Source organism: Carassius auratus, chromosome 49 (assembly GCF_003368295.1).
Source record: "Carassius auratus strain Wakin chromosome 49, ASM336829v1, whole genome shotgun sequence".
Classification (NCBI taxonomy): domain Eukaryota; kingdom Metazoa; phylum Chordata; class Actinopteri; order Cypriniformes; family Cyprinidae; genus Carassius; species Carassius auratus.
In genome coordinates this window covers 11,895,998-12,040,176 of record NC_039291.1, presented here as the reverse complement: position 1 = coordinate 12,040,176, position 144,179 = coordinate 11,895,998, and the positions used below count along the sequence as shown (strand labels likewise).

Below are 144,179 nucleotides of genomic sequence, written 5' to 3'. Positions count from 1 at the left end.
TCAGAGTGTTTTTTACAGGTATAAAAACATAATATGTCAGACGGGATGTGTATTACCTGCTAAATTTACATATGTTAAGTGTGGCAAATGTAGAGCGATACATTTGCCTACTTTAAAGCGGATTAAAGGCTGAAGTGTTTGGCACCATACACGCTCGCCTAAATGTAATTTGCTGAAAACTTAATGCGTTCATTATAAAGGTTGACTGTCAAAGAGAGGAAAACCAGGAGAGGAAAAGAAAACTGACATATGAAAAAAACTGTCGGGATGGAAAGGAAACAGGGAACGATGGGAAAGGAATGAAATAAAAAGAGCAAGTCTGGACAAAAGACTTTATAACAAAGTGGGTGAAGTTTAGACATTTTAAATGATTACTGGAGTAATCACATCTGGAGTTCCGTTGCTCTTCTTTTGCAAACCGATATCATTTCACACAGAATATAAATGATTAATCACAGACATCACCAGTGGCCATGGATATCCCATTGAGTTATAAAGTAAATTGACAATTTAAGGCATTTATTAGACTATAAATGCAAACTACTGCAGGGTCTGTTTTGAAACTGTAACTTGACAAGCTGCTCGTAATTTAGAAAGTAGTTCAACTATAGTCAACCATTCAAATATAATTGAATGAAACATAAAAAAAACTACTGTATATAACTACAAATACACAATCTCATTAGTGTTTAGAGGAAATTGATCTCACTATGATCACCAGAAAACACCGTCATTTTATGTAACTGAATCAAAAACTTGAACAAACAGGAGTATTATACTAAATATATAAGAAATTATTGTAATATTATCATAATATTTTGTATATCACAAAAAGGCATAATACGCAGTGTCTGCACAGTTACTCAAATGAATCAGTAAATACAGTATTTTTATTTATTTATTTATTTATTTATTTGTGCAGGTTTATTTAAAGGAACCATGTAAATAAACCCGATTCACTAAAAACAAAGGAGGTTTTCAATTAGATTTATAAATGCTTATTCTGAGAGAGCAAAATGATCAATATGGGTGAATGTGTGTAGTGATGAAATTTTAATTTCATTCTGCACAAGAAAGGCTTGATTTAGTGGATCACTCTTTAAAAGGTTCCATTTAAACAAATCAATTAATTAAAGGTTAATCAAACTTTTCAAATACAATTAAAAATGCTATTTGGGAGACAGATTCAACAGATTTTTATTTTTAATTTTTTTTTTTTTTTTCACAACAGGTTACATAGTCAAAGAAGATAAGAGAGCAACATGCTTCAAAATAAATTTGGAGCACTTTAAATGCATAGGCCCTGTGATATCCTCCCACTAATCATGAATGTGATTTAAGCACAGTCGTAATGAAAATTTCAGCATTTTGCTCTTTTTTTTTCTTCCATTGTTTACAAATAATACAAAAATATTACCTGTTTCTCTAACGAAAAAAAAACCAATTTTCATATTGTGTGGATTATTTAAAGCGTCTCACAGAAAAATAACCGTTCACTCTGTATAATACTGTAACCGCACACACTGACAAACTGAATGCTCACAAACCTTTACCAAATAAATTCTCTGTTCTCTCTCATTCTTTACCCTTCTACCTTGCTATCAATCCTCCCTGCTGGATTGTGTTGACTGAATGGAATTTTCTGTCTTCCTCTCTCTCTCTCTCTTTCTCTCTGAGGCAGTGATATATGGCTGTAGCCAAGAGCTGAGATGAAGTGGAGAAAAGTAAATACTAATGCAATTATTCCAGCCAAAGTGTCTTATTGATATATAGGCTGCTCTAATCCTCTTTATAGCAGTGCTTTCTATATTACAGACACAATGTGATTGTAATAATAAACATACAGGAACATTTTAAATATCTTTGCTTCATCATTTAATTGCTATATAAGTGAAGAAACTAGAATGTTCCATTTAACTTTATATGTTTTCTACTTTAGACCACCAGTAAAAGGTAACACTTTTTGGCCAGACAGCAAACGACTCGGTATATATAGCTCAGATTTAATGAAAACAATAAATATATTGAAGGTCTGTCTTTTACTCAGGAATGCAAATTTGACAAATACAGTACACTGTGTTTAAAGCATTAGAAGCTAAATAAATATATAAATATCACATTTTGCTCATTTTTACTACAATGAATTTATAATTCACTGATAGAAACTCGTCATTATTTTAAATGAAACATAATAAAATCAATATTTAGCTGTGTCCCACATATGCATTGCATACATTTCTGTCATGATAAACAAACAAACAAATAAATTCAGAAATAATAGTAACAACATGGAAGTAACATTATTTGGACAATTTTTACAGCATGATGGGATGATAATCATGTAATCTTATCACAGTTTTCTTATTTCTCATTTGTTAGTTTGTTTCTTTTTCTCACTCACTTTTTCTTTTTCTTTCTTTCTTTCTTGTATTGTAACAGTTGTTATTGCAACAAAACTGAAAAGGTGAAATATCCCATTTAATATTTATATAATTTTGTTGGACTAACCCATTGAACATTATCCTGGGAACAGCCATTTCTGAACACCTTTTCACTGACTCTCTTTAAGGGTAAAGCCCAGCTAAAAAGATGCTGTTGCCCTAAAGGTACAATTTTCACACAGTTTCTCGGACAGTATATGAAAAAAACGACTTCATGAATATAAAAAATAGTTTCAGGTGTACTCACAGATATAATTTCTGAAGCAGCTAATGTGAAACAGATTGCAGCTGGGTCTCATTTGAAGGACACAAATTCAGTCTTAAGAGGGCTTATATCTCATGAAGACACTGATACACTAAAAAACAACAAAAAACAGAGCAGAGTGCAGTTTTAATAGTCAGGCCATGATTAGCAATCAAAACATTTAACGTTAGATGCTTTTAGAGACCAACTTCAGGTCAAGCTGTGTTGTTTTCTTTAAGAAAACGGCTATGAAGCAAATTAAATTAGATTGAATAAATGACGAACTGAAAGTAGGTCAAGGGCTCTTCAGTAAACAAAACTGTAACTGAGTTATGAAGGAAGCGACTGCAAAAAACCCTCATTCTCCATTTTTTTAATAATCTATAATACCATCTTTCCAAATACATTTAAGAGAGGCCCCGGAGAAGATCTGATTATAGGTAGGTCAAACATTGATGATACATGTACTGTATGCATTTATCTAAAGGAAAACAAGATGGCTTTTCAAAGAGGCCTTGACAGTGTTTCTGGTGAGAAAAACTCTAAATGTAACAGCAAAAAAAGTTCAGTGATCCATAAAACTTCTCCTCTCCTTGGGTTTGCTCACTCTCTCTGTGTTTTGAGTGAAGGGAATGTAATCTTAATGAATTGACCCTTTAAAGTGAGTGTGCGCCCTCACCTGATAAGTTATTCCTGACTCGCTTTTAAGCTGCTGTCAAACAATTTCCCTTGAAACTCTGCTTTGTTTTTTGGGAGGGCTTTGAGTGAACTCCCACCGGAGGAGAAAAGGAGTGTGCTGACACTGTACGGGAGGTGCGGTGAGACATCACGCAGCTGACAGAGCTTTAATTGAAATGACAGATTATTTTAATGTGCAGGAAAGTCATTAAAACTCTGCATAGCATAGCAGCATCCATTATCCTTGCTGAAAATAGCTCTGCTTCTTAAACAGCTCGGTAAATATGCTAAACTTTGTAAAAGAAGACTGGATCAGGCTGCTTTGTCAGTCACTCTTACATATCTGGGTAAATCAGCAGAGGGTGATGCTGAGAAATGGCCACATATCAAAAGTCCATGGGACAGATCCAAAACTGAAATGATACTGGAAAGTATCTGATACATTTATTTTTTTTATATAAAACTGCCATTTGATGATTTTTATGATCGTTTTATGCATAATAGATTGAACGACTAGTGGTCGATCAGTATAGTGTTTCAATGACTGGTATAATGATATCTGGTATTTTGAAGGTGCCGATGACAGATATTGTTAAAAAAACCTAACTTTACAATAAATCAGTAAATAATTTTCTACTAAAATCTGAAAATTTAGGTTTTGCTTTTTTATGTATGTGTGAGTGTATACAATGGAGAATGATAAATAGCACTGCTGTCAGGGTTGTGGATGAAAGGATGAGGTGAGGACTCAATCACAGGAGTAATAAGGGCTTTTATTAATAACAAAAAAAAACAAAAAAAACAGAAACTACCCTGCAGGGCAAATGGACTGGCAAGGCAGGACAAGGCTGTACAAGGCAGAGCAGGACACAAGGCAGACAACATTCGATGACAAACTCCCACAGGACTGCAAACACAAGAAGAATAAATAGAGAGCAACTGAAGAGGGTGTTGAGGACAACACAGGTGGGGCAAATTAACCAATAATCACGTTACAAGATGGGTCAGGTTAGACAACTGACATGAGAGCATATAGCACACAGGAAACAAAGACAAAAGCCATGTGCTCACGGAAAACAAAACACAAGCACATGGCCGTCAAAACAATTACAAGCCATGTGCTTTTACAAAACAAAACACGAACATGCAGCTAATGAGAATACTTATGAGCCACGTGTTCAAACAAGACAACATGAAAGCCAATGAAAAAAGTTGCGTGCTACACAGCATAAAATGTAACATTGAAGCACGCAACAATACAAGACACAAGGACCCAAGAGCGTACAGCCCATGCGAACTCTAGACCGCACGCTCCAACAACAAACCAGAACATGGAGCACGAGTGTCTGAACCCAGACAACAAATGGAACCTGAATCTGAACAAGGCATGAGTTCTGGGATCTGAACACCATGCTCCAACATGAAACAATGCACACAGACAAGAGAGCGCATAGCCTCGACCACACTCAAAGCTGCAAGCTCACAAGAAAACAACACGGAAGATGGAAGTCACACAACAACAGACAACATGAGACAGGAAAATCAAAGCACAGAGACAAAGAGGCAGGGAGGGAGGGGAGCCAAGCCAGTGCCAAAGGAGCAGCCTAGAAAGTCTTTACAAGGGTCCAGGGAGGGCTGAGCCAGAGAGACTCTGATAGTCCAGGAGTCCTGACAGGGGTCCAGGGCAGAGTCAGAGGGACAAACCAGGGAGACTCCGGCCTAACAGGAACCCCAGCAGACAGCCAGGGTGGGGCCAGAGGGATAGGCCTGGCAGATTCTAGCACTTTTGGAGTCCTGACAGGGGTCAAGGGCAGAGCTGGGAGCTTGGCAGGCAGGAAGGGTGCAGCCTTTATCAAGGAGGGAGCGGGCATTGCAAGGAGCTTGGGCGGAGCTGGCAGGGCACTCATCAAGGGTGGAGCCGGCATCAGGGCAAGGAGCTTGGGTGGAGCAGGCAGGGCAAGGAGCTTGAGTAGAGCTGGCTGGGCAAGAAGCTTGGGTGGCTATGGGATAGCCTCCAGGCCTTGAAGGATGAAAGAAGTCTTCCTTCTCCTCCTCTGTTTCCAAGAGTGCGTCACTGCAGCTTTGTTGGCTGCCTCCAGGGGCAATGCAGCCTCTTAGGCCACAGTGGGGTGCACTGCAGCTTCATTAGCTGCCACTGGAGGCGCTGCAGCCACTTTAGCCGCCTCCATGGGAGCTTCAGCCTCTTCGGCCGCCTCCCCCTCCTCTGTCTGAGTGGGTCACTGCAGCATCATCGACCACCTCTGGGGGCACAGCTACTTCGTCAGCTCCCTCTGGGGGTGGTGTGGCGCCTCCGCCACCTCTGGGAGTGCTGCAGCCTCTTTGCCTGGAGGATTTCCCTGGCGAGCTACCATACATCAGGTGATCCATCCCCTCATTCTCCACCAGTTGTGGGGTTCATCCAGGCCACTGTTAATAAGGTCCTTGAGGGCTGCATCATTAGACCCCAACTCCTCCGCACCACCGCTGTACTCCAGGGCAAACTTCCTCACGTCAGTCCCCTGCTGTCAGAGGGAGCTCAGGTCCTTGAACTGGAGAATGCTAGTAGAGAATGCTAGCCCCCCTAGTAGAGGGGGCTGGAAAGATAGGAGACAGGTGGCGCAAGCCATTAGTCCTTATTGTGGCAAGTTGGTTCTATCAGGGTTGGGGATGAAGAGATGAGGCAAGGAATCAAACGCAGGAGTAATTAGGGCCAAACCCCATACCAAACCGAATCTGAATCTGAAATCTGAAAAAGACAAAGAGTTCCGGGATCCTAACACTATGCTCCAAAATGAAACAAGGCATGCAGACAAGAAACAATGAGTGTCAGGGACAAGACTGAAGTATCAGGGCTCCATCACAAATCCATGAATAAACCAGACCAAAGTGAATGAACCCTGAAAATTGTTTTTAATTAAATATTAACAGTAACCATTTGTTTACTTATCTTTTGATGCTACTTGATTTAATCATAAAAAAAAATAAAAGAACTGCATTTCTCTTTATTTATTCCTTCCCTTTCTGGATTGCATATATTTGAACAATGCCTAAAACTTGGTATTACGCGCACTTCTTGTGTCTGTTTGCCTCTTTAAGAAGAATCGATTCACTGTATTCCCCAACTGTAAGTTGCTTTGGACAAAAGTGTCTGCGAAATTTCTAAAAATACATGTAAATGTATTTATTTATTTGAGCAAAATGGGAATAAAGGAATACATTAAGGAATTAATTATTTGAACATGTTTTAAAATAAAAAAACATTTATTTTAAATTGTACAAATATTTTACAAAATTACAGTTTTACCGTTTGTATTTTTGATCAAATAAATACAGCTTTGGCAACTTCTTTAAAAAACACACAAAAAAAATAAAAATAAATCTGCATTCTGCAGTTTTGTTAACTAGTAATTAACCAAACACATCCAATTATAATAATAATCTAAAAATGGTAAAATATCAGTTGAATAAGCCTGCCTTATCACTAAAGACCATTCAAGAATTCCTTGTGGTAGGGCAATGTAAAACAACAGAATAAACACTTCTGTTTGCAACATAGTTGCACCCGGGAGCTGCTTTTTTTTCTTTTCTTTTTTTTTCTTTTTTTTTTTTGTGCTGAAGCACCTTGAAGAATGTCCATATAATTTATCTAGAAACCTCTATCAGCTCTGACAGCTGATTTCCTTTAATGTGGTACTAATTGCAGCAGACATAAGTAAATCAAAGTTTTTAAGTGCAATCAGAGACTGTTCGACAAGCAGCACCATAAAGCAGTTTGTGTTTCCAACCTGAGGAGAAATTAATTGTAGATTAGAATTCAGCAGAAGCCCTAAACGCCAAAGCTCATTTAAATGATCTACTGGGAAACATTACGTGTGATGACTGCGGTAACAATTGATCTAAATGAGTGTGGGAAAGTGTTTGATGTATTTTAATTGTTACCTATTACTGGCGCTGGGGCTCAATTTTTTTTGTTGTTGTTCCACACGCTTCTTACCGAGAAGTATTTCTCAAGCATGTTTTGTCTTTCATTATCGGGCCTTAACGCGTTAAAGGTAACAAGCTCAGAATTGACCCACCATGCCAGTCTTTCGCCCACCGTCCTTCCACCCCATGTTCTGATGGACATTCAGGGCTGATTTTTGATGGGGGAATTGCTTTCCCGACAGCATCTCAACCTCTCCCTGTTAATTTAGGATTCCTTAAACAATCCTGTGGTGAAGGCTGGTGAATTATAGACATGCGGTGGCTGCGGCTGCATTTTGATCAACTGATAGGAAATTCCATTTTCTGCGGTGCAGTGCCTCTAAGCTCTCCACGTGGCTGCTTAAGACTATAAGCACCAGTGAGGGACTCACAATTTGGAGCTTATTTTCCTCGACTCCCATTGTCATTCAGCAGAGGTAAATATTTAAAGAGGGTATTGAGCAGAGCACGGCATACTCTGGGACATGGCAGCAATTTATATGGAGAAGAGCGTTTTATTAAGAGCAATGGCAGTCATATTAAAGTAAAGAATGTCTGACATGGGCAGGAAATTGCCAGTATATGACACAATTCCTCAATATACTGCAGTCAGTTGTACTGTAATTTTCCAGGACAGATGACAGAGGCAGAAAAATCCATCTTAAACAGCTGATATCTGACTTGATAATTAATTCCGACCGCAAGAATTGTGACGGGGCTCAGGATATTTTCATTTCAGATGTCCAAATTTGCAAATATTTGCAGGGAACTTGCTTTGTTTAATCAACAGGACTAATTTTAAGGCAGCCATTTTTACCTTTGAGAGCTTTTGCTATACAACCTTTGGTCGTAAGTCTATTTGCCTGTCTGCAATGTGTAATCAAACAGGCACTGACATTAGCAACAGCTTTAATATAAGTTAAAAGCTGATCTGTCTCCATTCACATAGGCGCATGTTAGACTTTACTTCAAATGCTGGTCGATGCACTTGCCCTGTTTATGTCATGTTCTCTCAGCAGCAGGCCAATAAAAACAAACTGTATCCTGTTCACTCGACCGGGTTTTGCTGCTATTGGCAAAATTCTTATCTTGGTGTAATCATTTCTTGCATTCTCTTCCTATTTTTCGATTCATCCCTTCCTGTCCCTGCTGTTCCTTTCCTCTGGGCTTCGACTGTAGCTATCTTACAGGTTTACATTTTTTTTATTCCAATAGGTCATGCTACAAGCAATAATAATAATAATAAGAATAAGAATAAGAATAAGAATATATATATATATATATATATATATATATATATATATATATATATATATATATATATATATATATATATATATATATATATATATATATATATATATATATATATATATATAGGTTTAAAGACTCAAAACCAAATAGTCACTATTAATTCCTAAAGGGTTTTGTGCCACACATAGCTCATCTAATACACCCAATTCTGTTTAACTGAATGTAATTTAAGATGTTTCCACATTAAGGATTCAATTAAGCAAAGCCATATTCTGATAAAGAATGCATAATTGAAATATTACAGTTTTTAAAATCCAAATTAACAGCCCTGCATGTTCTCCGGATTGCCAGTGTTGTCTTACACCATTAGAGATTAAAAATAAAAATAAAAATAAAAAATAGCAAGAAATATTGTATTTAATTAATATTCAAGCTGAAATAAACACCTCCACAATGCTTAAATCACCAGAGCTGCAATGATCGTTTCATAGTCTGAAGCAAAATGGGACAACGGCTGTTCAACCAATCTTTATGTAAATGATTACAGATGATTTAAATCTGTAAAACACTAAATGTAATAACATATTTTGTTTCATGAATAAACAACATGGATTTGAACGGGAACAGTGAACTATTATAGTGAATAGCTATAATGCTGTATGTCAGAGAGAGGTTGTGGCTGTGATTGAGAATGATTTTAATGGTGACTATTATCCCTCTGCACATGCAATAATATGAGAGTTGTCATACCTTTTATCAAGATACTCTGGTGAACAAACAAAATTTCTCATATTTAATCTATTTACAGTAATGCGCTTTTTATCAGGATGCTTAATGTTTACCATTTCTTATGACCAAATCAATCTGGAGGACAATAAAGAAAATGAAATGCGTTTAATCTGAGATATGGAATGTGTTTAATTCAAATGCAAAAAAATGCTGTCCTGTCCATATGCACTGAATTGATGAAGAGCTCTTTGTGCTTGAGTTTCTCTTGTATTTATATGCCAATAGAGGGCAGCAAATGAGAGAGAGAGAGAGAGAGAGAGAGAGAGAGAGAGAGAGAGAGAGAGAGAGAGAGAGAGAGAGAGAGAGAGAGAGGGACGCAGACAGTGACAGTTTAGAAACGTGTACTTCACGTTTAGGTTTTGACATGAACGCTCCATTGTTAAAGGTAAGGTAATTCATCCCAACATGCAAATCTCTTTGCATTAACCAGCAATACAAATGTCAGATTAGGATATTTTGTAGCATATTCAGAATCCACTCCCTTGCTCTCATATCAGTATATCAGTATCTCAGCACATCTAAGCCTGTTCCAGTCTATCAATCAATTAAAAATGTAAAAGGGCGTCATAAAAGGGCATATGCTCTTCTGCGTTATCCGCCACAAGGATACATTTTTGACGTGTATTTACGCTTTGGTTTGAATGCAAAGAGTGCATCGGTGTAGCATGGCTGACACAGAAGAGTGTATGGCACCTGCGTACAGCTCAGAATTGCCAAAATGGCGCTACGCTGATTTGAAGAGACTGATTTGAAAAAAGTCATTATTTTTGTTTTCTTTGTGTACAAAAAGTATTCTAGTCGCTTCATAACATTACGATTGAATCACTGATGGGAGATTGACTATTCTGATGATGCTTTTCATACTTTCCTGGACCTTGACACGGTTATTAATTTGTCTATGGGACAGTCTCAAGCCTACCGGTTTTCATCCAAAATATCTTAAATTGTGATCCAAAGACGAACAAAGCTTTTATGGGCTTGGAACGACATGAGTGATTAATGACAAACTTTTTATTTTGCAGTGGAGTAACCCTTTAAATGCAGATTAATTAATCAAACAAATAAATCATACTTTATCACTCAAGCCCCCAACTAAAGATAATTCAAGACATCACATTACTGTGCCAAACAAATGTATTTGTCCATCATCATTCAGCATTACTTTAATTACAGTACAAATAGAAATGCTATTTGTTGAGTATCGCAGTCATACATACATACATATATATATATATATATATATATATATATATATATATATATATATATATATATATATATATATATATATATTTGTTCCTATAGCTCAATTGGTAGAGCAATGTGTTATCAAGCGCAAGGTTGGGGGTTTGATTCCCCGGGAACACATGATAGGTAAAAATTTATAGCCTGAATGCACTGTTAGTTGCTTTGGATAAATGCATTAATTTAATTTATGTGCGTGTGTGCGTTTGTGTGTATATCATCTTTATTTCGCATTTTCATCAAAAAGTTGATAGACGGAAACATGGGGCAAAAAATAAGAGGCAAAAAATTGGCCCATGATGGTAAAGCTATAATCTATAATTAATCACACTGAGTTTAAACACACAATTGACAGTCCTATCTTAAACCAAATGTAGATACTAAACATCCACACTGAAAATGAACAGAGCCTCTCAGTGAACTGAAAATTCAGAGGGTGTAACATTATCAAACACAATTTGGCTCTCTTTGATCAAATTCCAAAATGGACACCTCTTCTCCTGCACCCCGAACGCGCTATGACAGAGGCCATTTGTTAAAATGAAGTGAAATGTCCAAATCGAGATAATGACATGAGACAGATGAGCAGTGAGGAAGCCGTCTGAGAACATTATGGATTCAACACCCCCACTCCCCTCAGTGCTGTGCTCTTCCTAGAAAAATGATAAAAACAAACAGGAAATTACTTGGTGCGAGTATTTCGACTCATGAACGCAGTTGTACGTAGGTGCTGTCTCTACAATGACAATGTGATGGTTACACTCTATTTTCGAGAGCAAAAGTAACCAGTTGTCACTCCTGCCTGAATCCCAGTGATCTGCCAGAAACCCCAAAGTGTAGCTGCTAGTCATTTTCCATCCCACTTCCAGAATTTACATAATTTCATGCATATTTTATACCAGTGCATTACATCTTTTAGTACTGGTCACATTTCATTTGAAGCCTTTATAATAATGTGGAATTTGTTTTAATGAATTATTCCGCTACACAACCAGAGAGGCAATTCAAGTGCTAAGTGTTAAGCAAATGCTACATCTAAGAGTTATTCTGAGAAAAAAAAGTGAGCATGCACATGATGTTCTGTATAAAAAATGCAATATTACATGTATGTATTGCCATTATCATAATTATTATTTCATAATGTGTGGTAATTAAGTCTTACAGGCAGATGGACTATGAGAATGCGCTCTTGCTCCGCCAACTCTACCTGTCCTACTTTAGGTGTTGAAAACTGTCCTACAGTGATGCACACACAAATATGGTACGAACAAAAGCACCAATCTAGTTTATATTATATTACTAATCCCAATAGAAAATGAATCCTACCGAGCCAATTAAAATTAGCAGAAACACTGGGTGCATCTTCTTTAAATCTGACAGTTGCACTGTTTTTGGAGAAGAAAAAAGGAAGGCAAAATACTAGAAAATTATGTTAAAAGTCATAGAAGCCTGAGGCTACCAAACTTTTCATTGCCCCCTCCCGTCTTTTGGCACTTATCTTTCCTCCAAGACTTTGCCCATCTAAATAGCTAACGATCTTTCCTGGCATGCTTGCGTTTGCGCTTAACGCGACCCATGTGAAAGATGAGGGGGAGGGGAGACGAGGAGGGAGGGGGGACAATTGCAGCATCTGTGGTCAGGCGCCCTGCCAGCACAAACCGCTATTCCCCCATTCGACTGGCGGCACAAGTGCACCTTATTCAGAACCTACATATCCCCAGCTATTACGGCCTGGAACCCCGCCAAGCCAAACTTCTCAAGCATGCCAGAATCTAATGTTCCTTTTGATATGTGGCGGAAAAATCACAGAGGGCTTCTGCAGGGTCCACTATATTCTTATCATTCGCTCTTCTTCTCACCCCACCCGTGTACATCCTTATGGAGATGTCTATACGACTGCTATCATGAACCTTAAACATGCAGGAAACATACGTTATCAAAAAAAAGGCTGGAAATGGAGGGAGAAGATGGAGAAGTAGGTTGACTTGATGAAATGGAAATGGATGAGGGACCTCTTTGCCCCTTGGATAACTTCTGTCCGCTCAAGATGGAGTTCTCAGTTAGGCCCTGTCATCTTGGTCTTGTTTTGATGGAGCTGTCTAAATGAACTCATTTATTTTTTCACCTGAATGCTCTAGTCACCACTACAAATGGTTGACATGTACTGATGGTTGGATGGGGGGAGGGTGTCACAGTCAATTTGACTGCAGTCTACTCTAATAGCCTACAATACATGGATGAACTTAGCCGTCCTAAAAGGTGGAAGCATCTATGTGCACACCGGGGAAAATCTGTTTGATATTCGGTTAGACCGAATGCAGAGGGCCAGAGTGTTAGCTATCATCTCCTGTGAGCATCTGATAAAGAGACTGAGGAGATGAGATGGTTATCGGACGGTTTTCTCACCTAGGAAGCAAGAGAAAGCAAGATTATCCAAGATATGGTCTTAAAAAGCCATGCAACCAAACAGTGAAATTGTTTGCTTAATGCTAACGTACATTTACTTAAAGTAATGCATGCATAATGAAGCCATGTTTAAATAATGCAAATTTATAGAGATCTCTGATAGGTTAAAGGACTTACTCTGATGTCAAACATGAATTAATATACAGTTTTTGCTTAAACTGGCAGTACAGACCGCAGAAAAGTAAAGGGATTTGTGGACATGGTTAGTTTCTTTTCATAATCTGCCTATTAGCACTAAACTGTGAAATTCACAAACCCATGACAGGGCCACTGTTACTGGCAAACTCACAGGGCTGTGGTTCGACTTCCCTAGAGAACTCTCTCTCTCTCACTGTCTCTTTCCTGTCTTATAAATCCATTTGAACATCCCCAGCTGCATTACAATGATAGAGCAGGAGAGTATGCACATATATTGTGTTAATAGGTGTATAATTTGTATTGCTGGGGCAAGATAAACCTTTATTGGTGCATACTTTCAAAGATACATGTTTGATATTAATTCTACACACTGTCATTCTGGATTGCGCTGCTTGTTATTTAATGTATTGGACATGCCAGTGCCTGTAATTACACTTGTAAATACATGGCACTTTTGCCAGCAAAACTTCTGTGAATTTACTGGCCTAATTTGGCTATAGTTGTATCTTTCTGTGCTGAACTTCATAATAGACTTGTAAAGAAGGTGTGAGAGAGAAACCAGACAGCGAGAGGTATTTATATATAAAATAAAAATAAATAAATAAAAAAAATTACACAATTTTCTTAATTTACTGCAATGCTGTCCAGTGATTTAAATATTTCAACATAACAATGCAAATCTTCAGAATGTACAGGGGAAAAAATCTAATCCAAATCAATTGTAAAATTTATTGAGAAACTCTATATAAATTAATAGATTTATTCAGCAACAATGCATTACAGTGAAATGTAGCCTATGCTTTCTATAAAAAAAAAAATAATAATAATAAAAATAAATAAATAAATAATAAATCCTGAAAAAAAAAAATGTTTCACAGTTCCCACAAAAAAATTAAGCAGCACAATTGTTTTTATCATTGTGACAATGAAGATGCCTAAAAGCAGAGGAAAATCCAGATTTCACAATATTACTATTTTTCAGAATTTTTAATCAAATAATACATTATTGGTGAGCAAAAGAGACTTTCATATATATATATATATATATATATATATATATATATATATATATATATATATATATATATATATATATATATATATAAAGCAATCTTAAAGCAACTTAAAGCAATCTTTGAGAAAAACGTATGAATATGCGGCAGCATATGCTTCTTAGCGGTGCTATAAACAATCAGTTTTAGTAATCATAATCAAAAAACAATATTATTGAGGTCAAATGGTCCATACATTAAGCTTTTGGTGCTGTTTTAAATACATTCTATATTCGATGTGGCTGAGTGATGCTTCTGTTATTGTGAGCCAATCAGATGGTATTTTAGCATTTTGCTTAGATATGTCATCCTCCATTACAGATCAGCTTGATTCACTGCGTACACACACAAGCTCCCTCACTGTTGTCCAATTCTGACACCACACACATCAGTTTGCCATTGGGAGCTTCTGACCTTATGTGACACCTCCATTTTGTCATTCACCGGAAGAGATCACACCGGCATTGATTTGTATACTATATATGCAAATGATTGAACAATGAACACCCAGCGGCACTCAATGGCTTCACATGTAACACTCACTATACAGCATAGGTTAAGGGGAGGCATTATAAATTGGATCTGTATTTTTTATACCTCAAATGAAGCAAGTGACATGCTTAAATACTCACATATTGTCCATATTGTCTAAGGAAAAGACTTGGCAATCCTGAGTTATGAATCTAGCCCAAGGTCCCATTCCCCACTCACCTCTCTGCCCGACGGCTTCCTGTCTCTCTTAAAACTGTCCTGTCCAATAAAGACAAATACTGATGCATATGTGTGTGTGTGTGTGTGTGTGTGTGTGTGTGTGTGTGTGTGTCATATACTCCAGTAATAGAGAAGCTGGATTTTTAGCAGACATTCAGCCTTCAGTGTCACATGATTCTTCAAATGTCATTCTAATATGGAGATTTAGTGCTCCAGATACATCTATCATTATAATTAATGCTAGAAACAGTGGTGCTTAATATTTCTGTGGAAACTGCATTTAAAATATGGTGCTCATGGTTGAAAGAGCCAATCACCTTTTGCACAGAGGCATCAATATGGTGATTATAATGATGGAAGTCCATCCTTAAAAAGTTTAGTGAGCATTGCCTGTTTATGTTGAATTTAGCTAAAAAAAGAAAAACACAATTAATGATTCTATTAGTATCAGATATATGGTATTATAACACACCGGTCTATTAACCTTTCTCGAACAGAGGGGAACTACACTGCATGACTTGCATTCGGTTTTTAAAATCTGTACTTTTGCACATCTCAGCCACATATTCATGAATATGTCCCCATAGTTCCCCTCCTTTAGCAAAGCAATTAGACTACAGTCTGCACATGGACTCAAGGCTAAATTAATTCCTCCACACTGATAACAAAACACCCCTGTCCTAAGATGTCATTAGCTAAAAAATTGAATTATATGATTTTTCTAATATGGAGAATGAAGTACTCACTGATCTTCATTTGTCAGGTTCTATCTCCAATGAGTGGGCTCGGGGGAGATTTCCTCATTCAGTGGGAATCTTTCAAGGTTGAATAAAAGAAATGGTGGTGGGTCCCTGAGAGAGGGAAGTGATCATCATTTTCACCTTCAACTTCTCTTTGATGTGGCAGAGTCAATTTTTAATCAGCTACCATCGGGCCTGGCTTCATTTCTCCTTACAAAGTCCTATTACTCCCCACTTTCTGGAGGGAGGTGATAAGGACAATGCTCTCCTCTCTACCGCCGTAGAGCCTCACGTATGATGAGTCCCTTTGGAGAGGCTTGATAAAAAAAAAAGAGGACTGAGCTAGGAAGGATAAAGGTCACCTCTCCTTTAGGATTAACCCTTTGTATCCCACTCTGACTAACAGGGGTGAAGAGGATCTTTTAGGAGCCTAGGTAATTCAGGAGTTAAAATGCTCTCAATGGGCCACACCTAACAGTAGAGTGCATTCTTCTTTTTATGTAGATGCTAATTTCTAGACATCATTTAAATTAGCTTGATCTTGGCATGTGATCACACAGAACATTCAGGATCAAAGGGCAATGGGTGCCAAAGGGCAGCTGTGACCTAGGCAGGGTTGTGGAGTGGTTTTACATTTCTCCTCTGCCTATATTCACTAATCAGGACTAGTTAGGCTTCCACATGCATGATTCTTTGTCTGGAAATGAGTGCAGACCATGACCCTGCATATAAGTTCACATTCAGATACCATAAAGCTGCAGTTGGTAATCAGCATAGAGTGGCCCAATCTAAGCTCAGCGTGGCCCAGACAGACATCCCTCAAACCTCATTTACAGTCCAATCAGGTGCATATGCCCTGCATCTGTCTGCCCTTTTCTCCTTTCAATCTTAAAAAGCCAATTTAACAAGTGCTGCTCAGGTTCTGCTCGCCAATACCTATAATGTTCCTTTAACAGACAAGTTTATTTTTAAGATCCGTTTTCATTTCCTACTGATTTAACAAACTAAATTACATTCAATGAAAACATTTTGGATTTAAATACATTACCAAGATCAGAATAGTGGCATATTGCCACCAGTAATTTGACTATAATATTTAAAAATGCTCCCAGAATAGAAAGACAAATGCATTTAAAATGCATACATCTGCTAAAAGTGAATTTTGCCATCATTTAGGAGAATAAAATTAAATACAATTTTCATTTCGTGGGAGCTTTTAATGGTCCCAAAAGTTAACGCAAGCATTAAACATGGTCATTAACTGAAATAAAAACAAAAACTGACATAACTAAAAAATAGAAATAATAAATTAATTGTAGATGCTTGGTAAAAGCTGAAAGCTTTGCAACACATATTAAACATGCAAATGCCTACATGTAGTAATAAAAAGTCTACGATAAGAAATGTAAACATTTTGGAATGCTGTTCTGCACATCTGAAATTGAAAATAATAAACAATGAAACTAAAATTAGCAATGTTAGAGCAAAAACTAAAATTAAACCTAATAATAATAATAATAGTAATAATAATGAATATATAAATAAAACCCTACAATAAACCTATTTTGAATTTGGCACAGTATTCAAAACTATCCAGTTCATTTTACAGACAGAGACACAGAGAGATTGATAAAGAGATAAAATGAAAAAAGGGCAAAAAAAAAGTGTGGGTGTCCTTGAATGCAACACAGAGCTATGGTCTGTCATGATGAATTCCGACTCCTTTATGACTGTGGAAATTTCCCTTGCACAAATACACAGCTGGTTTGATGATTCTCCTGAATGCCTGTCATTGGTAAGAAACCATATGGTTACTTTGCTGAAACAGAGCTGAAATTTAAGGCCAAGCTGGTGTGCCCATCGCCCATGTGCCTTGTCTTAACGTTATTTGTAACAGCCGAGTTCAAGGTGAGAAAATGAACACATGTGTAATGCATTTGCATGCACGTATAGCATGAAGGCCCTGGAGTTATTTTCATTTCCAATGCTGAAATAAAATAATGCACCATAATCTCATGGGTAATTGTCAACATCCCTGGCTGGAGAGGGCTCCCACACTTTGCGTAGATAGAAAAAAAAAGCTAATTTTGGGAGGGACGAAAGTACTGCATGGCAATATTTTCATGGCACCATCATTTTCCAGAGGACCACACACACTATGACCACATCTTCATTAACTCAAATTATAGCAGGAAGTCGGGGAGGAGATGATACTGCTCTCATTTTTTTTCTTTTAATAAAAAGGGCTCGCTATGTTGAAAATAAGAACTTATGTTCAAGAGGGGTTTTTTGAGGCGGGAAGGGGGCAAGATTAATCCCCCTGCTAGGCTAAAATGAGTTAAAAACACATCAAAAGCCAGCTCAACCTAAGAAACCCTCATCGGGTTTAAACAACAGCAAATGATGATTCCACACCATTGTTTCCAAGAGACTCTTTCTTCCCAGTACTTTTGGCTTTGGCTTGGAATCTTAAAAGCCTGTGGTTTTATTTTTAATGACTATGCCATGGATGTGAGGCTAAAATGTGTGTGCATGCATTAAAAAGGAGTATTTTTAACTGTGACATTGCAAATGACTAATACCACTAACAAGCCATGTCTTCCCTCATTAAAATGTATAATCCTTGGGTAAAAAAAAAAAAAAAGATCTGTTGGTTAATGTTGCTACGCCTCTTGCGGATAAGAGTGAATGCCACACTAAGAGTCCTGCATCTCCAAACAGTCCCTCATTAACACAGTGAAATGGCTTCTTTTCTTCACAGAAGGGCCATTTCAAAGAGCAGTCTTAAAGGTCTATTTGTTTAGCCTAGTCCTTTTCAGTTTATTTTTTTCTTCTATTATTTATTCCATGGAATTCACCAACATTCAAGCCACATTTCTACTTAAGGTTGTCTATAAGCAAGCTTATGTGAGTGACAGTGAAAGAATAATAGATGGATTGTGGGGTACAGAAGTTCATTTTTTTTATCAAACGGAAGAGCAATCAGCTGTTTTCATGAGATGCAGAAACATATAAATCACAAGAATCAGCATGTTTGTTTTTTTATGCCTGCTGTAAATACTGCAAGGTTTTTAAATAATGACAACAACACGCTATTAATTTTGAGTGGTGCTTGCTATGGGATCATTACTTTTTCCACATTCTTAGAGTTATGGACTTGAACAATGCTCTAACCCTAAAATGTAAATGTATGCATGTTATCCTGTACTAGAAATACTCTGAACAACTGCGTAGGCCCTACTATAACAACCACCCAAAAGACTTAAGATGCTGCATAGCAACATCAGAGGCAACACCCAGAACACCGTAGCAACCACTTGGCAATGTGCTAAAAACTATGCAAATAAAAATAAATGTAACCCACTAAAAATAACTAAGCCTCTGCATAGCAACACTCTAGTAAAAACCATTAACATCCCAGAACCCACTCAGAACCCCTACTGAAACTACATAGAAACACCTTGGCAACTACCCAGAACACTCTAGCAACTGCATAGCAACACCCTGACAGGACACTGTAGCAAATGCACAATGTCCTGAAAAAATAAGAAACAAACAAACAACTAAAGATAAAATAATATTTTATATTTGTTTTATGATCTATATAATAGTATTTTGTATTAACAAATACACAAAATCTAAAAAAAAAAAATATACACTTCATGTAGAGCGCATATTGTAATTGTATATGATTATATCTATGGTAATCAACTGCTGGAGTCTTCATTAAACAGGAAAAGGTTTTCCAAGCAAACAAAAAGAAAATTGGCCAGCCATGGTGGCAACAAACTGGCTGAAAATAACAATGTATTATTAACATGCACAGTGCAGGCAAAGGGTGAATCATCCCTTTGCTTATTTATGAGGAGAATCACTAGGCACAGATGAGAGCTCATTTTCTCAGTAAAATATATGGCCTTAGACCCAGGCTGCAGTGCACACATGCACAAATATACACCTTACCTACTAACTATCAAAACTTCAACATGAACAACACACTCAATTGCATGTGTACATATTTTACAACTTGAAATACAGACACAGGACTCAGTAAATGGAGAAATCTCTTTCTATACACTGAAAGTATATCATGACCAGAGGCTCTCAGGCTCCAAAAAAGAACAAATCAAGTCCATTCATCATATATAAACAATGAAAGAATATTCCTCTTCAGGAACTCGAGCTGCGTCGAACGCTTTGGGGAAACGCCTTTGGCAAGATCAACTCTGAATATCATCTGCAATGGAAGGGCGTGACGTCACGGGCGGGTTGACTTTGCGACCAGGAAGCTTTGCGTCTTTCAGCAAGCGCTCTGTGTGTGCATGTCTAAAGTCTATCTTGTGAGTCTTATTTACTGTTGTCTGTCCATCAAAGCAACATAATGCCAAAGAGGAAGGCTCAAACAAGACATTTGAGGGGCAATTCTGGATCGCGTTATAGATTGTGTGTTCCTCCCTGCCCGCGCTACATTACGGGTGGGGATACACACAGTCTATGCGTGGTTTGCCCTGAGGGGGCACAGTTCATAGGTGGTCTCTCAACCGAGGTCTTGGTTGTGGTGTTAGAGGCTCTTTGTAAAGCTCCATTCGAGCCAATACATGATATCTCAGATAGACTTCTGACTCTTAAGACTGCCCTGTTACTGGCTATCACCTCTCTAAAGAGAGTTGGAGATCTTCAGGCCCTCTCTGTGGCCCCTACCTACTTAGACTTTGCCCCTGGTATGGCCAAAGCATTTGTATACCCTCGAGCGGGTTAGGTTCTGAAAGTTCCCTCTGTTACGCCACAACCCATAGTACTGCAGGCCTTCTGCCCTCCTCCCTTTTGGGAGCAAGACCAGGAGAAGCTAAACTGTATGTGTCCAGTTCGAGCGCTGGACACATACATCCACAGAGCTACCCTGTGGAGAAAATCAGACCAATTGCTTGTTTGCTACGGTCCTCAAGGGTTTTCCTGCCTCTAAGCAGACCCTTAGTCGTTGGATAGTCGAGGCTATCAACGTCTCCTATGAGTCCTCTGGTCTTCCCCTTCCTCTGGGAGTCAAGGCTCACTCCACCCGGGGTATGGCTGCCTCTAAGGCCTTTTTAGCAGGTGTGTCCCTCTTGGACATCTGCAACGCTGCGGGATGGTCCAAACCCTCTACATTATCTCGATATGCAAGCCGCTCCTGGCTCTTCTGTCCTCTTGCCTTAGCTGTGCTCTTTGGATACACACTAGGCCAGTGATCCTCAAATCTGGCTGGCGAGATCCACTTTCCTGCGAAGTTTAGCTCTAACCCTAATCAAACACCCATGAGTTTGCTAATCAGTGTCTTCAGGATCATTAGAAAATCACAGGCAGGTGTGTTTAATTAGAGTCGGAGCTAAACTCTGCAGGAAACTGGATCTCGCGAGCCATATTTGAGGATCACTGCACTAGGCAGGGGCTTGGAAGTCTGGCAGCGTTGGCACATCGTTCCCCAAAGCGCATAGCCATACTCCTGGCAGCCCTGCCGGCAGTTTGCTTCCCTACTTGAAGCTGAAGTCAGCTGCCGGTGATGTCACGCCCTTCCATTGGACAGATTTCACACAATATTCAGAGTTGATCTTGGCAAATGTGTTTCCCCAAAGTGTTTGACGCAGCGTTTCATTCCTTCGAGGAACTAGGGTTACATTTGTAACCTAGAGGCGTTTATTGTAGGAACACCGTTCCTTTAAAACGTTGGTTCTCAACCAGGGAGGCGCAATAAACTTCTAAGGGGGTTTTAAAAAGACTAACAATGAATTCAAATAAGACAAAATAATCAAATTGAATAAGCAAATAGAAATGGATATTTTGTAAAGTTGGCATAAAATGAAAATTCACCTGATCATTTTATAAATGTATGTTATATGTTTATTTTATTTATCAATTTTCCACTATACTTTTTCACTCCCATCTCCTTTACCTTTCTTCTTAATTCCCTTTCATTTTTCTTTCTCCTTTCCTATTGCTACAGTACAGCAATATTGAATCAGTTTCTCCAGGCTGTGAATATTTGAAGGACATAAGGATGCTCTAAATGGTACAGTAATACCTGAACCAGGTTCTGAATCATTTGGGTCACTTTAAGGACAGGTCACATCACACCCTGCATGTCAGAAATCTTTCCCACGGTTGTTTTAAGAGCTCGATTCTGTTTCCAGGAGGCTGCGTTCAGTGATGAGGTGCAACATTTCTCTCTCTTCTTATACGTGGTGGAAGGTCAAAGGCAAGTGTGGGTGTAAAGGCTCAAGGGAAAGGAGAATGAAGGGTGAAATTGAGCATAGTGCACTGCCTGCAAACAGCTGCCATTCCAGCTGTGTTGAAGACTTCTCTCCTTCTCCAGCTTCCTGTTTTTCTGGTTATTTCTGCTGCACAGCTGCACCGGCCTCCTTGTTACTTACACTGTTTATGGAATTATAACACATTTGGTCTAATTAAGCTCACAGTGTGTGTTTATGCATGTCAGAATACACTGAAGGTAACAAGGCAATATTTATACAAGCCTCGGCCCGCCTGGAGCACAGCTTGCCTTTGAATATTTGGGGCACGTGTTGATCATACTCCACACAATTGCACGGGCCACTTAATGAAAATTGCAACACTGCTGATTCGCCTCATTGAGTTGTTGATCAACCTCAGACAAAACTTGCCATTCATAGCTATATATGATATAAATGGTACAACATAACGCTTGGAGGGAGCAACGGTTCCAAACATGTCGGAGTAAACATGCATGACATTTAGAAGCCATTAATCGGCAGCCATTATGCCACAGGAACATTTCTCACGGCTGGTTTCACACATAAGGCTTTGAAAATGCAAATGGGATATATAATCTGTTTTCTTGTTTTGTTTGGTATGAATGCATAGACATGATATAATGGTGCAATTTTCACATGAAAATGACCAATTTAAGAGATTAGAGCTGTTAATTTACAGCTGATTTCCAGCGTGAACCATGAAACTAAACAAATAATAGCCTCCGAACGTGATTAGACAATACTTCATAGACAACACTGAACAGTCTTTGATATGGAACTCTGAGTGGCAATAAACCATCCTGGTAAATCAAGTTATAATGCGGACATGTGACAACAATACAAAGTAGTGCCACTGAACTCAAACTAGACCCTTCCAGTTTTAGCTTTTCTATAAATGATTCTTCAGGCATGCTTATAGCTATAGATCCAAGAGACTGCTGCAAAAAGACATAATGAGACATATATGCTGCTCTTCTAATCAAAGATCTGAGACCGTAATCTGTTGGTACTGCAGGTGCATTATTTTCACACTGCGATTATACCCATCAAATTCTGGCCTCTCATCACAAACTTCATTTGCACTCCAGAGGTTATCCATCTAATCAAAAGGCCTGGAAGTGCTGTGATTACAAACCCGTCTAGCAGTAATCAATATAGTGGCCACCAGTGATCGGTTGGCGGTTTGTGAAGTATAATCATACATAGGTCTCATCTGCATAATTCTTCTCAGTCTGGACAAGGTTTGATCAGCTCATACTTTCTATGGCAAGCTAAAGAGCTGATCTAACAGCTTTCTCCCAAAAGGCATGTTAATTAATTACCCTTCTTAAGTCATTTCTAATTAACTTTGCATTCAAGAGTTCAAGTTCTTAGCTTCGCATAATTATACAACAGCTAATGACATTCTCAAATATTAACCCAGGTCTATAAACAGGCACAGGTCTTTCCCCTCACTAACTAACCTTGTTAGGTTTCATTTTCCACACTAAGGTGGAAATAAGAAATGAGAGGAGACAGATTGGCCTCATGTACCACAGGGAACACAGTCTAACATCTATATGACACCACCAGCCACTCACAAAGAAACAGGTTAATACTCATTTCTTCTTTAAAGTAGTGGGGGGTGGAAATCAAGGTGACATCCAATTACTCATGAGTATTTTGAGAGGCTGTGATCAGTTAAAAGTTGTGAACAAGTTATAGATTTGCATGAACTTTGGTTTTCAGGAAGCATCCAGTGCCAGTGCTGTCATTAAATATACACATTAAATTAATTCCAGGCTTAATCACTTAAGTATAAACAGGGGAGTAAAACACTGATGGATCTTAGGCAGTCAACAGTATGATTATTTTTGGTCAGAACTGCATTCAATATAACTAATTTCATTCATAAAAAGATGTGAATTATGGGCTGTTGCATAGAGAGTGCAGAAATTAGAAATCAAATCCTGTGTGACTTTATTCTTGCCCTGAAATCTATGCAGATTAGACAGGGGCAATTTAGTCGCAGCTGCCATGCTCATTTTCCTGCCATTACACTGGAATGAAGTAAGACATTCCATTATTATTTAGAACAGGAACGACAGCTTTTTTTATTCATTTTTTTTTTCACGGACTTAGTGTGGTCATTACTTCAAACATCTTAGTTTGAATCAATATCAGTAATGATTCATTATTTAGATTAAGATGCAACTCCATCTGTAGGTGTCAGGTAATTACCGTGATGACCTGTAATGAGAATATTTCACAAAAACTCCTACTTCCACTTTCCCTTTCTGCCTCTATCTGCGCTCTCTCTCTCTCTCTCTCTCTGGCTGCTGTAATTACCTCCAGTTCTGTTGAGAGATGTCCGGAGTTATCAGTCACTGACACTGGACTCGAGGTACAGTAGGCCTGCAGTGCGGAGAGATGAAGGGTCCAACTGTGCCAGATTCACCTGAGCACTTCACAAACCTAATTAGACACGTCAGCTGATGCTGAAAGTGTGCATCACACAACAACAGGAAGATGTTATAGCCCTTAGGGAGAAGGGAGAATTCAGGTGATCCTTTACAACAACTTCCAATAAGGAGAACCAAAGTCAGACCTCTTTAAGTGAACCAAATGAAAAAAAAAAAGCTTTTTTTTTTTATTATTCACAATATTACTTGTCTTAAATGTGGGCTGAAATCTCATTTTGTTATATAATTAATATTTATTTATTTGTCTGTCTGTTTGTTCATTTATTAACAAATTAATTTGTCATTGTCTTTCTAATCTAATCTAATCATTGTCTTTCAAATGGGCTCAGGTTTCATTTTGCTCTATTTTTCATTCACTGAATAAAATTTAAACCCTGAAAAATTTAGAAATATATATGTTTTATATTAATATAACTATTATTATTATTATTATAATTATATAGGTGTCTGAGTTCATTTGGAACATTCATATAACGTTAGATTTCTGACTCATAGACCTCTGAAATAAACCAATATAAAAAAAATAAATAAATAAAAATAAAAAAAAAACCTGCACAAACATTAATTAAACTTTTAAAGTATCTGAAAAAAATAAACATCTAATCTACTTCTAACAGCAGTCCATGAGCATAAATTACTAATCTACACATCCGGTTTAGATTAGAGAGTACAGAATAATTCCACAATTTAATGTTTTTATTTGTTTATTTATTTTTATATTGCAACATTTATATACGATGCATACTTTAAGTTCTCTTCTTTTTCAAAATCTCAGCGTGGTGAACATAAACATTTTTTGTCTATCAAAAGAGATACCTAAATGGGAAATGCCACACTTTTACAAACTCCTGATAAGATTCCTTTTCTTTTTCTCTTTTTGGGAATTTGCCATTCATCTGAGGAAGTGAAACAGCTTTTAACAGTTTTTTTTTTTTCAAGTGGATGTCTTTCATGGATTTGAAATCAGACAGCAGGCTTGCTGCTCTGATGGCTGGACTCACGGCGGGCCGAGTGACTTCACCTGCTAGTTAAGACAGGAACTGCTCTCATGCTGGGTCGTGTGGGCTTTGGCAGGAAGCCTGAGAGAGTTTCTTTGTGGAAAAAGGAGTTTCATCTACTGCCTTTAAAGGTTTTTGAACTGCAGTTTGGCATTAAGGGCGAAATGGCATTGCTAAAGTGCTCAGCTGTGCTATTGTTCGCAAGGGAAACGGATTTAGTTACATCTGCACCAGAGCAACCTACACATCCGCGTTACCATCATCATCCTAAAGAGCTCCGAGGCCTTTGCAACATACCTGTCTGCGAACTCTAACAGCGTTTATATTGGATTTCAGCTTTGGTAGACCATCTTCAATTTGACTGAAGTTACAGCCAAACAGATTATCATGCTGACTCCTGCACATGAGAGAGAAATGAAGCCTACAACGCCATCAAATGCATCACTGAGGAGGAAAACATAGCTTTGTTAAGGCTTTCAGACAAAATGCATCATTATATTCACCATATGCTTGTTATTATGCATCATAACAAGACCTTGTTTAGGAATAGTTGACATGACAGAAGAAATATAGTTATTTTGGTGCTGACCAACAGAGAGCTGCAGTATGTGTGAGCTGTGAAAAACAATGGACCATTTTGTCCACAGAATATTGCTGAAATGTACCTTAAACCCAAATTAAGCCTATCGCCAAGTCTCTATGATAATCTGCTCCCTATATATCTTCGGCCCCATATTTAATGCAAATTGATATGATTTTTCTTCAGTTTGGTTGTCTACCAGTTGAAAGGTTGCACTTTATTTTACAGTACGTGTACTAACATGTACTTATAGTGTACTTACATTGTATTTATCTAAGAAAGTTCTGGTAACAAGGTAACTACATGGGGTAAGGTTAGGTTTATGGGTAGGTTCAGGGTTAGTACCTAGTTAATACATAGTTATTGTAATTACTATAATAAGTACATAGTATGTACATGAGGAACAGGACTGTAAAATAAAGTGCTACCAGTTGAAAATTGTAGGTGTTATCACTTAGAACATCCCAAGTTGTGATGCATTACTTAAAGTACCACTCAAGTCCACAGTATGAAAAAAGGAGTTAGGGGTTTGTTTGAATCCCTAACCTTAAGTATGAACAATAATAATAGTGATGTCCACCTAAGAAAGCACCACTATTGATCATGGAGTTTCATAAGAGGCCTAATAACACTGAAAACTATTGGGGCTTGAGTCTTGCAAAGAACGTACTATCCATTAAAATGCTTTACACGTGACATCTCTCTGTTGTCTCTGAATCTTTTGAAAGGAGTTGGCCATCTAATTAATCGTCTACAGAACACTGAGCATAACATAACCTTCTCTTCCAGACTACCAAACAGCCCATTTTATGCCCAAATGATCTTGTACAGTGAAGGGCTGCATTAGCATTCAACTTTTTAAATACTTTTGTGTTTTATGAACGTCATCGTAAAGCTCGGCCTATTGTACATTGCCTATTAAAGTACTTCTAATCTTAATTTCCTTGTACCGAGTAACCCAAATTTGTCATCTTATCTCAGTAAAGAGCAATGAACAGGAATGCGACCGTCATGCTTAAGTTGTATATACATCTCACTCATAATGAATTCCAAATCCCCCACACAAACTTTTTATCCTATTAGTGATAGAAATGTACAAATATGAGAAAGAAGAAAGGAAGAAAGCCAAGATTCAAGATGCCAATTATGAAGATTTTCTTTAAAAAAAAAGAAAAAAGAATACGATTCTGTTTGACAAGTCATAACAGTCCTATTTAACAACTGTTGTCTGGTAATTTTCATCAGACTGCATCTAATCAATTGATATTAAAGACCACGGTTTGCATGCCCATGGGAAAAAAACAACAACAACAAGATCAACTAGAGCTTTTCTTAATAAAGATTGCAATAACATAGGCCTTGCCATGTCCACAGTAATGAGACCCTATTTCCTAGCACACCAATTGCATGTCTAGGGAAAACTAGGGAACAAAAAAATAAAAAGAAGACAAAAAAGTGTGTGTGTGGGATGATGGGTGGAATTAAAAGAAAAGATTGCAAAAAAGAAGAAAAAACAACCTTGTGCTTGATTTTTCAGACAAGAATTAGAAGACTATAACTAGATGCTGCTCCTAGCTTTCAGCAGCCAAATATTCAATATCTGCCAGACATGTTTTTAACTATATGAGGTTTCATCTAATAAACTCCTAATTGTACCTTCTCTGCTTTCCGTCTTTGGCATTCTGGAGTGGGAAGGAGTTTGCTTTAATTCTGATGTATTACAGCTGTACGTCTGAGCTGTTTTTTAGGGCAGCGAAGCATTTTGAAAGCCAAGTTAGTCATCATCTTCCTGGCTTTGCGTGCCAACCATTAATAAACAAGTTGAGCCTGAAAGATCCCTCTGGTCTATCTTGTCAAATAGTTTTCTAATTGAAACCCTTTTTCCTTTGTGCAAAAGTAAAGTGCAGTACTTCATGGAGGCAAAAACGACATAGGGCATCTTTGGTGAGTAATTGCAAACACATAACATTTTAATACCCTGCATAATTCATAAACATGGCCTGTTATATGTACAGTATGCCATGACTGGGATATATGATAGCTGTTTAGCACTTTTTTCATGAGCAAATACTTCTCAGAGTAGGTTCATTTTTGAAAGCCAAATTGTGGCTGAAGTATTGGCTACACAAAAGCTACAAAAATATGTTCACTGTTATTAAGTAGGAAAAATTATACAGGCCATGAAAACTTTTTTCTTTGTGGTACCAGGGCCAGCTGGCCAAACCTATTTTGGGAAACCAAAAACTTTAATGGTAATACAGACACACATATACAGTGTTTACACAGTTATTTCACTTTAATTGCATAGAAGAAGCTAATTTTGGGCAAAAATTTCAGATGGCACTTAGAGGCTTTTACATCTAAACTCTTCACACACACACACACACGTTTGTTTTTGTGAAAAGTGGGGACATCCCATAGGCGTAATGGTTTTTATACCGTACAAACTGTATATTCTTTCACGCTACACCAACCCTACACCTAACCCTAACCCTCACAGGAAACTTTGTGCATTTTCACTTTCTCAAAAAAACGAATTCTGTATGATTTATAAGCGTTTTGGAAAATGGGGACATGGGTTATGTCCTCATAAGTCACCCTTTCCTTGTAATACCTGTGTCATACCCATGTCATTATACACATTATACACACACACACACACATTTATTGATTTTTTTTTTTTTTTTTGTAAATTCAGCAAGTATGAAAAAAACCCCCCCTGAAAACCTAATGTTTACAATCAATCAATCAATCAATAAGTAATGGCCTGACATGTATTAAAAATACTTTTTTGTTTAATCATATTGGTAATTATAATTAAACATAAAAAGTTTTACACCAAAATTTCAGAAGGCATTAAAAAAATAAAGGCTAAAATTCACTAGACTTACATACAACCCATGTCTATTCAAGATATAAAACACTATACTGTAGTTGACACTTCTCATCCATGATGGATGCTCATCCTGACCGAAGCCGCTAAACCTCACCACATGCCTCTCCATTTCCAAATCCTAATCAGCGGCCCTGTAATTTCACTAATTAGTCCGTGATCTGTTGACAACTTGACTGGTTTATTGGCGGCTGATGCCTTCTGGTGTCAGAGCATCTGGTGTTGTGTTTGGAGTAATCCACGCTTGTAATCATTTTCCGTTTACTAATTAAGAGCAGATAATTGCGGCTTGATTTAGTGTTTTGCTGACAAATTGTTACAGGCGTGTGCCGGTGGTGGCAGCTGTTAGTGGAGGGTGAGAAACGAGATGAGCTTTCATGCACGGCCATCTGTTTCGGAACGGTTCCCTAACACATGCTGTCACTCTAATCAGCGACTATTAAACTTCACGATTCGTAAATACCATTACGGGATGTAGCAATTTGTCCATTTCAACATATTGACGCGGGGTATTTTTCAACAAGGCATCTCTACATATGTTGCAGTGACATCGCATTTGCATGATTCTATTATTTGTGCGGTAATTGTTTTGTTTTCCAAGAATTTCCAAATATAAAACAATACAGCAAAGTGTAATTTCGGAGTACACCAGCTGCCCATGTTTTGGATAGGCCAGCTGAGACCCCTTAGAGATGACCACTAGCAGACCAAAGTACCTGCACATAGTCAGATCTGGACACCCTGAGTGTCTCATCCATAATGCACTGGCTCCAATAAAGGTGCCGATTAGAGGGTAAATTTAGCAGCTAATTCAAGGCGGTACTCAAATATAGGAGTTCTCATTTGCATAGATATGAAAAATGAATGAATCTCTGGGTATATAGTCTGACAACAGGACAAGCCTTAAAGACATCTAATAACAACCTCACGTCATGCTGACTGAGGAAAGTGGCAGGATTGAGATTTAAAAATTGCATAATGATATTATACCCATGCAAACAATGTGACTTATCTCAGCTCACGTATACACACGCATAAAAGCTGTATATGTGAACCACAAGTAATGAAAAAGAAAATGTAAAAAAAAAAAAGAAGAAAGAAAGAAAGAAAGAAAGGCATGCGTCTCCTTCAACCGCCCTTATCGGCTCAATTAAGATTATTATATATGCCTTTATCCACATTGGATCAACAGATTTATATTAATGCGTTTTTGGCAATTATTAAAATAGACAAGGGAACTATTCATCTAGCTGTCAAACTACATCATTAAACTGACTGACAGTAGGCGCTGCATGTGAAATGCAAAGCAAACGAGTGGGGTTTGAACACAAACCAAGGCGGCCATTAAGCATGCACAGAGGGCAGTTCATGAGTCCTAATGAGGGGTCAGGCTTTAGGTGGGTCACGGCTGGAGGCAGGTTTTTTGTCTCATCACATCACTCATTTTAACTTTGGAACTAATAGAGGAGCTGTCATTGATTAATGATGCTTGACAGAGGCTGGGAAGTATTAGTTTGGAATTTTATTGGTCTTTATTTCCTCCAGAGCTACGGCTGGTCATTATTTATGAATTTGGCTTCTTTTTTTGATGGACTGACAGATGAGGAAGCCTGTGAAGTCCTAATTTTATTTATGTGAAATATCATCTAAATCATTTTTTTTTTTCCACTATAAACCTTGTTTGCTATGGAAATTGTCCATTGATGTTAAAGGTTCTTCATAGAACCATTGATTCGTATATGTGACCGTGGACCACAGAACCAGTCTTGTGTAAATTTGTCTAAATTGAGATTTGTACGAAGCTGAATAAATAAGCTTTTCATTAAGTATGGTTCATTAGGATCTGACAATATTTTGCCGAGATACAACTGTTTGAAAATCTAGAATCTGAGGGTGCAAAAAACTAAAAATGCTGAAAATCGCCTTTGAAGTTGTCCAAATGAATTATTAGCAATGCATATTACTAATCAAAAATTAAGTTTTGTTATATTAACAGTAGAAAATCTTCATGGAACATGATCTTTACTTAATATCCTAATGATTTTGGCATAAAATAAAATCGATAACTTTGACCCTTTTTTTTTGGCCATTGCTAAAAAAATACCCCAGCGACTTAACACTGGTTTTGTGGTCCAGGAACACATATATAATGCATTTATGAGAGGGCAGGGTCAGACTGAATAATGGCTTGTTAATCTAAACTGAAGGAATGAGTGTAGTGTTTTATGTACACTAATGCAAAAGACATTCGTGACTAAAGTCTATGTTTCATAATTGGGTCCTCATAGCTGATTAAGAAGTGCTTGCTGATTAGAAGATTGACTGTGGATGGCCTAAGTGATAGAGCAAGCGAAAAAAGAGAAGTTCATTAACTCTTGGTACATTAACAATGATGAAATATAATACAAGCCTCATGAATCCTCCCAGCCAATCAGAGAAGGCGAGGAACAGTGACGGCGACATGAAGGATGGCCCCATGACCTTGCGGCTCATTAACTATTTAGCATATGCACACAGGAACCAGGGAGTGCTGTATATGGGTGAGATGTTAAACAATAAGTTTAATCAATTACAAGTGAGTTACGGCATGAAATCACTATCATACTGTATGTGTCTGCCGCCTCCCTGATGTGACAGCAGCATGCAAAAAATGCAAAGGCAAAATTTACTGATATCATCAGGATGCGTGTGACAGTGTAAACACATTTACTGGATGTTGAGACATTCACCTGATAACCACTGTTAGAAGAAAAAAGAAAATCAGTTTTTCAAGTTTGCTGGCATATCTAAAAGCAAACATATAGCTTAGGATTTAAAAAATGTAATAAATAAAATGAAAAATATATATCAGTTACAGATACAGTTTAGAGATCAGACGAAGATCAGATCCCCCCATTTAACGTTGCTAGAAGTGAAGTCGGAGCTGACAGAGTTGGTGACAGATTTACTTTTACCTTTAACCGTGACTGCCTGGCCTCCTTCTCATCTTCCTGAGCTCTAAGGGTCCTCGGTGCCACCTCCAAGGCATCTCAGCTTGCCTGCAGACAACTATCACAGAGAAAACACACACACAATACTTAGTGTAGCTTTCCAAACGCAGACATAAATATACACAAACACTAATTATATCAAGATATAAATTATATATAAATTAAAATAGGCTGCTATTGAGTAACAGAAAACGTTTAGCATTTTCAGAATTGCAAAACATTATTTGCTATATGCATGAATAATTTTCTAATTAAGACATGTCTGAATGTAGCCAAAAAGACATACAATTTTGTCTCCAAATTTGCAAAGTATTGATGATTTTCTTTTTTCTTTTTTTATGTACATTTGGGATTCATACTATTTATGCTATTTATAATATATTAATATGTGAAAATCAAGATAAATGTATTTAATATTTACAAATATATTTTCTGATCCCATTGGGGTCAGTAAGGTTTTTGGACAATCTTTTGCTCACAAATGCTACATTTATTTAATTGAAATACAGTAAAACAATAATAATGTAAAATATTATAAAATTTTTAAAATAACTGTTTTGTATTTCAATATATATATATTCATTAATCATATGATCCACATGATTTAATTCTCCAGAAAAAATAAAATAAAAATAAATATATATATATATATATATATATATATATATATATATATATATATATATATATATATATATATATATATATATATAAGCTCTTAATAATAATGTGTAATCCATCCTTCAAGTAAATTACAGTAGGCATCATCGGTCTGATTCTTACAAATGACAAATGCCTTCCACATTAGATACTGTGGCTGCTGCTACATTGAGGTGGGACATGATGCTGTTTTAGCTGATGATCTGATGTGACAGTCTCATGGTGGTCTTATTCACTAATGGGAACCAACTTTCCTCTGCATCTCCACCCACACTTTAACAGGGCTCCCGACAAGCTCAATAAAACATCAATAGTGCCAAACGCATCGTACAGTGAATCAATCCGAAGCATCAGTTGGGCTGCTGCCTGACAGACAAAATGTGATGCATAAAAAACTCCCTGCGCTCCTCCTGTCTCAATGTAGAGACCATGGGACGCTGTGGCCTGACACCAGAACTCATCACGTGGCTTTGATCACACGGAGAAAACCACGCGACGTGTCGCAGCTGCACGGCGAAACGCTGCATCTGTCAGATGTCGCTGACAGTCCCGCCCTGCACACTCAGTTGTGTGCTGGTGACTGAGAGGTACGCTTTACTGACGGATGAAGGTGACCCAGTTTGTAAGGAGAACTATTAGCATAGTTTTTTTGTAGCACTGGGAGAGAACATGTAACTTTTGATAAACATGAAGTGAAGACAGCATCTGAACTGTTAGTGATTTGTTAGATTAGGTACAACTTCTGAATCTTTCACACCATAGAATCTTGTTGCCTAAACAGTTTTTTTGCCTAAACTGATTTGCTTGATAGATAGTTTTCCCTATATTTATTTTTATAAATAAATATATTTATTTATTTATTTATTTATATAATCAGCACGTGAATTGAGCTTACATTATGTAAAATAATGGCCAGTGCAGTCTTCAACATTTCTTATTTTGTGCTTTACAGCAAGCCCTGCAGGTTTGTAATGACATGAGGGTGAGTAAATGATAAAGTAAGTAAACCATCTCTTCAAATTGACAGTGAATTCTAACTACAGAGATGACTACTATGTTTTTAGCACACAGCGATGACAGCACTAAAATGAAGAAAACAAGACAATAGAGATGAGTTACAGAATGGAGCAATAACATCTGCGCTATCATTAAACAAAGCTGAGACAGTTCAGTGGCAATGAAAAACCCATCAACCATCTGGAGGACAAAGAAGAATCGTATAATTGTTCAGACGTACTAAAAACAAGAGAGAGAGAGAGAGAGAGAGAGAGAGAGAGAGAGAAAGAGTGAGTGCTTCACTTGGCTGTTGACTCCAGTTTCAGACAGTTGAACTAGAACCAGAAATGTAAATTCCAGAAAGCATGACATCTGCCTTTCTCCGAAGTTTAGGCCTCATCTGTTAAAAATTATTACCATCTGATGGTGAGGTGGGGGGAGTGGCGGGTTAAATGCATTAGAGATGGAACTTTTATATAACATGGTTTGCAGTGGTTATGCCCAAACTACTAATTCCTTCAATACACTTAATGGAAAAGAAGAGCTATTAATTTCCTCACAAACACATCCATTAAGAACAGAGATGGCTGGCGTAGGAATCTGTGTTGATGGGCGGCTCTTTTTGGCATGTAAAAGAGAAGCTGAACTGATTGGCAGGGCATGCATACATGCATCTCTCTCTCCTCTATTCTCTGGGGTAAAATTATCTTTTGGAGCTGTGCCAGCTGTCCTTGTTGAAATGGCAGAAGAAAGTGGACATGTTCTTGTCTGAAACCAGCTCCAGATAAAGTGATTATGTCTAACATTATGCCACATTGGGATTTCTTCATCATGCAAAGTAGCAGGGAAAAGAAAAATGGGGGAATGAAACATAAGCAAGAATTAAAATGAGAGTGAGATAAATGGCTGCAGTGCTATCAGCCATCTTGTAGCACTTCATATCACCCATCTAAACTCAGTCACGAGTCATCAGATATTTCAGCAGATGGGTTATCATAATTATATGAAAAGATACACACAGAAGCGGTATGTCAAAAAAAAACTGAAAGAGAAGATAAGTAAAATAAAATAAATATTAAAGGTCCCGTTCTGCGTGATGCCATGTTTCAAACTGTAGTTAGTGTGTAATGTTGTTGTTGAGTTTAAATAATATCTGTAAAATTCTATAGCTCAAAGATCAATGCCAAGCGAAATATTTTATTTAACAGAATTCGCCTACATCGAATGACCAGTTTGGACCACATCCCTCTGCTTCCTGCAGTAATGACGTCACTAGAACAATTTTTTGACTAACCTCCGCCCACATGAATACACAAAAAAGGGGGCGTGGTCTTTGTTTGCACTCCGACGGAGAAGAGGGAGAGCTGCATTTGTGTTTGTCGCCATGTCGTCGAAACGCTGTTATTTTCATCTCGGAGTCCAATCACCTTTGTTTGGCCTTCCCAGGGATGCTGTACTTAGAGATCAATGGTTACGATTTATGTGTTACTCGGTTCCCGAAAATTATAAACCACATGTAAAACTATGTGCAGCACATTTTGCTGAGGACAGCTTCCCCAATCTCAGTCAGTTTAATGCCGGATTCGCACAAAGATTATTTTTGAAAGATGGAGCAGTTCCCTCTTTGTCTGGAGAAGTCGTTCTTTATGGACCACAAAAGGTAAGTGTATTTTATTATTTAAGTTGGTGCATTGAAGACTTTCTGTAACTTATTACACAAAGGGCAACGCAGTTTAGCTTTGTTAACTAGATGGTAGGGCTGTGCGAAAAAATCAAATGGGATTTTCATGCGCATCTCGTCATCTCGTCAAGCTTCAAAAAACACAAAAAACGTGACCTTTAATATAACAAAAACTGGCAACTAGCTGAAATAATATATATTTTTATATTTCACTGTAATTCAGTTCAATTCATTTATTTTATTTTAAATAGTTTTAGCTAAATATAATAACCCTGAACATGACATCTGTCAGAATACACAACTTCTAAACATTCATACACATGCTGACAAGAATTAGAAACACAAACGTCTCACAAATAATAAAATAAAACATCCTGACTAATACTTTATGGGTAAAAAGTGTTATTTTATGACTCAAATGAGGTTGTGAATGAACACATTGGACTTTCTCAATAATTTCATTTTATCTCATTGGATCCGGGAGAAAATAAATCTGTTTTAATAAAAGACATAATCTTATTTTAAATAAATATGAGATCAATTCCCCAATATCAAATTCAGGGATGAAAACTGAAGCAGTAATGGGACGACCGTGACAATGGGCTGAGAGATGGAATCGGGAATTGGATGGAAAAATAGAGGCATTATTCATAATACGTTCATCTTCCAGTGCAAGCAGACTAGATTCATCTCTCTCTTCTTTCTTTTTTCTTTCTACAGTTCTTCACTCTTATAATGGCCATTCTGCATCCCCATTTTCCAGCTAACAGCACAGATCACATCAGAGCCATCCATTCATTTGGAGCAGCCTGAAGAGAGCTAAGGGTGCAGAGAGCGAGCCAAACCGTAAAGCTCTAACGCTTACACGGGTTTCGCGTATGCTTTGTGTCAGATTCCTTGACCATCTAAATGAGGGGTGCAGAGTAGTATCGCTTCGACATACAGCTAACAAACCACTTGGCTTGCAGGCCTTTTGATTTTGTTTGAAAGCGGGAGACAATACTCGGCCAAACTGACAAGATGGTGCACGGCCAAGAAAGCAGTGAATGGATAGCCCTTGACGAAAACCATTGGCTAACCAGAGAGCACCTCAAACTTCTATAGAGTCTTCAGCTTGTCTAGTGAATGACTGCTTGTGTTCATTAACTGGAAGCTGTAAACTGAACAGAGGGATGTTATGTCTCCTGCTCAAGTGTATCTTGTGTCAGAAGGTGAAGGTAACTTAAAACAACCTCAGACAATGAATGGCGCTGAGAGCTGTTTAGGATAAGTGAAGAAGAAACCGATAAACAGACGTTTGCTTTGTCAGCACTGATGGTGTTCAAAAGCTTGTTCCGTTCTTTGATCCATCCAGCCAGCCTCTTACAAACTCAGCTTATGAACAGCACAACATAGCAAAGATGAGTGCTGAAACTGTAAAGTGTCCATTTATAATGCATGCCACAGAATAGCATGCAAAAGCTTCTGTATGCTAATAATATACATTTAATTCAAAGGTCTGCATGCAAAAAAAAGCTAAATAAGATATTACATTTAGATATGAATAGAACTGTATTTTACTTAAAAGAAGTGATAGAATCACTAGTATGACAAAATGACTCATACTTGAAAAGCTCAATGCAATCATAAGGGGCAGCTACATTAGCGAAACGTATGAAATTTCGCAGAAAAAAGGACCATCGTCCATTGTTAATAATGAATTAAGCAAATTCATGATTAAAGTCCAACAAACTGTAATCCAATGTGAAATCTTCATCTATATGCTGTGTTGCTTCTAAATTATTATATATATTTTTATATTTAAACTAAAATTAAACAAAAATATGCTAAATTTTTAAAAATGCAGTGTACTCAACGGGGCAATAGACGTACCTGTGCCTATGTAAAAACTCAGATATTTTCTTGTAAATTAAAAAAAAAAATGTGTTACTTTACTAGTTACTTAAAAAAAGTAATCTGATTACGTAACTCGTGTTACTTGTAATGAATTACCCCCAACACTGGTCATTACCATAGTTTACCTGAAGTTGACCTTGCTATAGTCTTCCTGGTGGCCACACTGAAGACAACATTTTTAAAAGAATGTCATTATGAATTGCAATCTGAAACATTTTTAACCTGTCTAAATCTTTCTACCTCGAGTTTCGCTGCGGACTCAGCAAAACAAGATGTGAGTGTGTCGAAAGACTCACAAGTAAACAAATCTCCAAAACATAAACTATAACAACTCTCAGACATAAGCAATGCACTTTTTATTTCGCAGAGAAAGATGCAGAAACTTGTTCCATGCTTAGATATGACCTTCTGTTGACTCTCTGTGTGCAGCAGTTCAGATTGAGGGGTCAACAAGAGCCTTTCTCCGTATTCATGTTCTCCTGCTCTAAATCACTTTACCGCCAAGACAAACATGGAAGACAAGGTCATCGTGGATCATGTTGGCTGTGAAAGGCAGAACAACAGTATGAAGCAGTTTTTTTTTGCTTTAAACATCAGAATCGTCAAAGTCATTTGATTTTGAACAGGCGGCTCAAATGGAACTCAATAAGCGTGCGTGAATGTTGTGGAGTTTAGACCCCAGGAAGGTAATAGTGGGCGATAAAGCGTTACTAAACAGCATGTAACAACAATGAGTCGAGACTCAATGGCATTCATCAGAGCTGATTGTATCACGATTGGGCTTAAATTGCAAATCAAACACTGTAGTTGTAATCAGAGCAAGAGAGAGCGATACAAAGGGAAACAAAGAATAGTAAATGTGTGCCTTCTTCAAGTACAGACTTGGAAAAGCAAGGTTGACCTCTAAAGATAGCCTGCCCTGCTCTTCAAAAAGGCTGCATGTGGATTCATGGGGGCTTTGGTATTTTTCTTTTGACATTTCTTAATTAACTAACCAAATTAATATAATGCTTTATTATTTAACCAAACCACAAAATGTTGGTGGTCCAGGAAGGTTGTCATGCCACCGGGCCGCACATCATTAGGCAATAACCCTTCAATGAGCATTACCTCAGACATCACTATAAAAAGCCATTGTTCACCATTTAAAAGTGATATGAAATATGGGCTGAGTTTTTTGAAGCTCATTTGCAATGAGGTCTTGACGATGTGCTTGGAGGGCAAACGTGTTTAATATGTACGGTAATAGTAACCAGGGAGGGCTGAGAGAAATGAAGGAATTGGGAAAAAACATGGGAAATGGGTAGAAGGAATAAAGAAAAAATGAACAAACAAGTTAACTAGACAGCATTAGAGAAAGAGAGTAAGGCATATTTATTACATGGCAGTTGGGCTATATGTTAAAAACATTGAAATGCACAATGATTTAAAACTTTTAAGGGACTAGAAATTTATTTTTGCTGGATGGAGAAGAGAAAAACTACAAGTAACTAGCAATATGAACTAATTGCACACAGAACTGAAACCTAAAACTGAAAATTCTGTCATCATTTACTTACCCTCAAGTTCTTCCAAACCTATGTTTCTCTCTTCTGTTGAGCACAAAAGAAGATATTCTGAAGAATGTTGGTAACCAAACAGTTGACAGTAGCCATGACAAAAAAAAAAAAAATGCAATGCAAGTCAATGGCTTCCGTCACCTGTTTACTTACCAACATTATTCAGAATATATTCTTTGGTGTTTAACAGAAGAAAGAAACGGGATTGGAACTTGAGAGTGAGTAAATGCCGACAATTTTCATTATTAGCTGAACCATCCCTATAACTATAAAGACTGTTTGAGCAAAATGATCCTTTCAGAGCCAATACATTTCAAAGCCTGAAAAATATTGAGATTTTTCTAACTCATATCCATGTCACACATAAGAGGGGCATGAGAATTCTGGGAACTTTGGAATGTGAATTGAAAACTTCTGGACACGTTGTGTGTGTATTTAAGCGTGTCCATGTTGAGGTAGCTCTACATACTTCTGCTCTTTGATCCAGCGACTAAGGTTGCTGAACAGCGGTGTGCACTCCTGGCAGAGGGGAACGGTGTCTATGTGGGATTCCTCCAGGGCCCAGCTTAACCGCTGCAGCTGCGCGAGGGAGAGACGGGATCAAAGCACACCCAAAAACACACTATATGAACACACACTCTCTCCATCACTAATATTAAACACCTTGGCCCAGAATCCAGTCTCCTCTCTCACTGGCCCGGCTTTCTGCTCACATAATCAGGGTTTCCTTCTACATGCTATTAATTGATTCAGTATGCTTGGAAGAAGTGGTTCCTGAGTTCCCATGTCTCAGATTTTCTTGTTTATTATGCTAACCATACATGAGAGTCCCGCACTCTCGGGGGGTGGAATTCTAATCAGGTGAATTAAATTACAGAGCTCTTGATCCTGAATTTCTACTGGGCTCCAAGTGCTCAAGAAGTCCTGTTGAGATCGTACATGGGTGTCAGCTTAAAACTTCTTTCTTTTGGGGTTATTTCTCTCGCTCTTTCTGTCGTAGAAGGCATGTATGTATTAAACATTTGAATCCACAACTGGATTCAATCAAAATACGTATTTATGTATACGTACACCTATATATGTATATGTGTGCATGTGTGTGTGTGTGTATATATAAAGGTGCTGACTGAATACAGTTGTGAATTGTTTATTTCTTGGATTATTATTTTGCATAACATGACACATAACATGAACTTGTAGAGTATTGTTCAAAAAAATTGGAATCTGTAAGATTTATTGTTCTTAATTTTCTTTTTTTTTTCTTTTTTAAGTCTCTTACACTCTTTACGGCTGCATTTATTTGATAAAAATACAGTAAAAACATTAACAATGTGAAATATTATTACACCTTAAAAATAACTACTTTCTATTTTAGCATATTTTTTAAATTATATTTACATTTATTCCTGTGATGACAAATCTGAATTATATTCAGTGCCATATGATCGTTAAGGGATCATATTAATATACAGTATTTTGATTTGGTGCTCCATCCATAATCCATAATTAACAGTTTTCTCGCAAATCCACAAGAACAGAATTGATTTAATATCGGAACTTTTTTTATGATGATGATTATTATTATTATTATATACAAAATAGCAGCCTGAACATTATACTAAACAACTTTTTTGCTCTTTACAGTAAAAGTAAATAGACGGTAACAGATTGTTTTTGCTTTAATTATCTATTTAAAAAGACTGATGGGCACAACAGCAAAACAACAATCCCATACCAAACACCAGTAACCAAAACCTAACATATGCTGGCCTTTTTTAGCAGGGGACAGCTTCAGAGAGACAGAGAGAGAAAAAAAAATAAAACAGTGAAATTGAGGGATAGAGAGAGAGAGTGAAAGAGGAAGTGGGAGAGGAAGATAGAATCCCCTCTGAATGTTCTGTAAGCCATATGCTGTGCATATAAAGCACTGCTGTGTGCCGAAGTGATTCATGACTCCTAATATTTCTCCAGAAACTGTTAGGACTCCGAGACAGTCCCTACATACTCTGTCTAGACACCACTTGTCAGAACTACGCAGTTCAAAACACTCACAAAGAGAGAGGGGAATTTCAAATGATGACTCAATTCAATCAGCGATTCATTCTTCTGTCTTCTTTCCATTCTTTTTTCCATAATGTGGCTATTCTCAAGCTCCATGTCAAATGTTTTTACATGATTTTCAGTCTAATGGCTAGAGGCTGTATGAACACCGGACCTCGTGCATATTAAGTTAATGGGGGCAGTTCTATGCATGGCTGCACTGTGTGAATATATGCTACATCCAGCACTCCATGTGCTGATTATATAGATAGAGAAAGAGAAAGAGAAAGAGCAAATGGGAAGGGTGGGGGGCAGAAAAGGAGAAACAGATAGACAGAAAGAGAAACTGGAGACCTAGAGGTGGCAGCTCATGAGGATTAAAATGGAGATTAAGCAATTTTAGTTATCAGCGTGTGGATTCGGTTTGTCAGTTATCTCGCCTCCTGTAGATATGTCTCAGTCATCCTCAAAGAAATGCTGTTACAGAACGGTACGGGTGCCTGCATATGATCTCATATTCTAATATGTTGCCAAAAAAAAAATGGTTGCTAAAAGGTTTTCCAGGTATACCTTTGAATAAAGTGTTCAATGATCTGTATTATGAGGTTGTGAGCTGACTATATTCTGAATTTGCAGCCAGCAGATTAAGTAAAAAGAGATGTATATTCATAAATTACATTTACTGTCAGGTTAATATTATTACCTAAAACTATTAAAAAGTTTTTTTTAATGCATATAAATCTAAAGTAAAACAAATATTATATGATGAAAAAAATAGCAACAATTTGGAACGTCTTCTTGGCAGCTTGGCAATAAAATAATAATGAATGAAATCTGAATAGTAATTAAAAATCAGTAAAAATGCCCAAAACACATAAAACAATTGCTAAATATTGATCTAAAATTGTATATAGTATAATAAAATAAATATAACAAATTCAAAATATAATCAAAACTATAATACCCAGTTACTATAGTACCCAGTATTTGATTGTGATAAAATAATAATAATAATAATAATAATAATAATAATAATAATAATAATAATAATAATAATAATAATAATTGTAGTAGTAGTAGTAATAATAATAATGAGCATCTCCATTGAGAATAATGACAATTCATGGGAACTGCAATAAACTCAAAAAAAAAAAAAAAAAAAAAAATGGCTAGATGCATTATGGTAATGAGAAATTGTTGGGGAATAGTGCATACATGTCACAAAAAATTAGAATAAATTTTTTTGTATTATTATTTTTTATTATTAATATTATTCTTTTGTGTAACATTGGCTACAGTGTTTGGTGTCTCTGAGCATATGTCATTAGCATGTTAAGATGTACTACCTCCAGAATCATCAGAAGTGTCAGTGTTTTAGTTGTGCTTGTGGTTTGGAGGGCAGCCCACACATGGGTGTACAAAGTCCCAGACCATTGGTTGTGTTTGTGAGTGCAACATCTAAAAGTATGGGCAGAAACAAAGAGTACTTCTCTGACCTGTGACCTCCTGTGTCCTGAAGTCAAATTCCTCCAACAGTAGGTCCCAGTTCTCGCTCTCTGGATGCTGCTCCGTCAGGCTTTCAGAAGCTGCATCAGCTGTAGCTATAAGCTCGGAGCACTGCTGCACCTACCTAAATGACACACACACACACACACACGTTTGTTTTTGTGAAAAGTGGGGGCATCCCATAGGCGTAATGGTTTTTATACTTTACAAACTGTATGGCCCTACACCAACCCTACACTTAACCCTAACCCTCACAGGAAACTTTGTGCATTTTTACTTTCTCAAAAAAAAAAAAAAAACTAATTCTGTATAGTTTATAAGCATTTTGGGGCAATGGGGACATGTGTTATGTCTCATAAGTCACCCTCTCCTTGTAATACCTGTGTCATACCCATGTCGTTATACAGAGTTGTGTTCTGATATGTCACAAAAACAAGAGCACACACACACACACACACACACACACACAAGATTTCCTTGTTCAGAACTTATGCAGTAACAGATCAGTTTTATTGTTTTTTTTTTCCAGAGCAGTAAATCACAAAACTGTACTGTGGTGTTACTGTGGTAATGTGATGGTATCAGAATATGTATATCAAAATTTAAATTGTCACACCACAAGACCATCTAAAATGAACCAGTGTGGCCAAAAAGCATGATTAAAATGGTGAAGCATGAAAGAATATACATATAGCCAGCCATTGAGCCCTCGCTGTGACAAACCCATCAACACAAACAAAAAGATGAGACCGGACTACCTTCATTTACAGTGCACAAACAGTAAGTATGTGTGTGTTCTCTTGGATACAGTGCAGCGACAATGGCACAAGCCACCTCTCAAAGCTGTTAAGGGCTTTTCTTCAAGCGCTACATAAAGTAAGACATTAATTCAGTATTAATTATACAACACGTCAAACTATATCCCAGTCCCGGCTCCCCCGGAGTCTCTCGAGCGTTCTTAATGACAGTAATTACCGCTCATAAAAAGACCCATCTAAAATTAACATTTCTTCTCCGCCTTGATAGAGAAAATGTAAATAGCAGTGAAGTACAGATGTTATGATTAGGTCCAAATTGCACATCGTGCTTTTGTTTCCATGTGTGTCGGACAGAACAATGGCAACTTGACAAAAACACCACAGGCCAAATATCTCAAAGGAGGGGGAATGCGGACCACTTCAGGAGGGAACCTGTTTAACATTTAGATTGTTTCTCCTAATGGGGGGTGTGCAAGATATGTGCGTGTGTGTGTGTGTGTGTGTGTGGCTGTACAGAATTCTGGGTAGCAGCTTTGTGTACAATAAAAAGAAAGAGAAGACAATGTTGTCCTCTAAAGTGAGATCTGATTGCGGCTGCCACAGCACAGAGGTAATATTATAACATTATATTTATAAGATCATTATATTATGACATTATGCGATTACATTATAAAATCTCATTCTTTGTAGTTGACTTTTCCCAAACAAATGTGGGTGAAACAGGTTCAGTTTGGATAATTTTGCATCTAGTGTCAGCATGGTTATAGGCCAACTAAATATATATATATATATATATATATATATATATATATATATATATATATATGTATGTATGATGGTAACAAAGATTTCAGTAACAAATAATGTTGAATCAGGAAAACATGTACATATGCTGAAAACATGCACTGAATCCTAATGTTCACTTTGGAGCCTTAAATAAACTGATAAGACTATTTCTGTCTTCTTAGATGACAAGTGATATCTCCTCCCAGCCTGTCTGTTTCTTACTCTCCCTTACTGATGGTTAATAAATATGGGAGTGCTAATCTGCTACGATTTTCTCTGCCTTGGCTCACGTTGTCACCTGCCCCCATATGTTTGACATTTCAGTCTGCCTCCTCAAAGCCAACACAGCAAAATCACTTTTTTTAAAGGAAAAAAGAGAGAAGCTAAATCTACTCCTGGGTAATCACCAATAAGTGGCTTTCTGCATGCACAACTGCAGAAAGAGACGGAGAAGAGAGAGAGAGAGAGAGAGAGAGAGAGAGAGACGGAGAAAGAGAGAGACAGCAAGAATCAAACCAAGAAGAGAGATTAAAGAAAGACGATTAAGAGAGAAGGAAACACACACAGCGTTCGCTATAGTGTGTCAATTACTGCTGCACTTCAGAGTGCTTTAGAGGACCTTGTCTAATGTATGTTAAAGGCAGGCTCAGCTCTTTTGTTAATATATCCCATATTTTTCACCACTGTTTTCAACACACGCACATTCACGCTCTGAGATGTGAGGCATCCCCTCCCAATGTATTCAGATGGCTGCCTGCAAACGCTCAAAGCCACGGAAATTATTCTATAGCAACAGTCTAATGAGATTTCACAAGTGTGAAGTCAAGAAAATCTATAGGTCTATCGATCTAAATGGCACAAGTGGTCACATAAATTCATGCACACATCATCACAAGCTCCAGAAGGAAGTAAAAAGCTGGTTTTGGGGCTGTGGACAGTGGGAAGACTGAATAGCATACATTTTTATTTCACAAAACACTGAATGAATGCTGTAAACAATTAATGTTCATAAAAATAACCAAAGGGTTTTATCAGTTACAGTGCTCCTATATTTTAACTGCTAGCAACATCATTTGTACAGTTCTCAGGGAACACAAATAATGGAGCTGCATCTGGATATGCATACGTCCCTACTACTGTATACATTAGGCAAAAACAAAAGAAAAAGAAAAAAAGAACAAACATAATGTGAAAAGAGAAATATGTCCGAGTTCATATTATTCATAAAAAAGTAGGCAAATACAGTAGTGCCTGGCTGATCCAGGCGATATTCTGAAGTGCACATTCAATAGAGAGCAGTAGGGGTGACATATTTTTGAAGGTTTAGGATTTCCGGTTCCAGTGTCCCGAAGTCAGTGTTTTCTTGAATGGGTTTTTGGTTAAATGTCTAAAAATAAAGTATGTGGTTAACCCAAGCTCAAGCTCATGCACATATCTGAATTACATTCATACTATATAAAGCAACAGTCACAAATTACTTATTCAAAAGTAGTACCTGCTCAAGGAGTTTGCATATTTCAGATGCAGCCCATATCTTTCCCAAAACCTAGTGAGCTGTCTCACTACACAGCCAGTTTCCTTCAAAGGCAGCATCCTAAACATCACTGAACCTCATAAGTAACTGATTTTGAACACTCTTCATGTCACAGAAAAAGCACTCTGCATAGGAGACATAATTGTTATAGCATGTTGCTAAGTCAAAAATATAACACTCTAATATGCATAAACACATTGAACACACAAATATTGGGTAAAATAAATTGTTTTTATAATTTTTCAGCACTGAATGCAATATAATTAAGATATCTCTCACCTGCACCGCCATCTTTGAGTTATTTTTTTACGTCGCAGTGCACTATGGGACTGCCTTATCTGTGAAGAATAAATGAGTTGTTGGTTTAAATTAGTTTAAACTATTCAAACTATTCAAACTTTTGAAACAGATTTGATGGCAAAAGTGCCTTAAAATGTTGCTGGGCAGCTTGTTATGACTATATGCACATGTATTTACATAAAAGTGTCTGTAAGCTGCCTTAACTGAATTTACATTGCCTTTCCACCCACGGAATGGATGTATTTCTTTTTGTAGTAGTCATAGCTAAACATGATTCATTTACAGCACTTTCATTATACCAACTGGCAATTTTATAAACAACCAATCATGTTTTTTTTTCTTTCATCTGAAGAGACCTTTTAAAGCATAAGGACAAGATATGAGTTCAATTACTGCAAAGCTGAACATGTGAATATTCTATAAACATTCAAATGGTAGTTTATGATTGACTTACAAAGCAGATGAGGATCTATAGGATGACACAACTCTGAACATGCAGGTTTTTAATCTTGGCAGTGTCAATGAATAGATGTTGAATAGTGTTGTAGAGCTTTGTAGAGTTAAGTACCTTTAGATGGCTGTTTTGCTGTAAGAACACTCAATCGCTCTCTCTCTCTCACTCATACACACTTACATGCTGCCTTTTTGCATACCGAACCCCTTTTTTGCAGTGAAAAAAAGCAGTGGCAACAATTCATATGCAAGCTGTCTTGTATATCACACTCTTACTTTCCCCATGCGACACACACACACACACATACACACACACTCACACGGATCCAAAAGTGATTTGTGTCAATTTTCTTTACTTCAGACTGAATGGTCTCACATCTGCATGGATTAGAGAGCGGCAAATAGAATGGAAGGGATGTCACTCTGCCACTGAAATAAAGACAATTCTGTTGTATCATGTGTCAACCTCTGGTGCTCGGGGGATCAGGGATTAAACAGCAGCTATTGACACCACAAGCTTGAAAACGGGAATGTGCTTCCACATTCACCAGAGATACGGGTTAAAGAATTATTCTAATCCAAAGCATTCAGATAGAGACGGAAATAGTGGAGAAAGAAAAAAGGGAGACAGGCAAGAGATGAATGCATGCATGTGTGAAGACACTGGACGTCCCCATGTGACTGATCATTTCCTGGAATCTGAACCGAAGATGAATCAGCAGATGGCTAGAGTGTTCATGGAAAGCATGATTTACTAGAATTATTAGCAATATCAAGCTTTTCACATTTCCTGAAGAAAATGTGAGTGGTGCTTGGCTGTGAAAAACAGGGCATTAATGATGGTTGCCAGGACATCAGGTTTTGTGAGGGGTTGTTTGTATGTTGTTATGCAGTTGCTAGGTAGATGCTTACAGGCAAAAGTCGATGGAATGTATTACAATTATGAGATAATTATAATAAGTAAGTTATACAGAAAAATAATTACAATGCAAAGTCACAAGTAATTAATGCTGTTAACACTTTTCGTATTGCTATACATAAATGTATTTGCATTTTACATAATTTAATTTGGTTGAAGATTAGAGTAAATGTCTGACTGATAACAACAACAAAAACAACAACAATAATTTGTACTATTGCATTTTTCTTAAATAAAAGTAAATATTAAAATCCTTTATCAGATTTGTAAACTTTTTTCAATATACCAATTATTTAAATAAAAATAATAATAATAGTAAAACTCTATAAACTCTAAATAATCAACTCTTTAATCTCTTAAAAAAACTCCACAAAAAAAATGTATAAAGAAATGCTATGTAGTGATTTTTGACAGGTGTTTTACCCATTATTTAAAAAAAACACATTGCATTGTGTTGTGATCCAGGATTTTCCTGTTTTTTTTTTTTTTTTTTTTTTTTTTTTTACATTGTAGAACACTTAAGAAAGTGTGTCCCTTGACTTAAAGTAGTAGGATTATGATCCCAGTCAACTGATGTCAAATGACCATCTACAGGTTTGAAAAACTACTATGAAAAGATGTGCATTAAAATTTAATACAAAGTGGTAAGGGGTCTGACAAAGTATTCAACTGTGCGTGCGATTCTCTACTAATAAAGAAAAAAAAATCACATGTTAACATAAACTATTACATCTGCTTATGTTCAGCAATTAAATATTTAATCACATAAAAAAAAAAAAGCTGAAATAAGAGGCCTCGGGCTCCAGTATGCTCGGGGAGGCATCATCAACATAGTTACTACTTGAATTAAAATATTGCAGCCATGTATTGTTAAAGACAGCATTAAACATTGATCTATTCCACTAATTAAAAGGCTCTGTGGATGATGAATTAGTTAGATATGTATATTAATAATGGCACACTGCTAAATTAAACATACAAGTCTGACAAGCAGGAAATGTGATGGAAAAAGACGTGCCCCAACGTACAAGCATATACACATGTCCTCTAGGCACTGGCACAGATACATTTAAAAAAAAAAAAAAAACAAGAGTGGGCAAAGAGTGTGCGATTCCTTACAGATAGCAATAATGGATTCATTAATTGCTCCGGTACAAGCAACAATTTTCATGGCGACCACCTAATGCCTAAGTAACGGCACTTCAGTAATGAATAATTGGCAGGATGGAGACACAGAACAAGAGATACTTTAAAACAGGGCTGGCTAAAGTAATTAAGAGAGTCCCTATACGACAAGTCCAAAATGCCCTTCACGAGAGCATGCTGTAGGGCTCTCTTCCTCACAGCCAATCAGCTCTCAGGGATGGCATGTCCTTCCGTCTTGATATGTGTGGCCTTTTTCAATCAGAGAGGATGAGTGTTTTCAATCAGGAGTGGATGGTAAATAGACTTCAGTAAAAGCTGATGCGTGATTGCAAAAGGAAGGGGGAGGAGGTCCATTTAAACCTGTTCTGTGTCACACTACAATGGGGTGAAAGCATGCACTCGGCCTTCACGACTGTTGTGCATGACCCAAGTGTTCGTCAGGGCTTTTATGTCAGCTGTATGCACCTCTCTACTGTCTTTTCTGGAGGGACTTGATTCAAAATGTGTTTATTTCTTACCGTTAGAAATATACACACACCCAGACCCAACCAAAGCAGAAAAAAGTGTGTGCTGGAAGAACTTAGAATAACTTAGGAAGAAGACAACAGTTAGTTGACCTTGAAACCTTTGAATGAAGTGTCTGCCTGTATGCGAAAGTTGAGGAGGAAGACAACGACAGATGAAGGGCACTTGCACCTTTGCATGGCGAAGAGATGTGATCGAAGGTGAATGTAGATTTGAGTTCTCCAGGTGTTTAGTGCAGTTTATGACTTCTCCTCTCAGCCATGACCTTGCTTTCTCTAAACAAGCAAATCCAGCAAGCATTCCAAGCACAATTGCATTCTGGAAAAAAAAAAAAAAAAAAAAAAATGTTAGTTCATTCTCTTATTATTAATTCTTCTGTTATAAGTTACACTTCCACTTGAATTTTTATTTCTTATGGTTTTTATTGCATATTTTATACAATTTTTATATGTTTTATATTATAATTTTGCCTAAAACATATTAAATAAACCTGTACATTGCTGTTGAAAAGTTTGGGATTTGTAGTTTTTATTATTATTTTTATTATCTTATGCTCACCAAGGCTGCATGTACTTGATCAGTTAATAATATTGTAAAATATGATTAAAACTACATTTTTATTTGTATATAATTTTTATTTTACATTATCTTTATGTTAAAGCTAAATAATAATAATCCATTTTATTGTCACTTTAGATCAATTTAATGTTGCTTGCTGAATAAACTGTTCATATTTTAAAATAAAAATTAAAAGAGCACAGGAATTGGTCTCCACATAAGCTGACAGCACAAGTTAAATGTGGTTATAAAAGTAAAATAGCATTTAAAAGCTGAGAAACAGAATCTTAAATCTGGAAGGGAAGTGTGATGTAAGAGGCCTGAAAATCAATGAAAAGGAGTCAGAAGTGATTAAGCAGATGACAACAAATGGTACAAGGTAGAAATGAACCCATCCCTTAGCTGACCCTCATCTGCTTACATCTGAACTAAACTGCACCAGCTACTCATCTACCATTATCATTTCATTGCTTCTGTCATCTCCAAACATTCGTCTGGAAAGTCATTCTCTGTTGCTCTAAGTCAATGGATATGCCTTCTGATGAGGTAAATGTGTCTTAATTAAGCTGCTTTCTCAAATAGAAACTTAAAACCAGACGTCATCTTTATAATCAAAACTAAATATACCCTCCTGCCACAGACCTCTTAGCATGTTCTGCAGCTCTGCCAGCTCAGCTGACATGCTGGCCATGGTAAACTTCTGCTAATTTAGCTACAGACACAGAGTTCAGTATGCAAGTGCAGGAGCTTATGCAACACAACACCAACAACAATAAAGAACATAAGCAATAGTTCCCTTTCAGTCGGTCACGTTCGACGTTACGAATGGGATCTCGCCCGAGAGCCCAATCACCTTCGAGTGGTACAAAACGAGCCAATGGTACACAAAGTACCTTGGTCTGCGGAATTTGCATCGCGAGCTCCGCCCCGCAGAGCGGGTATATAAGGAGCAACGCGAGCAACTCGCATTCAAGCTTTCGCTTCGGAGCCGAGCACATCGCTTGCTGCAATCACCGGAGTGTTTACAAACAAGAGCTGGTGTTGGTGTGACGGCGCGATTCAGCGGTTCGTCTGGGTTTCCTGCGACAGCTCCCGCGTTCCCCTGAGCGCTTCAACACCTCTAAAAGAGACAAATTTCTCTCACAAAAGAGTTACGGGCCGATTTGCGTCTTTTTAAAGATGTCATTTCGCCCGTGTGTTTCTGGGTGCGGTCGATATATCGCTCCTCGTGACGGTCACGATCGCTGTGTCACGTGTCTGGGCTTCCAGCACGCTGAGACTGCGTTCGTGGATGGCTCATGTTCTCATTGCGGGGACATGACCATCTCGGCGTTGAGATCGAGACTCGATTACCTTAAAAGGTATAGAGTCCCCTCTGCCACACCCCGTTCTAGCTCTTCTTCTCGTAAGAGAGCTACTTCGGCTGGTGGCCAGGGTGATCTGAGGGTTACCGTGTGGGCTTCCCCGACGAGCGAACCTCCTCGGGCCACACCCCCCTCACATACGCCGCAGCCGGTTGAGTTCCCGGATGAGTTTGCTGGACCCTCTCAGGCTCCTGACATCTCATTCGGGGCTCGCGAAGAGGACCGTATGTCGATCGCCGCATCACAAGGCGGGCTTGAGTCCTCGGGAGATGAGGGTTCGGCTGCGTTGCCTCCCTCGGGAGTGCCAGCGTTGTCCGAGTCTGATCCCGAGCTGACGGCCGTGCTTTCCCGGGCAGCGGAGAGCATCGGGCTTGAGTGGAATCCTCCGCCCTGTCCTGAGCGCTCGAGGCTGGATGATTGGTTCCTGGGGGCTGCTCGTGCGGATCGCCAGCACCCCCCTCTGGTTCCTTTCTTCCCGGAAGTGCACCAGGAAGTAACTAGTTCATGGAGGGCACCTTTAACTGCCCGAAACCGTTCTGGTTCTTCCTCCGCCTTCACTGCCCTCGATGGCGGGGCGGCCAAGGGGTATGTTGGGATTCCCCTGGTGGAGCGCTCTGTTGCGATGCAACTGTGTCCACAGAGCGCCTCCGCTTGGCGTGGTGGTCCCAAGCTGCCCTCCAAAGCCTGTAAGTTCTCATCCACGCTTGTGGCCAAGGCTTACAGAGCTGCGGGCCAGGCCGCTTCTGCCCTGCATGCCATGGCCTCTCTGCAGGTCTATCAGGCCAAGCTGCTCCGGCAGCTGCACGAGGGCAGTGCTGACCCAGGGGTTTTGCAGGAGGCGCGCACTGCAACCGACCTCGCTCTCCGGGCGACGAAGGTCACTGCGCGCTCCTTGGGTCAGGTGATGTCCACTTTGGTGGTCCAGGAGCGCCACCTATGGCTGAACCTGGCAGACATGAGGGAGTCTGATCGGGCTCAGCTCCTCAACTCCCCGGTCTCCCAGGATGGCCTCTTCGGCGACGCGGTAGAGAGCTTTGCCCAGCAGTTCTCTGCCGCCCAGAAGCAGTCTGAGGCCTTCAGACACATCCTGCCCCGGCGGCCCTCTGCTGCTTCCACCCCGCCGCCGGCGCAACCTCAGCCTGCTCGTCGCCGAGGGCGCCCCCCTGCGGCCTCCTCCACTCCCGCTCGGCCACAGCAGCAGCCTTCACCCCGGCCGCAGCGAGGAGACGGCCGCAGAAGGGCGGCGCAACCCGTCTCTGCCCCTAAACCTGCCAAACGCCAGGCCAAGCGGCGTTCCTGAGACGGGCGACCTGGAGTTGGAGACGTCAGCTCATCAGGAGATGGTAGCAGGACCACTCCTTCCCCCGGAGGAGGGCCGGGGGAGAATCCTTTGTTCTCGTTTTCCTTTTGTTCCGCCACTGGCCCTGCGGCCAGTGGTACCCATATCTTCACTAAAAGAGCTGTTTCCTCTACCTCCGGGTCCCAAGAGGCCACGAATGACAGCTGGCGACGTGCTTCCTCGCCGCTCCCGTTCCCCTCTCCCCTTGCCAATTTCCATGCAAAGACGGCTCAAGAACGCTTCGCCTTCTCATGCCTTCTTTGCCACTTGGAGTCAGACGAGTGCCCGCACTCCGCCCCCGCTAAGGGACGCTATGCCTCCCATGCCGGGGCTGTCTGCTCCACCACGCTGCCCCACTGTGGGTACGCCTGTAGTCCCCTTGACCCCGCTGGTTCGGTTCCTGGGAGCCTGGCTAGAGCTCCCCAGGCCTTCCCGCTGGCTCATCCGGACGCTCAGGCTCGGCTACGCGATTCAGTTCGCCCGGCGTCCCCCCAGGTTTCGGGGTGTCCACGCGACGATGGTGGGCAAAGATGCCCCTGTCATGCGCGCGGAGGTCGCGACCCTGCTGGCAAAGGGCGCGATAGAGCCGGTCCCTCCAGCCGACATGAAGTCCGGCTTTTACAGCCCTTACTTCATAGTACCCAAGAAGACAGGTGGGTTACGGCCAATCCTGGACCTGCGTGCCTTGAACCGAGCTCTACACAGACTCCCGTTCAAGATGCTAACGCCCAAGCGCATTTTCGAATGCATTCGTCCGATGGATTGGTTTGCAGCGATCGACCTGAAGGACGCGTACTTTCATGTCTCCATTCTTCCTCGACACAGACCGTTTCTTCGGTTTGCTTTCGAGGGGCAGGCATATCAGTACAAGGTTCTCCCATTCGGGTTGGCCCTCTCTCCCCGCGTCTTTACGAAGGTTGCGGAGGGGGCCCTGGCTCCTCTCAGGGAACAGGGTGTCCGTATCCTCAACTACCTCGACGACTGGCTGATCCTAGCTCACTCTCGAGAGCGGTTGTGCGAGCACAGGGATCTGGTGCTCAGACACCTCGCCCGACTGGGTCTTCAGGTCAACTGGGAAAAGAGCAAACTCTCCCCTGTGCAGAGGATCTCTTTTCTCGGTATGGAAATAGACTCGGTCGCCATGTTCGCGCAGCTTACAAACGAGCGCGCGCAGTCACTGCTGAGTTGCCTGAGACAATTCGAGGGCAAGAGAGCGGTTCCACTGAAACTGTTTCAGAGGCTCCTGGGGCATATGGCGTCCGCGGCGGCAGTCATACCGCTCGGGCTACTCCATATGAGACCGCTTCAGCACTGGCTTCACGACCGAGTCCCGAGATGGGCATGGCAACAGGGCACGCTCCGAGTGACCATCACTCCGGCCTGCCGTCGATACTTCACCCCGTGGTTGGACCCCTCGTTTCTACGGGCCGGCGTGCCCCTAGAACCGGTGTCCAGACATGTTGTTGTGTCAACAGATGCCTCTGCCACGGGCTGGGGTGCCATGTGCAATGGGCATGCTGCGTCAGGCTCCTGGCCAGGACCCCGACTTCAGTGGCATGTCAATTGCCTCGAGTTGCTAGCAGTACGTCTTGCTCTGCACCGCTTCAGGGCCCTGCTGAAGGACAAGCACGTTCTGGTTCGTACGGACAACACTGCGACCGTAGCGTACATCAACCGTCAGGGTGGTCTACGCTCCCGCCGCATGTCGCAACTCGCTCGCCATCTCCTCCTGTGGAGTCACAAGCATCTGAGGTCGCTTCGTGCCATTCACATTCCAGGCAGGCTCAATCGTGCAGCCGACGAGCTCTCACGACAGCAGTCTCGCCCCGGGGAATGGAGACTCCACCCCCAGTCGGTTCAGCTGATTTGGGAACACTTCGGAGACGCCCAGGTAGACCTGTTTGCCTCTCCAGAAAATTCCCACTGCCAGTTGTTTTACTCCCTGACCGAGGGCACCCTCGGCACGGACGCCCTGGCACACAGCTGGCCGCTGGGCCTGCGCAAGTATGCGTTTCCCCCAGTGAGCCTTCTTGCACAGACGTTGTGCAAGATCAGGGAGGACGAGGAGCAGGTCCTCATGGTTGCGCCTTTTTGGCCCGGCCGGACCTGGTTCCCCGAACTTGTACTCCTCGCGACAGCCCCTCCCTGGCCAATTCCTCTGAGGAGGGACCTTCTTTCTCAGAGACGGGGCACCCTCTGGCACCCACGTCCCGATCTATGGAACCTACATGTGTGGGTTCTGGATGGGTCACGGAAGGTTTAGGTACCTTGCCACCACAGGTGGTAGCTACCATCACTTCAGCTAGAGCCATGTCCACCAGACATGCCTATGCCTTGAAGTGGAACCTCTTCGTCACTTGGTGTTCTTCACGGCGTGAGGACCCCTGGAAGTGCCCGATTGGGTCAGTGCTTTCCTTTCTTCAGGAGGGGTTGGAACGTAGGCTGTCTCCTTCCACCCTCAAGGTCTATGTGGCTGCCATTTCGGCTCACCATGACCCTGTTGAAGGTAAGTCTCTTGGAAGGCACGATCTGATCATCAGGTTCCTGAGAGGAGCAAGGAGGCTCAATCCGCCTCGCCCTCAGCAAGTCCCCTCTTGGGACCTCGCAGTGGTTCTATCAGCACTGCAGAGAGCTCCCTTCGAACCCTTGCTCTCAGTAGAGCTAAAGTTTTTATCTTTGAAAACTGCGCTCCTGACGGCTTTGGCTTCGGTGAAGAGGGTCGGGGACCTGCAGGCATTTTCAGTTGACGAAGCGTGCCTGGAATTCGGGCCGGCTAACTCTCACGTTATCTTGAGACCCCGGCCTGGGTACGTGCCCAAAGTTCCCACCACTCCTTTTAGGGATCAGGTGGTGAACTTGCAAGCGCTGCCCCTGGAGGAGGCAGACCCAGCCCTGGCGCTGCTCTGTCCAGTACGTGCGCTCCGCACCTACGTGGACAGAACTCGGTGCCTTAGGACCTCAGACCAGCTCTTTGTCTGTTACGGAGGCCAGCAGAAGGGAAAGGCTGTCTCCAAGCAGAGGTTATCCCACTGGATAGTGGATGCTATTGTCCTGGCTTATCAGGCTCGAGACCTGCCATGCCCCCTAGGGGTGAGAGCTCACTCAACTAGGAGCGTAGCTTCCTCCTGGGCGTTGGCGCATGGCGCCTCGCTAGCAGACATCTGTAGAGCTGCGGGCTGGGCGACACCTAACACATTCGCAAGATTTTATAATCTCCGTGTAGAGCCCGTGTCCTCCCAGATACTCGCCCCTTCGGGCCAGTAAGGACCTGCTCGGTGTCAATCCGCTTGCTGCGCCATTCCACTCCGCGGACTGGATGCGTGCGCTATTCCCCTCAGGTGAGTTCCTCAGTCAGAACCCTGGGTTCCTCCAGCACTGTTGATGTCCAACACTTGCGTACATGCCCTTTGGTCAGCCATGTGTGGGACTAGGTGCCTCCATGTGTCGTGATTCCCCTTCTGGGTAATCCCACGTGTGTATGTCCACAGTAAGTCTCTCTGCAGCATGTGTCTTTCCCTTGGCAAGCCCTTGCCAGCTCTGTCGTTGAAAATTCCACCCTGCGGGCTGGGTACCTCAGAGTTCTTATGTATCACCACCTTGGTAGATACCTACTTCTGTAAGTCCTCCCACGGGCAGGCAGCCTGCTAGCATATGTCCAGCTGGAATGTGCTACCCAGCGTATTCTGTGCGAGCTGTAGGCCCTCACTCGTGCTGGCCTCACGACAGGGTGCTATCACTCACACGGGTCGCTGGAAGACAGCCATGTGGCGTTTTGTAAGGGACCCCATTCGTAACGTCGAACGTGACCGACTGAAAGGGAACGTCTTGGTTACGTATGTAACCCTCGTTCCCTGAAGGAGGGAACGGAGACGTTACGTCCCCTTGCCACATCGCTGTTCCGCTGAACGGCCGGGTCACTGGCTCGGCTCCTCAGCGAAGACTTGAATGCGAGTTGCTCGCGTTGCTCCTTATATACCCGCTCTGCGGGGCGGAGCTCGCGATGCAAATTCCGCAGACCAAGGTACTTTGTGTACCATTGGCTCGTTTTTTACCACTCGAAGGTGATTGGGCTCTCGGGCGAGATCCCATTCGTAACGTCTCCGTTCCCTCCTTCAGGGAACGAGGGTTACATACGTAACCAAGACGTTCTTCCTGCCTGCTGAGGGTTCTCAAAGATAATGAGGTGTGTGTATGCATTGGTCGGTGTTGCAGGAACAGCAGGGAGCCACAGATGGGATGCAGCAAGGTACAGGGGACAAATCACACTCTGTTATCCAGTTTTAAAGCTGATACAGAAAACTTCACTCACATAAAATCCTCAATGCAATGACATATTAAAATGATGAGTGCGGTTCATTAAACTGAATATAATTTCAAAATTAATATCTGGCCCAAACTCACGGTAGGAATGACTGAAAATTTGCCCAGTAACAGCAGCAGGCAGCAATTTTATATATATAGCAAAATATTTCATAAAATAATAGCTATCTATATAATGATATATAATGATATATAATACTATATATACTTGAATATAGAATATTGTATATATATATATATATATATATATATCATTATTTTCTTATCAAAGAAATATGTCAGATTCTTTTTGTGATTACATAATATCATATCATATCATATCATATAAAATACAAAATACAACGATATAAAACATTATGGTCTACTGTCATTTCTTTGTGGACACCAGTACAATGGAGGGAAAAAAAGTTGTAGAAACAATTTTTACTCAGAAATCGCTAGTAAACAATAAACACTGTGATGAACAGGCCTATCATCAGCACTACAGAGAGAAAAATGAATCTCCTTCCAGATAGTGTTCAGGCAGTCAACAACACAGTGACACACTGACATAGAGAAGACCACTGAAAATATGTATGAAAGAGTGTCTGGATGATTAAAATATCACTTCTGCAATTACTGACAAATGACCATCGTTTTGCTGTGGCTTCACAAAAGCAGGCGGCAGAATGTCTGTCCAGTGAAGGTAATTCTGAACTGATTCTGCAACACTCAAAAGCCACTTAGAAGATATAGCAAGTAATGGCTTTGACCCAAGCAGATGAGACTGTTTCAAAGCCAATTTCCATTGGATTCATCAAGCTCGACCATTTCTCCAGCCATAATAATCCTCTGGCAGGCTGGCTTCATATTCCCAGGCTGGGGGACAGACAAGTTTAATGCCCCATAGAAAAACACTCACACAGGAACAAAGAGAACTCATGAACCAGGCAGTGTGCCTACATCAGACAGGACCCTGACCGCTATTAGAAAAACCCCCTGCAATTATCTACAGCCCATTTATAGTCTGCACTGCCAGGACAATGTGTGTTATACACCGAGGATAGAGGTTGCCTTTGGAATATGTTGATGATAAATGAATTATAACATATAAAACTAAAAATGAAGAACAGTCAAAAATGTAGCACGTACAGCACTATATTATTACTTCAGTCTGAAAATTGCTTCCTGTTTTCGTATCATAAAATGGGTGAAAGCAAGTATTTTTTGTTTATTCATATAAAGCCTACTCGGGAGAGAATACAGACCCTTATCACAGATTAACCATCATAAATGTCTCCGTCTGTGCTTGAAGGAATGAGGTTCTGAAAACTTTGATGCATCCAAAAGGGGAAAGATTTGATCCAAATAGCTTCCTTTTTTATATATCCCACAGCTACACCATCCTGCTGTTCTTAAAGATCTCAAAAGTTACAAAATAGACATTTATAATGTCTCAAAACGGTACATTTCATTTTAATGCTGTTCGTTTGAATGTTCTACTCATCAAATGGTCCAGAGAAACACAAAAATATTAAGCAGCACAAAAGTTTTTTAAATGATAACAATAGAAAATGTTACAGGAATACAATTTTATATTATTGAATACATTAAAAAATATATATATATTAAAATATATATATATATATTAAAATAATAATTATAATTTAATAGATCATAATAGATAAATCCTAGTAACAGAGTACAAAAATAAAAACCTAAAGATGAAAGCCAAATGTTCTACACTAAGTTATTGTTACATCAATCCAGGATAGACAATCCGTATTAAACCCATCTGCCAGTTAAACACCAAGAGCTAAAGGAAGTTAGCATACATGTAGAAATGTAAGTTTTACTCTTTGCTTCTCCAAAAAAGCCTGTAGTGCTTATTAAAGTCTTTGGATAAAGCTGTAGCAGGCTGAGAGGTAGTCTAATATTAACAGCTAATAAAAGAATGATATAAAAGTTTATTGCACTGAAGTCAGGCTAAATTAAAACACCAGTCCCACAGGTGCAGCGTGGGTGGGAGAACATCTGCCCTCATCTTAGGAGATTTGTGACATTAATATAAATGAATTTAGAAAACACATTGGGGAAAATAGAGAACGAGAATATTATTTTCAAACTTCATGCTTGCGATTACAGATCTTCACCTTCCCCTATCTCTCCTTTTCTATTTCTTCCTCCAGAACCTCATTAGGAAAGCATCTGATGGTGGAGAGGAATGCAATCACTTATAAATGTGCAATAAATGTGCATTACTTTTAATGGGAGCTGCTAATTAAAGTGTCTTAAGAAAGCAGAGAAGTGTGTCTAGTCTTACTGTCATTAGAAACACATCAGTCTGCTGAGGTTGCGTTTAGCACAAGCGGCATTAAATCAGGATTATTACAAAGCAAGCCCATGCTTTTTTTAACAAACACATACAAGTGCACTTCAAAAACTATATCAATTAAAACATAAATAGGTGGAAAGCACATCTAAATAATGTGATTAGTCAATTAAAACTTCAAGTGGACAGTAAGCCTCTTTTAAAAGCTTTTAAATTAGTCAAATTATCCAGTTCGCCAGTTGCTGTTGTCTGGCAGTGACTTTGCTGTGAGTGTGTATAATGGCTCTCAATGGCCATTATGGTGAGGGACTGTAGTTTTATGACGGCCATAAGCCTGCTGCATTCGGCTCAGTAATAGAGGCCTGAAGGACACGGGAACACGGCACCATGACCTGTGATGCCGGCACACCAACCGGGAACATGCCAATCATGTTTGCATTTATCCGGCACCTCGCCTATCCCCCTTTGTGCCAGTTTTCACCCATCATCACTCAGCCGACTGTGTGTTTCCAAAGGATTTTTAATCGGTGTCATTCCAGCGAGTGGGACCAATCAGGGTAAATGAAGATCAATAATGAACGAATGGGTGTGCTTTATTTGCCAGATGAGGTGAATCATTAAAACGCAGCATTGCTAATTTGACAGCTGATGCGCCAGGGTGGGCACTTAGGAGTAATGATGCCATCAGAGCAACAGAGAGAGAGAGAGAGAGAGAGAGAGAGAGAGAGAGAGAGAGAAAGATACACGGACTGCTTAATTTCACACAGAAGCGAAAGAGGGCGAGAAATGGACTCTTTTTTTAAATTATTTTGACATTTTAATGTTATGAATCCATACACACATCTCATCACTCCATTACATGTAATGAGACGACACACGTGAACCGCAACACAAATGGAGGTGATTGTGTTTAAAATGATGTGCATTATCCCGCCGTCCGCTTGCATGACGGATGCACGGGACAAAAAAATAAATAAATGCACACGTACGAGCACAATAAGAGTGAGAGAGGGCACTCGACACTGTCTGGTGAACCACCTGCCCATCACGCACTTCTGTGTGTTTAAACTATTCCTGCAAAACGTGTGTGTGTGTGTGTGTGTGTGCTGAAGAATGAGAGCTGGAGAGCGTTCCAGGTCTGTATTGATCCTGCAAGCGGATCAGTATCCTTTTCCCACTGTGGTCACTGAACAGGACAAAAGTTCAATACAAAAAAATCGGCTGCTCATCCAGTTCTCACAAAAGCAATTTGTAATATAGATTTATCCGGGCTGCCGACAAAGCCAGCTGCTGTTTTTACTATTTAAAAGCTGTGATCGGATAACCGGAGATGCTTCATCTCTTTTAAGGATTGGGTGGCATGGTTCATTTGTAATGTAGGTGGCAATTTTACCTAAAATAAACACAGCTATGGATTGCGTAAAATAAAAGAGGAAGCAAATGGATTGAATTCAACAGGCCTGTCTGCGGTGGGCATCACTAGTGGTGCTAAATCTACAAGCACTTAATCCAGAGCTGCTTTAGCATTAATGATGAATATTTAAAACCTTACTTTTGACAGCAACTGAGCCTGTTTCACACCACACACACATAAGGAGTGTGTAAGCAGTGTAAAAGCAACAGCAGGTGCGTCTGTGGCTCTATAATGACAATAAAAAGATTTCTGGGTTACTAGATGTATTATTTCCTTTAATATTACAAACTTGATAATTGTGAAATCAAATGTTCATCACATTTACATTCACTGGTAATTATTTTACATGGAACTGAACCAAACACACACACACACACACACACAAAATAGTACAGTCTGGCAATTCATAACTATTTATTTATTTATTTATTTTTGTGAATTGGTTGTATGAATTTGAATGTTCTCATATGTAGTTGATTTGTACAGTCTCACACAGTATACGTACAATTTATTCTGCTTATGCTCCTCTGGTAATTAGATGCTTATTTCACTTTTTTTTCTAAAATTCACACATTTCCATAAAAATCACACTTTATTGTGATTTCATACAATATCACCACCTAATAAAATAGTTATGTTTTCTTTAGAAATCAGAATCAGAATCAGAAAGAGCTTAATTGCCAAGTATGCTTACGCATACAAGGAATTTGTTTTAGTGACATAAGCTTCCAGTACACAGAGACAACAACACAGACAAAAAAATAAAAAGAAAAAAGAAAATAAGCAAATAAATAAGTGTATAAAGAATTGTGCTATAAATGATAATGGAATGGGATTGAGTGAGATGTTTATAAGCATAAGTAGGGAACATTTAACTGTTCGTGAGGTAGATTGCCTGGGGGAAGAAACTGTTCTTGTGCCTTGCTGTTCTGGTGTTTGCGGCTCTGAGGCGCCGGCCAGATGGCAATAGTTTAAAGATGGGGTGACTTGGATGTGAGGGATCCAGAGTGATTTTCTGAGCCCTTTTCCTCACTCTGGATGTATACAGTTCTTGAAGGGTGGGCAGGGGAGCACCAATAATCCTTTCAGCAGTTCGAACAGATCTCTGTAGTCTTCTGATGTCTGATTTTGTTGCTGAACCAAACCAGACAGTTATTGAGGTACACAGTACAGACTCAAATAGGATTGCACAGTATGAACTGGTTAAATGATTTGCCTTTGTTTTTTTGGTTTGGTTGACAAATTTTAGCTGGTTTTCCATAGCTGGTTTGCAGACTGGGGTTTTGATCACTTCTTCAGCTGGTCAGACTAGAAGACCAACTGACAAAACAAGATAAAACCAGCTTGGCCAGGCTGGGAGACCAGCTTAAACCAGCTATTTCCAGCCAAAACCTGTTAAGACCAGCTAACCAGCTAGCTTTAGTGTTATAAATAGATTTTCAGAGCATCCTAAATGCTACTTAAATATAAGTTCAGTGCTTCAACTGGGTCGGCGTGGTTTTGGCAAGTAAGACTATTCCTGGATCAACATCTTTTGATGATCCTGGATCAACATTATTGTCCAAAAATATAGACTTAACCCAATCCCTACCCCTAAACCTAACCCTACCCATAATTTATTCTTAAAGTCAGTGGGAAATAATAGCTGATAAACAAGGGTGTAGAAGCACCTAACCCTGATTGTAAGCCTTAAAAAATATATTTCCTGAAATGTTGTATCTCAGTTCTGACTGGTTCATTAGAATGTTGTTCCAGGATTAACGAAGATGTTGATCTGGGGACATGTTGTACTTGGTGAAATCACGCTCACCACTTCAACTGCTACATTCCCTAGTATAGGCTCTGTTAATCGGACAAATAAATACAACAAAGAAACACATGCTTTGGGAGAAAAACTCTTTGTAAATATCCTCTTTAACTAAAGAAAGAAAAGTTTTGGAACTGCATGAGGAACAGAAAATGACAGACTTGTTATTTTTAAGGTGAACTGACCCTTTTATATGGACGAATAGTTTGCTCCGTTATTTAACTTACTCCTACTACATGGTGACAGATATTGTTCATAGCTTTCAAGAGCATTCTGTTGAACTGAATATATGCTATGCATTCTGTTATCTGTTAATATGGGTGCCAAAATAAAAGTGCATTGCTTGCCTATGTGTGTGTTGTGAAACAGTCCTTAGTATGCTTAGTGCACAGAACAATCTCCTTTTAAGCCAATGGGGTAAATAAATACTTGATTTTTCCCAAATGAGAGAGTGTTGCTGTGTGAGATGTGTGAAGGGAAGGTGTGAGGTAGCTGATTATTACTCTCTCTCATTTCTCACTCGCTGTCTCTCTCTTACGGAGGTGATGAGAGTGCCGGGTGGTCGATATGACACTGTCTCAGCCCGCTGTAATTAGCGAGCCTATGCAGGGTCCATCACTGATCAAACGACACTTAAAAATGATCCCGATCTCCCCCAGTCACGGTTAAGCCACCTCAAGCCTTACCTTTGTGAACCCACCAGTGTATTTAGCTTACCTCACACCCCAAAGAAAAGAAAGAGAGGGAGAAAAAGAAAGAGAGGAGCATTAATTATTTATCACTGGAAGTTTCTATCCATGAAAAAGACAGAAGGGGTTGAAGGGAATTGAAATGATTTCAAAGGAACTTGCAGAGACCTGGATTAATGAAGTCTCAGGCTTTGTGAAGCGCCTACCTGACAACAGTTATCCAATCTGAGACCCACATGTACGACATTATGAAATATTACATGCTGGAATTAATGCTCTAAAGTACCTTTCCACATTTAGTCCTCTCATTCCAGAACAAGATAATCCTTGTGCTGTCACATGACATTCCTTGCTAATCAGAGCCGAGAACACTGCAAATCCTCTAGTTCACTTCCTGCTGAGGAGAACCGGCGTGCTGGCAGGGGCTTCAAGTGCATGAATAAATAAACAAACAAGCCACGGTCACAGCCCTATGGCGAACATGCTTATGTGTGTATGTCGCTATGTGTGTGTGTGATCCGTAAACGCTGGGACTTGGACATAGCTGACCTTTAAGGCTGTGAGTGAGAAGTGTAGGAACAGACTCCGCTGGCCTTTATGGATGTTTGGAGTGTCACACTTGGAGAGTGTACGAGGACCAAGGCTGTGTGTGTATGTATGTGTGTTGTTCTCACCTGCTCTTTGGCCTCGTCTCTTTCTGCTAGCGCTTTCTGCAGTGAGAGGAGTCGGATTCAGCTAAACTCACTAACAGCCCCTTATAAATGCAATATCTACACTTCTTAAACAGTTTCAATGTACTGCAAGGCATCTGAATGATAAATATGAAATATTTGTGAAATAAGATGCTAGTTTAAAATGATAATATTTTGAATATTAAAAATGGATTGAGGGCCGAGGTCCAAAAGGAGGCATCAGAAAGCTTTCAAGGGGGCCTCAAAATTACTTAAATGGGCTTAAAATAAAACAAAACAAGCATGAAATTAAGGTAAAACATTGCAAAAATTAAGATTTTTTTTCCAATTCACCCCTGAACACCTATTTTTTTAATGTTTTTATGTATTTATTAAGAACCAGGTTTCCCTCTGTCTTGAAAAACCTGGAATTATAACATAGTATAAAGTTTGGTGATTTCTATTACTGGTAATTTAAATAATTCAAATTGTAAAACTCATTGGGCAAAACTTTACACTTCGTTCTTATGCCAAGCTCTTCATTTATTATTTTTATTATTATTATTATTATTAAAAATACACTCAAAAAATATATGAGTGAAAAATATTTTCTTAATCCTTTTTTTAATTCTTATTCACTAAATCACAAACAACTGGAAAAGTCATGGGGCCTTTGTTTTATTTTGAGAGCAAAAAGTTGTGAAAATAAATAAGAAGAAGAAGAAGAAAATAAATAATATTAATTTCACACACATAAATTTAAAGAACACATAAACACATACAACAACAACTAATAATAATAATAATAATAATAAATATTCCTAATACTCATTTGTAGTAATAATACTAATAAACAAACAAAAAAAAAAAGATTATTGGTTTTAGCTCAAAGGGAATCATTTTAGATTTTAAAGGGAATTTGAACAGAATCACTGTTTCACTGCTGATCACTGAGAGGGCCTGCGATTCACTGAACGAGCCGTTTAACATCAAATCTGCGCTGGATATTAATATCCAAACCATAGTGAAAACTCTATTACTTAGCACAGTAACAAGATCGGCAGTTTAAGACATTAACTTGTAAGCACAAAACACAAGATACTTCTCTTTTCAATACGAATAAGGCTTTTTTAGATAAATCTAAGACATATAAACTGATCTAACACATAAGCACACACACTCACACATTCACACAAGTTGCAGAAAGATCGAACGTTAGGGAAGAATGAGTTTAAGAGAATGGAAATGTGGAATTCCAAGTTTACAGGAATCTGAGGAATTTGGCTCATGTTTCATCCATGGTCCCGATCGACTCTTTAATTAGTCTGGTTCGGGTCTGATGCGCTACATTGGATTACAAATATTGTTTTATACAATCAAATGTTTTTCTATCGTGAAATGTAACTTTTAATTTCATGTGTTACCTGTTAATTTTGTGTAATTGTTTGTGAAATTGTTTCTATGCCAATTTTCAGTGTAGAAATAAAAGGAAAGTATCGGTATAAAAGGCAGGAAATTGGATTAAAACAAATTACACAAGCCACATTCAAACATCCATCCTCACGAGAGCAGCAAATCTCAACATAAACCACTGCACCACATCACCGAACTACAATATCTCCTTTCAAGTTTAAAAACCTTACACCAACACATGGCCAAATCATCAGCACATCTGAATGTGCAGAATGACTCATAACTCTTTTCCCAGAAAGTTCTTGTGCTCTAAGGTCTGTTATTCTGATCCAGAGCAAATCTCCATTCTCACAGTTACGCATAATGACTCTCATTCAGCGACATTAGCATGAAACTTGAGAGCGGTTTCAAATGCTGTCATTCACACAAAGCTTTCTGACATCCATCTTTGGTCCCACAGTAACTGTGGCATCTTAAATCAGCCGTAATGACACCCCTCGCAAGCCCACCAGGTAGCGGGCACTAATCTTAAATCGGAGAATGCGGCAGCGGTCCTGAAGTTGGATTAAGGCAGAGCTTTCCTTCACGCCAAGGGGGCCGGCGTAAAGATGGTTTTATCAGAGGTCATTCAAATTTCTCTGCATTGGAGACAATGGGACCCGTGGCAGCAGGGAGCCTCGTTCCCAAGCCTGGAAGTCTGGCTATAAAGAGGGAATCGATGAAGTGTCTATTTCTGCTCGGCCACAATGGGAACCGGCTGCCGTGGCAGAAGGGATCAATACAACAAATTATTACAATTTCCACAACCTCCACTGGACATTCCATGGGGCCCGAATGCGTGTGCGGTCACCCCTCCTCTGCATTAGTGCAGTCAAATGGCAGGGGGCAAGAGATAAAATAGACTTAAACACACACCTCACAAATGCCTATTCAGCCACAATCAGTCAGCTTATATGATGGAGCTCAAAAGATTGCTGGCGGTTTGAATGATGGTTTATGAATAATTGCAGTGCATCTAGGTTGTTGTGCAGAAATGGCTTTAATAAAGGGTTTGGACCGTGAGTCCACTCGCTGCGGGGACCACCGAGAGGAAAGTAGTGATTCAAAACAATATGTCAGGATGGATTTGACTTTGGCCATGGGAGAGAGTGACACGCGTGTTCAGGAATGCTGTATGAGAGTATGCGGCGATTTAAAAACAGAACTTTTAGTAATGTTTCAGATTGGGCCATGTTAGACCACTCTCACATTTAGAACTGTGATTGTGATAAAAGGGAAATGGGAGGGTGAAGAACAGGGGAAAAAAGGGTCTGCCTCAATCAATGACTAAATAAGCAGCATTTTGTGTGAATTCATGGAAACTGATTTCAGACAGGTATCAACCACAACTGTACGTCAAATGGCCTAAAATAAATGTATGTGAGTTTAAAAGATAACAAAGCATGTATATATATACACTACCATTCAAAAGTTAGGTGTAAGTTAATTTTTTTTTTTTAAAGAAATTAATACTTTTATTCAGCAAGGATGCATTAAATCGATCAAAGTGACAGAAAAGTACAAAAGATTTGTTTCTGTTGCTTTAGATAAAAGTGCCTGCTAAATGACTAAACGTAAATGTATTTCGAATAAGGTTTTTTTATTTTTTACCTAAAAATACATGATGGTTTCTACCAAAAATATTAAGATATTATAAAAAATATTTACCAACCGTAAACCTTTGAACAGTAGTTTTTTATTTATTTTAGTTTTAGTTATTTTAGTATAGCAAGCTAGAATATAATTTTGCTTTGGCAACTAGCTGAAACATAAAGTTTTGATATTTTATTTTTAATCGGTTAGCGTTATTTTGTTTCAAGTAAAAACTATTCTTTTTGCAGTTTTAGTTTTACCTTAACTATTGTAACCCTGTTGAGATATCATAATTACAAATTCAAAAACAATTCAATTCAAGACAGCCAAGAAAATATCTGGTGACTACAATGCTTATTTTTTTAGCCAATAAAACACACACACACACACCGCTCCATCATAAATAATTTTCTAACCACCCAATTACAAACACAGAATCTTAAGATATCATATGCAGTGAGGGATACGTTTATGCTGCTTTCAAAATCCGACCTCGTGAAGGTGTTATGTGGACATGATAGGTTTGGATGTTCCCTGTTGCTGAATACAGTAAGTGAAGGCAGCATTTTCCTCTTTCGGGACCCAGCCAAAGAGAGCATGAAAACAACAAGAGGACCCAGGGAGTTCCCAGAAACAGCTGAAACACATTTGGCATCATGCTTTTGGCTTAGTAATTAACATTTCTGTGCTAAGCCAAACATGAGATCCAGTCTGCAGGCAGCGAGCGTGCATGTTAACAACTTGCAAAAAAAAAAAAAAAAAAAAAAAATTAAAGAAACCCTAAATTAGACTGATTACTCACCCGGCAAACATAGATCAAACTAAATACTGCAAAGGGCAAAGCATTTGTTACAGGAGCATGCTGCTCTGAAACTGACGTATCTGCAGATTACACCCAGATGCTGTGAACTTACACTGACTCAAAACACACACACAACAGCAGAAAACAGCAAAAGCAGTTTCTGTAAGATGAGATGGGTGGAATCACACAGAGTTTATAGGAAGAGTGAAGAGTACCCTTTAAAGAAATGGGTTCCATATAAGTAAAGTTTTGAAAAAAATACATGCAAAACTCTTTTAAACACTGACAATAATAAAAAAAAAAATATTATTGAGCACCAAATCAGCATATAAGAAGAATTTCATTAGAAGGACTGTGTGACACTGAAGACTGGAGTAATAACTTCTGGAAATTCAGCTGTCATCACAGCAATAAATTACATTACAAAATGTATTATAATATAACATATATTAGTTTCACAATATTCGTTTTTTGGGAGGGATTTTTGCTCAAAGAAATGCAGCTTTTGAGAGCATATGAGATTTAATTCAAAAACATTACAAAATCTTACAGACCCCAATCTTTTGAACAGCAGTGCACATTTAATGTGTTTAAAATACAGTGTAAATATTCACACATTAAAAATGTACCTTTTGAGCTTTAGCGTCTTGGTATCCTTGCATGGACATCATTCAAAGTTTAATTTAAATGAGATTATTAAGCAATTCTAAATATAATACAGTGATTGAGCCCTATTTACTTCTATGGGAAATACCTTACTGTAACACCAGATGCTCTTTAAATATAATCAAATGAGTCAAAATGAGTCAATATCTCTGTAACATGTTGACTGAACCTAACTTGTACTGAACCGAGAACATTTCTTTAAATGTACTGAAATAATAATAATAAGCTGTATATTACCTGTGGTGATATGAGCATACAGTAAAATAAATTATGTGCAATCAGTGAACAGAAAAAAAAAACGTTTCGTTCAATTTTTCAATATTAAAATATTTACATTTTATTTAGCATAACAGCTTAATATAAGCAGACATAACTAAGTAATTCCTAGGCTGGCTCAACCTGAAGCACTGTGGTGTTGCGGTGGTTTCAAAAGCACAAAACCAGCGCAGCAACATCGATTCAACCAATGGTGCGAGTTTGAAGTGGCATTATCCATTTAACCGCTCAATGTTCAGGAAACCTGTGTGAAAACAATTATTTTATTTTTTTTTAGCTCTGTTTTGTTATAGTGAGGCAGAGTTTACAATCTTTGGCTAATAAAAGCATCAGCTAAATGACAAGCATCTAATATATCTTACTGTAAAATGTGAGCTAGAGCTTGGGTGGTGCAGAACTGCCTGAGGCTCTGGTCTGGTCTTTCATAATGTTTTCATACACTGCCCAGTCCTCTGACACCACTACACACTACACACAGAAAGAAAGGGAAGAAGAAGAGAGAGGCCCACTTGATTTCATTTGATTATAGACAAATCAATATTCAAAATGTGCTACAAAAAATCCTTGATCATAGTATATTTTTTAAAAGTATTTTATATTTGACCCAAAGCACTGATTCAAAGTCAGTTAATTATTTTATTTAAAAAAAATAATATATATATAAATCAATAATTTCCCAACAAAACACAGCAGACCGTCCAGAGAACCAATCTTTTGTTCACCAAAAAATTAATTCCTGTCTTTATCAATAGATGGCACTCTTTGCTTTGTGCCCGACACACATGCACTAGCAAGACAAGAAACAAAACACTGCTCTGCACTTAATACATTAAATGTATCAATATCAAGTGTGCATACAAAACATATCACTCTAGATGTATATTCAAAACGGTATTGAATTTCTACATCTGGTTTAATGCTGGATGCATCTCAGCACTATTGTGGTCAAATAAAAACACTGCATGCTCAAATGTACAGGTGCATTTATTTCAAGGGCGATGATTTTTGTCTGAGGCTTAGTGAGTGGCAATGAATATATAGTGTATCACGGCTTGGAGGTTTTTTGAGGATGTCTGCGGCATTATAAAAGGACATCAGATGCCATGGCTTGGGGGAGGTTTCAAAGAGGGGCAGCTAAAATCCAAATACTAAAATCCATTGCCACAAATGATTAATTTATAGCTTTGCAGGGTCCGAACTGTTTAAACAAGAGCCACAGGAAATTGAAGAGCCAAATAAAACTTCTAAATATTTAATAAACACAAACACAGCAACTAGATTTGAGAACCTCAAGGTAAAATCTTGTTAAAAATCTGCGTAATCGATACATATAGGTAGAGATAGATGTGGTGAAAGAAAAGATTGATTAAAAATTCAGCTTTTGGTTTTATAGTGGGGTGGAGAATCAGTTTTAGTGTAAACCTTCAAGCCTTCGGTGTATCCTACAAGCGAACAGGGAAGAGCAAATGAATTGTGTATAGTCTGTTCTGCTCCTCTTACCAGCCAGCACAGGTAGAGGTCAAGAGTGCTGGAAGTACATAAACGGGATACTGCTTTTCACTGAGCCCCACCTCTGAAATGTGTCTGTTAAGAGCGCCAGGGTGCTCCGCTGGCACACTGAGGGGGATAAACATGCTTTTAATTCTAACTGGCTTAGTGAAGAGGCCATACAAATGAATGTGGAGCTTTCGCCTGTTCCCATGTTTTAACATCGGACACTTGTTTCCACCTCACATCTGTGTGGATTTAGGCTGGACGGGGCCGGGAGGGGTACTAAAGGAAACGACCCCTATAGGTGTCATCATCCTGAACCTCAGAGCCAGCTTCAGTCATCTTGGGGGCTTTTAAATTCAATCTCAGATGTGAGCTTGGATGAGAACAGGTGGAGGTTAAAAAAAATGCATCAAATAAAGGTTTACCTTTGCTTTTGGTTTGGGCTAGTGTTGATTTCAAGCCAGAGGTACTTACAGCTTTTGCCTTATTTACAGTCCCTTTGGCAGACGTACAACGGCCCCGGGCTATAACACAGTGTACCTAATGTTCAAACTGGCAGGTAATCTTATGTCAAACATCCCCCTTTGATATAAAGTGATCAATAGATTCTTGTGAAGAAGTAATTTCTCTGATGTTTCAACTTTAGATTTTCTTTTATTACAATACATATATAATTCATATTTTTTTTTTCTGATCGCTGAGAGGTGCTTTTCAGAATACAGGGCCCATTGTAAGACAGAGAGCAATAAAGAGAGCAGAGAAATTGTGTGTTTAGATGTTTCCGGAGTACAACAATTTTTCAATCAATACTCTATGTAACACAATTATCTGCAGTAATCTGGTTGTATTGGAAAAGTGTTTTGCAGCAGCCCACTCCGGGGATTCAGTCTGAACAGCTAACTGATAATTCCATCATATTTAAAATTTATAACTTGCAGGGAAATGGACAGAATCACACTTCTTGCAAACCTCGAAACAATGGGTGTGCAAATTCAATGATTCCATGAAGTTACATATTTAAAAAATTATTGTAACTATAGAAGCATATATATATGTATATATATATAATATTTATTAAATGTAAATATTAGAATGACATACATATACAAATACTGTATCACTGTATATATATATATATATAATATATTACTGTATATTGTATAAAATATTTTTTGTAGTAAATAATACCGATGATTCAAGTATGTTTTACATGAAAATACTATTTTTGTCTTTCTACTTTAATATGTCATGTCTAATTCGGAGGGTTAGTGGCCTTTTCTTTTGTAAACATTTTTGAAATTGCTTTCTACACCAATTTTGATTAAAAAAAAAAATTCAATATGTATAATGTTAAATTTTTAAGTATTTCTATATTTAAATAAATAACAAATATATAATAATAATGTTATAATGTTACAAATCATAAGGTGGTTAATACACTGTACGGTCAACAGCTACATTTGGTTATTTACAAGAAATATTAAATCATTTAAAAATGATCGTTGGTCAAATCCATTTTGTTCACCTTATTTTTCATACTAATCCAGCTTTCTAAATCTTGCCATTTAAAGAGAGGTCTGCAAAGCATTACTACAGCCCAGAGAGCGAGTTCTGCTCTCATATAGTCATTTTTGTATATGCATCATGAACGCTGTCTACAGCAGCCTGCTCAACCTCCATCATTCACACCATTAAGCAGCGATTTTTCACCTTTCCTGAATTAACAGCATTCGCATTTAAACATTCCTACTGTAGGAAGGATGCGCCGAGGATTTCTTCAATTAGAATGCCATGTATCATTTCCAGCAGGCCCTCGCCACGGCTACCCCGTGCCGCTGATGCGCAAAACAGGATCATAAATCATGTCACTGCCAGCCAATCAGAGGCTGCCGTTTCTGCTGGATAGGCGCAGGCTGCGGCATAAAGTTATATTCCTGCATGTAATGTATTATTCCTCAGCTTATTTTAACGCCCAGGCGGCCTTAATGCTACAGCAGAAACACCTCCAGCAAACAGCTTCAAACCACTGAGGTCAGAAAACTCATGTAAAGCAAAGGCGAGCGCACAACAATAAATGGCACAGGCAATAGATTCAAGGATAAGATTGTGTTAAGAGTGACAAAACACACAAATAATGATGTTAGAGCAACATTACTGTATTTACCTTGCATTCGCCAAAAAAAAATGTAAGGACTGTTTATTGTTAAAAATGCACTGAACAGGAATGCACTCGATCGATCATTGGTACAATGGTGCACTCGTGAATTGGAGTGCATGTATGGGTCACACAAAGAATGCAGGAGAATGCGATCCATCCATGCCAAGGGCTTTGTGGCATTCTTGTGAAGTGGAAAGGGGGCAGGGCCGTTCTCTTCACCTATGCTGTTGAAGTCTGGAAAGATTCCTCGATGGTGCACTCTTCTCCTGGTTTGATTTGGTCCAGCTGTCTTCAAACAGTTCAATCACCCACTTGAACTCTCATGGTCATTGGCACTTCCTCCTTTCCCTCTGATTTTTCCCCTCATTGAGCCACAGGAAGGAGATTTTCAAATGCAATCCATCACTTATGGCCGCTCAACACCAATTCCAATCAAACTGCACCGAAATCTTTACGTTTTACATTTTAAACACTAGGGAAATCGATATAGCGTGCCGCTCTCCAGGAGGTTTTGAAGTTATAGAGCATCTACGCTCATCTCATCAACTGAAACTGTTGCTTTGACACCCAGGAATGAACACAGTCAAGGGGATAAAACGATGAACTGATCTTATGCATGGACAAGACACTGCCATCCCCGGCAACCTGAGCAGGCTCAAAAGCACTCAAATGAGACATTACTGTCTGACACAAAATTATAGGCTCCACTGTAAGATCTAAGGAGAAAAGGACAAATCCAGACAGAATACATAACAATTATTTTACATGCCTCAAGGAGCATCAAAAACGGCAGCACGGACATATCTGTTTGTAGTGGAGCAAAAATAAGCAACGGGGTGTTTATCGGTAGCGGCGGTGTAATGAGCGAGTGAGGATGGTTGCTGATGTTCTACTGAGAGAGATAGTCTGCACTGCATGCTTCAGAGTGAGATCATAACCAGCATGCTGTGGACAAATGGGGAGGTTTCAAATGACTCCTGATAATCAAGGCGCTCGGGCTGGAGGGCCGGCTGGCTTTGGGGTGGGGATTGATCTATCTCTCGCTCTCTTCTGTCGCTACTAAGGATGCCCACGTTAATTCTTAATGAGACATTCCTGCATGCGTAACAACACTGTCTGCACAAAACAAAAAAGACCTCCCAGACTGCAAATGAGGAGTTCTCTACAGACGCCCAGCTAGCATCGCATCATTACCACACACACACACACACACACACACACACACACATGCAGGCTATAGCCCATCATTAAGGTGAGTTGTACTTCCTTCTTTTGTGTGTTTGTGTATGTGTGAGGCTTGTCTCTCTTGTAAACCAGTCCATTTCAAGTCCATTTCGAGTTTGAAAACGTGAGGGGCGGTAATAGGTCATAACCATCTTAAATACCAAAAGAAAACAACATGAAAAACAGCATTTATTTGGCCCCCATGAGACTATTTTTAATCACACATTGCAAAGAGTCATTTCATGATAGGAGTCCCATTCGTGTCCATATTATCTGATATGGACTTGAAAAAGATATAATGTAAAAGTAGAAGTGTCAAAGTTATTCAAAATAATTACAATGGACTATATATATATATTTTATTTTATTTATATATATATATATATATATATATATATATATATATATATATATATATATATGTTTTTATATTCATTAATATTAAATATAAATAATCAAAAACTGACTTTTAAAAATGGAAAAGGCACCTATTTCATAAAATAAATTGTATAACAAAAATACTGTTAATAATAATAAAATTACAATAAAATTATAATAATTAAAATAAAACATCTTTTACAAAAGCTACAGTGCACTGTTAATTCTTATTCTATTCGCTACGACCAAAGATTTTGCCACATTAAGGCTTAATGTAAATGCAAAAAATAGCTTTTTAGGGATTTTTTTCAAGGATTTGAGCTCAGGTGTGCTCCTCAAAGCCTTTTTTTAACCACATGTTTGAGGACTCTTTCTGCCTTTTGATCATTCTTACATTCACAGACACTTCTTCCCTTCTAAAGGGTTAACCTCATGTACACCTGCTCAACTTAAACATGGACCTTTCAGTCCTGTGCAGATCCTAGACACTGGAACATAGAGGAACCGGCTGATGTAGACCAGGCTCAAGTCAAAACTAATGCTAATTGAGGTCTAAGACAAAACTGGACTAATTTTACCCCGAGAACTGAAAATATGTCCCTAAGGTCTACAGTATTTTTAATGTAAGATTTTCTAGGCCCTTTTCTGCTTTTAAACAGTTCAATTTTATTGTATTATTGTTTTCTGCTATGCCAAACAAATGCCTCCTTTTCATGCAGGTTTGTTGTGTCCAAAAGCATTTAAAATCTCTCACCCTTAACACCCAAAGTTTCCAACAACTCTTAAACTTGAGTGACCAGACATTTTCTGAAAAAAAAAATTCACCTGCTAGTTTGAGCAGTGCTACACACAACCAGGAAACAACACAATGTTTGGTGAACATCCCCACATTTAATTAATAGTTCTTCTGATGTTCAAAAAATAATAGCATTTATCCAGCTTTCTCCACTAATTTTCTCATCACCCATTAGCCATCATTGGACAAACACATGTTGATGTATTCCAGTGTCAAAACAAGACATTTCCATAAATGCTCTCTTTGGACTAGAAAGAAACAGGAAACAGGAAAGAAAAAGTTTGATTTGTTCTTTTTTTTCATAGTACATCAAGCTCTTTTATCACATAAAAATCCCCTTTAAATGTATACGCAATTTCCGAAATGACTTAATTAATCCATTACTAATCCCACATAACTACACAGTGCACACGCTATGTTTGCAGATGCCACCACCAGTTTGAAATGTGCATTCTGGGACATTATTATTTAATCACTCTAATTATGCTCATGTATGTGACAATGCTGCCTGTTACAAAACGTGCCCCTGCATAAACTTGAACAAGCACTTAGCATGTATAATACATAAGCAGGTGTCTTAATGTGGCCTTGATATTCAAATCAGCTCAAAACATTGAGCGCTTGAGAATAGCCGCTGATGTGACCCGACAACAACAACATGCCAGCGGGGGCATGTTCTGCAGCAAAAACACATGTCTGTTGCCCCAGCTACTCTTTATTGAATGAGAGCCTGTTATTTTCCCTCAGGTGCCCGTGAATGGCTGGTTTTCTCCCTTGGCACATTTCCACGCCATTCTTTATCGGCCCGCCATCACCGGCTCCGCTGATTTGAATATTTAGTGTCCTTTCATGCTTTAATTGGAGTCAATTGCATTCACTTGGCACATTTTGGGGGAAATTAATCCTGGGGCCTAATTTGTTTCTGTCAGGCAATCAAAGCCTGAGTGAATAATGGCAAATGTTATTACAGGTCCCCTAGTCTCCAAATACCCCAACTATGCATTTAACTAAAGCCTTTAATTATTTGCGCAGCATAGCTGTAGTAGAGCTCAGAGTCAGACAGGACAAATGAATGAGGTTTTAAGGGGGCGACTGGGAGTGTTGGCGAGCGCCGCAAACATAACAAACATTTGACTGGAGCGCTCACCGAGAACACCGTCGATGAGCTGTGATTGGAGACAGAGAGGCTACGCGGATGCTGGAGAGAGAGGATAATTGACAGATACCAGGAACGCTCAGCCGATGAGGAGACCGACTTGCTAAAGGATAAAACACACCACAAGGTAATTTGCAGGAGCGAAAAGAGACGGTAAGTATATTATTGGTTACCTGACATGATCCAGCCTTTCTCTGTGATACTAAAGTTTTCTATCTGAACTAAACTTGTACACACTGAGCTTTCTGAAATGTTGAGAGGAAACCAATATTTGTGCAATAGCAAAAAGAAAAATAAGGAAAAAAATGCCTCCCCCTAAGTGTATAAAATAAGCTGGTAATTATAAAGAAGCAACAGGAGTACTTCCCCAGAAATAGTTTGCACTCCTACAAATTCACTTCTCTCGCCTGATCTCCTGTGACATTAAACGTCCTGGCTTGGAAACGCTTCTCTAGTTGCTTAAGGTCCATTTGGTTGGGCTGTGGCCATCATCATGGAACAAGGACTAAACGGTGAGATCCAGACTTGGCCCTTCTGGGAACTTCCTGTGCAGCCGGACCACCGATATTAGGGTCTCTATATGCTCTGTGAAAGACGGAGCCTGTCAGCACCTGTACTAAGAATCACATAAGATTCAGACACAAAATGATGGGTTAAATATGCTGAGTCCCATAACAAAGCTAAAAACTTGTTTTCTCTCTCAGAATTATATCTGTCTGATATCCGATAATCTGTCTGATATACCTGATAATCATGTTCTTCAGCATAATGTGAGAATGATCCAAAGAGCATCCCATGCTTTAATGGAAACAAGAATGTCTGACCATCTGTACAAAGTTCACATGGTTCAACTGGTCACAAAACTGATCATTTGATTAATGACCCATAAATAGTTCTTATTTATTCTTTGTCGAACATTTATTTGCTTTCAATTGTTCAAAAACCTGTTTAATTCCAGGATTAAATATGATTTTTAATCCCAGATTGCATAACTCTTCAAAAGAGAAAACTTTTTTTCAGATGTAAGATAAATAAAACAAAGCAGGAGTAGTTCAAGACTAGCCACTGTACTTCACTGCTCACAGATTTATCCCTCAACAACAGAACCGTATCAGTCTTATTACTGAATGTAACAAAGTATAAAATACAGTCATTCTTCAAATCGGTAACTCTTTTATAAAGCACAAATTAAATTTGATTTGATTAAAATTATATTCTGCCAGTCTGACCTTGTAGGCTGCAGTTTAGCTCATACAAATTAAATTGTTCTGCAATAAAAATGATTCATTTGTTGCCAGGCATTGTAAATGTCTTCAAAAAGACCCAAAACCAAAGTGACATCAGGGGTGCTTGATTCATTTGTCACCCAAAGATGCCCCAAACAGGCCAACTGCAGTGGCTAACCAATATTAATGAATCCTGACGCAAGCACAAAATTGCTTGGCAAGGATAATGCTGGGATTATTAGTACATTCTGTGTATGCTCCAAATAAACTGAGTTTTCTTTAAACAGTGAAATATGAGACCAAACAAATGCACATATCAACCGTGAAAGAAAAATAAAGCATAGAAATGTCTGAATATCTAAAACCTGATTTGCACTGACTGCAAAAAAAAAACTGAGAAAAAAAAAGGTCACAGAATAAACTAAAAAAAAAAAAAAAAAAAACTAATCTTACAGCGTTACACTGAAAAAAGAAAGAAGATACTTTCAAATATATTTTTTTTTCTCAAATTATATTTATTGATTTAATATTAACCAAAAATATGTATAACAAAACATTCATATATTGAATCAATATATTTTCTTTAGATCCAAGCCATCATACAATATAAATATATACATATAAACACACTGAGGAAATTATTTTTTTCAGTGTATTTTATTATTTTATTTTTTTATTCTTAGAAGCACTGATGCCATTTTCTCTCTTAATCTCTCGATTTCTTCATCACACTGGTGTATTTTCCCCGTCTGGCTCTTCAGATTGTCCAGGGCTGCTTGGGGTTCTTCTGTTAGCTGGTCCATTGCCTCTTCGGGGTGTTTCATACAAAGTACTTTCTGGACATAGCGAGTCTTCAGGCTGGAGATTTCTTCTTTTAAAATTCAGACCTCTGCCTGGGCCTTTAGAACAAAAAAAAAAAAAAAAGCAAAAAGAAAACACTGAAGACACGATCACATAATTTGTACAATAAGAACAAAAAGCAATGAACTACAGCACTACTGCATGATAACCATATTTCCACCAAAAAAATCATACTTACAAAGGTTATAAACCAGAGTAAAACCCGTAGTCATTTTTCACAGGGAATTTCCTTGAGACCATTTTTAATAACTTCACTTTCAGATTCCTTTTCTGTAAATCATTTTGTTTAATTTCCTCCTTCTGATGCCGGTGGTTTGTAGTGTCAAGATAGCCAGGTCCTTAATGAAAATTTACTGGTTTTACTGTTGCATCAATAAGTGCAGTAACTATGGTATTTTGTTGGAAACAGTGCGTTAGCATGCAAGAACAATCTTAAATTTGCCCAAAACTCAGCTTAATCTGAGGCGGGGACCCTAAAAGTTGTAAAATATGACCATGCACTTAAATCGACCCCCATAATGTAGTTAGCTTGAGAGGATCAAGAGCTAACATGCCATCTGAACAATGCAATAATGATATGAGACTAATGCCACAAACCTTCATTCATCATTCAAAATGACTTTCACATGGATCCTGGCCTGAACCTACAAGTCAAGAAAGATCAAGAGGTTTTTGTTCCAGAAATCAGTGAATATGACTAATTTCAACATGACAAAAGAGACATTACGTTTTTAAGGTAAGTAAAGAGACACGTGCAAAATGTTATATTGAAAATGTGTGCAGCCTGTTTCAAATGAGAACACCAGACATCTGCAGATCTATGTCTGAATACTAATGGAATGGAAACGGAGGGAATATAATGTATTGTCACAGCAAACAGCCAAAGTTATTCTGGCTAAAGAACACAGAGAACAACTTCTGGGTGAGGATGAGAGGGTCCGTGTAATAACATATCTGTGGGGCATTTAGACCCTGAACCATAGAGAGAAATGACCTCAACACTACACTGAGTGGTCAAAGTCAAGTTTTTATTTGGAATGTCATCAAGTTTTCATTGCGCTATCAAATGAATCCTGAAAGCCCTTGTAGACTTGAGTGCAATTAAAGCATATTTATGTCTAACCTAATCATCGTTATCAAATACTCCGGAACCATATTAGCTTACTAATTTTGTTTTGATGAATTCATGTTCCAAATACTCTGTATGAATGTCCTGTTTGGTGACTTCAGATTTTAATGAGATTATGGTATTTTTATAGAAAGAGTTTTGTAACCTTAAAGAGCTTTTCTTTTGCTTGTCTTTCATTTTCTTTGATAAATGACATTAACAGTGCATAATGCCTTTGATATGCTGCACTTAAAAAAAACTTAGGACCATAACGGTCATTTCTAAAGGCTTGTTAAAGATGGATCCACGTTCCAAGTGACACTGAAGTAGTTACATTAAATTTGCTGGCTTATTTACAGTAATCTTTTGCTATCTGTGTCTATCACATGCCGTTGTGTGGTGCACACAAGTGAAAATACTTTAATGCTAAGCAATGTTGTTTTCTTGTTATATTAGGACAAGCCTTAAATCTTTAAAAAATCAATTAAGCACTTCTCACTGCTCTCAAACTCCTGTTTTACAAACTCTCCTGATGATGGGTTCAGGGCCAGTGCTTCACAAACAGAGCAGTCTGTGTTACCTTAAAACAAAGTAGGCTAAAACACTGCAGTTGTATGTATATATAAATACTATTAAGCACTGAGTTTTAGTCCATATGAAAATGTCACAAAGTTGCCAAACACTCCAAACATACTGTAACACCTGCAGAATAATATCTGCAAAGAAAATACGACATTTATTAAAAATACAATGCAATAAATAAAGAAATGAACAATAGTGGTCCATTTCTGGACTATTTCACTGCGAGAGAAACCTAATTAATCTCGCAGCACACCTGTGCTGTAGTTTAGATGCATTACAGTATCTTCACAAAAGAGATGTGTGCTGAGTTTGTGAATGGGCCTTATTTATTTATTTGTTTAGATATTTAAATAAATAAATATTGTTTGATATGGTTTAAATAACAAAAAAAGGTGACGAACTGATATTATAATATATTTATGTAATTTATAACTGTATATCCACATTTATATATTCCGAATTGTAACTTTATACGCTTAATATTTATAAATATTCATAAATAAATACTATATAATATATAATACAATGATATAGTCAGAATTATAATGATATATTCACATTGAACATATAATTATATAATCAGACTTACAACTGTATTTTTTGGATTTGCTTTTATATATTCAGATATATAACAACATTCAGATATACTTCGATACATATTTTCATTTTTGTATCTATATATTCAGACATATTTATATATTAAAATCTATATGTATATACAATATGTAATTTTATGTAAATGTATAATATACAGTACATATACATATACATACAAAGACACATACAGACATATGTGTGTGTGTGTGTGTGTGTGTGTGAGCAGCTTAAGCCAAAATGTGTAATAATACAAATCTCATCACAAGCAGTGCTGGAATCTTTCCTCATATTCTTGTATCCAGTTGTTTTCATGCACATTGTGAGAGGTAAAGTTACTCCAGATCCTACCTCATGTGTGTGTGTGTGATGCCGATAATACTCTAAAGGTAACTTTATGCAAAATCTTTTATTATTGTTAGAACAACAAATTAATTAAATCAATAAAAAAGTGGAAAATTAGGGTATATATAATTATTTCCCCAACTGTTCTAATTCAGCTACAAAATGAACAATTAAAATATTTGTTTACGGTAACCAGATGCAATAAAATGATGCATCATTTTGTCATTGGCTTGTTTTCTCATTCGTTCAGTTGTCACTTTACATGAATTGTAAATGGTTATCACTATTGATTGTGTTTGATTGACAGCTGCTGCAAACCTGCTGCTACATTAGTTGCAGTTGGCTTTGGATCTACACTCTGTCCCCTCTCTCCTGTCCAGTCACGCATCTCACTCACTGACTTCAGCCTGCAACGACACCAGCTACACGCACCTTCACGTCCGCTGCCGCAATACACCAAAGTTCAGCATCATCTGTATTCATAGCCTGGCTAAATATTGAAAATTATGCCAATGCTCCCAAACATATACTCATGAATTTTTCATGAGTCAGTAAACAGATGGGTGGTGGTAAAGATGTGGGAGGGGTCAGGGAGGACACACACCTTCTACTCTAAACACACACAGAGAGAGAGAGAGAGAGAGAGAGAGATACATACTCTATAGAAAAAGGCTGAGCATCTTGCTGTGAATAAAAAACTGCATCTAAACAAATACAGTCTCTTATCTATGCCTCTCTAATATACATTTATCTCTAATATCCATCCTTAAAACAACATCGGTTTTGGCAAATAAAAGCACACAAACACACACAGAAAACATGACTCACCTTTTTCTGTGAGGCAAATTTTAATGCTTCCCGAGTTCTCGTTTAAACACCTAAAAGAAGTCAATGAAGTGTAAAAACAAAAAAGAAAAAAAGTCACAATTCTTCCTGCAGGGCTTCTCTGTTTATAGACTTAAAGTTTATTTTCATTGTTTGAGAACTCAAGAGGTTTCCTAGAGGTTTAATGTTTCCTCCTCTTGTGCTTCCTGGGAATTCTTCTTCAATCTCTTCAATCTTGCAGAAACGCATTCACACCTAAAACGGCCAGCAAACAATGTCAAAAAGCAACTTACGATATATTCTGATAGCATTAAATGAGTTAATTCCCCTTAAATGACACCATTTGGTGGAAATAACTTCACTGCCCACTATATTTTATCCAATATTCCACAAACATTCCAAATGAATCCTGACATTATAGACTGAATCATTTCAGTGCAATTTATACAATAAATTTTCATAGCCTACTGAATTAATAATTGATCTAATAAAATTAAAAAAAAAAAAATTAAATAAAGATAAAAATGAAATCTATATAAAACAATTACACATAAAATAATTTTTAAATAAATGAATTTTCCACTATACTGTATGCTGTCCTAACCTACATTTAAAATGTATATAAAATCATACCCTGTCGTAATAATAATTGATAAAATAAAATGAAAATACACTACAAATAAAATAAATAAAATATGAATAATGAGATTATACTTAAAAGTGATTAAAACAATTAATGTTCCACCATATTCTATCTCATATTTAGAATTTTCATTTGATTCTCACTTTGTCAAGTGAAACATTTCAATGCATTTTATCCCATATATAATTGTAGCCTTACAATAAAAATATTAATTAAATAATATAAAATAAAAAATAAAATAAAAAGATACATAAAATATGTGATTAAATATGATGAAATAAAATTAATTTAAATTTAAAATGTATAGTGTTGTATCTATGGGCTGTAAACATTGCACAGGTAGTACGTCCTGTACCTTCAAAATCTTTTGTTTGGAATATATGGCTCCAGATGGCTGGAAGTCTATTTTAAAAGTGTTTTTAAAGAAAAATAATAATAATCTCTACAGGGTATAAGGAGAAACACTCCAAACCTAGTAGACTTCATAGCTTTACCCTGCAGCTGGTTCACCCTCCGCCTGTGGTTCCACCATGTCTGTCTCTCCACCTGCCAGTGGATGCCACTGAACACAGCACAGATATGAAACACTCTCAAAACATCTTATTACAATTACAGACAATGTGGCGTGAAACACAAAAGGATGCTGTCAGACTGGAGGCTTTATTTTATTTCGATTGTATTTATTTTGTGTGTGTGTGTGTGTGTGTGATGTCTATATCTACATCTGTAAACAAAGAAAAAAGAATTGTTCAAAGACTTGCCTCCTTTTCAAAATCCAATAGTTTTTTTTTATAGTCTTCTGTAATTCCTTTGAGGCAGCTACAGTATTTTTGCCTCTAGTAAATCTTCAAATAACAAATCACAGACAACCAAAATGTTAATTTTCGGTTAATTGTTTCATCCTAAGATTTTTTATTTATTTTTTAAACAGAGAATTAGGTGCATTCTCTTTTTCACTGTTTTGTAGCATGCCACTATTTCTCCTAAATCTATTATTTCAATATAATAGCAATAACACTTAATAAGAGCTGCATGTTGTCTTGAGAAAAACAATACTGCACTGTATTCTCACTGATCGCATTTGCTTTTGTCTTTGAGTTTGATTGCATGGACTAATAAGTCTCTTTATATTCTGAGAGTCCATCTGTGCGTTCAACAACATCTTCAATCTTTGTAACACTAGTATGTTTCTTTAAATGAGATATTAGCTTCAATCATCGTGCGGGGGTGAATGAACCGATCTCGACACGCTCATTGCTCCTCGCAGAGCACGTCTCCTACACAGCTCGTCCCCGTCACCTAAACACAGAAATATGTATCGCCCCCAATTCGGCATATAGAGCAACTTATGGGAGGTGAAAGGTCGTTTGTAACTGTCCACAGGATTGATGGAGTTAAGATAGCTCCTTGACCTTCACCCTGCACTCACAAAGAACAGTCTCAAATGACGGCGCATCGGAGCAACTTTAAACTGAACTGTTTTTTCACCACATTTTCCCCGCGTGCCTTTCCAGTGGCTGGACGGCGCAGAGCCACACGAATGCAGCCTGAGATTCAATTACCGCAGTTTCCCCTTCATTAAGGGTTAACCTGTCATCCAATCCTACTCGCCAATGTCTCCAATTTGCACTAATTCCTGCATTTCTGTTTGCTTTTGGCTGTCCTCTCAAAGCTACATTCAGAGAATAATTGCTTGTGTGGCCTATGCAAACATAGGCAGGATCAATCGAAACAGATCTTAAATAATTTTGTATTGGCCATCTGTCTGTGGCTGATGCCTTCAACTCTGAAACGAAGTAGCAAAGGCATTGTAGCTCAGAGCAAGGGCAAACAGTCCGGCTCAGAGAGAAGCTGATATTTTACTTGAAGAAAAGGTCTGGTCGGAGTTCAGGACCTCTAAATACACTCAAAACAGCAACCTCGAGTGAGATTTGAAACTAAAATACAATAGAAAAAGTAGGAACAAACAGTATTGAATAAAGAGTGAATGGGTGTTTAAGGACTTTTAGAACTTGAACTCCCTTAAAATACTTTTTATTTTACTTGCACTATTTGTCACGCAGAAATCATTTCCAAAAATATAAATAATTTTAAATGATGTACTGTAGTCAACATTCCATGATATTGTATAAAAATTACAATAAACTTTAAATGATAGTCTAATTTGTTTTGTGAAGGATAAGTACACATTCATTTATCATAAATACACACAAATAAAAGAATAAATGATTTTTTTGTTCACTTTTGTTAATTGACAAATATTACAGCTTGACTGAAATTCAAGCACAATAAACATATTTTGTTGTGATATTTTTGCCATTTCATCATATTTAACTTGGCACCTTAAAATAAAATAAAATAAAATAGGCAGATTTTTTTTAAGACAGTGATACAACAACATAACCATAGTTATTTGTGTAATGACTGGTAAATCATTTTTGCGAAATAAACATTTCAATGGTTTATGATTAATTCAGACTTTGTTAAATTATCATTGTTTAAACATTTTAATAATTCATATTTTTTATAATGGCTCTTGTTCTGGTATAATATTAAAACTGTTAAACACATACAAAAAAGGCTTTTAGAAATGTGAAAAATTTAATTATGACGGCATGGTAAAAAATTTAAATGTGACCTTTATTTCACAAAAAAAAGAAAAAAAAAAGATGAAATCTGTTAATTGTAATAAAAATATTAAAATATAAAGGCCACAAACACTCACATACACAGTTTAATACAAAATAATAAATAATTCTAAGTATTCAAAAAGCTCACAGGCCATCTGAAGCATGCACAACAAAATGAGTGTGTGAGAAACAGTGCATGTGTGTACGTGTAAGCGAGTTCTTCAATGGCCATGAATGCACCATTAGACAGCAGCATCATTTTGCCGGTGGCCACAAAAAAATTGCATTTAAAATGAATCACAGAGTGCCTCTGCAAGACTTGAGAGAACTGTATCATATCTGTAGTGCATAATTTCATTGTGTTTGTACATTTCATGCATGCATAATATATTGCGTTACACCCTTCCAAAGCACATTAAACAGGCTCATTGTAGCACAATTGCATAGGCCTGACATCTGATGTGCTCCAGTGCACAGCGACTGACAATAACCGCATCTGAAAGCATAAAAAAAAAAAAAAAACAAGACAAAATGCAAAGTGTGAATGCATCGCTCCTAAAAGAAGTATGTAACCTTCTCATGAAACATTAAAAGCAAATCAGCTTTTATAGCACATTAGAAATGCAGGAATGGAGGTAGCAAAACAATGCTGGATTTGTTGTTATTATACACTTTGTTTCCATCGTACCTTTTTGTTATTCCAAACTCAAATTAAATGTCAAACTACAGAAGCTCATTTAGACCATCAGATAAATCATTTTAAGACTAAACTGAATTTTCTGCAGAGTAGAACAGATGTTCTTTGTTACAGAGCAAAAGTAATAAAATCGAGGCACATCTTAGAAGTAGTAAGCTGACCCCAATATAAAGGTCAACGACATATGGAATCGCATTACGGTGCATTAGACAAGACGCATAAGAAGTATTACAAAAATAATGTGAAGTACGACTATAAACTGCACTCTTGATAAGTAACGCTGCTGCCACTTTGTGACAGCCGCAAGCCTTTGTTGATTATTTAGCAAAGCGAAACATGTCACAAGCAGCTAGCGCTTAGCACAACCCACCACCAACTGGGTCAATCACTCACAACTTTTAGACGAGAACTTTACGCTAAAAGACATGCATTATGGACAGGAAGCCCCTGAAATCAAGAAGGAGGAGGTATTTTTAAATCAATCACTACATCTTGTATCTCCATGGCCCCTCCCTGCACACACTCCCCGGCTTCAAATACTGACAAAAAGAGAATCCCATCTGACGTTTAGACATCCTATACAGAGAACAGAGCGAGATCTGGGAATAAGTGTGATATAGCCAACCAACAAACAAGCAAATAAACAAACAGAGTGAGTGACACTCACATCCAATATTCATGGAGAAGCGGGTTTATTAAGACTTTGTGAACAGAAAGGGTTGACAAGAGTTCTTCTGTGAGGAGAGTTGGGACTGACATTAAAGGAGAACTGCAAAGTCATTCTGACGGCCAATTTTGAGAGTCAGTTTTGACCTTTTAAATATAAAATGTAATATGCAAAGTCCTAATCAACAAACAGTATAAGAATGATTTTCGAAGGATCATGTGAGGAAATTTAAATTAAATTAAATTAAATTAAAAAAATTAAAAATTTAAAAAATTTAAAAAAAAATTATAAAAAAAAAATAAAATAAAAAAATTAAAAAATTAAAATAAAAAATAAAAAATAAAAAAAAATAAAAAAAAATAAATAAAAAAAAATTATAATTAAAAATTAATAATTAAAAATTAAAATAAAATCACTCTGGCGAGTCAGCAACAGGGGCTCATGGGCAATGTGAGGATGAATGAAATGTATCATGGCCCCCTTTGTTATTGTCTCTTTCCTGTGATGTGCACTAACTTCAGAGGAACAAATTATCTTCCCTCATGTCTCCTCGCTAATGGAGGCCAGGGTCGAGCAAGTAAAACACTGGGTTTTGTTGTCTTTGACGTTTTATTAATTTAATAGCATTTTGAAAGGGGGAAAGAAACAAACCCCTATGTATACCTTGTTTCTCTGCGTGGAAAGGATGATCTGTTCAAACAAATCCAGAGAAATGCAGCCTGAGAAATGAAAACGAAGGGCTTGGTCCAGCGCTGTTGAAAGCATAAATATCAGACACCGGCGATGGGAGAGTTCTTTCAAACCAAACTATTAAGGCTATTTGTTCAGCTGCGCTAACGGATGAACTTCTCTGGAACAAAAGATATTATTGTTCAATGCATTTTTCCTCCTCCTCTCCCTTTTTTCCAACAGGAAACAGACAGTGGCAAAGTTACAGTAGTTCAACATATGAGATCAGAGAGAAGGTTTTCGCAGCGAAACAGAACCAGATGTGGAAACGGTAACGGGACCCATGCAGAACTTAACGTTTGTTTGGTTTGCCTAAGAAGATAAAAGTCCCAGAGATTAATTGAAACCCATTGCCAGACACTTCTGTTCGCCTATGCATATATTTATTCACGGGGTCGAGAGGTTAAATGGATGGTTGTTTGTGCAGTGGAGGAATTAAATCTATATCGCCAAACACCTACTTTGTCTCAGGGAAAATTAGGTTAACCCATCTGAAGCTTCACATTTGGACGTTTCCACCCCTCTTCATCTGATATTCATTTAAAGCAAAAATACGAAGGCAGCTTTGCTCTGCTGAGAAAACACTTAAAATACTGAATCCTTTGCCAGTTTGGATTTGACACAGCCGTGCTGTTTTCTTTCTACATAATGTTAGTCCTCTGTGATTACAAAAATACGGTAACGTACGCGTTTCAGTGAACGCCAACATAAATACAAGCAGTCTCTGAATGGTGAAATTTAGATAAGACACTGTAAAATTTGTGTAATAGACTCAGGTTTTCTTCTAAACAACATATCATGGGAATTCAGCATCACAGGGGAGGAGAGAAGTTCAGAAACAATTTTTTTTATTTTTGTTTTTGGAAGGTGGGGCGAGCGAGAAAGAGAGAGAGGCTCTTTTTACCTTATTGCCAGCTGCTTTCCTGGGGTCTTTGAGAGTTTGGCTTGCCCTACATAGAGCCTCCCGCTGTTTGAGAATTTGATCTCGCAGCTGTTGAGATTGTTCTGTCTTTTCCTGTAATTTGGACTTGAGCAGGCTGACGTCTAAGCCCGGGCTATTAACTTTCTCCTCGCTGGCCTGCAACTAAAAGAGAGAAACGGGAAAGAAATGAAATGCCCTTAAAATCAACGTGACCATCCTTTTAAGTTTTCTGCAGGGGTGGAAAAGTAGAGAGCTTAACAAAAACGAAACAAAACTATTTTAACATAAGAAGGTCACATAAAATCCTGTAACCCCAAGAACAAAGAGCGACATATAGATTTCTACTTTAGACCGAGTAACAGCTCTTTATCGATAAACAGCATGTCCACATAGACTGGGCAAATAAAGATCATACACATGGAGAGCAGAAAAACAGAATTCAATAACAGAGCAAAACACATTCATATTGATCTGATAATACTACATTGCAAATTACCCATTGTTCATCTTGATATTTATCCTTTCTGACAGTGATTAAGTATTAAAGATCATCATCATTTATTGACTAGATCTAGTGACTGGGACTGCTTTCTGATCTTACATTAGCGTACATAATACATTAATATTCAAACAAAGACCCCACCGAGAAGTTGAATAGATAATGAGTGGAATATGAAATCTGATCAGGTGTGTTGAGGAAACTTTAATGGTCAGAGAGCAGCTGCTAAAATCCAATGACTTTTTTCTCAAGGGCAAAATGTTTGGACACTCTAAATGAGTTATCCCATCATGCACCGGTGGAGGAAAAATCAGCAAAAAGTGCTTAAAGGAAAAACCCAAAGCCAATTATATTCATCATTAGTATGCTTCCTTAATGTTCTCATTTATTATTCAATGTAAGTCATAAAATGTTAAATTCACTATTTCACATCTCCGACATTCAAATAAAGCAAAAGTCCTTCATTTGCTCTGCACAAACCCTCTGCGGAGGCAGGCAGCTCTTAGTACTGGCTGTGATAATCTTTATAGGAAAATAAATGGCATTGCTGGGTTTTGGAGCGTGTGCTGCATGTTGGCACAACACTGGATGAGCAAACTGCTGGAACGTGACAACTTGTTCAACAACACATGGAAAACTGAGCAATAAAGAGCCAGCGTCTCTTGTGTGTACCCAAACTGAGCTATTAATGAACAGACTATAAGCTAATTTTCACCTTAGAGGAATAGGTCACCCAGAAATGCTAAATCTGTAATCATGTTTGATCAATCCTGTAATTATTTAATGAGTATCCTGCAATCAATGCAAACTCATCTAAATCTAATTCATTGGGTTAATTTGGACTAAAATGAATCCAACGAGAGTGAAATCAGATAGAAGTAGATCTTTAAGGTATAAAAAAAAAAAGACGTATGGGCGTTTTACAGTCCAATTTATAGTAATATCTTTCCAATGGAAACCAGTTGGATGAAATATTAAAAAGCAAAAATGTCAAGCTATTATTTTTTTCTTTTCTTTTTTTTTTCTTCTTCTGATGAATGTGAAAACAAAATACCTTGGTGGAACTTTTATTTTTATTTATTATTATTATTATTATTATTATTATTATTATTATTATTATTATTATTATTATTATTATTATTATTATTATTTCATTTGGTTGCATCCAAAATAACTTGCTTTATTACAAAAATAATCATATATATATATATATATATATATATATATATATATATATATATATATATTTTTTTTTTTTTTTTTTTTTTTTTTCTGATGAATGTGAAAACAAAATACTTTGGTGGAACTTTTATTTTTATTTATTATTATTATTATTTCATTTGGTTGCATCCAAAATAACTTGTTTTATTACAAAAATAATCATATTTTTTTTACAATGGATAAATGTGAAACATTTTTATTTTCTTTTTTTTTTCTTATTTAAAATGACATTGGTCACTGTTCTTTTCAGATTTACTGTACAAATAAATGCATCTCAGATAGTTTTGTTAGAGTTCCTATTTTATAAAGCAATTAGTAGAATCTTAATCTAACTGTTACATATTAGACCAGTGCTAGAATAAGTTAGGGTTAAAATTTGAGAATAAAAAATGCCATTCTTCAACATTTCAGACAGATATAAGAGGAAGTTTGTCAGAAAAATGTTATAAATATGAAAATGTAATGTAGTAAACCATTTCCAGAACAGACAGGGACAAAGTTTTGAGAAGCTTTATGACTCAGATTAAGGAAACCTCCTTCTAGTTTACACATGTAGAACATATTGACAAATCACCCACGAGTAAACTCCACATCACTGTCAGGTCTGTAGCCGCACCGAGAAAATACAAAGGCAGAATGTTTTTTAAAGATAGCACGCAGACTGGGAATTCTGGGGGAAAGAGAGTTTACAGAGAAATTCCAGCTCTCAAATGCCTTCAACTCAGAGAACGGCTTCTTCCGATAGCTAAAGCCCCAAACCGTCTTTGACAACAATGAATGATTTTGAACACCTGGCTCTTTTAAGTTGGTGAGTGCTCGCTTGAGTCTGCTACAATGACAACTGCATCTGTGTTGAATGTGAGATTAAAGCTTTGCGGCTCACTCTGTCCATTAGAAACAACACTTGTGGGAACGTGTTAGAAAAAACTCTATTACTAATACATGGTTCAGGATTTGTATTTGCAGCAAAAGCTGCCTTTTAAAACGCTGTCAAAAAGCATACAGCCATCACTCCGTCACAACAGAGAGAGGGCAAGATGGCTGCCGTTTCATTATGCTGAAGAGAGGAGATTGAATGTGATGGTTATCAAAGAGAAACCAGGCCCTTCGTACACTCTTTATAATGTGTGTGTGTTTCTGTTTGTGCATCTTTAAGAGAACATAACATAAATATCAAATGACATGAACAAACCTGGGTCATTCCTGTTAGCATACCTTTTCATTTTTACAATAATAATAATAATAATAATAATAAAATACATAAAAATATATATGCACATACATAAATATGTGTGTGTGTGAATACTGTACATTCCCATTTCCCCATTAAAACAATACTCCCAAAAGAAAAAAGAAAAATTAAAAGAAGTAGAAGTAGTAGAATAAGAAGCAGCTCTGAATACAAGCTGTAAAAAACAAATGCAGCACTCAAACTAAAATGATTTAAAGTCATCTAATTTTTCATTTGTAATAAATGAAAACTAATATGATTTCCATCTTTAAAGATGAGTTAAGCATTTTACCCAATATATCAAGAAGACAACGTAGGAATGACCCAGTTTTGCTAAATATTACAGTTCAGAGTGTTGTTGATCCACAAAATGATGAAATCTTGGCAAACAAATCTCCCTCACATCTTTGTGTTTCAGTCGAGGGTGCATTAAAACGGTGTCATTTTGCCCTGTCATGTCATAGGCAAAAGAGTTTTGTGCAAATGCACCCACAACAGAGAGGAAAGGAAGATTTGTCAGACAAAGCAGATGTGCGCGGTGACTGGAGCGTTCATGGCCTCAGGAGGTTCCACAGTTACTCTGTGACTGCGGGGACTCCAGAGAACATTCTGGGGCATTGTGGGATGTGTGAGGGAGTTTTTAATGTTCGCTTATAACACGCACACACACACAGACATAAATGCTGAATGGGTCTAGTCAGTGCAGATGGAAGGGTATGCCGGGTTCACTAGCGCTGTGAGAATAGAGGAGAGTTGAGGCAGGGAAAATCCCCTCACAGAGACACAAATGGCAGCCGATGGCCACACTGTAAGAAAAAAAAAAAAATCCCTTCAAAAATGTGGTGTTTATTTATTCAAGGAAGGAACATTCACTTTATGGTAAATTTTGAACATCACTATTTTTTTCAGCCTACAGTGTAACTACATTTCGTTAGATTTATGTTTGTTTGGCAAATAAAAAATACAGATTTGATTCGGTAGCACTTTGATAAAGTGCAACCCTTGATTCAATCAAAAAAAAATTCGACGAAATGAATATGAAATATTAAAGGCTCTGGAATAGAATATAGCATTCTAATATGATATATGATATATCTATATCATGTAAATTATGGATTTTTGAAGTCACCCTATGTGTTACATACTGTACACATTTAAAAGTACAAAAACAAAAAAGTATTTCAAGCTAAAACACAAGCATATGCCAATTAGACATCTCATTCCAGGCAATTAGGGCCATCCTTGAAAGAGCTTCAAATGAAAAAGCCCCTTTTTTCCCCGTTTCATAAACAAGTCTTGTGACTGGATGGATAAAAAAGTGCTAATGTCACTTTTGAGATTGCTTCCTCTACCCCAACACCCTCCACTGGAGTCTTTTTTCTGAAACTCCTAATTCTGGGAGTAGTAGACACTATGTGTTTCTGTGACAGATTTGAGGGGTTCAACACTGCTTTCTGCATGGCCTGTTCTCCGCTCAGCTCATTCTCTCATAGCTGAGCTCTGAGGCTGCAGAGTTTGTTCTCTGTGAGTCTTATTTGTGTAGAGGAAGGTCACAGTGCATTGTGTAAAGTTGAGTGTGCCGGTGAATGGGGGTCAGAAAGAGATGCAGTAAAAAGAGTGTGGGAGTGTTGCCGGGGAGAACAGAAGGGAAGATGTGGAGAAACAAACCTCAGCGGTTAAAATGTTTTGTTCACATTGTAAGCTGATGGTTTTGGCTTGGAGGCTTGTAATCATCTATTGTCCACCTGCCTACTGCCTAGGCCAGCGAATCTCTCAGTCTTCCATACAGTATCACTTTCTGCAAACAAGTAATCTATTTAATATCTATTTACTAAATATATAGTAAAAAACACATTTAATAAAATACATTAAAATAGTAAAACAATTTTTGTATAATATAACAGGTACCACACTGTACTGTCAATACTGAAAATAATATTCTAATAATATTAAATAAATAATTAAAATCTCTAAGACAGAAGAAAAGTCTGTTAAAATTATCTAATGGAATGAACAGTAAATGTCATGCTTTGATAACCACTTTTAAATTTAGGACCCTAATTCTGCACAATGCATGACTGCGAGAACCGTAGTCTTCAGATGATGAAAACTTCATTTTATAATTTTTGAGGTCTCAATTGACCCCCGCTGAACGGAAGCGCTCCAAATAGAATATCAAATTGCTAAATGTGAAATGAGGGCTTAAACCTAAATATTATTTCAGAGGGCTTTGGCTAGAGTAAAGCACCTATCTGGAAAGGACGTAATAAGCTAATTATTTTGCCAATCAAAGTCCCCCAGGAGATTTTTGCTGGGCCTGTATGTCCCATTCAGTCCAGTATTGAATCTCCTGACTGCGAAACCCGCCCGCAATAATCCCTGATTGGCCAAAGCTCTTCCTACACTCCAGATTTTAACGAGATAGAAAATGGACAATGTGCTAGTTATACTTTGTTCAAAACCATCTGGGCTTTATGAAATAAAACGATTTACCAAAGGCATTTCAACGGCAAGCTGAGAGTTTAAAATGACAGAAAAAGGTGTGTGATTTTGAATCTCTGTAACAGATTAAAAACTTGAAAAGAGAGACTTTCGGAGGAACAACCTTTGCAGTTTATTGTCTGCATGGCCTGGCCAATGTAGTGTCTGGCACAATGTAAAGATTCAGTATAGAGGTAAATACAATTCATCTTTGTCACGGCTTATTATTAATAATAACCTTCCTGATTCACGATAGCATAAAGCTTCAGCCTTCAAAATTATTAAATCATTGATGTGTCTATGTTTATCCTCTTCACAGCCCTTTGAGTAAATAGTAAGGTGACAATAGCAGCTTCTATAAAGCCCATCATGCACCTGGGCTTACGGAGGCCAAGAGGTCATCAAGGTCAAAATTCCATTTCACATACAGAAACTGCTAAAGAAACACACAGAGCTCTTGCAAAATGAAAAACCAACACACAAGCCTATTATGAAAAACAGCGCCTCTCCTGAATCCCTCAGAATTCTTAGAAAAGTTTCATAGTTGTGAATGAAGTGAATTTATTGCATGATTCCATCAAGGGAGAGTAATCAATCTCCCCTCATACTAGCTCAGGTGAGCCATGTGTATGTGGAAAGCACGTGATTTGTCTCATATTATGAAATGGACTCCATGGACACACTATCATGATTTATTGTGTATGATGGAAAAAAGACAGGAAAGGGAAGTTTTATACACAACATGCATTCAATTTATACATTTCTTTCTTAAAATTCCTCAGAGAGTGATAAAGAGATCCTGATGTGCATCTAATTTGAGAGTGTTTTTTTTTTTCACACATATGGGTCTGTCTATCAATAGACATATTTCAGTTTATCACATTGACGATCCATTAGCTCCATACGTGCAGGAGGATAAAATGAGGATTATTCAAGTCACATCTGTGGAGTCTATAAATGACGAACATAATGCTTTCCCAGAAACCATAGCCAATGGTGTTAGAAAAGGGGGGAAAGCTTTTTAGCTTTCAGCACAAACACTAGGTATCACTTGAATATATAATATAATCTGAGCTGACACTGGAACCAAAGCCTCTGTTATTAAGCCCTATATCTAGCTTTTCCCGAACCAGGCCTTCTACGGACAAATGCTCTCAATCAATTTCTATCCAATTGCTTAAGTCACCACAGCAGCGTAAAACATCCCTCGCCACTCCCGTTTTCACTCGAGAACCCAACACAGGGGTCGTAAAAGTGCCGTTAGCCAAATGTTCTCGGGATAATAATATACCCAATTCAATATTGTATGCTAACATCCTAAATGAGAGTGCGGTGGGGTTATTCTCTGCAGAGGCACGGGGAAAAATTATTCCTGGAGAACACTGCAAATAGATTAAATGCATAAGATATAGGCATATCTTCCCCATGTATAAAGTGACATTATGCTATTTTCTTGCCATGTAGGATATGGCTAAATGGAAACATATCATCCCACTGTCACGATTTTAACATTAAGGAAAACAAGGAAGGCTGGATGTTTACAACAATTAAATTAAATATCAGCTGTTAAAGTTGGGAAGAAATTATCTGAAATGTATTTTCTAAATGCATGTTTATTTTATTAGAATTTATTGACACATTCATCCATGCTATATATATATATATATATTTTTTTTTACTTTACCCAATATAGCACCAGTACATTCATACTGATACAGTATCTTAGGAAAGCTACTATATCTGTAATTGTCGGTTGAACAATTTCAAGCAGAAGGCATTGACTCAACCAATTGGGTGGGTCTATCATCAAATAACCAATGTCAAATCACACACCCAGGAATTAATAACAGCTTTGTGACTGTAAAAGAAATGGCATTTGAATAGTCACAGGTCATTAAGGTCGATGTCTTGGCAAGCTGGCAGCAGGCAGGACATGGCAGAGAGATGCCAAAGTGGCATGGCCTGATGAACTATTGGGAGATAAAAAAAGTTGACTGTGGGACAGATGAAGGGTGATTGATTTAAGATATAAAATAAAAAAAACAGACTCATTGGAAAATCGTGCCTGTGATGACATTTCTGAAGAATGATATTCTGTTGCTTTTCACATGTTTTACGACACTTTCAAAGTGAAATGTTTGGCAAGTTATGCTAAAAGCATGTTCTGTTTTATCCAAAACAGATGAACACGAATCTAGCTTCAATGTTTTATTATGTTGGTTGTTGTACATAAGGCCCTTTTGCACCACAGGAACCTTTTCATAGTACCAGAACTAATTGTGGAACTACCCACTTTAGGGCACTTTCACGTCGCAAGAACTGGGTGCAATTTTAGTACTGGACTGCCTTTTATGAGAACCAAATTAGTTACTACTCTGGAGCAGGGTCTAACCAGCACAACTCGTACTAACAGTGATGCAAGTAGACACTGACTGGCTAGACCTGTTCAAAAACGCCCTCATCCGCCATGATTTAAAACACGGTGTAACTTACTGTAAACATTGTGTCAACTTATTTCGCAAGTATGATGAACAGCGATAAATATACAGCAATGAAGTGCAGGCACTTGTAGCAAATTTTGCACTGCCAGTTGTCATTTGAGAAATTTACGTCCTTTCAATCGCTTTATGCATATGTCGACCATTCATGTCCATTATTGTGAAACCTGCAAGACATAACAAAAACACAACAGATTACGCCTCGTCCTAGTACACACAGCTGGTGCGAATGCAACCCTTTAAAAGGTACTGGGAAATAGTTTGCGCAAAATCTTCCCAGTACTTTATTACTGTACATTTAGTACTAAAGCGGTGCAATTTTTATGCGTACAATTATATATTTGTGGAATGTAGGTAGAGGTACATATTTCTAAAGAGCCAAGATTGAATATGAAAAGAAATAGGAAAAAAAAATAAAATAAAAAAAAAATGGAGAGAGAAAGGCTCATTGATGGATGCTAATGCCAACATACACACATACAGTATTGTTCAAAATAATAGCAGTACAATGTGACTAACCAGAATAATCAAGGTTTTTCGTATATTTTTTTATTGCTACGTGGCAAACAAGTTACCAGTAGGTTCAGTAGATTCTCAGAAAACAAATGAGACCCAGCATTCATGATATGCACGCTCTTAAGGCTGTGCAATTGGGCAATTAGTTGAATTAGTTGAAAGGGGTGTGTTCAAAAAAATAGCAGTGTGGCATTCAATCACTGAGGTCATCAATTTTGTGAAGAAACAGGTGTGAATCAGGTGGCCCCTATTTAAGGATGAAGCCAACACTTGTTGAACATGCATTTGAAAGCTGAGGAAAATGGGTCGTTCAAGACATTGTTCAGAAGAACAGCGTACTTTGATTAAAAAGTTGATTAGAGAGGGGAAAACCTATAAAGAGGTGCAAAAAATGATAGGCTGTTCAGCTAAAATGATCTCCAATGCCTTAAAATGGAGAGCAAAACCAGAGAGACGTGGAAGAAAACGGAAGACAACCATCAAAATGGATAGAAGAATAACCAGAATGGCAAAGGCTCAGCCAATGATCACCTCCAGGATGATCAAAGACAGTCTGGAGTTACCTGTAAGTACTGTGACAGTTAGAAGACGTCTGTGTGAAGCTAATCTATTTTCAAGAATCCCCCGCAAAGTCCCTCTGTTAAAAAAAAGGCATGTGCAGAAGAGGTTACAATTTGCCAAAGAACACATCAACTGGCCTAAAGAGAAATGGAGGAACATTTTGTGGACTGATGAGAGTAAAATTGTTCTTTTTGGGTCCAAGGGCCACAGGCAGTTTGTGAGACGACCCCCAAACTCTGAATTCAAGCCACAGTACACAGTGAAGACAGTGAAGCATGGAGGTGCAAGCATCATGATATGGGCATGTTTCTCCTACTATGGTGTTGGGCCTATTTATCGCATACCAGGGATCATGGATCAGTTTGCATATGTTAAAATACTTGAAGAGGTCATGTTGCCCTATGCTGAAGAGGACATGCCCTTGAAATGGTTGTTTCAACAAGACAATGACCCAAAACACACTAGTAAACGGGCAAAGTCTTGGTTCCAAACCAACAAAATTAATGTTATGGAGTGGCCAGCCCAATCTCCAGACCTTAATCCAATTGAGAACTTGTGGGGTGATATCAAAAATGCTGTTTCTGAAGCAAAACCAAGAAATGTGAATGAATTGTGGAATGTTGTTAAAGAATCATGGAGTGGAATAACAGCTGAGAGGTGCCACAAGTTGGTTGACTCCATGCCACACAGATGTCAAGCAGTTTTAAAAAACTGTGGTCATACAACTAAATATTAGTTTAGTGATTCACAGGATTGCTAAATCCCAGAAAAAAAAAAATGTTTGTACAAAATAGTTTTGAGTTTGTACAGTCAAAGGTAGACACTGCTATTTTTTTGAACACACCCCTTTCAACTAATTGCCCAATTGCACAGCCTTAAGAGCGTGCATATCATGAATGCTGGGTCTTGTTTGTTTTCTGAGAATCTACTGAACCTACTGGTAACTTGTTTGCCACGTAGCAATAAAAAATATACTAAAAACCTTGATTATTCTGGTTAGTCACATTGTACTGCTATTATTTTGAACAAAACTGTATGTGTATTTTTGGCATTACATACACCAAAAAGAAACATCACATCACTGGAGCAGATCTAGCAAACACACACACACACACACACACACACACACGTATAATAGAAATAAAAATTAAACTTAGGATCCCTCTCGCAACACTCACAAACACTCTCAAGCTGGGTGATTTAGTATCAGCAAGTGACATTCTCAACGGGTATTCGAGCACAAACACTGCCATATGGAGCCTCCACACCTCTCATTACGGGAGCGTGACAGGGAGAAATTATCACTGGGACCAGAATTCATCAAACATACTAAACTGGTGCCAAGGCCAAACATCAGAAAATGAAGACGCAGCTCACAGACAATTAATTAAGTAATTAGGCTAATGACTTCTTTACTCAAGTCCTTTTCCTTTGGCTGTAGATATGAATTAATTAGCACGGGTAATTAAATTAAGCAAGTTGTAATTTCACAGCTGCTCATGTCGGCCTCCTCCCCTCTCTGCTCTGGGGCTAATCAGTGCTAGCTCCAGGTGGGAAAAAAAAACACTTGGTTTCATGTCTGATGTCTTTTTCAGTGAAGCCCTGGCATGCCACCAAAAACCCCACTCATATGTAAATCGAGCATGCATGTGAGTGCATGTGCAATAAGCACTTGTGCATGGGGAGCACTGTGACATTTGAGGTTAAAAGCTTCCTCAAAGGCCTTTCTTGCCTTGAAAGTACAACCTCCACATGCAACTACAGAAATTGAGCAAATAAAATAAATCACACATTACTGGATGACGTCAGTAAGGGGTGTGATACAAGCCTGGCATCCATGACCCTATTATAACGAACTAGTGCTGCTCTCATTTCTGGCTGGTACTACCGACGCTGGCAAAATCATTACATATAACAACAGGCACTGATCAAAGGTCCTGTGCACGAGGAGGAGAGGCATTTGCCTCCTTTAGAGAAAGTATGGGATGAGTCTACCGCATGTGTGTCTGCAGGATCCACTCCATTTAAAACAGTTTGTGCTCCCTTTCATTCTAATCTGGCTTCTTAGAGTGCTTGGATGTCAAACAAACACAGATGTCTGATGTCTGAGATCTAAATGATAAATGTATAGAGGCATGCATACAGTGGAGGCCATAAGATGTTTTAAATCATAATTTTAAATTGAAAAGAATAGGAATAAGAATAATTTTAATATACAGTATACATATTGTTTTATGAATATATTTTTTTTTTCATCTGATTATTCTACTATGAAAGTAATCATTAGATGTATCCCCAGATTCCATGTTTAAATAAACTCTCAATGATTTTCAATGTAGTGTACTTTTGGGTCCTACTGTATGAATAGGGCACACCATGCTGAAAAATGGTCTACTGATTTTCTGGTTTTACCTAGTTTAAGATGGTCTTCTTGCTTTGGCAAGCTGGTGTTTAGCTCAACAGCCAGTTAAAACCACCCAAGTAGTGTGTTATGTCTTACAAACAATAAGATGCAGTAAAACAGTAGCTGCAACTCTAGAATCATTACATTCTTGCACCAACCCTGGGTGGAAATGTCAAATATATGCTATAACTGTGGAGGATGAAAAAAAACAACAATACTGAAAGCTTATAGAGGCAGGAGGTGGGATGGGAAATGGAAGCATAATACCCATACAACAACCATTCCCTATGATCTGTACACCATCTGCGATTTATTTATCTAGTAATGGCCAGCTCAGTATCACATACAATGTTCACAGACACATGAATTATGATGCATGAAATTTAAGGGCTGATGATTCTTCAGATTCTCTTTCCTGCTGCCTCCCCATGAGAATGAACGCACATCTGGACTTACGGCCACAGCTCACTTCTTCCAACTACAAACACATTCACTGGAATCTGCCTTTTCTGGTCAAAAAAAAATGTATCATGCAAAGGATCTTCAAACACCCCTTTTCTTCATGACCTCCATCCCAGCATGCACCGAGGCATGGCAGGGTCCTGAGTGCGGGAACAGTTGGGCTAAATGTGGTGAAAATGAGCAGGATGAGTGTATTGGGGCAAACGGAGGGGGTCTGTCTCTTGGCAGTGATGCAGCCAGTAAATCTAAGTTAAAAATAAGCGGTATATTACATCACTTTCACGGATGGAGAATGGGTTCATCTTTTATGTGTTTGCATGTGAATGGAAACCAATCGCTGAAAGGGAATGGATGAAAAAATGCACACTTTTGAACACTAAATAACCACCTTGAGTGACCGTTAAGACAAAAAGAAAAGCTTTTCCCTCAGTGTAGCTGGGATTAGGCTTACTGTAAACACTTATTTATTTTTCTTGCATACCACAACATTACAGTTGCTATTGTTCTATTAAAGTATTAAATATTAGTCACTATTTTATTATCCATCCATCCATCCATCATCTTCCACTTATCCGGGGCCAGGTCGCAACAGTCTAAGCAGAGACGCCCAGACTTCCCTCTCCCTAGACACTTCTTCCAGCTCTTCTGGGGGGACTCCGAGGCATTCCCAGGCCAGCCGGGAGACATAGTCCCTCCAATGTGTCCTAGGTCCTCCCCGGGGCCTCCTCCCGGCGAGACGTGCCTGGAACACTTCCCTGGGAAGGCGTCCAGGAGGCATCCAAAATAGATCAACTGGCTCCTCTCAATGTGGAGGAGCAACGGCTTTACTCTGAGCTCCTCTCGAGTGACCGAGCTTCTCACCATATTACTAGGGTATGGGGACGTAGATTGACCGGTAAGTAGAGAGCTTTGCCTTACAGCTCAGCTCATTCTTCATCACGACAGACCGGTACAGCGACCACATTACTGAAGAAGCTGCACCGATCCGTCTGTCAATCTCACGTTCCATCCTTCCCTCACTCGTGAACAAGACCCCAAGATATATGAACTCCTCCACTTGAGTCAGGAACTCTCCACCAACCTGATGTGGGCAATCCACCCTTTTCCTACTGAGAACCATGGCCTCGGACTTGGAGGTGCTGATTCTCATCCCAGCCGCTTCACACTCGGCTGCAAAGCGTCCCAGTGCACGCTGAAGGTCCTGGTCTGAGGAGGCCAACACGACAACATCATCCACAAAAAGTCCCCAAACCGGACACTCTCCGGCCCTTGGCTGCGCCTAGAAATTCTGTCCATAAAATTATGAACAGAACCGGTGAAAAAGGGCAGCCCTGCCAGAGTCCAACATGCACCGGGAATAGGTCTGTCTTACTGCCGGCAATGTGAACCAAGCTCTTGCTCCGGTCGTACAGGGACCGAACAGCCCTAAGCAGGGGGCTGCCGACCCCATACTCCCAGAGCACCATCCACAGGATGTCGCGAGGAACATGGTTGAATGCCTTCTTCAAATCCACAAAACACATGTGGACTGGTTGGGCAAACTCCCATGAACCCTCCAGCACCCTGTAAAGGGTATAGAGCTGGTCCAGTGTTCCACGACCGGGACGAAAACCACACTGTTCCTCCTGAATCCGAGGTTCCACTTCAGCCCAGGTGATGGACAAGTCCTCCTCCGAGTCCCCAGCCACTGCTTCCTCAACGGAACACAAGTCGGTAGGATTGAGGAGATCCACAAAGTATTCCTTCCACCGCCCGTCGATATCCCCAGTTGAGGTCAACAGGTGCCCATCTCCACTGTAAACAGTGTTGATAGGGCACTGCTTCCCCCTCCTGAGGCGTCGAACAATTTGTCAGAATCTCTTCAAGGCCAACCGATAGTCTTTCTCCATGGCCTCACCTTCATTGCCTCCATGACTACCCGGGCTGCAGTCAGCTTGGCCTGCCGGTACCTGTCAGCTGCCTCTGGAGTCCCACAAGCCATCCAGGCCCGATAGGACTCCTTCTTCAGCTTGACGGCATCCCTTACTTCCGGTGTCCACCACTGGGTTCAGGGATTGCCGCCTCGACAGGCACCGGAGACCTTATGGCCACAGCTCCGGGCAGCCGCAGCGACAATGGAGGTGGAGAACACTGTCCAGTTGGACTCAATATCTCCCTCGGACTCCCTCGGGATCCGGTCGAATCTCTGCCGGAGGTGGGAGTTAAAGAACTCTCTGACAGTTGGCTCGGCCAAACGTTCCCAACAGACCCTCACAGTACATTTGGGTCTGCCGAGTCTGTCCAGCTTCCTCCCCCGCCATCGGATCCAACTTACCACCAGGTGGTGATCAGTTGACAGCTCCGCCCCTCTCTTCACCCAAGTGTCCAAGACATATGGCTGAAGGTCTGATGACACGACCACAAAGTCAATCATCGACCTCCGGCCTAGGGTGTCCTGGTGCCACGTGCACTGATGGACACCCGTATGCTTGAACATGGTGTTCGTTATGGACAAGCCGTGGTTAGCACAGAAATCCAATAACAGAACACCACTCGGGTTCAGGTCAGGGGGGCCGTTCCTCCCAATCACGCCCCTCCAGGTGTCACTGTCACTGCCCATGTGAGTGTTGAAGTCCCCCAGTAGAACGACGGAGTCTCCAGTTGGAGCACTTTCCAGCACCCCTCCCAGAGACTCCAAGAGGGCCGGGTAGTCTGCACTGCCATTCGGCCCATAGGCACAAACGACAGTGAGAGACCTATCCCCAACTCGAAGGCACAGGGAAGCGACCCTCTCGTTCACCGGGGTGAACTCCAGCACATGGCAGCTGAGCTGGGGGGGGCTATAAGCAAACGCACTCCAGCCCTCCTCCTCTCACCATGGGCAACTCCAGAGTGGTAGAGAGTCCAGCCTCTCTCAAGAAGTGTGGTTCCAGAGCCCAAGCTGTGCATGGAGGTGAACCCGACTATCTCTATTCGGTACCTCTCGACCTCCCGCACAAGCTCAGGCTCCTTCCCCGCCAACAAGGTGACATTCCATGTCCCTAAAGCCAGATTCCTTGTCCAGAGATCGGGTCGTCGGGGTCTCGCCTTCGACTGTCGCCCGATCCACTATGCACCGGCCCCTTACGCTCCCTCCTGCAGGTGGTTAGCCTACAGGAGTGCGGCCCCACGTCAATCCTTCGGGCTGAGCCCGGCCGGACCCCGTGGGGGAAGGCCCGGCCACCAGGCGCTTGCATACGAGCCCCAACCTCGGGCCTGGCTCCAGGGTGGGGCCCTGGCCGTGCCATGCCGTGCGACGTCTCGGTCCTTGATGTGTATGTTAACATAAGGGGTTTGTGAACTGTTCTTAGTCTGGCCCGTCACTAGACTAATATTAATAAATTTATATTTTATTATTAAGAGATTAAATATGAATCTTTGTTGATCTTTTAAGAAGTAATTCAGAGATTTAGATAATGTTCAGTTTATTCCAAACAATTCTCAAAAAAGCGTTAATGACAGCAAACTCTGTCTTTACTGACAATAAGTTATTTTTTTTCCAAATGCTTATCCAGTTTGTTCTTGGATTACCTGAATATGTTTATTTTTATAAAAAGTTGTAATGTAATATACCAATTGTGGCATTCAGCTGTTTGGTAGTGTTAACAAAAATCTAAATTCCCGGTGCACACTCCGCCCCTTCGACCAGTGGACCCTTTTTGGTTTCACAGTAGTGCTGCTTGATAGGACAAATACAATTTTTATATCTGGAGGCATAACAATAGGCCCAGACACAATATGTGTAATATTTATTATTATTTTCCCTTTCATTTGCATCACGCTTTCTCTCTCGCTCACACACAACGCTGACTAAAAATGTTGTTAATCAAGTTTCCATTTCAAGTGACAAACTGTGAGATGCATGGGGTGGGGGAGGAAGTTTTCCTGATATGGACATTTGAAGCAAATATATCATTTTGTTAATAAAATGCTGAGGCCTGTGATTAACTGGCGCTCACTAGAGATAGCATGCTGATTAATTTCAGCCAATGCCAAGGTCCTTATACTTTCCCTCGTTAATTGTGCTAAGGGTGAAAATTAAATCAGTTCCTCTTCTACATTTTTCAATAACCATGTGCCATTTTTTTCCTATGTGACGTGGTCCCAAAGAGCAAAAATCCTTCTTAAGTTCTCAGATTAAAAAAAAAAAACCCTACATAAAATGCTATTCGTGGCCTATATTGGTTAGTAAACTTGTTTTTAAGGTTAACTACACCGAAACAACAAAGAGAGGAATTTATTTAAACATATTTTCCAACTGTCTTGTCAGAAATAATACATTCTAAACAAAGAATCAAAGCTTGTTTTCCACAGCCTGAAACCTGTAATGATGAACACAGGTAATTGGCCTTTCAATATGGTATCTCCCTGGGTATACCTTCATCAATGAACATGCCAGTTACACCATCGCTGTGAATGATAAAGATATAAATAAAGCTCTTACAAACTGCCTGTATTAAAGAGAAGCACAAAGAATACAGTGGCAATATTGCTGCATTTTTAGGACAAGTCTAGATATGTATAGGCAACAAAATGAGCACCAGAACTGTGATGATTCCCTGGTGAAACATAAGCAGGCGACTGTGCTGGTAGAGTGAGATACACACACAAAAACTCGCACAAACACCATTTACTGTTCTCTTCAACGGCCATGCTAAATTCCATATATTCAGGTTCTAATCAGCAAACATGTTATCGCCCCTGGATTCCAGGCTCAGAAAATTTAATTTCTGCATGCACTTTTATCTAGAAAAATGACGGCAATAATGAGAAATGGGAAATAATAAGCAGAATACAATAAGCAAACAGCAGATCATTAAGGTGGCATTTGCTTGTTGATGCAAGCAGGGAATAATCAAGATCATACTTTAATGACATTCTAGTGTCATAAGAATCACAGAATAATCAAATTAAAGGATTTAGTTAATGAAAATTCATTCCATACCCAACCGGAAAATTCAACGGGATATTAGAAGGCTGAAAGCTACATGCCCTTATGCAAAACCTTCATCGCCCTTATTGCCGGACAGCGTTGTAAAGCCATCATCCTGTTTATAGAGGTTTAATTGAAGGCAGCATAAAACGATAAACTAAGAAACATGCATGGTTGACTTCTCCAATTCAAGCCATAAATCACTGTGATGTTCAGACAAGTCAGCCAGACACAAATTCAGATGATAGATGACCCATTTAACTTTGATTTTTGAGAGCAATGAGCTCTCCTGCAATAGCTCACACTGAGTAATGCCACAGATGAGCGGGCAGGAGGCGATGAGAAATCCCCTTTCCTCCGTGCAGCGGATGCTTCGGAATAATCGCACAAATGACCATTATTAAAATGCTGTGGTCCTGCTCCGGCACACCGCTGGTGAGAGAGAGTGAGAGAGAGGATTTGCATTAGCAGGCTGTAATGTTCTGATGATTTGTGATATAAAACAGTCATCAGAAAACTAATTTATCAGCCCCTGTATCTATAATGATGCATGCATATATGCAGCTATAAATATTAGTATAGCAGTACAGACAGGCAAAGAGACATAAATCAGGGTTGCACATGGTTATACAGTATGAAGATGCTCTCGATAATGCTTTTACTATAAAAACAACCTCATATGGTTCACTAAAAAGGAATAAACCCGATTCAGCCAGCACACAATTACAGAAATTAGATGCCGCCGGTAAGTTTGGAAGTCATTATTATTTCATATCTCCTCGCACTGTGCCTTTAAATGAGCAACCATCTTGTGCCTATTGAAGCCGGTCAATTATTCATTCTAGACATGCAAAGTCAGTTAGTTAAGTAGATAAAACTGTCAGTGCGCCATGGAACACAGGAAATTCTAACTGGTGGCTTTCTCTCTGCCCATGTGCACCATTGTGTGTGTGTGAGAGAGAGAGAGAGAGAGAGAAAGGGAGAGGGAGAAGACAGGAGCGATTCACTGAGCAGGTATTCTAATGCAAGGCCAGAGGAGGGAGAAATAGGGAAGAGAGGGATTGAGAGAGAGAGAGAGAGAGAGAGAGAGAGAGAGATGGAAGAAGAGAAAAGCTGCTCTCCCTGGGGGACCTGTTTAGCCACACGCCGTAATGCCAGACTTTCAGTCTTGTTAGTAAGCAGTCTGCCAGGATATGAGGCAGGAGAGCTTCAAGAACAGTAAACATTAAAATGAATTCATTAACAAAGGCCACCATTTGCTGCTGGATGGAAGGTCCCAGTGCCCAGCTCAGCTCTACAATGTCCCAATGCCCAGCTCAACCCTCTATGTGTCAACTGTTTTATTCATCAGTCTTGTGTTTGTGTATGCAGCATTGTTTGCTGGCTGCTGGAGAGCTGGTTGGTTAATCAGGCTTCTGTTGATGAAGGCTTTCCAGGTCTTTCTGGAGCCCGCTGCTGTCTGATACTTTTAATTGTCGGCAGACCTGCAGACAACTACTCTGTTCCAAAACCTAGACAGACTTCTGATGAGGCAGCATCCTGACTAAAACAGAACCTCATAAGTGATTGATATGAAATGCCCTCTATAGTCAGTGGAAAATTGACACTACTAAATATCAGTGAAAGCTCAAGATGGACTTGACACAATTGATATATGTTGATATACCGTATGTCCCAAATGAAGCACTATATGCACTATGTACTCTAATATCTTGTGTATGAATTGTATATTGTTATTCTTTCATCCAACTTGTGTCCAATGTGCCACACTTTTTTTTTTTTCCTTTTGGATTAATTAAGTGCATTATCCATGAATTTAAAGTTCTTCCCTCCTTTCCTTAACAAACAATTCACCCCCAAAATTTGCATTTTTGGTCATTATTAGCTCAGCCTGGTGTCATAAAAAAAAAAAAAAACCTGAGACCCTGAGAAAAAAAAATCTATATTTAAAGGGGTCATATGACGTTGCTAAAAAGAACATTATTTTGTGTATTTGGTGTAATGCAATGTGTTTATGTGGTTTCAAGTAAAAAAAAAAAAACATTATTTTCCACACAATGTACATTATTGTTGCTCCTCTTTGCCCGCCTTAAATTTTAGTGTTATCTTTTAAATAAGTATACTTAAAATTAACATTATATTTATTATTATTTTTGCTTCTTTCCACCAAATTGTATTTTTTCTTTTTCTGTCTACCTTTTAGAGCAGCTTTCGACAGTCTCAAGAGAACCCCACCACCCCCACACCCACAAAAAAAAAGAAGAAAAAAAATATATAATTTAAAAAAGATGTTTAACCAAAATTGAGTTATTTATGTCCAAGCTGCTCTTTTTCCAGACAATGAAAATTAATGGAGAAGATGGCTGCTTGGATGTTCTGTTCTAGAATAAAAATCACTTTGGTTTGGAACAACAGTGAGGTGATTAAATTATATAATTATTTCTGGGTGAATTAACCCTTTAAGACAACAATGAGGCCCTAAAATGTTGTCTAGATAGACCACTGAGTAGGTTTTGGAACAGAGACTGATAGAGAGGAAAAGGACTGAATAACCTATTTGAAGTCGACAGAAATAGAGATCGCAATGATGTACTAAAACATATTGAGCAAAACAAAGATTAAGTGAACATACATCAAATGAAATTGATGTCTGACAAAACAGAGCATCTAGAGAGAAGACAACGTGGAAAAATGTGAAACGTGACCCTCAGCCAAGCCTCCTCTCTGTCCCTGACCCATCAGAACTCTTCTGCCCCTCCTCCAGCACTCAGAAGAGAGCAAAAAACTGTGATATTTAGATGGATGAGTCCGGCACCAGGAGCAGCAAACTACCAAACAGCGACCTAAAGCGATCCCCTGTCTTCACATGCTTGATTTCATCCCTTAATTAGAGTCATTCATCAACGGTCTTGAGATACGAGGTTTCACCCCGGCTCCCGCCTCTCCACACCTTGCCAGCTGTCAAAATTACAGCATTCAGTTCATGCGCCATCCCTCAAATAGCTATTTTCTACAAGCTTGGCTGAATCTCACAATTCACTATTTACTGTATTGTCTTGCCCCTTGCCACGTAGCCCACACACACGTGCGCGCTCGCACATGCACGCTCGCCCGGAGGAGTAGGCGTAATGTCAGCCAGTGCTAATAGTCATTAAGCCTTAGCTCAATTCCAATTAAAGGTCATTATCCATGTTATTACAGAGATGATTATTGTTTTTAGACTTCAGCCAAACAACAGGCTTCTTGTCCTTGGTTAGCATGTGGGAAAACAGAGCAGAGCCTAATGAGCTAACGGCATATAGATTTGTTATGCATTATGAAAGTATGCCAGAGACCAAGGTGGATGTAAGAAAAGGAAAACATCATATTTCAAGGCTGACAGAGCATACTTCGCATGTTGGGATCATTTGAGAAAATGGTTTAATTCAGTGTGAGCTACATCAATTATTTAATTTGTGGAATGCTGTTTTTATTCTTTGCACATTATGCCTCGTTTGCAAACACAAAATGTGGCAGAACATCAATAATTGTGCTGAGACGAGTCTGTTAGCATCACGAGCTTCACCTTGGCTTTAGCATTTCTCTCATTACAGCGCTGCAGGTTCTGAAGGAACCTCTGTTCCAGAAGAGCAAAATCCGATTTGAGAAAGAAGAAAGCAGTGGACCGGGTCTCCTCAGCCAGAGCTAAAATTACCTGACCTAGAGCACTCCTGCAGGGCCTCCACTAAAACAACAAAACATTCAGATACACTCTGTTCCCTGAACAGATATTCAACCTGCAGCGCAGTGGTCTCTGTTTAAAAAGAGACTGAAAATAGGATGCTGAAAAGGACAAAAATCTTTCAATTTTGAGTCAAAAGACTAAATCTGATGATCATACTGTATGTTTTTCGACATAAATGTATATTCTTCAGACAAACAGATTATTAAAACATATTGTCGCTCCACTTAATAATAATTTCATGCAAAAAAATTTTTTGAAGTCTTGTTTGACCTTGTCTAACACAATATGTTTAAATTTTTTATTATTTTACTTAACATAATTTTTCAATATCTCTATTCAGTTTTTGGCACAATCAATCAATCAATCCTTTTAACTTTTGCTGTTTCACGTATTTTAAAAAGTGTTATTTCTATCATTTCAATTAAACATAATACAATATAAAGGAGATGAGCTCTTAAAGGGACAGTTTACACCCAATTTGTTTTTCCTTTTTTTTTTTTAATGGAAAACAGCAGCTTGAAGATTTTAATATCTCCTTTGGTGCTTTACTGAAGCCGTCCAACAGGTTTGAAATGACAAGGGTGAGTAAATGATGCAAGAATTTACATTCTAGGGTGATCTGTCCCTTTAAGCGTGACAGTCTGCCTCATCAGTCAGGATAGTTCCTTCATTCATTCCATCATGCCATCTAAAACACATTCTGTTCAGCCCTTCACAGTTTTCCCCAAGTCTTTGCAGGCGTCAGCCATTTTTAAAGCACAGGGCAGTCACATGGGGAATTCTAGATTTAAAAAAAAAAACATATTTATATCTGTCATAATTACAACAGGGTATTAATAACACTGCAAATATTAATCTTAGAAGTAAACACTAAGCAGCTTAAAGAAAATTGCAAATAAATCAGATTATCCTATAGGAATATCCTTACAAAGGATCTGAAGTGTAATGAGAAAGCCAGCCATGCTTTTTCATAAGTATCTGTAATAGGTAAGCCTCACAGAGCAAATCATAAGGTATTTGGCTTGCCCGCATACATATTTCAGCATCAATTTAATTTTTTTCATAAATCGCACAGCCACAAGGTAGATTCAATTAGTTTTTTTCTGATTGGGTCACTGCCATTCTGTCAGGTCATTCAAAGGTTAAGGAATTCAGTGCTACAAACATGATTAGGCCACTGCAGCATCTGATCAGGCCTTCTGTTTATCATGCAGACCCACCGGGTTTTTCAAGTCTGACAGTAATGACGGCGGGAAGCTTTGCTGCAGGTAACGGCTGGGGTATTTTACATCCTAAATTGCTTTATTACCACACTTTTACATTTAAACACTTTGGGGGAGAAAAAAATAGAGAGTCGCCACAGGACTGACACCACTGCTATGATGCTGAAAGTAAATATTAAATCATTTTTATGTACTGAAGGTATGGGCAACATAATGTCATGTCCTCTCTCTATGGTACTCTAAGGGGGAGACAGAGATGGAGAAAGAGAGAGAATGAAAGCAGAAAATAAATAATTACACACATAATTTGATCTGTCTTTGTCCATCTGCTCCATGTATATAGTCGCCTCCTTTATATGTCATGTTATAAATTCACATTTTATTGTGGAACAATTCTGTATAGTTATCAGATGCACAAAATCTTCCAGAGAACCAAGATGAAATGCAGCATGTGTGAATTACAGTCTACTCCAGTTATATGAATGCTTGTTTTCTCAAACAGGGCAGTTTTTTTTTTTTTTTTTTTTTTTTAAATATTGAATTTATTTATTTATTTATTGCATATTTTGTCCAAATTTGTCATGTTTATAACTTAAAATTAATTTAATATTTTCGTCCTGTAATTACAATGCTCACTATTAATAGAAGTAGAAATATTTATACATACATAGTACATATGACATACATATAATTATATTTATATAATATATAATTATAATTTTATATATACCATCATAAGTATACATAGAAAATAATATACACATTATATTATTAAACCATTATACATTATATTATTATGATTCTACATTATTATAATTCATTTGTATATATTTTTTTTACTATATTTTTTATTAATACTACTACAATTCTAATAGTACATTTTTTATGTACAAAACAACAAAACATTTCTTTTTTTACATTTTATTACAATTCCATAAATTCTAATAGTACAATGTATAAAATTTTATAATAATGTAATGCATATCATATTTTCTATTTACTCTACTACTTATAATGGTAGTAAACAAATGCAATGAAGGCGAGTGGTAGTTGTTATTGAAGTGTATATGAATTTGTACGTATCCATGTATCAGCCTGTCTTTACGCGCCGATACCTCTCATCAAGTCATCTTCCTTTCATATCCTACAAGTATACAGCTGTCTCTCTCTCTATCTCTGTTTCCTGATACCACTGCTGGTCCCCAGATGCTGTGTATCGGCTCCATCTACCTCAAACACACATACAGACACAAAACACTCCAACAACAAGGGATAGCAGAGAGTGTGAATAATGTATGAAGCATTTTATATTGGGATTGATGGTTGTCAATCACGTCTGCCTAAATCAAGACAGCACAGATCATTTCCATCGCTGCTATTGGATATTCGAGTTGAAAGCACTCTTCCAGAACCACACATAACCAGTCAATCTAAGCATCGGCACATGGAAGAGATCCCTCGTCGCGCCTTAATTAACATTGGGAAGACCAAAGTCTCACCCAGACCTCGCTTATTCAACCTATGCATTCAATATCTGTATTTACATGCCAGCATTACTGAGCAAACAAGCTCATTTAGAAAGTTCATATGCTAATGTGTGACATTTAAAGCAAACTTTACACGAGAAAAGGACATACAACAATAGGCTTTGATTCTTTCCCGTGATGTGAACTTATGCCGCTTCCATATTTATGACTTTAAAACTGTGACACCTTCGGATGAAAAGCTTGCAGAGGTATTTCCTCAGCCATTCTTCTGCATTTAAAAAAAAAATGTATTTAAAAAAAATTACATGAAATCTACCTTTTCTCAAGTTAACTTTTTAACTATATGGGCTTAATAGTAAAGCCCATAATGTACACTGAATCCATGCTTACCACCAAGAACAATTAAAACAGTGTGAGAGTTTTGAGTAGCAGGTTTTTTGCACACAGCAGGGGTTCGTTCTCCTCTAGCAGATGCTGGAGGTATTGTCTCTCATTTCCTCATTGATCAAAACCATCAGATACTTCAGCTCCCGCACTCAGGCAACCAATACAAAACCGATGACAAAATACGCCATTAAAATTCAAGACTCCAATATTCACAGAGACAGATTCAATCAAAACAATCCCTAATATATTTCACAGTCTGTGCACAAAGAGCACTCTTAAATCTCTGACTGGCTTTTTATACTTCACCGAGCATGGCAGAGGAACCGGCAGGAAAGAAAAAAAAAGCTCCTGTTGCGTCTTTGACTGCACTTCACTTTCCGAAGGAAAGGCTGTGAGATTTGACATGAAGGATAAACCACAATATCAACCAACTGCGCCTTGCTTAAAGACCTCCATGATCGATCAGCCGGACGGCAGATGAACGGGGGCCCATTTCAGCAGTTTGCTGTACAAACCGCTTGTTCATTAAAAGATGCTCGTCCTTATTGATTTTAGCTTAAGTAATGAGGAAGCTTATCCAAAAATCTTTAGCATTTGGTCTTAAGTTAAGGAAATCAATGGCACCATTCCCATATGAACAGCATATCTGAAGTTTATGTGCAAAAGACAAGGCAAATCCAAATTGGATAAATCAATAGACTTTGTCGATTTAATGTTAAACTGACCTATGGCTTTTTAGCACTTAAAGTGAGCTGTACATATATGAAGACTAATCACTTCTGATGCATTTCCCTCATCAGGGCTTTAATAATTAAAAATAAACTGCCTCCGAAACTCATAATGCTAAAGATTCAAAACAAAGACGTACAATTACAATGACAATTTGTGCTACTTTTCATACAAGTCAGAAGTTCTTAAATCAAGTCCGACGTTCAAGGACAAACTCGGGGAAATCTAATCCTTATATAAAGCTCATACTGGCATTAGCATTAAAGTGTGAATCTTTGCTAAAGCTGGAGGAGGAGAAATGTGTAGGAATGTGTAGGTATAAGCTCAAACTGTGAGGAGCAGTGTATTAAACTCCAGTCACCTTTTGAGTTCTTCTCAGCACTGAGAGTTCTTTTAAAGTTCAATCAATGGATCTAAGCTAATCTGTGCCGCTGGATAGCATACAGTTTGAAGCAAAGGTCCAGCAGGCAGTGGAGCAGAAAGTTGACAATAAGTTTGCAACAGCTTTCAAATAAGTAGAACTCATTATAAAGGTTTGCTTTGCTGTGAAATATCAGTATGGGGTCGAATAAAGCCAACAATCTGCGGTAGATATTGTTGCGCCGTCTTTAGACATTTCCTGTAAATAATGAAAACCCTATTTGTTGTGTTAATATTGCTGTATGTATTACAAAATATCCCACCTGACATATAACACAGCTCTCAAATCCACAGATATTGCAGGCAGGAGATTTCCTTTCACATGTCTCACATATATAAAAAAAACAACAACTGTGGGGCGGGGAGGAGAAAGCGAGAGAGAAGGCAGAAACAGACTGATGGAGAGCAAGGGCAGAAATGACATCCAGATATAGCAGCAGCTGGAGCAGAGATGCCTGCTGGGGATTCCGTCTCTGATGCCACCGAGCTAAAGGTGAGGTGTATGTTAGTAAAGCTAAGCTGCAGACAACATTTCCCAGAGGTAAATGTTCTGCTCATTAAAATTCATTTGAACTTGATTTCCTTTACATCAGTGACATATTCTGGCTTTGATGTGCCGGATCGCGTGCCTTAGTGCCACTTTATTCCCCGTGCCCAAATATGCAAAAAAAAATTACATTTGCACAAGTCTTTAAAAAAAAAAAAATAACAATACAGGATTTGCTCCGTTTGTCTGCACCCTCATGTTTCTCTTCCCCCCATTTTGTCGTCTGGTCAGGCAGTGTTTTCCATTTAGCAGGGACGGTTTAATCACGCGTTAAAAATTACAGGCTCCTCTGTTGGCCAAGCATGACATTTCAATTGTGCAGCCAATAAAAGTACAACATGAAGAGGGCTGAGATGATGGACTGACCGTAAAGCCTCGAGATCCAGGTTACCATGGTGAACTACCTTTTCCAGGAGTGCAAGGTCAAGAGTGAGAAGCCTGATGCACAGTAATGGACAACTTCAATTTTGTTTATTGTTCTGACAGGTATATAATATGTACAGGCTTATAATATTAACAGAATGATTTAACCATAGTAATTAATTGCTAAATATATATATATATATATATATATATATATATATATATATATATATATATATATATATATATATATATATATATATATATATATATTCACTTATCTGATTTGTGACCTATAAAATATTTAAAATATGTTTTATTCACTTTGTCACAACACTTTTTAAAATGTACTCTTTTGAATGTTTTGAATCCTATCAAAAAATCATTCATCTTAAGAACTGAGAACCCACAACTTCAAAATCCTAAACTACTTAGGTACTCAGAAATTAGTCATTCGATTTCAGTTAAAAGTGTGTTTTGATATGCCTTATGAAAAAAAAAAAAAGCTTGGCTGGTTTTGATTTTCCTGGGTTTGGAGATGTGGTTATAAAATATTCAGGACAGATATGCAGCAACAGATACCAGCTGTCATGTGCAAGCTAGAGAATGTTATGACAAGAGTTTTAAAACATTTATGTGTGGAGTATAGTGTATAAAAGACTCATTAGGTCCAGGGGACTAGGCCATCTATTTCTGCTAAGTATGGTAACAAAGCTAACAGAGAAATCTAAGATGCAAAAAAAACATACAATCCAGAAAAAAAAAAAAAAGAAAAAAAAACATGCACACACCAAAAAATTATACATACTAATTTCTGGCTGAGACATTCACCCCTTGCTATTGAAAATGTGTTGTTCATGTGTCTAATTTTTTATTTTTTTATTTTTTCAACACATAAGCTGAAAATTAAATAATGTCTTTTGTTTCTTTAGTTGCCAAAATGTACTAAACTAGTGCTTCATAGATAATAAATCACTTTTTCCCATTACAACAGCATCATTTTGAATCCTTTAAGTCTTAAATCTGGCCAAAAGCCAACAACAACAACAAAAAAAATGCTTATTAACACACACATAAGAGACAATATCTCAATTTGCATATCAGAAAGCTGGTGTCAACCATTCTGAAAGCATTCAAATGTAACCCGCATGTTTTCAGAAGCAGCTTGAAATAAATCAAAGTCCGACCCGTGTAATCCGATCAAAGGAAGACATTAGAATCGTTAGGAGAGTAAATCATTTAGACTAATGTACATCTCCTAAATGCTACTTCATCTTCTAGATATGACGACATTTAAAGTGAATCTATTATCTCCCCTTTACCTTCGCTTATCCCAAAACCGTCGCCCACCCCAACCGGACACCACTATTTGCAATTCTGATGGGATGGATTGTAATTAGAGTCCGGATCATTTTACACAATCAGACAAGGGCACAGGACTGGTGAATCAGCAAATCTGATAAATTATCTTTTCATGGCAATGTACTCCCATTAGGGCTGTGTGTTGGTGTGCTTTTTAGAGTTTGATGCAAAGACCCCTAGCTCAATTCAAAGCACACTTTCCCATTAGTGTGTGTAATGGACACTTCTTATGCAAAGTGGCCGTGAGTGAGGACGCGGTGGCAGAAATGGGATTAAATCTTGCTAACTCCTCAAGATTTAACGGAGGATGCGCAGCGGGACAAGCAGCATAACTCTCGCTCCATCTCTCTCTCTCTCTCTCTTTCCATCCAAGAGAACAACAGTGTTTTGAAAGCCGTCACCTAATCACTCTGTGTCTTAAAGGCCCTCTGGGAACATGCTTACCTCAACAAATATGCTCTAATGACTTTGAACTAACTTTCATTTCTGCTGCTTTGCATTTTACTGTCCTGAGGTTTTTCGAGGGAGGATTATCATGATGGAGAGAAAGACAGTGGAGCAGCCACAGGTTTTCAGATGCGGCAGACTTATTTGTTTTAATAGAGAATTGTCATATCAGATCAGATATGTGGATATTTCATAGAAAATTGGAAAAACATGCTAGACAAAACCTGAAATATCCATAAAAGACAAAACAGAAGAACAAAAGATTTCACTCCTTCCATGAGTCTGCTGTGCCATCTCTGATAACTCAGTCGCTCACATAGCCATTTGCCAAAAATAAAAGAAAACAGGGCTATAGCCCACATGGGACAACTGGCCCTTTTGAGATTTTTCTTTCTTTCTTGATTTTTTCTTTCACAAAAACACCAACACCTTCTCTAAAATGTGTTTACTATACACAGATTTTTTTTTACTTATCAACGAGATCATGTGTGATGACAAAAGACTGAATCTAAAGTATTTAGCTAATTTTTAATAATCCTTATTGTTTATATTTGTATTATTATTTTATCCAAAGAGGGGAAAAAGTTACATTTTTTTTTTTTTTTTTTTTGCAGGGCGATTTCTTTCTTTTCAGTGTCTGAAAAAAAAAGACAGACAGACAAAATATGTTATGGCAAATGAGGACAAAATTAAAATAACTTTTTAACAGAGAACAGATTTGTACAAAAGAAAAAAGTGACACACCGATTGCTCCAAACACAACAGATATTCATTTCTTTTATCCCCCATAGTCTCAAGATAATCAATTAAATATAACTGAGGGTAGGGAAAACCAAAAGTGATTAGAAAAAACAAAACATAGTGTATATTTTATATTAGTGTACATTTACATGTTACTCATAAAATACAATGCTGTTAAAAATATAAGCTTATTGTATTTCACTTTTATTTAGTATTACTATTTCTTAACTAGGAGTAAAAAAAAACTACTCTGGCTGGCTTTATATTTACTTGATTTTTAATGACAACAAACTTTTTTTTTAGCTTGATTATATATATATATATATATATATATATATATATATATATATATATATATATATATATATATATGTGTGTGTGTGTGTGTGTGTGTGTGTGTGTGTGTGTGTGTGTGTGTGTGTGTGTGCGCGCACGCTCTTGTTTTTGTGACATATCAGGACTCAACTCTGTATAATGACATGGGTATGACACAGGTATTACAAGGAGAGGGTGACTTATGAGTACATAACCCATGTCCCCATTTTTCATAACGATTATAACTCAAAGAACGTGTGTGTTTGTGTGTTTTATTGAATTAATTTGTTATTGTGGATACATAGAATTAATACGGTTGCACTTTATTTTACAGTACGTGTACTAACATGTACTTATAGTGTACTAACAGTGTATTTATCTAAGAAAGTACTGGTAATTTAAGGTAACTACATGGGGTAGGGTTAGGTTTAGGGCTAGGTTCAGGGTTAGTACCTAGTTATTACATATTTATTGTAATTACTATAATAAGTACATAGTATGTACATGAGGAACAGGACTGTAAAATAAAGTGCTACCATTAATACATACAATTATCCCCATTCAAGAGAAAATCAAAACCTCCGAGACATCAGAGCAAGTTATTCTAACCAGAAAGGTCCCACAAATTATCAATTATGTTTTCTAAATCAACAAATTAAGAAAATGGCTAAATATTTCTCCAACAATATTTTTCTATTTAATAGAAATAGATTGTTAAAAATAAAATGTTTAGTAATTTTTTTTTTTAAACAAATTGTTTCTATATCAAAAATCCACAAAAAGCCAAAAGAAAAACACTTCACATTTCCAAATGTGTTTGTAAACGCATGTGATGTGTTTTGTCTGTACTCTGTGTCACTGCAAATGAAACATTTGGCACGAGTCACAACGACTTTCTGTTCATCTTAAATCTATGTCTGGGTTCCCCTCAATACCACTGTCTCTTTAACTACATGCCTGTGGTTCTCACACCAGATTTCATCTACGCATACCAGGAACATATAGAGGACCGTGAGCCGTCCTCCATCTTACACGAACACGGAACGGGCTTTCTCCACCTCTGTAAGCAACAAAGCCATCTTGTCTCAATCCCACATTCATAATAAATGTCAAAAGCTGCGGTAAGCTTCAAAAACGGCTCCATATTTTGCTGCGGAGCTCTATGACCACCACGAACACTGTCTCTTTCATATACTCAGATGCAATAACAATCACTCTGCAAAACTAAAGGAAATAAATCGCACAATTAGAGGCCATTTACCCTTAATCTTTACATAAACAAAGGCCACTTCAGCCATATTGAATAACCTCATCCACGCACCACAGACCGTTCATCCTCACCATAGTCACCTTACTCAGCAGTTCTAGAATGCTGTCAAAACAGTAACGGCTGCAAGAAAAACACAAAAAGAGTAAACGTCCATGTCTAAATAGGTGCTAAAAATGAAAAGCCGGAGACAGGGTGCATAAAGCTGCGACAAGCACAAAAATCAGGTCCAGTTTGCTTGAAAGAGCAAAAATAGAAAGCCGGCTGCTAGTTAATAGAATAAATATGGTCATGGTTCCACTGTAATCTGGAGGCCGAGGTGGCTTTGTCACAGAATCTTGCCTTTATAAAGACACACAGCGCTTCGGCCGGCCTCCATCTGCGCTTGATGAGAATTACAACTCCTATTTAGATGCTAATACAATTAGCCTTGCACATTAGAGCCCTTAGCAAACACAAGTGAGGTTTTTCTCTGCCTCTTAAGAGGGCATCTGTGTCCCCATGCGTAGCGCAGGTGGAGGAGGGGAACGTGGGGCGATGCCAGTCAGCACCAGTTGGCACGGTGTCAAGATTCAGTGGGTAAACACCTCCGACGCCTGGTAGCTTATCACAATATGCCACATTATGAGGTAATTAGCAGAGGCGGCACCTCTCCACTTCAGCATCAGAGCGGCGGCGTTTCAGCAGATAAATATTTGTTCTGACAGCTTGACACTTGGACAGGAAAATATGCATCTGGCATTTGACGACGCACTTTCGCTTTGATAATTCGCAGCGGTGAAGTACAGATATCAGGCTTAGCACATAATACAGTCATTAGCGGAATCCCGAGTTCATTAACATGCAGACTTTAATGCGGCGTCAAACGCGAAACATCCTGTTGGCACATTTCCAGCGAGCACTCGTAGCCCCTTTGATCAGCACGTGCGGAATCAAGGAGAATACGAACACGTGGCCCTAGCCCACGAGGTTAATGATATTATTGCACCTATCTGCATATTTAATTCTGCTCCTTGTTAACGATAAGTGCTGTTCATTCAATTTGCTTCATTTTGTAGCTGGCACATTTTCAATGGGAGTCTGTCAGCCAGGCTGTCGGGGAGTAGACACAATTAAATATGCATTCATCGCATCTGTAAAACAGATGCTAACAATCAGGTGCTTTCTCTCAACAAGATCTCTTCAATCTTTCATTACCATTATGCCAGTTAGACGTAATTATCCCGTTGCCAGCTCATGCCAGCTCGCTTCTAATTCCAGAAGGTTGCTAGAGTGTTCGTCTGAAGTATCAACAGCAGTGGGGCTCTTAAAACACAGACACATTCAGTGAAATTAAGCATTTTCTCATTAGCCGGAGGCTATTGGGCTTATAAATTATTCCTTCCTTCCTCACAAAAGAACATTAATCAATTATGAAGATATAAAGAAATTAAACAGAGGGAGAAAGACAAGACTTTCATATTAATATGCAGACAGATAGTACTGCTACTGCTTGAAAATCAATACTTCTGTGAGTAATCTGCACGCTTCGGCAGCAATATGAATGCGTAATCAGATATGATCTCGGGTCTGGATACAGAAAAAAATGGGTTATTCTTTTATTGTTCACTATATAGAGCATCTGCAAAAAAAAAAAAAAAAACATATAAGTAAGTAAATAAACAAACAAGAGAATCAAATAAAATCACCTTTGCAAAAAAAAAAAAAAAAAAAATAGCGAAAAACGCTGCAAGTGGAAATTCTGGCAGACGCATCACCGGGGAATCTAGCAGAGCGAGCCGTGCAATTGGTTTGAACCCCATGCCGCACAAATTTGTTTTTAATGCATTTTTAAAGTTTTACTGCCATTCAAGGACACTCAGGGAATAAAACTCATCCATTCAAAGTGTTGACCTGATTGGTATTAACATCTGAAACAAATCTGCTTGCCTCCATCAGCACTCCCTAAGCTAAGAGACACAACCCTGTCTCCTGTCAAAGGCCAGGCATGGTGCGACTCACATATTCTGTTGGACAAATCATTTGCGGTATAGGGACCAAATTTAAGAAGTCAAACATTATTTTAAAGAATACAAATATTAAAATATATAAGTATATAGATCTGTTTGTTCAGAGCGCTTCATCTTTGTTCATGTTACTCAAAGATGCATCCTGACTGATGAGGTCACGGGAAGTTGCATAACCAGAATTCCCTCCATGCCCATTCCTGATGCCCTCATTACTGTCCAGAGCCCATATCAGAAAGATTATCTGTGTGCTTTTGGAGAAACAGTGATAAATCCATCCTCAATTAAAGATTATATGTCAGAGGTGCTGGGCTGAAATTGAATTAAAGGGAAAAAGGCCCCTTAATATCCAGTTGATATATCCCTGCAGGTGACGGCTGTATCATAAAACCTTTTCTTCTTGCTTAGCAGACAACTGCTGAGCCGCACTGAGATTCATCTGTAAAAGCTACAGTACTTACAACACCTTCACATGGCAAACTGACAATATCATTGTCCTGATAGGCTAATCCACTTCTCATCAGACTGGTTTATGGAGTATAACACCATTTCAATTTCTGGTTCTGTGTCTGAAAAAAATGCTTTTTTTTTCAGTACTTGGCATAAAAACCGAGTGCATTATAAGGAGCTCTATTCACTGCTTATGATCATAGTCAATCAGTGACCCTGCTGTGAGTTTCTCATTAAAAATCTCATTTTTCGGATGTACTGCAAATTAATGTCACTCTGTGCAATAGAGTTAAAGGTTATAAGGATGATGGCTGTATTTGCTTTCACACTCACCTATTACCAAAGTGTGTGTGCCTTCTCTTGGAGACCCTCTTGTAGTGGTCAAATGCTTAACTCCCTGTTCTTTTTACTCATACCACCTGTCAAGTCACACACACACACACGCACACGCATACACACATGTCACATCCAAAAGAAATATTCAAATCAGCAGACATCCGTCAGTGCATCTTCATGCTCACAATAGGATGAGATCATAGCCATTTGCTTGATTACAAAGGACCTTATGTGAGGAAACCGATTCTTCTGCTGGATTGGAGTAGACTTATAATGATGGAGATGAGGAAGGTAAGAAGGCAGACAGATATTAAGCAGGTGTGTTCCTCTGGGAGGAACACAAATGAACCCTCGCCTCCTCCTGCCTGCCTGCAGCATCTTGATGCTTAGTTAGTACCCAGTTTAATGATGCTGTCATCTCTACTGATGATCTGCAGCATATTCTGCATTTCCAGAATCTATATATCACCATCCAAATATCGAATTCAAAACTGCTTTATTTACATGGCAGTAATAATACAATATTGTCAAAACTTACAATTCCAAAATAATAGAAGAAAATATTATAACATAACTTCAATAAATAGTGTAATGAAATAGAACGTGTGAATAAATATCAACATGTTGGAATATTTTTAAGAGGGAGTGATATCACTTGCAGGAAAAAAAATGATGTTTTTAAATATTTTACAATATAAAATAATTGTAATATTCAATGAATATCTAATGAAAATATGAAATAGTTACAATTAAAAAAAAAAAAAAATCTTCCAATAGAACGTTGTTAAGCATTTCTATATAAAAAAAAAAATAGTAAAAAGATTAGAAAAATAAATTATTCAGATTTACAATTATTTATTTAGTTAATTACTTAATAACTTGACTTTAGTAAATTCAGTTCAATTACTAAATAATTTGTTTTAAAAATAAATTTTTAAATACCTTTTTAAATGTACATTTTTATTTGTATTTCACATAAGAAAAATCCCTTAAAATACACTTTTGATATTGTGATACAAACAAACAGAATTTCATCTTTAAACATTGTGAATTTTATTTTTTATATCTAAGAGATTTATGGGAGAAATTTAAACTGGTCATCCTTGGAAACCTTTGCTTGAGAATATCATTTTCATCAGCCTAAGTTTTTATGTAAGAATGTATAATGTATATTTCACATGCACATGCTTGATACTGGAGGCTGTGCCTATGTGGTGAGAAACACACTGTTTATATGCAGGCTTGCCGCAACCATCAATTTGTAAAGACATAACCCACAGACAATAAAACAGCAGTGGTTTTAATTTGGTGACACCTCATATGGAGGGATAGGAGGCAGTAAAACCAAGTCTCAGTCGAGATGCCATTTCGAGCCTCCAGGGTTCACAATATTTGCCTCGTCGCAGAACGAAAGCGCCGCCTAATACACAACACATGTAAGGCTTAGAGCACAATCAGCACGCAATATTGTTAAAATTCAATGGCATCTTAAAGTTGTTTCTACTCAATCAAAGAGGACGGGGGAAAGGGGATTTTGTCGTCTCTGTACCTCATGCTTCTTTTGTGCACTCTGGAACAAAGGAGTCTTAATTTCCTCTTTCAGACTTTGAATAATCCTGCTCTTGGCCTTGAGCTGTTTCCTCAGATCTTCCACCTGAGCCTCCATAGGTCCTCTGGCTTTGGACTGTGAAAGAGAGGCCACAGAGAATATTAAGTGCAACTTGAAGCCTTTCGATTCTTAAACGCTTTAAGACTTGAACAGAACATATTGCGACCATAGATTACGCTAATATAAGCATGTGCTGTACAAATATACATCTAACATGCACTTTTTTTTCTTCTCAAAATGACTAAAATTAGCAACTATACTTAAAATATACTTAGCAGCAGTGCAGTCGAGCTGTAAAAACAACATGCATGCTTTCAAAAGATGCCCGCAATTTGCTTGAGACATTTATAAGGAGCCATTAGTTGTTCTTGTGAAAAGCTGACTAAAATTGTTCCAGACACTATTCTGCTCTTAATGGCACCTCTGTGGCTTTGTTAGAGTTTCAAAGGTAATGGGGCTCTAATGAGAAAGTCTTAATGAATCTCCCAATCTGCATTGTATAGTTTGTATAGTTTTTCCCCTTTCTTTCTCTCGCTTTTTTCCTCTGAACCCCCTGGTGAGCTCCATAATTACTATGTAGTGAGTAGGGCATTCTTTATGCTGTTAATTCTGTGTGGCCCGTGTGTCTCACTCCCCTCCTTCCTGCATCATTATTGTCACACTGTCACTCACCGGGGGGCGGGCGTTCAACCACACACCTGGAGTGCAGCGGAATTGGGGTTGAACCGCACACAGAGCACAAGCGCCTCACGAAAACAGCATATATGACTTGTGTTTCTATAGACATTATTTTTAGTACACAATGAGGCAACTTATGTGGGACAGCTGTTTAGTGAATACTGCATCTTGTTCAATAACCACCTGCAATCTAGTTTGTCCAGATGCTATCTGACTGCACTGATATATGCACCTTGCTTATTTAAATTTAATCATTGTTTTAAGTATGAAAAATTTTCTCAAGTTTAACTTGATACAGTAATATATATATATATATATATATATATATATATATATATATATATATATATATATATATATATATATATAGATATATATAGATATATATAGATATATATATATATCTATATATATCTATATAGATATATATATATCTATATAGATATATATATATATATATATATATATATATATATATATATATACACACACATATAAAAACTCTAATTCAAAATATTAACATACAAAATTATAGTATATCAATGATACTAAAATAACATGGATCCAGACAGAGATACAATACACTTCCAGGATTTTAAAGAACTGTAAAGTTTACTAGATTACAGCAAACATATATTCTTTAATTTAATTTAATTTAATTTTTTTTTTTAATTTTTTATTTTGACAGTTCGGCATCATTTGCTGATTTGCCCAATTATTTTAGTGCCAAAACATGCGCGCCAAAAATAACAATTTATAATAAAGCTCCGATGTCAATATGATTTAAAGCATTGTGTATCATATAATATTATAAAATAAAAATAAACCCAAACTTTTTCAGCATTTATTATTCTAGGTTAATGTTCATTTCTAAATACTGTATACTATGTTAAATTGTGTTTTTGGAAAATATATTAATATTAATTTGTATCAATCAACTTAAAATATAAAAAAATTTACAGTACCTGTTAAAATTAAAATAAAATAAATGCATTAAACGTATGATTCCCAATGCATTAACAAATGTTACTTTTTGAATTGAATTGTATTGTAAATGGCTAATACACAGTACAAAGTGGTAGCAAGTTTACATGAGCTATTTCTACCCATAAAAATAATTTTCTTGGTATAAATTAACATATTTTGGTTGACCCAGTGATGTCAAATACTATTTCTGACTAGAGTAAAATCAGCATGACATGGTTTTTTTTTTTTATGTATTTATTTCTTTTTTTGAGTATAATTGGTGTTCGGTGGTTGCCGCAGTGAAAATTTAAACATGCCAGATAGATCAGAAAAATTACTGAATGAACTGAAAGGAACTATGCTGATGCCACTGTCCAAAACACTATCACAAACAATAAATCAAGTCGTGGAGTTGCATCCACATTCACAAATAAATGTAAAGCTCAACAGGAAGCAGTTAGGCCCTGACCGCTGTGACACTCATCAGCAGCGATAAGGAAAGGAGAGGCAGAGCCTGAGTTTTGGCAGATTTTGGACAGGCGATCCAGAGGGGCCAGGCAGCAGAGAGGGTTCTTGATGTGACAGAGCATGAGACGGAGGGTTGGAGGAGTCGGTGCACTTCCTTCACACTGAGCTCGGCTCCCTGAACCTCTCCAGCTCAGCACGACACTCTAAACTTCTCTGACAGAGCGGGCAGGCAGAGCCGGTTTCCTGATGAGCCCTGCGAAGCTGCTAGCGACAGCTGTCAAGCGCCATGCTATCAACCACCTCTCGACTGATATCCCAGCCACATCCTATAAATATTGCTTCTTAATGTTTCCACTGCAAAAACTCATGCGCCCCATGCTTATATTTGGATATGTAAATGGCGGCTTTATAGAAAACTAACACAGAGGCACACGTCAGCTTCTTTTCCCCTGAATGTTGTCCCGTGTCATCAAAAGCGCAAGGAGATAAACTGATGTGCAGAATGACGGCGGAATCAGGTGCGAAACAGAGGGGGGAATGTGAGACATGCTGTACATCATGGAAAGATTGAGGGGGGAAAACTGTAAGGAATCACAAAGCATTAGTGGAAAGTAGTGCAGGTCCCAAAACAATCACCTGATCTTCCTTTTCAGGATGAGTTAATGAAAAGTATCAACAGGGAGGACTTGGATATGCTTACATTTTTTTTTTTTTTCTGTAGAAACATAAAAGGAGTTATTTTGCGAAATTTCCACTTTCAAGGTCAATAAAAAATTTCATGCACTATTAAAAAAAAAATATCCGGCAAGTTTACGGATATTTCCTTTAAACCTTTGACACAATGCAATGCGTAAATAAAGAAAAAGCACATGTGAAACTCATAGTCTGCCCTGTCATAGCCAAGGAGGCTATGTTCTGTCTGTTATGTTCTGATTGGTTCGTTGATTGCATATGTCATACTCTCATTGGTTGGTTTTGTCATGTGTTCCTCTTGTGTATTTTAGCACTTTTGGTTGTCATGTTAGTTTGTTGTGTATTAAAGTTATTTCCGATACTGCTGATGGTGCATGTGGGTGTATTTTTGTTTTATTTGTTTTGCTCTTGTTAAATGGAATAAAGAACCACTTGGGTTCATCTACATTAGTTAGATTGAGTTCCTGCCAGGACATTATCATAACATTTCCTTTAAACTTAAAACACAACACAATGCAATGCATTATAAAAAATATGGTGAAAAATCTAAACAGAAAATTCCAAGAACATGTCCAATTTTTAACCAATTTACAGTTTTTACTGATTTTTTTTCAATTCCAATTACACATTTGAGCATTTTATCTTGGTTGCCAAATACCAGTCATCTGACATTCATGGATAAACTTGTGAAGTGCGAGATGAAAATGAAAGCATTGTGAATAGACGAGAGGTTTTTGAAAGGTAACTAACTGCAGTCAACCTGAGTCCTATTTCCTCTCCGAGACATTTTCAGAAAGCAGCCTGTTCCACCGGCGGATTGTTCCACGCTCTCCCATGCTGGGTAAAAAGCTCCTGTCTCTTTTCTTTGGGGCCCAAACTCCTCTCCGTGCACACCCCTGACAGCCAGTCAATGCACAGGGGCCAAGGGAGGCGTGCAAATTGCCACTCTCAGACTCCAAAACCCAGAGGGCATCCATTTAGCCCTTCACTAAAGCCGTGTGTGTGCGCAGGGGCGCCTGTGCATGCTAGCGTACATGTGCATTCGCACCCGGTGAACGCAGCCCCTTAACATGTCAGTACATCAGCGTTCATGCCGTCTCTGATGCCAAAATGATATGCAATTAATCATTCATCATGACATGCATATGCTCACATTTATCGCATCAAAAACACATGCCAAACAGAATGCTCAAAATTGCCCTAGACGAACAAAAGACTACGATGCTACTCTGAGATCACCTAGCAGTATTCTGACTTCCATACGTGTTATTATTTGGGTTTTTTATCTTTCATCTGCAAGAATCGTAGCACATACTGAACAAACGTGTTGCAATTACCATGCAGCACTTATGTGTTAATGTTTAATATGCCGTAGCTTCATGTTGAAACACAATTTCCAAACATTAATGTGATATAACGTGTTTTGGTAAGTGGCGTGAAAAAAAAAAAATGGCCTCCACGCACTAAGATAAAATTAGAGCGCTAAACAGATTACATCATGTCAGGCTGACAAATGAAACAACCTGCTATATTTAGCAGCTCAGAATCTTAATGATCATTCAGCGCCTGGTGTTGTAGACCAGCGAGAGAAATGGCGGTACGTTTTGTTGCCTGTTAAACCAGCTTCTCAATTTTTCAATCCGTCATTCTGCTCTATTAGCAAAGCCTAACACAATTAGTTATGAATATGCAGTAATAACATGCAAATTGTTCCCTCCCAACTGCCCCTAGGCAGTGGTCTTTGCCTCTCTTAACTCAATTCTTTCTACATCATTACAGAGGCATGGCATAATTCATCAGAAACCGGGGGAAAGAAAAACACCTTGGCCCAATTGCCTGTGCCTGGTTCTGGTAACCAATCGGCGACTGTTAACCGGAGTGTGACGGTGGTAGCAGGCGGCGTTAACCAAGCTTTTCCCCGGCACCTTCCCACTCTGTCACTTGTAGACATCTCCCCTGGGTAATGTTAGACACTGCATTTGAGCCTACCAGAACAATTAACCCTTCTGTTAATTAGAAGGAAATGTCAGATGCACAGATGGCACAAGCTGGCACCCAGCCATCCCGCCAACTGACGCTGAAAGAGGCTTCCCTGCTGCTGACAGCTGCTCTCTCGTATCCCAAACCAGCAGATGTCAAAACCCTCCAGCTGGGGCGATCTGACAGGGGGTTTGAAGGAGGAGGGCGGGCGTAAGGAGGGATTGTTACACTCCCTAAGAGTGATAGCACTTTACAGCCATAGGATCTGTTGCTTAAGATCAAAACATGAACAACATCTGCCAGAAATCCATTAACAATGTGTCTCTGACCAAACTATTTTTTTCCCACATTTTTCATTTAATATGCATTAAACCCTGCTTCTTATATATATATATATATATATATATATATATATATATATATATATATATATATATATATATATATATATATATATATATATATGTATATATATATATATACATATACATATATATATATATATATATATATATATATATATATATATATATATATATATATATATATATAAAATAAACATTTATATACATAAATCTATAAAATATGATTTTTATACGTTACATTCATTTAAAAACACACACACACACACATATTTATTTTCAGGAGTGAAGAATCAATAGGAGTTTCCAGATGGTTTATTTCCCACACTTTAAAAAAATGGACACCCCATAAAATGTTTTACACTGGTTGAGGTCAGTGATCAGCAGAAAACAACTGTAGTGGAACTTTCTGGAATGCAGATACGGGCGAACAGGAGGGCTGAAAGGCGAGGCAGATGATTGGCTGGATTGTTAGTGACAGTGGGCCGGAGCTCTCATGTCTGCACCCAGCCACAGTGTAGTATATTGATTTGTTTGCTTCCCTAATAAGCGGAGAAGACGAGAACCTGGAAAAAGTCAATAGAAAAAAAAAAATGTGTCCGCCTCCAAAGCAAGCTCTCTGAAAAGTGAAATTTCACTCTTTCAAAAAGCAATGATACTTCTGCTTCTCGAGGAAAATGGACAAGGACAAAAAAAAAAAGAAAATATTATGCAACATTTACATGTGTTCTATAATAAAAAAGGTAACATTATTGCAAATCAACAAATAATAATAACATCTAGTATTATTTTACTCCGTAAAACAACATCTTACAGTATATATATCTAATTTTTTTTTTTTATTATATTTTTATCTGCTAAATGAATGCAGCAGTAATCTTACCGGTTTATTATGGAACAAATTCAAGTCTACATACATGGAAATCCTCTCTTATTTTAAAAGACTATTATTCTACACGAGAGTTTAGGCAGCGCTGGTTAACATAACTGAATAACCTCAGCCGGAGATTATGGAAAATGTAAAAATGATGAGAAGCCTTGAAAAGAGAGACAGAGAGAGAAAGCGAAAGGGGAGCTGGCATTAATAAATCACTTTTTCCTATTCTGAGTTATTCTTGTGACACTTAAATATATAAATAAATGTATACATAAAGCAAAAAGGGGAAGAAAATGCCTCACTCACACTGATACTACCCTTGAGGATTATTTCAATCTGTTCCCTTTAAAGCTGGTAGCAGGTTGCTGCTTTCATTCCATTGTTACATGAACTAATTCCAGCACTACAGAAATACAGATATATATTATATATATATTGTGTATCTAATTTCTCTTTCCAGAGCCGTTGTGAGTGAATAACTACACAGAGAGCAGCTGCCCGTTCAGCCCTTCCTGCCTGAAATCACTTATTTACCCATGAGCCTTCCCACCCCTCAGGTGAGGAGTGCTGGGTCGGCTCCCAAAAAATGCTTTACTTGTAAAAGGTTATGGAAAATTTTCTTAAGAATCATAGCAACACAAAGCTAACACAAGGTCAAATTTTAAAAGCTGTTAAAATGAGAATGTCACTAAAATGTACACTAAAATTCCAAAGTTTGGGGATTGTAATATTATTCTGCATGACCATATTCTAGTCTAGATCGCGAAACAGCTACTACTGTACCTTACTTATTAACAAAAAACAACAGATCAGGAATGAATAATAATAATTTATGTGCACTATGATTTCTGAAGGATCATGTGACTCTTAGGACTGGAGTGATGACTGCTGAAAATTCAGCTTTGCCATCACAGGAATAAATTACATATTAAAATATATTGAAACCGTAAAAAAAAAAAAATAATAATAATTTAAAACATTAACAAAAATTGTATATAAATAATACTAAAATAAAATTGTATGAGTAATGATTTACTTTATCAAAAGATATTTCCATGTGGAAAATTACATATATAGTGCAATTTAACAAAAAAATTATTGTGCAATAATGTAACAAAGCCAAATTAAACAGACACACAAAGCAAGGGAGTTACTAACAGCTGGTTAATGAACATTCAGGAGCAAACGGTCTACCGAGATGCCGTCCAAATTCTGACCCTATGACAAAACAAAGTTTCATGCTCCTCTAACAACTACTATAGTCTTCCACAAATAACAAATCCAACAGTCATAACCCCACAGACAAACTGTGATCATCAGACTTAAATTACTGTTCTCCAAATTGAAACTGCAAGATAAAAAGAACGATTCTATGATATGTAATTACGATAATAATATTTGATCATACAACATTTTCCTCCATGGGATTTTGATCAAAACATTGACGTAACTGCTGCCATGAAGACACGGGGCAGCTCTGAATGATGCCTTTTGATGCAGACGTCCAAATCTATGTCTCTTTCTCTCAATCTAGAGTATATGCCAGTCTGTGATTTGTGATTTACCAAAGAATAGCTCTTTGATTTCAGCTGCTCACTCAACATGTACACAGCATACTCTCCTCTTTAATAGGAAAGAAGAAATAAAAACCCTAAGGTACAAATCCAATCAATCCTTTTACAGCAAATACTGTAGTACAGTTGCATGCTATGATCACTATCTTTTTCATGGTGTATTTACTGCATAGAATAATTTTATATCAATGATTTTATTTAATTAAAAAAACTGAATTTAAGATTATTCATTCAAATAAATAAATAGTGATAAGTCTAGTACAAATGGTTGATTATATCAAATGGGGGCATATGTTATATAGTCATACTGCTCAACAAATAGGCAGAATACACATCCAAATGAAGGCATAATAATACTAAGACTCATATGTCTAGCCAATTACAGTGCAAGGGGCTAATTCACTTCCAGACACGAGTGACAGTACAAAAGCACCAACCGAACACGGCAGACAAACACTACATCTAATTAGTCTCTCCACACCATGCTTGGTGTTGTTTTGGAAAGCTGGGGTTTGACATTGGCCATGTAGGTGAAATATAGTGGTGTGTGTTTGTGTGTGCGGGTAAAGGGTGCAGTGACAGGCATCATTCTTGGGAAAAGGAAATCAATGCTGATGTTAATTACTCACAGGTCAAGTCCCCTAACCACATGGCTCTTTCCCTCACTGACCTGTTTTAGCTTTCACTCCACCGCCAGACCTGCCCCTCACTCTGAGCTTAAAGGGATAGTTCACCCAAAAATTCTAATTCTGTCATTTACTCACCCTCATTTGAAATCTGTATGAATTTCTTTTTACCATCTAGCACAGCCTTTTTGGAGGAATTTCACACTTTTCCATTTAATGAAAGTGAATAGAGTTTCTCTCTCTCACACACACACAAACTTATTAATGCACCACAAAAGTGGTTCAGTAAATTGTGCTCTGTATTTCAAGTCTTTTGAAGTAATTTTTTGGGGGAAAGACATTCTAACATAACATTACATGGCAGAAGCAGTGACATCTGATTCACAAATGAATCATTTATTTTAGCCAGATCGGATCTGATCAAATTCACAAAGCAAACGGATATTTCATCCAAAAATGAAGAGTCTGTTATCATTTGCTCACCTTCATTCCATTCCATTCCAAACCTGAATTTGAATATCCTTTTACCATCTACTACAACCTCAAGGTGATTTTTGGAAGAATATCCTGGCCACACTTTTTCCAAAAAAAAAAAAAAAAAACTTTTTCCCAAATGTGGTGCTTATAACTCGTGCTCTGTATTTACATTCTTCTGAAGTAATATGACAATTCTGTGAGGAAAAACACCCTACATGTTCTAGTGTTTTAATGAGAAAAGTACTGGCATCAGATTCACAAATGAATCATACTTTTCAGTTGGATCTTCACAATGAATCAATGTAGTAATCCAATCCACAAAACCAGACTGATCAAGTTCCTGAGTTACTGACTTCAGAGAAGATTATGAATGAATGCAATTTTACATTTTGGTTTGATTCTCACACTTCCACAGCTTCCAAAGATTTGCAAAGTAACATACAATCCAAATTGACAGTTTTGTCATTTTAAACTAGAGCTTGACTGGCTTAGAGTGACAAAGATTTTCTTTAAAAATGAACATTTTATGGATGAAAACCATACCGGTTTGGAAAAACATGAAGTTAAGTAAAAGTTTTTTGGGGGAACTACACTTTAATTTTACTTAAAAGTATATCCACACAAGCTGTCACCTTTCAATGACTTCCAGATAACTTGACCACTCTTAACATCAAGTGCATTAGAGGAGCAAACATTGACTTGTTTTTTTGGGGCCCAGTACTCAGAGACAAGGGTCAAGATACAGCCATTAAAAGCAGGGTAATATTTTATGCATGATCCAGAGATGAAACTCTTTGCTATTATTTTGCTCTAATGCTTGGCTTTTTAGGTCAGGCTTTAGAGCCAAGCCTCCTTTAATGCAGTCAACAAACAAGAAGGAACACTGATGGATCTTGTGCACTTTGTGCAAAAAATAAAAAATAAAAACACTCAGAAGGTATTACCAATCATGCAGTATTGATGCAAAAGCAACAAATTTACCTCTGCAAACAACCCTGTTAAGGATTTCTCCACTATTCAATTTCATAAGGGAAAAATATTAAGGTGGGGGGGGGGGGGGGTCTAATTTAGTAGCAGGGCTGAGTGTCCTGAGAAAGGTCCTGTTTGTGATTCGTCAGTGCAGCTCTCAGCCTTTATGAAAAGCCATGCAATTTATGGTAATGAGCTTTTTGAAGGTTATGATCCCAGTAAACTAATTTGTTAGAGGAATGGCAAAAGCTGGCACAAACACTACTCAATCATTAAAGCTTGTGTGGGGAAAGAAAAACTATTAAAGTAATGGTCAACTACCCTGCAGAGAAAAAAAAGTGCACAACACAAGCCTAGTAAGTCCGTACTGATATATAACAGGGCACAACATGGATGTCGCATCACACAAATTACATCTCAGGACCATTTTGAACATTAATACGGCTGAAATAAGGGCAGAAAGGAGCGGGAAAAGGCGTCAGATCCCAAACCAACGCCCAAAGCGGCGACGGAAAGAAAAATAACCAGGCTGACTGGCTGAAAATGGACCATCAAGGTTGCACCACTGACATGTTAGATTAATGCATGAATTTAGGTCAGCGGTGGCCTTTCCAATATACATTGGCTTGGCCTGCCTCTGTCAGAAATAGTCAGGATTTTACATATTTCTCTACCTTCTTAATAGGGTTTTCAGACTGTCGTACATGGGTAAGGTGAAGGGAGATGTATCTGCCCTAAATGTGGCTTCCAAGAGCCAATAAAAAAGTAAAATCCCAATGCGATCTCAGAGGAAAACAGATAACTAATGAAAGAGCAATAAGCTGTCACTCAGTCTGATGCAATCACAACATATTGTTTGTGACCTTGCTTCAAGAAGGTCTTTAATAATTGCCGACATGGCTGTCTCATGGCTGATAAAAATCAAAGAAAGAACACCTTTATAATATGCTGTTATTCGAATCTCATTTAATGTAGTGTCTGTACTAAAGCAGCTAATCTCCAACATGAGGGTGCGTGCAAAGATAGGTGCTGCTGTCCGAGGCCATTCTGACCTGATATATTAACAAAGGTTTACAAGGGCATTCAACTACATATGTTGGTTTGCCCTTACTGCTGGCCTTACATTGCACTTAGTATCCTGTACTTGAATAATGCTTTCTTGGCTCCTCAGCGCAATTTATTCTAACTAATGACCATCAAGAGCCAATAAATCAGCATTAGGTTCCTTTAAAGTGAGCTGGTGGCTCAAGCAGAGCACAGATAGAGACCGCAGTCTGATGCCTAACCTTGTATTGGCACCTCTATTGATTTTAATTAATCTAATTAGCTCATTATTTCAGAAATCAAACGGAGCATTCATTAGGCCGAGCTTTACCCCAGTGATGCGGAATTACAGACGAATATGGTAATGAAGCTGATCAATTATCACTCAAAAGGAAGTCATTAACAACCGAATTAACGTAACCTCTGACAGTGACCTGGGAGACCCTTTCCCCGAGTAGCAAGTCATCAGTCCTGCCGATGCTGCTCGACGGGGCTCAGGTTTACTGGGGCTGTTGCCTGGAGGAGCTTTGGTTAGTGCACACACCAGGCAACTTCTTCTGTGCTGTGATTTCACAAACTCACCTCTTCGGGTCTGTGCTCCTCTGCCAGTCCATCCTCCCCTGTGTTTATCATCCAGCAAAACACACTGACAAAAGGAAGCAGAGTGTTATTATCCTCTAAAACCACAATGGGGTTGTGCTGAAGCAGGCACACCGACTCTTGTTATGCCCGATGTCGCCCCACGGGTACAGCTGGCACACAGGCAGACTTGTCATGGCTAAAGGTACAGCAGCAGAATCTTGGCATAGGCACATTGTACACGGGAGACCATTCCAAACCATACATTATACTTTAAATACATTTAAGTTTGAGATTGACACTTACATTTGAATAATAATTAATAACACATTAAATAAATATAAATTAAAATAACTGAAAATCAATGAAACGTACAGTAAATAAACAAAAATTTTAAATTAATAAAATATGTATAATAATAAATTTAATTAATGAATTAATGAGCATTAAAAAATGTAATATTAAACAATTAAAAATAAATTATATATTTACATTTATAATATAATAAATTCATAATAATATAATATCAATATATATATATATACAATTTAAATAATAATACAATAAATAAATATAAATGTATTAATTTGTTAAATGAATAAATGAAATAAATGAATGAAAATACATTTTAAAATCTGAAATTATATTAAATTTTTCAATTAATAATAATTTATCTAAATTATTATTATTATTAATAATAAATTAATGAATTAATTACATTATGCTTATATCATAATGAATTTCTTTTAGATTGAATTAAAATTACCAAGAACTGCAAGCTGTCTGTCAAGTTCTACTGGACACACAGCCTTAAAAACAAGGTTTTGTCTGTCTGTTAAAAATAAACTATAAAACAATGTTTATATGCAAAATATGTACAAGCATCTGGTTATTTGCATTTTTGTTTTTCCTGATGTCTGCAATCAGGACAGACCTTCAGCCCATTTTCACTCACTAGACCTGCTGTACGTGAAAATCTATCCTAACCTTCTACAACATTTCACTCATATTCTGCATTCACACATGATGTGATAAACGGAGACGAGAGATGCGGAGCAGGAGGAGGTATATTATGCAGATCAAAGGCAGGGCTGTGAAGAGCAGAGCGGTTTGATTAGAATGAGGTATTGGAAGTGTTTAGGATGGAGAGGAGGGGGGAGCCGGGTCTGCGGCCGGAGGGGCCCAGAGGAGCCACGAGGTCAAGTCGAACCCACTGAGTCGCATCAGTGTGGCAGAGCTGGAAATGAGTCCCATGCCGGCGTGCTGGATCAAAGCCCGGTTCCATGATCCCTCATGCCCAAAGGCCACCAGTCAAGGTGAAGCCAGAATTAAAAATCCTGAGCTCAAGGGCAGAAAATGAGTTTTGAAAAATGAATGAGGGACCATCCCATGACTTTGGTGTGAGGGAGAGAATAGAGAGCAAGTGAGTGAGCGAGCGAGAGAAAGAGGCAAGGGAATATAGGCATGTGACTCACATCAGGCTGAGCATGTGTTGAGTGCGATGGATCACTTATGTGAGGGGTCTAATGTCAGTTTTCAGCTCCTGGATATTGGCTCGCAGACAGCTACTGTCCTCCTCCAGGCATGTCCGCTGATGGTCCAAATCCTGCCGAAATCACAAAGGAAACATCTCCAACCCCTCCACACTGCTGCAAATCCAATCTGTCTAAACTAACACTTTAGCTTCAACTTTGATATAACCTTTGGAACATCTGCTCCAGGTTGGAGACCTTTCGGCCATGAGCTAAGCTTATCACAAGGTTGCTGGGGTTGATTAGGCTTATGTTGCATGCTGATAAGTTCAATTAATTACAAGAGCTCATGTGGATATGCTGTATCTGAAACTATTAAAAAAAGAAAAACCACACTATGTGTTCAAACTGTTTGGAACATTCATTTTAATTATGTCTATGCATAAAGTGATAGCAATAAGCAGTCAGACTTTGAAAATGCCATTACTTTAAAACAATTATAAACCTATAAAATGGGTTAATAAATCTGGTTTTATATCGCAACCATTCAATCAGTGCATTTGGAGCTCATATTACCAGGTTCGAAGCATTCTTTACATTGCAAGAGGCAAATAAGCAGCTTTTAATGCTCTGAATCTATTAAATTGCCAATTATGTACATTAGAGCAATGGTTACTGCAGTCAAGGGACAACAGCATAATATGCCTCTGGGATGGTAGAGATGGAGTCTTCAATCTAATTCTGCTGATTCTTGATGATGAAAACGAATAGAAATGGAGTGGTACCCCAGCATCTATATTGTGTGGTCTAGCTAATGAACTCCTCTTTAAACTGAGTATAGTGTGTACTGTTCTCTGCATTTTAGGGGTCATTTGCAGTGATAAGAGATAATATTGACTTTAGTCTAAATATTAGCCAAATGCATGTTATTTGTTGCATGACACATAGACGTATAACCCTGCTACGTTTAACCTAAATTATCAATCTTACTTCTGTCAGGGAGAATGGCTTTAAACTAGGTTAGGTTCAGTGGCACCAATGACCATACAGGGAGGTGAATAATTTACAATACATACTGATGAATTATTAAAATATCTATTAGCAGTGTACATACTAAATAGAAGTCAGTGCATATTGTGGAAGGTAATGCACCTAGAGAGTTACAGATCATGTTGTCCCTTTTATTGCAGAAATTATAAGTAATCTTAATGTGAATTTAATGTGTCTCTTCTTGGGAAAAGCCAGCTGTCCTTACATACAGTACAATTATAACATGCGAGCAATGATAAATCAAAGAATTCAAACTCTTTCAACAATAAACACAATATGTGAATCCATAAATGGTGAAGAGATTTCAAATTATTATCTTCACAAAACCTAAACCTTGAAAACTTTGAATAGGCCATATGAGAGTGTGAATACTGTCCAATACACAATAGTCCACAATCTTGTGTAAAAAAAAAAAAAAAAGGGTATACACTTCCAGATGAACAGATTCATATCTCTACAACATTGGGTCTTTATGTGTGTAAGATTATTGTAGGTTTGGTTTCTCTCTTGTAAAACTCAGTTTTGTTAACAAGGACATTATACAAAATAGGAATTGAAAAAAAAATCTGTTTAAGGGATGGTTCACCCGAACATAAAGGTCTGTCATAATTTACTCACCGTCACGTTGTTCCAAACTGGTCTTTTTAGAAGCACAATTAAAAATGTTACAAAGAAGCACTCAAAAAAGAACTGAATCTGTGTTCTGCAAAAATAATGCAGGTTGGGATGGGAATAGCAAAAACATAAGGATGTATGTTGGGATGAACAGTCCCTTTAGCGGTTTGAATTTCTAAAGAGCGTTCTAGTCTGCCTGAAAAAAATAAAATAACTGGGAAAAAAAAACTAATAATAATAATAAAAACTACTGTATGTGACTAAGAGAATGCCATTGTTGCTTGCTATCACTCCATCACCGGGGGAAAATAATCACTCATTATAACTACTATATATAAATAAAAAAAATATAAATACAATTATAAACACAAACGCACGTTTATATATATATGTATATGCAAACACAATTAAAAACCAAAGCAGATGCTTTCAATTTAAACAATTTCTGCGAGTAATCCTCTATCCTCTTCCAAAGCATCAACCATTTTAGACAACCAAATTGTTCTTATTGAACTCCCTGTCAGTATGAATGATTGGTGAATTTCTATTCAAAATGTGGCATAATACGAATTTATTATTTTGCACTCCTGACATAAATTACGAAATAACGGTCACTGCAACGTTTTATCAAAACATTTTTCAAATATCTAAGCTAGAGACTTTAAGTTTTTAATTGATGCGTTTGTCCAGATCAAGTAAGAGTGATGTTTTACAATCTTAAACAATAATAAACTGGGGCCGTCGCCGATCTTTGAACGCGTAAACCGTCTAATACTATGGCTTCTAGACGCTTTATATATAAGCGTTTCACTTCTTTTTTTCCCTTTGTCCCACAATCTCCGTGCTGGGAATACATGCTACTCGTTACAGCCCGCCCCTGCTTGATAGCGATTGGTTAAAAGATGTAGAATTTGATTGGATGGTTCATTGTCAGACGCTAAAGCATGCGTGAAGCAACGCCTCTACCACATGCATTGCACGATACGATTCATGTTTGCCTAGCTCAATCAGGTATTGCGATTGGATGCATGTGATCAAGGGTCCAGAGAAAATGCCATTTGCAATTGGCTCATCTGCTTCAAGGAGGGGTTAACCGAGATAACCTGGAAAAAGGAGGAAAAATATTAGCGCCTCAGTTCCGAGTCAGTCCGATTGTGGACTGGCACTCTTGTCATGGGTCATTATGCTACATTTATTTGCTCATGTAAAATCTCAGTTAACCAGACGTTGTAAGAAAACATTCTGTGTCAAGTTGCATTTAGTTTGGTGCAGGACAGAGCACTGATTCCTCCCTACTCAATCTAACATTAGATCCGTGCGTTTTAAGCATGCACGATTTGCATGGTCGACAAAACACTAGTATTTTGATATAATATTTTTTATATTCAACATAAGCATTCCCTTTTATTAAAACCAAGTGGCATTAGATCTCATTACTTTTATGTTGCTTAAAAATAAAAATAAAAAATAATACAGTAAAAACAACATTAAGTATATATATATATATATATATATATATATATATATATATATATATATATATATATATATATATATATATATATATATATATATATATATATAATCTTTGTATTACAAACTGATACTGAAATTCTGATATTAAAATGAAGGTCATTATTCACAGAAATCTTATACAGCTTAAGCTCACAGATCGTTTGGTGTTTACAGTCTTTTCCAGTGTCATTTATATTTGGACTTGACCAGCTGTGATGATGTCAGAGAGGGGGAGTTGTTTACTTTATAATCAGTTTGTTCATTTTCACCAGTTTGACCCTTTCATGTCTATTTGCAAACCTGTTATATCAGAGATGGACATGACCTTGTTATGCTGATCAGCCAATCAAAGCATGGAGACATTGCCTCCAATATCATAACTTTTTTGTGTGTATTAGCACCTTTTCTTTTTTTAATTATCAAGGTAACAGATTATACTAGTTTCTTTGCATTAGCTACCACTGTCATGGAAAATAATAATAATAAATATTAAATCATTAATAATAAATAAATAAAATAGGCATACTATTTGAATGACAAAAGCATTTATAGCAGTAGTAGTATATAATAGTAACTTTAACCCTAGCCATATAGTAAGTTCAGGTAGTTAATTAATATTACTCGGCACTTAGATATATAATTACACTGTAACAAGGACATCTTAAAATAAAGCACTTTATTTTACAGTCCTGTTCCTCACGTACATGCTATGTATTTATTATAGTAATTCTCTAACTGGGTAATAACTAGCTAGTAACCCTGAACCTAATCTTAACCCATGTAGTTACCTTATATTAATTGGGCAAGTACACTGTAAATACACGCTAGTTCACATTATGTAAAATAAAGTACAGCCATTATAGCACTTAAACAAAATAATAATAATCTGTAGAAAAATGGATGGTATCCTAGCAGAAAATTACTGGTTCAATTTTCATTATGCAAAACACCTGTGAAAAATCAATATGGAAAATTTATTTATACTGAAACAGTTCATTATGGGATGTATTTGTACTAACTTTAGAGTGTAAATTTTTGTATGAAGTTTTAGAGTGATCCGAAATGCTGTCATTGTACAGAATTAGGACAGCTGATTGCTGTGGATTTGATTGAGCTTTAAGTGGCCCATAGCACACTTAACATAATGAATGGAGTTAAAGTCAGACTGCGGTATGATCTCAGCCTAGGTCAAAAGGTTGCCTATAGATTTGTGCCAGTGTTGCATTTAAATGGATTAAATTTTAAAAAGCACACTATATTGTTGGGTTGTTTTTGCAGATGTGTTTGAAACTGAGCTTGAGTCTTTCTTCCATCTGTGGGCAAAATGTTTACCAAGTTGCTGCTTCCATATAAACAGAGAGCCTTTTATTATTACATTATATGGCCTTGCTAAGCCAAATCTAGATGAGGGTGAGAAGAAAAACAATTATTGTACATAAACATGACTTTTAAGGGCAGTGGTTTGTGATGTGGTGTCATGGAATAAAGATGGTGTGTTTGCTGTAGCTGCTTCTAATATTTTTCTTTTTTTTTTTTTCTATGTAAATAGAACAAAATGGCTATCATAACAAGATGAAATGCTTTTTTATGGAAATATGTCATATCATAAGACCGATAAAAAATTACAATACAAATGTATTGAAGCGGAGATCCTTTATGTGGACACAGCAAAGCCTCTCTGCCCTCTGTACACCATAATATGCAGCTTCACAATTTTTTAATTTATTAACTGTTCTCTTCAGTCATTCCTGCTGCCTCAGCCTTTAAATGTTTCATGAGTTTTTAAGCAGTGTTTTTTCTGCCTAAATCTGTACTTAAGGCTCTAAATCTTCCACCTTTATACTCACAAAATCAATTAATTATTTTAAATAATTTACATTTTGTGCAAACAAGTTTAAGCAAAGCATATATTTGTGTCAGACCTAGATGCTATTTCTTAGATGTTAAGTTAGTTAGATCGGGGCTCTTGCGATTCATCAGTAATTAGAGAAATGGGGCAGTCTGATGAGACATTAGGACCAAACCTTGAACCCCAAGAGCTTTTGCAGTCATTCATATTTTATGATACTGACGTAGAACAATTAGAACGGTCACAGGACGGGGTATTTTAGCAGTGCTGTAATCCCATTTCAGGATGACATCACCTTTAAAATTCAGAAACTGACAGACCCATCAGTGTTCATAATGAAATAGATACTTCAGGGACAGAGTTAAAACTTGAATGCAAAACAAGGAGACTTGCTAATGTTTCTGCCAGCTGAAAATGGCACCAGAGTTCTGTAACCTTAATCAAACAATTGATTAAAGCAAGCAAAGGATTTTTTTTTTTTTTGACTGAGTGTCACCTCTTCTACCGCTGGAAATACAACAGGTTTACAGGTTTAAGCAAAGGATAATAAAACCCCTCTGGCATGTGATTTTTTTTTATTTTTATAAAAGGCACTGAAATATTTAGCAAATCAATTTTTTTATTATTTCATATTTTTTTTAATCATCAAATATAATGTAATATACACTTTTCAAATGTAATTAAAACCTAATTAAATTAAACTAATTGTAATTAAAGAAATTAAAACTTTTATCGAGGGTACATTAAATTGATAGGAAAGACATTTATATTTTAATAATTTATTGTTTCAAATTTTTATTTATCAAAGAATCCTGAAAAACAATATCATTGTTTCAATAAAAATAGTACGCAGCACAACTATTTTAACAAAAATATTTCTTGAGCACCAAATCAAAAAGATTTCTGAAGGACTTTGTGACACTGATAGCTGGAGTAATGCTATAAAAAGTAAGTGTTGCCATCACAGAAAAAAAAACACATTTTAAAAAATATTAAAAACTTTGTAATAAAAAAAATGTACTAAAAAAATTGTAATAATATTTCACAGTATTGCTATTTTACTGTATTTTGACTCTTAAAAACACTTCTACTGACCCTATAATATAATATAATATAATATAATATAATATAATATAATATAATATAATATAATATAATATAATATAATATAGCATTATATTTAACTATAGCAATGAAAATACGTTTGGTTTTTATTTTTTTTATTTTTTATTTTTTATAAACAGATATTAGGTCTTCTCTGACTTACCCCAAATATGCAAAGGCTAACAGAAATTAAAAAGCAAGGCCCATATGCTTCCTAAAAATCTCTGGATTCCAAACTGTCCGGTCTCTGCATGAATATCATGGCCTACCGCCTTGTAATGCTAAGCCCAAGGTGACTCTGTGACCCAGCTTATCAGTTGCAGAACTGCCTCCAGTGGGCTGCCTCAGGAGAACATGTTTTATAGCCTGTGCCGGTGTCAGGCATTTGTCATTTAAGGCTGCTTGTCAGGACCTTGACTTGGCTGATATAACCTTACATGCGTGTTCCCCATCCATTTTGCAGTCTCTAAGATGGGCTCCATTTTCTAGCAAATTCAACTGTAAATTGCACTAGGGACATAAATAACAGAGCGGTCATATTCTTGACATATATAGCTAATGAGAAAATCAGTTTACAAATATAGTGTGCCCAGTTGTTTATTCAGACTACTGTTTTAGCTAGGCCACATTTTCATTGGCTATTTGTCACAGTAGTGACACTGTAAATGTGTATGAACCACTGCGCTCCATGTAGGTCAGGTCTTCAGATTACAATAGAGGTAAACGAAGCCATTGATTACAAATTTGGCCGATTACATAAGAAGCATAGATTTTCAGCTTTCCGGTTAAAGCCCTGTACATTCAAATGCTTAATTTTTATGGCCAGTGCACATTGACAAAAGTGTCTAGTTGTTATATATTTGGCAAGTACTTTGAGTCTGAGAGAACATGTCAATAGTAATCCTGATATTGATAGCAGTCCTATAAGAGATGTTACTTGCCCGAGCTAACATCTATGTAATCCTCTAAATCATAATTACATTACTATTGACAGGCCCTTGACAATAGTCACATTACTATTGATAGGTTGCTGTCAATATTATGTTCTCAAATAAAACATATTCATTCATAACTTGTAAACTGCTCAATAAAAGCCTATGACAAGAACATGGAAAAGCTGTATCCCCAGAGTGGCCTGCTGCAATGATTTGTCTCACCTGGCCGAGTGCTACTGAACAGTGAAGGATTTTTCCCTTACCTGAGAAACTATTGAACTGGTTTGTAAGCCACGGCACATATGAAACATAATCTGTGGCCTAAAAGAGGAAGTTCTGACTGATTATACAATTGACCTAACTACAGTTTCCAACATCTGTCTAAAGCAGATAATTTTTCTACTGATTCATGAACATCTTGCATCCTTTTTATTTTCCATTTCAGTTGCATTCTTAAATTGGTGAAGGTTTTAGGCACAGATGAACCTGAAGTATTGAAAAAAGACTTACCTTAAAGATTTGGAGATGCTTCCTGCAATTTTCACAAGCCAATTTATTGCAGATATTGTCTAAATCCAGTCCTATGCTAAGAGGTGGTCACACCAGCTCCTGGCTCTCATTTTTGAACCATCACGTTTAAAGAGATAAACTCAGCCCGATACAAACGCATTCCATGAAAAATTGCCAAACGTCACAGTTCTTAGATCCCTTATAAAAAGCCGTCAAAGTAAAGTAGTTCCACATAGCGGGTGTTTACTGCCTTTCCAAGCCTGTGCTGTTGGGATAATCTCCTGTGATGTGATTTGTCCTCAGACTGAATCTGGAAAAGGAACAGCATAAGACCTCCTGTGCCTCTGCCCTGCACAGCTAAAAGGGAATTTAGGATGGGTTTTACATGTGAAAAGTGATTCCAACTCAGATGCAAAAATGCATAACCATTTGCTTCTTCTGCTTGTAGCTGGAGCTGGAGGTGACAAGCCATTCGCCAAGGCCGGCCCAAACCCTTTATCTCTGGTTTTGAGAATCAGTCAGCTGGATGCTTTTGAACTGGATGGTGCACTGGAACAGCTTGTTTGGTCACAGTTCACCCAATGCTTCCAGCATTTCAAGCCTGGGCTCTTAACCCCTGTGGAACCAGAACTCAAGGCCCTTCTCCAACTCCTCTTGTGGAGGTTCACCGTCTTCTCCAACAGTGCCACCGTTGGCCAATCACTGCTCAACATCCGGTACAAAAACTCTCTGATCCCAGGACAGAAGTACCAACCCATGAGCCGGCCACAAAAATTCTGTTTTGTTCTGTTGACAGTCGGCGAAAAGTGGCTGAGAGAACGGTCAGATGGCTTGTTCCTCAACCACCCTGCAGAATCCAAGGCCCGGAAGGTACTCAGCATCTTGACAGGCCTTACCAAAGTGGCCAGCCTGGTCAACTTCCTACTGTTCCTCCAAAGAGGAACTTATTCAACACTTACCGAAAAATAGCTAGGAGTGCAGCCAGTGTTCAGTCGGCCCCAGGGACCACGAGACATCAACTTCCAGTTCTTGAACTGGGTGCTGTTGTGACATGGCTTTGCTGAGTTCCTTATCTTTCTGCTGCCTCTCATAAACCTGTGGAAGCTTAAGGCCAGTGTTGCCACTCTGTTCTCCCCTCTGAATGATCTGAAAGGAACGGAAGGTGCGGAGGAGACCTACTGTGTGGGGAGTGGCCCACAATGCCCAATTCATTCGGCTGCAGACACGTGTTCTGCTACTATACTGCCTCGAGAGCCACACGATCGCTGACATCTGCTTTACCTGCCCCAACTGTGGTGCAGAAACTGGAACGATAGAGCCAGTCAGGCTTCATTTAGGAACAGAGTTGCATCAGAGTTGAGAGCAGTCTTCTGATTGACTTGAGATACACATACAGCAGGAGAACTTGAAACCAAGTTGAACATTTGAGTCTATCACAGAGATTGGTTGATGAAGGCATAAGGCTTGTGCCTTCTTCTGAAATGAGAGCATTTGTTGCCATGAAATATGCAGAATTTTGTACAAAGAGACAAACTTGATGTAAAACATCATTTGTGTCACTTATTTATTCAGCCTCATTAAAGTTTGATAGAAACTGTGTATCAGAGGTCCACTTTTCTGCATTCTGGGATTGAGCACTGAGCAAATGAGTAAACATCAAAACAAGCCTTTGCTCAACTGCCTGCACGATCCAATTCCCCTCATCCCCTATGAAGGGAGAAATTTGCACAAGATCAAGGAGAGGCCATGATAGCACCAGGGGGTAGTTGGGTTGGATGCAGATTGACAGACATCCCATCATAATCTCCATGGCCCTTCTTAATACGCCAGTAAACTGTAACAAACTAGAGTAGGACTGAAGTTTCGGGCATATTATGCTCTTAGCCTAATAATGACTGCAAAGATGGGTATTTATTCTGCTGTTAACTCTCTTCAGTGATCCATGCCTAATGCCAAACACATTCAAATGGACTCAGACCTGCCCGAAACTCACACTTCAGTCCAAAATTGTGAATATGGGAATGTAGCATACCGGTTTGCCCTCATGTGGGTTCATTGATGTCATTGTTCATATGGTCAAATAAACGGGACCACCAAGAAGTGTAGCTCCCACTATATCCAGAACTATTCAAGTTTACTTGTGTACTACGTTAACAATGTTCAAAAGATATTTAATGTGCAACAGCATATGTTTATACCCTTTGTTTTGTTTCATAGGATTAAAGGCATTTGCCACCACTGTTCTGGAAATGTTCTGTAATGGTTGGCAATTTACAATATACACAACATATGGTTCTGGTGTTTTTCACATTGATCAGGGCCAGGGAACATCTGTCCTTCAAAATGCATTTGTTTAAAGACTTCAAAAGCATCCAAATAAAACCTTGTAAAACACTAAACCAGACACAATACACTATTGTATTGTATATTTATGTAGTTTTTGAGATTTGCTTTCAGTTATCTATATTAATGTATTTTCTGAATATATTATTATCAGTATTAATTATACATAATGCTCAGTTGTTAGAAGCAGATGATTTCAGATTTTCAGTTACTTGTTTTAAGCATTAATTTAAAGTTTTAAAATAAAAGAGGACCGATAACTATATGTTTTTGTATATAATGTGTATTTTACA

At 38.1% G+C, this 144,179-nt stretch overlaps 1 long non-coding RNA gene and 1 pseudogene across 1 annotated transcript; one reads left to right on the top strand and one right to left on the bottom strand.

Moving 5' to 3' along the window:
• Positions 1-86,921: 86,921 nt before the first annotated feature.
• Positions 86,922-134,990, bottom strand: LOC113066242 (uncharacterized). Its single transcript, XR_003279146.1, has 5 exons — positions 133,969-134,990; positions 132,497-132,560; positions 121,141-121,275; positions 119,589-119,674; positions 86,922-87,125 (listed from the first exon to the last, which is right to left on the bottom strand). It is a non-coding gene; the product is annotated as an uncharacterized LOC113066242 (long non-coding RNA).
• Positions 134,991-141,960: 6,970 nt separating this feature from the next.
• LOC113065914 (peroxisome biogenesis factor 2-like) lies at positions 141,961-142,903 on the top strand (annotated as a pseudogene).
• Positions 142,904-144,179: the final 1,276 nt, after the last annotated feature.